The sequence below is a fragment of the Sceloporus undulatus genome, chromosome 3 (genome assembly GCF_019175285.1).
Source record: "Sceloporus undulatus isolate JIND9_A2432 ecotype Alabama chromosome 3, SceUnd_v1.1, whole genome shotgun sequence".
NCBI lineage: Eukaryota > Metazoa > Chordata > Lepidosauria > Squamata > Phrynosomatidae > Sceloporus > Sceloporus undulatus.
This window is the reverse complement of record NC_056524.1, coordinates 74,373,160-74,517,338: the sequence shown is the minus strand read 5'-3', so window position 1 is coordinate 74,517,338 and position 144,179 is coordinate 74,373,160. Positions and strand designations below refer to the sequence as shown.

At 40.6% G+C, this 144,179-nt stretch overlaps 3 protein-coding genes across 4 annotated transcripts in view; 2 read left to right on the top strand and 1 right to left on the bottom strand.

Annotated features, from left to right (window-relative positions):
- Positions 1–27,192, top strand: part of LOC121925515 (amine oxidase [flavin-containing] A-like) — a 56,141-nt gene extending 28,949 nt beyond the window's left edge. The window contains 12 exon segments of the mRNA XM_042457744.1: positions 139–230; positions 1,277–1,418; positions 12,312–12,431; positions 12,433–12,462; positions 13,177–13,336; positions 15,498–15,594; positions 16,640–16,693; positions 19,076–19,133; positions 21,811–21,908; positions 22,573–22,684; positions 24,713–24,775; positions 25,519–27,192. Coding sequence (XP_042313678.1) covers positions 139–230; positions 1,277–1,418; positions 12,312–12,431; positions 12,433–12,462; positions 13,177–13,336; positions 15,498–15,594; positions 16,640–16,693; positions 19,076–19,133; positions 21,811–21,908; positions 22,573–22,684; positions 24,713–24,775; positions 25,519–25,668 — 1,176 coding nt within the window. The 3' untranslated portion in view covers positions 25,669–27,192.
- Positions 27,193–29,762: 2,570 nt separating this feature from the next.
- Positions 29,763–59,148, top strand: LOC121925720 (amine oxidase [flavin-containing] B-like). Of its 2 annotated transcripts, XM_042458213.1 has the most exons (15): positions 29,765–29,936; positions 34,212–34,306; positions 34,576–34,713; positions 40,401–40,505; positions 41,738–41,829; positions 44,213–44,354; positions 45,645–45,794; positions 46,373–46,532; positions 47,356–47,452; positions 49,693–49,746; positions 51,628–51,685; positions 51,816–51,910; positions 53,760–53,871; positions 57,378–57,440; positions 58,365–59,148. In XM_042458213.1, the coding sequence occupies exons 1-15, from the start codon at positions 29,891–29,893 to the stop codon at positions 58,524–58,526; spliced, it is 1,569 nt and encodes a 522-aa protein (XP_042314147.1). In that variant the 5' UTR covers positions 29,765–29,890; the 3' UTR covers positions 58,527–59,148. The 2 variants fall into 2 exon arrangements, with proteins under 2 accessions (XP_042314148.1, XP_042314147.1); XM_042458214.1 differs by lacking the exon at positions 49,693–49,746 and having other exon boundaries at positions 29,763–29,936.
- A 13,955-nt stretch (positions 59,149–73,103) lies between these two features.
- On the bottom strand, positions 73,104–138,630 carry LOC121927300 (amine oxidase [flavin-containing] B-like). Its single transcript, XM_042461021.1, has 15 exons — positions 138,568–138,630; positions 115,956–116,050; positions 114,826–114,963; positions 102,684–102,788; positions 99,840–99,931; positions 94,268–94,409; positions 92,515–92,664; positions 91,647–91,806; positions 89,852–89,948; positions 89,083–89,136; positions 84,339–84,396; positions 82,957–83,054; positions 81,432–81,543; positions 76,745–76,807; positions 73,104–74,426 (listed from the first exon to the last, which is right to left on the bottom strand). The coding sequence occupies exons 1-15, from the start codon at positions 138,611–138,613 to the stop codon at positions 74,256–74,258; spliced, it is 1,581 nt and encodes a 526-aa protein (XP_042316955.1). The 5' UTR covers positions 138,614–138,630; the 3' UTR covers positions 73,104–74,255.
- Between the last annotated feature and the right edge of the window lie 5,549 nt (positions 138,631–144,179).

Here is a 144,179-nt window from a genome sequence, read left to right as displayed (position 1 = left end):
GTAACTGTGGAATACCAATGAAACTATTTTTACACCAATGACTTTCTTTTATGTTGATGAACCTTGAATTTGGTGTGTTGTCCCAGAAATCAATAGACAAAATATTAAAATGTAACACATTGTTAAATATGTCTATAGATACCTGCTGACGCACCCTGGGATGCACCACATGCTGGAGAACTGGACAAAATGACAATGGAAGAGTTCATTAACAAACATTGCTGGACAAAGTAGGTGATTCAATTAATTTCAGATTTAACTTGAAAATGTCATAGAAACTACATACATCCAAAGTTTATCTATGTTCTCTTTTTCGCAAATAGAAAACAACAGAACAACCAATTCACATATATAGTAACCCTTTCCAAGTTATAGAGTCAATGACTGTGGGGAACAAATTGGGAGCAGGACATAAATAAACCTCATTGCCACAATCTCTGTGTGTGCCAAGCCCACCTTTGGCCTTCAGCATGGAAAATATAATCTTGAGGCCTAAATCTAATTATAGATTTCTCAGAAGATGCCAGCCACAGATGATGGCGAAACGTCAGAAATGAACTCTTCTAGAACATGGTCACATAGCCCAAAAAACCTACAAAAACCTTAAATCTAATTGTTAGTCCATTTTAGATTAAACCCCTTGAATCAACTGCTGTATGAGAAATAAATTCTTATATAAATCCCAGTATGTCAATTGGATTTAAGCCTAAACGCAATGAACAGAACAGACTTATAGTCCCTCTTCAGACATTTGTAGTAACAGAATGAAGAATAATAATGGAAAAAAGGTGGTCCCATTCACTGGAATGCAGACATTGAGTTTGGGTTCCTAGATAAGCTCAGGTGAGAGCCTAAAAGCATTTGAAACTAGAAAGTACAACAGAAAACTAGATCTAATACTACACTTATAGTAATTCCTTACTTCTTGGCAGTCATCATAGGAAAATATAGTAAGGCCTAACAACATATTATGATGATATCTTTATTAGCCCAGTCAAAAGAGATGAAATATGTTATGCATCTTTCAGAGTTCAAAGGCATCTTCATCAAGCATGGAAGTTAAAGGTAATTTTAGCAGAAGAAATGTGACAGTGGCGGATCACAGAGCTACATCTTTCTTGACGGGGAGGTTTGATCCGAGTAAAGGCCATGCCCCTTTGTTGGCTATGGATGCTTTTAATATTTCTTTAGCAGCGAGTTAGTCGAATCCAGAAACCATAGCAAAATGAAGCAAATCTTTCCCATTCTGAGTCTTGTGCTTTTCTCTTGTACACAGAGCTGCCAAGGATTTTGCTACTCTCTTTGTGAATGTCAATATCACTTCTGAGACACACGAAGTCTCTGCTCTCTGGTTTCTGTGGTATGTGAAGCTATGTGGGGGAACTGTACGGATCTTTTCTGTCACAAATGGAGGGCAGGTATGTAAAACTGTACACATGACCTTCCTTTTGAGAGTTCTTAAAGAATGAATATAGTGTTATTTGTAATTCGGTAACAATATAAAGCCAATGAAGAACATTATGGAAGACATATCCAGGAATAGCTGTGTTTGCCATACAGCAAAATACAATATCCAAAATCCACAAAACAATGATATCTTTACTGGGCCAGCCAATAATACACAAAATACGTCATGCAAGCTTTTGAAGCTTCACTGGCTTCTTCATCAGGCAAAAGTGTTGTTAAAAGAAGGGGAGAAATCATCAGTTTTCCCTCTTCACCTTTATGATTTTTAAAACTTTTGCCTGATGAAGAAGGCAATGGAGCTTTACAATCTTGCATGATGTATTTTGTGTATTATTGGCTGGCCCAGTAAAGATATCACTGTTTTGGGGAACTGAGAAGACATCAGTCTGGTATGATAGTGCTGGATCAACTAACTAGAAATGTAATGCCTCATTTAAAATTTCCTTTTGAAATTAGATTATTATTACTTTCCCTCTATTCCATTTATCCCATATTGCATTTAGTAAACTTTTACTTTGCTGTTGTGATAATGATTCTGTTTAGTTTCCCTAGCCACTTAAACTATACTTTAACATTGTATATAACATGACCTATTTATGAATATGCATACAACTGAAGGTCTTTCAATTGCACCAGATTTGAAATGTTATTTCTGATAAAAGAAAAGTAATGCTCAGAGAATTTTCCAGGAAATAAGTTATGTAAAATACTAAGGCATTAATGTTTCCTATTTTGGAAGTGTTGTACTTTCTGTTTATTATTGGTTGTGAATTCTCATGTTGTCAGTAAGACAGGGCAAAAAAGAAAAAAAGAAAGAAAAAGATTGCCTTTGATCACATTTTTCCTATTCTGTCCCCTGTTAGAGAAAAGTCAACTGCTTCCAGACAGATTTAATTCTGTAATGACAGAGCAAAGTTACTGGCTGGGGGATTTGGGGAATTACCATTCAGAAAAGTATTTTTTCCCCATGTCCTGAAATTTACAAACTGCTCTTAAAAGGCCAAGCAGGATTTATTTTCCCAGTCAGAAATGAAAATAATGAAGATTGCCTACCTCTGCTTGCAGTGACCTAAGTCTCTCACACTAGTGCAGGCCATGGACATGAAACTCACTATGTTTTACTGTTGGAAATCATGACTGAGGAAATCATTAAGACATAGGGTGCATCTATACTGTAGAAATAATGCAGAAATAATGGAATCCTGGGGTTTCTAGTTTTATAAGGTATGGATAGATCATGAGAAGCTATGGAGTGCTCTTAAAGAAACGGGAGTTGATTATCCTGATGCGCAACCTATGTTCAAGTCAAGAGGCTGTCATAAGAACTGAGCCAATTGTCCTTTGGCCACATCATGAGAAGGCATGAATAATACACAGTAATGCTAAGAAAGGTAGAGGAGTGCAGAAAGAGAAGAAGAACACATGCCAAATGTATGGAGTTAATCAGAGAGGCCATGGCCCTGGGCCTGAAGGACCTAGAGACATAGAGGATAGATGGTCTTAGAGATGTCTCATCCACAAGGTTGCCATGAGTTGAGGTCAACCTCAGGGCAGTTAACAACAGGATCTTTAGCCTTCTCTGCCAAAGAGTAGCTAGTGCCTCACAAAACTACAAATCCTAGTATTCTTTAGGATGAAGCCACAGCAATTAAGGTGATGTCAAACTGCCTTATTTATACAGTATAGATGCATCCATAGTTAAGTTTGTAGAAGTTACTATGGTGAACTACAACTTCCAGAATCCTCCAGCTTGGAACATTTCAAAATCTGTGTGATTTCAAAAATGTGTCTGTCTGCAAACAGGTACTTAATAGAGCTTGGAGAAGTTTCATTTGGACTATGACTGCCGGAATCACTGAGGCAGTAAGGGCACTCCAAGCTCTGAGACTGAGCTCTTAAGTTGTGACTGAAGTTCAACCTGGGTCATTTTTCTGGGTAACCTTCTGTATCCCCTTTGTTCAAAGTATAGCCCATGGAATCTCTTGCTCACTAGCATTTCTATTTCTTTTTCTACATTGGGCTAAAACCTTATAGCTCTTTCTGTGTTCTACATCCTGTATGGAGTAGGTTTTTTAAAGGAAAAAGTTTCACATGTGCAGCTTACAAAACGCTGAACTGTTTCTCAGAATTCTGTGGTGGTCTCATCTTCTTCAGCACCAAGAATGTTCATGAACATTCCATAACATCAGAAGAATTCAGCTTTGGGATGGAAAACTGAGGAAAAAAAGTTAGCAAAGTCAGCTTCATATTTGTGAGGATCCTGTACATGGCCCTATATCATGTTGCCCGATTACTGGAGGTTACAGGTGATCCTGGTCCTTGTCCTAGTACTTCTTCATGTTAAAAAAATCCACTGTGGACGAATAAATAGGCATACACAACTCAGGAAGGCAACTATGAACGCATCTGGGGTATAGACAACAGAGTACTGGAGGGAATGGGAACATGACAAAGAAATACTATCATGCCAGTTGGTGCTGTTGGGCTTGTAGTTCACTCATTTTATAGTAATATTGTAAGCATTTAAATTGCCTTTTCAGCCTAACCACTTGAGTACTTTTAATGAAACCCTATGCTGTGCTGTCCTAATAACATTTATTCAGATATAAATCCCACTAAAATATTTCCTCCCTGGTAGGGATACTTACAGTTCTGTCTTCAAAGCACCTGCTCTGGGAAACTGATGGAATCAGTTAAATATCTAGAATTATATTGCTTCCTAGCACTCATCCTTAAAAATAACTAGGACACAAATCCTCTTTGCCTAAGCATCCAAGAAAGCAATCAGTTTCTACAATTCACCTTTATCTTGTTATCAATTTCAGGTACATCCATCCTCAACCCATTTTCTTCTTATATCATGTCTATTAGATTGTAAACCTGCAGGCAGTAACTGTTTTGTTCTTCAATCTCCATGTGGCACTTAGTATATTTTACATGCTTTTCATGCTACTGTATTGCTTTCCTCTACTGTTTGTCACTTCCTCTCAGGGTTATATTAAATTAAGCTTCTGTCTTGCTCTGCACTTTTTGATGATACAGAAAACAGCTGATGTTCTTTTTCTTTGTGAGAAATTTAGTAGCAGAATAACATTTCAAATAGTAAAAGGCTATTGTTGATTAAGTGAGGTTCTGCTGGGGACTTCTTGTTACTTGTTTTTGGCTTTTTCCAGTTGTCTTAACTTAAAGCCGGCAGTTTGTTTTAGACTTTACAAATAAATCTCATGCTTATGGAAGCAACAGTTCACCCAGAATAATTATGTAATGCTAAGCATAATTTTGTATGCCTTTAAATCCAGGCAGTTTTCATATTCCCTTTCTAAACAAATGGGTAAAGCTGAGTATGAGAACAATATTTATTTGTTACTGTTTAAGTCTCTAAAAAGCTGAAGAGGCTAGATAGGAGCCACAGGTTTTCCTTTTGGGTTGGAGAGAGACAATTTAACCCCTTTTGACCATGCCTGGATAGCTAATACTCCAGAGGACAGGATCAAAATTTAAAATGACCTGAATAGACTTGAAAGCTGGGCCACAGCTAACAAAATGAAAGTCAACATGGAGAAATGTAAGGTACTGCACTTAGGGCAGAAAAATTAAATGCACAGATATAGAATGGGGTACACCTGGCTGAATGAGACTACATGTGAAAGAGATCTTGGAGTTCAAGTAGACCACAAGTTGAACATGAGTGAACAGTGCGATGCGGCAGCTAAAAAGGCCAATACAATTTTAGGCTGCATCAATAAAAGTATAGTGTCTAAATCAAGGGAAGTAATAGTGCCACTCTATTCCGCTCTGGTCAGGCCCCACCTGGAACCACAATTTAAAAAGGATGTTGAGAAACTGGAGCATGTCCAAAGGAGGACGACTAAAATGGTGAAGGGTCTGGAAACCATGTCCTATGAGACGACTTAGGGAGCTGGGGATGGGTTAGGCAGCCTGGAGAAAAGAAGTTAAGAGTGTACATATAGCCCTGTTAACTATTTTTGAAGTGATGTAATTGAGGAGGGAGCAAGCTTGTTTTCTCTGCTGCCAGAGAACAGGACCCGGAACAATGGATGCAGCTAGCAGGAAAAAGAATTCCACCTGAACATTAGGAGGAACTTCTGACAGTAAGGCTGTTCGACAGTGGAACAAACTCCTCGGAGTGTGGTGGAGTCTCCTTCTTTGGAAGTCTTTAAGCAGAGGCTGGATAGCTCTGTCGGGGATGCTTTGATTGTGATTTCTGCATGCAGGGGGTTGGACTGAATGGCCCTTGTGGTCTCTTCCAACTCTATGATTTTATGTTTTCTCCATTATCCTGGCTTCCCCAGAATAACCTATTTGCACTAATTATGTACATACTGGGCTATGAATATGCTAAATTTTCCATTTTTCATCTTGCTGAATGAACAGATCTTAACAATAAGGTGAAATTTTTTTTTTGAATGCACAGCTGTGGGAGTTTAGGAACAGGCCAAAGCTTTTTGTGCAGCTGGGTTTTGCCTTGAGCTGGTTATCTCAGTTCTGCTGACAGAGGAATCTGCCACACAACAACTATGCTAACTGAAATCAGATGGCAGAAGGACAAAAAGGATCATGGAGGATGAGCAATGAATTCCAGATTCAAACTTCTTGGATCACAATGGATTGCACAAGGCTAGGGTAATACTGTACTGAAGTAATTCCTAACATATATGGGCTCAGAGGGCTTTTGAATCAACAAAATCATAGTGCATTTAGATTGGAAGGGACCAAGGACTATTTGAGTCAACCCCTTCCATGCAGGAATATTCAACTACAGCACTCTAAAAGATACGTCATCCAACCTCATAAAAGAAAAGATTAAAGCTCCCCCTCCACAAAACAGTCTATTCTACAGTTTATATATATTTTTACAGTGGAAGAAGTTATCCTTAATCTTAGGGGAACATTTTTCTTGTAATTTGAAAAAATTGTGTTCATGTTTCTAGCCCACTGGATCTCTCAAACTTTAGTCTTACATGTGGTTGCCATAGCAACACCCCCCCCCCCCGTGACAAGCACGTTTTGGGGGCCCCTCCCGGTCAGCGGTTGGTTTGGGCCCCCCCGTCCGTGGTCCCCTGTTTGGGGGCCTGCTCCGACCATTGCCGCTGCCGCTAATGCGGCTGCTGCGGCGCCAACCCACCCTCCTCCTGCTCGCTCTTCCTCGCCTCCAAGCGAGGGCTTGAACACTGCCCACCCAGGCCTCAGTATGGGGTTAGTGGCAGGCGCGCGCCCGCGCGCATGCGGAGGAAAGAGTGCGGGCAGGAAAGCGCAGGCCCCATTCCCTTCCCTGGCTTTCCTCGCCCTGGCGACGGAGAAAGCCAGGCAGGGGTGTGGGCTGTCGCTTCACGCGGCCCCACTCCCTTCCCTGGCTTCCTCCGATACGTCGAGAAGCCAGGCAGGGGGAAAGAGCCTTCTCTTTCTCCCTACCCTTCTGCCTCCTCTCCTCTCCTTTTTTTTTCTTCCTCCCATTCTTCCTCCTCTTCTTCCTCCTCCTCTTCTTCTTCTCATCTTTTTTCATCCTCTTCTCTTTCTTCTTCCTCCTCTCCTCCTCCTTTTTCTTCCCCTCTTCTCCTCGTCCTTCTTCCTCCCTCTCACTCGCTCTTTCTTCCCCTCTTCTCCTCTCTTCCTCTTCCTTCTTCTCCTTTTCCTCCTCTTCTTCTCTCTCTTCCTCCTCCTCTTCTCTCATCTCTTCCCGCCTCCTCCTCTTCCCCTCTTCCTTCCCTTCTTCTCCTCCTCCTATTCTGCTTTCTCCTCTTCCTCACCTTCTTCTTCATCTTTTTCCTCCTCTTCTTCCTCCTCTGCTCCTTCCTCCCCGTCTTCTTCCTTTTCCTCCCCTTCTTCTTTTCTTCCTCCTCTCCTCTTCTTCTCCTCCTACCTCTTCTTCCCCTCTTCCTCCCTCTTCTTCTTCCTCTCTACTCCTCCTCTTCTTCCCCTCCTTCTTCTCCTCTTCCTCCTCCTCTGCCTTTTCCACTCTTCTCCTCTTCAATGCCCAAATGTGGCTGTTTGGAATGGGGGAGGCAGGTTGGCCAAAAGGGAAGTCCATTTCTGCCATCTGTTAGGAACAATGTCAAAATGTCCTCCATTTTGATCATGCCTAAGAACATGCATTTCTATTAACACTTTTAAAAAAGCATCATTTTTTTTGCGTTGTCCTCCATTTTACAAAATATGTCCTACACTTGAAATTTTGTCCTACTTTTTGTCCTACATTTGTCCCAGTTTCGAGGTCCAGAATTATGGCAACCCTAGTCTTACAGATATTTTGGACTTAAGCTCCTAGAATTCCTGACTGTTGGCTTAGCTGATTGGGGCTTTTGGGACCAAAGTTTGGGAATGCAGGAACCAAGTTTAGGAATTAGTATTCTAGCTGTAATACCAGAGAAACACGCTCACTCCAAATATCTGAACTATCCCTCAGATAGTTAATATCACATCTCAATGTTCTTTCCCCACATATACTCAGCTCCCTAAGCCTTTCTTCATAAGGTTTGGTTTCCATATCTTTGACATCTTGGTTACTCTTTTCTGGATACTCCCAGTTTCTCAATATTCTTTGAACTCTGGTACCCAGAACTGGATAGAGTATTCTACATGAGATCTGACCCTTTGGGTCAGAATAGAATGGCACCACTACTCCCTTGATCTGGATACCATGATGCACCCAGGATTGCATGGCCTTTAGGCCACAATATCACACTGTTGACATTTAGTTTGTTTTTTGGTCTACTACGGCCTCATTCCCACTGGGTTATAAGCAGTTTATGGAATATCAAGAATCGGTTATAGGACATCGTTCGCATTTGAATGCACATTCGATCCTCATACAGGGACATCATTCCCATTAGAATTCAGATTTGATCCTCATTTGATCGATCTCTAGCGATCAGGGACCGTGTCCGATCCAGGTATTAATGGGAACATCAAGGGGGTCCAATTCAGGTATTTTGAGATGGGAGGGCCAATGTTAAAGGGGCTGGTCTGGGAGTGTCACCCGCTTTTCTCTTTCCTGGCATTCCCGCGCCATTTCCCATTCGTGAGCCTTTCCGGAGAGGGCGGGAGAGATGTGTAGCTGAATATTTTTTTAAAAAAAATTAAGCTTTTGATCACCTAGGCGCCTCTGTTGGGTTTCCGAACCTAGCTACTGCTACATTGAGCTCAAAACGCGCAAGCATATCCCCCCCCCCTCCCCCCTGGCATAAAGACATCACGTGTGAGAAGACCCATTGAAGATCATTTTTAAACTATTTTTTTCCTTTGGTGACTGAGTGCTAAGTGGCTTTGAATTCATCTGATTTGCTGTGGTTGGAGCCAGGCTTGTGGGTGTGAAATAATTTAGCCTAAGCGATTGACTGACTGACTGCTCAACCAAACAAAAACAAGAAAACAGGTTTTAAGATGCAATGGGAACAGGGAACAAAAATATCCGCGTCAAATGCACCTATGAAATAAGTGTCACAGTGACGTCTCATCACCTAAGCTCTTGAGTGACAGCTCAAAGTAAAAAAAACAAACAGAAAAACCAGTTCCACACACGCAATGGGAATGGGGAGCAAAATAAATCCGCGTCAAAATACACCAGAGAAATGTAAACATGAGCTAATAAAAACAGTCCGTATACTCCCATGGTAATGGGAACGATACAATGATTCGAATATGATTCGAATACTCAATCCGAAGCAGACTCGCAGCAAGATAAGTCAGTTCATATGGCCAGTGGGAATGAGGCCTAAGACTCCTAGATCCTTTTCACATGCACTGCTTTCAAGAAATGTGGCATCCGTATTTGTGCCTTTGTGTTTCCTACCTATATGTAGTACCTCACATTTACCCCTACTGAAATTAATTTTAGTTTCGACCTAGCTCATTCCTGTCCTTTGGGGTATTTGCTATCACCACCACCCATTTGGTGTCATGCAAATTGATAAACTGTCTTCTGTTCCATCATAAAGAGACACCCTATAGTCACTTCTGTCCAGGATGAAGAGCATTGATGAACATTTTCTGGAATTGGTGATGAATCCATATAACGATAGCACTATGTAGCCGCAGCTCACGATATGTATGAAAGAAAATGTGAGCGCCTTTTCAGAAGCCTTACTGAAATCAAACATACTACTCTCACGCACTCTCCTGATCTACCAAGCTTGTATCTAGAACAAAAGAGAGGAGGAGAAAGAGAGAGATAATATTAGGTTGGCATGACTTTTTTCTGAGAAACCCATGCTACTGTATGTAATAAGGGGGTGTTCCCACTTCGATTTACAATGCTTTAAATACACTGGTATCAGTTAAATCGATATCAAATAACCCTGGTCTTATCCCGGTTCCAAATCGCTTTTTTTTTCTTCGTTCTCATTTACCAACTGATTTGCTTTAAGTGATCCGCTTTCGTTCCTATTCAAATAACGGTGTATATATAAACCGGTTTTAGCCTTATTTCGTTCCCACTCACCATTTGGGGCTGTCAATCAAAGCGACGTCATCATAACATCACTTTTAAATTTTGCGGTTTTTATAAGAGCCAATGAGGAGGCGCTTAAAGTGCCTATGAGTCCGTAATTATTCATGGGGAAGGATGGTTGAGGGGAGAGAAAAAATTGCCTGCCCAAAGCACTTCTGCTAGGCAGCTGCCTGGAAGAAAGACCCTAGGAGGCTGGGGGAAGCTGCTGGCAAAGCGAATTTGGGGAAAGCTACTCTTCCAGAGGAACTATGGGATGGGTTTTGCAGGACATATCCCCACTTCATGGCTCCACAGACAGCCCGGGATCCCTCCAAGAGCCCAGAGATCAATGGGGGAGGCTGCTGGCAAGTGAATTTGGGGAAAGCTCCTTCCAGAGGAACTATGGGATGGGTTTTGCAGGACATATCCCCGCTTCATGGCTCCCAGACACCAGGGATCCCCCACAGGCCCAGAACAAGTGGGGAAGCTGCTGCAAAGTGAATTTGGGAAAGCTCCTTCCAGAGGAACTATGGGATGGGTTTTTCAGGACATATCCCCACTTCATGGCTCCACGACAGCCCGGGATCCTCAAGAGCCCAGAGATCAATGGGGGGTCTGCTGGCAAAGTGAATTTGGGGAAGCTCCTTCCAGAGGAAATGGGTGGTTTTGCAGACATATCCCCACTTCACTGGCTCTACAGACAGCCCAGGGAGGAGCACTCTTCCACAAAGATTCTCTTTCCAGGGTTGGAAAATGAGATCAAGAAGACAAGCAGAGTCCGTTGGGAAAAGAGAGATGGAACGGCTTTATTTCCCCGAGATTGCTGTGCATCCAGCCTCTCCTCCGTTACAAATGGTGTTCAATGGCTCTCCTCGGAGGAAGCCATTAGAGTCCTTTGACAGATGAATACACACACACACACACACAACATCCAGGGTTTCCTGTGTCTCCCCAGATTGGGAAAGAAGATGGAAAGGCTCTATTTCCCCCGAGATGCTGTGCTCCACCCTCTCCGTTACAAATGGTGTATGGCTCTCACCACACAGAGGGGAGTGCAATCCACCGGGGGAAGCCTCTAAGAGTCTTTGACAGATGCAGGTGCTTGAGCGGCTGGGACTTCAGGCGCTTAAAGTGCTGAAGAGATAAGCGCCTGTAAACCATTAAAAATAAAAATTAAAAATAATCCTTACTCTTATTGAAAGACCGCCATGGACAAAGGGGTGAGTAAGCAAAGATGGCGATGGCCATGACGGATGGGGACAAGAAAGGGCGACTCCCCCGAGCCAGCCCATCGCGCTCCGTTCCTCCCATCCAGCTAACCCGATTTCTGAGGCTGATCGTTCCTATTTAAATAACCCAATCCTATCATGAAAAATTGTAGGTTCAACCCTTCTATTTTTTAACATGGGTTATACGCCTTTAACATGGATTATAAATAATCCGATTGACGATTCAGTTTTAGTGTGGAACGATTGCGGGTTGCTCTAGAATGGTTCTAGAGTTAATTTCGGTTTCTAATAGGAAAACTGTACCTTGGATTCGATTTGTAAAACGGAGGATAAGCCAGTGGGAACACCCCATAGCATTCCTTTCTAGTGCATACAGACTATGTAATTATCTGTTCTAGAGCCTTGTTGTATTGACGTCAAGCTAACTGGTTTGTAGTTTCTCATGTCTTCTTTCTTTGACCCTGTTGAAGATGGAAACAACATTTCCTCTCTCCCTCCTCTAATCTGTTAAGAGCTCTCATGTCGTCCAGAATTCTCAAAAATGTAATGAGTAACTCTGAGGTTACATCTGCAATTTCCTTTAGTACTCTTGGATGCAGCTCATCCAGCCCCTGACACATGAATTGTTTTGAGAAGTTCACACATAATGCATCGATGTTGCTTTGATTCAAAGCTGCATGTCTAGATAAGCCTACTTTTAATTTGGAGCCAATTTCCTCAAAATATTTCTTCCTCTTCTAAAAAGTTGACATTTGGTGATTGTAGTTTCCTAAAAACCTATTTTATTGTGTCCTATTTGTAGGGACGTATGTGTTAAACAGAAACCCCTACCTAATTCAGAGCTCAGAAATTGGTCATTATGGTTGAAGATACTAGGAGTTATAGTTCAAAATAGTAACTTTTCATGCTCTGAATTGGCTAATGATTAATCAGCACTTGAACTATTGGAGGCAGTTTTGAGAGGAAAAACGGTTGAATGGCACAGATTTCAATTTCCTGCATTGGAGTTTGATTGTCCTGGTTTGGGTGTGGCACTGTTTGCAAATGAACTTAAACTGTGTGCTATATATTTACTATAGCACATTTTAAAACTCTGAATATAGGCTCCATTGCACAATCATTTGTTACTAATGCTACCGCTATTTCTAATTCTCCTGGTGTGTTTACAGGAGAGGAAGTTTGTTGGGGGTTCTGGCCAAATTACTGAAAAGATCATGGAACGGCTCAAAGACGATGTTAAACTGGAGAGACCAGTAATTCACATTGATCAGTCAGGTGACAGCGTCATGTGTGGAGACATTGAACCATGAGATATATAAGGTAATTTATTAAGAATGAATGTGATATGCATTTAGGTGGGTCAATGTTCAGTTAAATAAGCTTTTAAGTTACTGTAATCTGCTGCACCTTTTATGTTGCTCTGGGGGATGTCCTTAAAATCTGTGGGTTTATTTATTTATTTATTTATGAGAGCTTCATGTCAAAGTCAGCTGTAATAAGGCTCTGACACTTGGCAGTCTTCCCCATACATTGCTTCTTCTTTTTTAAATAGATTACTGGACTACCAGTGCATTGCTTATGGCTTTTATCTTGTACAAAATGTATATGTCAAATTGATTGAAATGATGAGTGCAAAGAGCTAGGAACTGTATAATATTCACGTACAAATTTGTAGGAAAAGCTCACTCTGCTCATACTCAGTAAGAATGTTAGTCATTACTTACTATGGTTACTCTTCTGAAATATGTATCCCAAAGGAGATGGGCTGTATGACCTTATCACTGCTGGGCTTTTTTTTTTTTAAATGATGACTCATTTATGCTAGTCTGCATCTGGCTGTTTTGTACTATAGTTGAAGGGGGAATGATCAGTTGCAGCAGTTTTATTTTAGTTTTTCATTGTACTTTTATTTTCATGTTTCATAGTCTTATAAGTTGCCTTGTAAAGGCAGTATGTGCTGAAAGATGGATTGAAAATATTTTAAATATGTAATAAAAATATGTGTCTGATGCTTCCCTATATTATGTTTTACAGGGCAAGTATGTGATCAGCGCTATCCCTCCAGTCTTAACCACAAAAATCCATTTCAATCCACCACTGCCTACAAAAAGAAACCAGTTAATCCAGCGTGTTCCCATGGGCTCTGTTATTAAATGCATGATGTACTACAAAGAAGCCTTCTGGAATAGGATGGGTATGTGTACATCAACAATGCAATTAAACATTTGGAACATGTTGTGGCTTAAATTTACAGTATGTTATGTAGAATTTAATGAGTAGCACAAGAAATGAAGTACCATGGATGCCATCCAGGGCCAGATGGATGGCATCCATGGGTACCAAAATGAATTGTAAATATAATATCAGAGCCTCTGTCTATATTCTCTTAGAATTCTTGGATAAAAGTTGAGAGCCTTACAGACTGGTGGTTAGCAAATATCCTCATCTCAAAAAAGGGGAGGAAAAAGAGGACCTGACATCTGTTGACCAGACAATGACGTCTTTGACCAGAAAAGTTCTTTAAAGATTTATAAAATAATTCTGTGCAAGAATCTGAAAGGGTTTCTCAAAAACAAGTCGTGCCAGACTAATCTTCTCTCTCTCAAACCAAGAGGGAAAACCAATCCCAACTGTAGGTTGTACTAGCATAGGCATAGTGTATAGATTGAGGAAAATTGCAGTACTATGATTCCACTTTAACTACCAATATTACATTCTACTGAATGTTGAGGCTTGTAGTTTGGTGAGGCACTAGAGCTCTTTGACTGAGAATTTTACATGCCCCTCCCTAAACACCAGATCCCAAGGTTCCATAGGACAGAACCATGTCTGTTAAAACATCATCATAATACTATAATTGTGTGGTGTGAATGGGCCCCTGGGTACCACAGTTTAAGAAGGATAAGCTGAAATAATGTGTAGAGGAGAGTGATCAAGATGGTCAAGACTCTAGAAACTGCTGTGTAGCTTTTACCATATATACAGTGGAGCCTCTCCTTATGCGGGGGATCCATTCCGGACCTCCCTCGCGTAAGGCAAATTCCACATAAGCACAAGCTCCATTCAATAGAATGGCGTGCACCCCATTCATTTGATTGCAGCATGGCTTCCACGTAAAGTATATTCATGTACAAGGCGACCTCATGTATAAGTCGAGGGAAGGTTTCAGTGTCAAAATCCTGGATTTTGATATGACCTGTGGATAAGTCGAGGGTAAAACCTAGGGGGCTATAAGGAAAGATGGAAAGGGGAAAAGACCACTTCTGTCTCTCCTTCTCCTTCTCTGGACCTATCCTAACCAATTCTCAGGTGCTGGAGGAGACGTTTTAACATTAGATTGAGAAAGGAAGCAAGGCCTTGCAAAACGGACCAGAGAGAGAAACAAGTGGTTTTAAATGGAGAGTTGTTTCCATAGGAAGCCAGTTCTTGTAAAACAGACTAGAGAGATGGTTTTAAATGGGGAGTTGTTTCCATAGGAAGCCAAGTCTTGCAAAACAGACTGGAGGAGGAAGGAATTGGTGTTAAATGGAGATTTGTGCATCAGGCTTGCTTGCTTTAGGACCTTTCTAAGCACTACTGGTGTACTTACACTTATACAGTGTATGCTCTTTACGCGGCTTTCGGCATACGCTGAAAACCATGTGGGGAGAAAGGGCAGTGTGTCCCATAGGGACGAATGGGGTGCGCGCGTGCCACTGTGGTGCCACATGCATGAGCCCCATTCATTTAAATGGAGCTCGAGCATAGGCGGTATTTACTTTATGCCGGGCAGTCCGGAACAGATCCCCTGCGTAAAGAAAGGGCAAACTGTATAAGTCTACCCAAGATTTTAATGGCGATTTTGGGACATAAATTTCTCGACTTTATAGTCGAGTATATACAGTATGCAAAAGTTATAATTATGATTTATTACTTCTAAGCTCTGCTCTGGCAGGCCATAATAGATGACTGGTGGGCTGAGTTTGATTAGCTTTCATGGGTCACAGCTATTGTAGACCTGGAATGTTCATATTAATGAGTATAGTTACCATGCTTAATGCTTTTTCTCTGTTCAGTTTGTTCAATTCATATTTAGTCACAACATAACTGGTTGCAACATTTCAGTGGTTTTAAATATTAGTCCTGTCATTGTATACTACAAAAGGCGATAGGATGCCTATGAATGCTGTTTTGATTTTGCTGCAGATAAAAATATCTGGAAGTTTAGAGAAACCAGAGGATTTATCTTGAATGACAGTTCTGGAGAACAGTGCATGTAAACAAAAGGTTGAAGGTGGTTATCTGAGACATGCCCGGATTTAATACTCCACAGTGAATGTTTATGATGACTATCCTGTCTTCCTTTGTCCTGTCAGGATTCTGTGGTGCAATGATAATTGTGGATGAGGAGGCTCCAATTTCAGTTACCTTAGATGACACTAAACCTGATGGGTCTGTGCCTGCCATTATGGGGTAATACATCCAATACTTTGTATGTTGAGTAATAACTGAGGCCCGGTATATACTGGCCCTTTAAGACGCCCTCGTCACGTGCTAGGGTTGCCTTGGGGCGGCGCTTCCACATGCCCCTCAAACCTAGCACGTGATGAGAGTGTCAAAAAGGTGGCGCCCTGTATACACAGGCGCCGCCATTGTGATGCAAGCGTTGCGTGGCATCCACACGGTGCCACACAGCATTTGCATAACAAGTGCGCCAGTGGCACACTGTGGTGCACTCATTATGCCACCAGTGCAGCGCAGAAAGAACCTGCTTTTTGTGGGTTCTTTTTCCACCAGCAGGAAGCCTCGTCATTTGGTGGCTGAGGCTTCCCTCTGGCAGAAAACCAGGTGCCGGCAGGCTGCACTTTTTGGGCAGTCTGTACCCCACCTGAGTTTCATAAAGATTTGGCAAAATTACTGGTTTGAAACTATGGAATTTGTCCTAGGCCAGTGGTTCCCCTTTAGCCTTCCACTGTCCAAAAGCTTGTTCTGAAGAGGTACTCAGCCTTCCAAATCTGGTTTTAGTACTGCATTGGGGTCTGCAATGGGGAGAAAGGAATTGCTCCCTACTTAGTTCTGCTGATCCTGTTGGTACATCAATAGAATGCTACTATGGAATACTGCTCAGAGTTCCCAGGTTTTTCCTTGTAGCCGTACTAGAGGGAAGGAGGGGAAGTTGCCCAACTTATTCTCATCATATTCATAGGTGCAACACCTTGTATCGAATCTTAAGTTCAAGCAAAAACCCAGAGCAGATTCTCTACCCAGTGAATAATCTGTATGATCTATTTATTTCAAATTTTCCCTAAGGACAAATGTTTTACATGTATATATTTTTCTCAAAAGGCAATAGGATGCCTATCAATGCAGTTTTGGTGTTGCTGCAGATAAAAATATAAAGTGTAGAGAAACCAGAGGATTTATTCTGAATGACAGTTCTGGAGAAGAGTGCATGTAAACAAAAGGCTGAGGGTGGTCATCTGAGATTTTAATTCATGCAATTTTTTTCCCGATGTAGTTTCATCCTTGCAAGAAAGGCATTTAGACTAGCAGAACTTAGCAAAGAAGAGAGGTGAGCGTAAACAACTTCTAAATGTAACTGTAAGTGAAAAATCTGTTTTTAATTTTCTGACAAAAATTATTTTTTTAAAAAAATGATAAGCAAAAATTAAGGGATTTCTTGGTAACACATATACTTAAATGACAAAGCATAATTGGGACTAAGTACTACTGCTAATCATCACCATCATATGTTTGTTTTTCCTCTTTACTAATTTATTTATTTATTTTTATCTTAGTCTCTTCCTTCCATTGAAATTTCAGCCAGGATTTATCCCTCAGTCTAACCTCAAGTTTGTTGGCTTGTTAAACTGATTAAAGGTCTTTGATATGTATTTTTAAATTCTGATCCACATGAGAACATTGCAGCCTTTAAAAGGGCTAAAAAATGAGAGAGAGAGAGAGAGAGAGAGAGAATGAGCTTTGTAACTTTGAAAGATCTGACCTCGGGTTTCCAACATCCACATTGAAAACCTTTAATCATTGCATTTTTACATTTACATGCTTTCCCAAAATAGATGTGAGTTTGCAGTTCATGAAACAAAAGCAATGCAATACAAAACACAGCATTTTAGTTCATTTTACAAAGTGTATCCAAAACTAAACGAGAGGCTAGAGAAAGTCTAGCAACTCTGTGTTTAAATCTCAATTTAAGTCATATGTACTGTTTCTAGGAATCGTAGCATCTTAGAATTCTAGAAGGGCCATCTAGTCTAACCCATTACCATGCAGGAATACACAACTAAACCTGTCCTGAAAGATGCCTGTTTAAAGACCTCCAAAGAAGAAAAGTCTACCACCCTCTCTGGCAATCTATTCTACCACCAATTTATTTATTTAATTTCATTTGTATGCTCCCTTTCTCCCACAGTGGGACCCAAGGTAGCTCCCAGAGTTAATTTTTTTTAAAAAAAAACCTTCACAATAAAATTTAAGAACTATTAAAATCACCACATAAAACAGTATAAAATCATTTTAAAAATGTAAAAAGTTTAAAAAGATAAAGAAAACATCCCTATAAGAAGCTACTTTGCTTACACATTACAAGCCAGCAAAAAGGTCTTTGCCTGCAGATGAAAAGAAAGCAGGGAGTTCCAGGGAGTGGGAGCAGCCACTAAGAAGACTCTTTCTATTGTGCCCTCGCCAAGCAAGCCTGTAATAATGGTGGGGCTGAGAGAAAGCCTTCCCCTCAAGATCTTCATGTTCTGGCAGGTTCATATGGGTAGATACAGTTCTTCAAATAATCTGGACCTAAGCCATATACGGCTTTATAGATCATATCCCACATTTCAAATTATGCCTGGAAATGAACTAGTAGCCAGTGAAGCAGTTTGAACAAAGGCGTTATATGCTTCCTATAAGTCAGCATTCTGAATCCAGTATTTTGGACCCGTTGAAATTTCCAAACAGTTTCCAAAGGCACCCTCACACAGAGTGCATTACAGTAGCATGCAATAAAGGCATGTGTCACTATAGCCTGATCTGATGTCTGTAAAAATGTCACTGTAAAGGGATGTGGTGGCTTAGTGATTAAGATGCTGACTCTGACAATCGCAAGATTGGCAGATCGGTGGCTCAAGACCCAAGTGCTGCATGATGGAGTGAGTGCCAGTCACTAGTCCCAGCTTCTGAAAACCTAGTAGTTCAAAAGCATGTAAAAGTGCAAGTAGATAAATAGGTACCACTTAGGTGGGAAGGTAACAGTGTTCTCTGCAGTCCTGCTGGCCACATGACCACAGAGTTGTCTTTGACAATGCTGGCTCCCTCGGCTTAATAACGGAGATGATCACCACTCCCTCAATCACACATGACAAGACAATCTAGTCAAAGGGGAAATCATTACCTTTTTTAAAAGATTTGAAAGACCTGTATCACCTTATGCAGCTCTTTGAAAATTTAGGGCAAGGGTCATTAGTTTCATCTTTCTTGATACTATTACATTCTTTCCCATTCCCACAACTGTATAAATATGCTTTATGCCTGAGGCCTTAATACCACCCAGTACTCTGCCCAAAGAAGTGGGTTTATATCTATGAAAGCTCATGGAAAAATAAAAACCAGTTAGTTTTAAAGTTGCTGTCACATTTCTTGCTTTTCCCCCTCTCCCTTCCTTTCTCCTATTGATAATCTTGGTCATTCTTCTCTGGATATGGTCCAGCTTGTTAGTATCCTTCTTGAATTGTGGTTCCCAGAACTGGACAATGTCTTCCAGTTGAAGTCTGGCCAAAGCAGAATAGACTGGCACTAATACTTTTCTCACTTGGGATGCTATACTCATGAAACAAACATACCAGTATTTCAAAATTGGTCTGCAGTGTATTTGACATCAATGATGCTACCCCATCCATTGAAAACTTAAAATTTCATATTTTTTACCTTTTCCATCTTCTTGTAGGAAGAAAAAAATATGTGAACTGTATGCAAAAGTGTTGGGATCTGAAGAAGCATTGCATGTAAGGAAGGAGAGCATCAAGTATTGGTGGAATATTAATAACTACATCATGGCTGAGTTACATTAGCTGCTTGTATAATTATTGGTTCTTATGCTAGAATATAATGGATGACAAGTATTTTACATTGCACTTTGAAATTTAAATGCAAAAAATGTGTTTCACCACCTCAGATTCCCAGATGGAAGTCAAGGTAGGTAGAGAAAAAGGAGAAAGGAAGCAATGAGAATGCTGAAAGGACAGGAAATTTAGTATTCTGGACCTTTGTTCTTCTGTGAATAACAATACCTTTTTCTCAGTGTTAAAAATACTGTTTGTGGATGTTAAAATCTTTAATTGCAATTTAGCATAATAGAAAATTGAATTTCTCACACTCTGAAATCAGAATATTATTATAACATTAACAATTTCTATTGATGGGCCTATATAGCAACCAATGCATCCTTTAAAAAAAGAAGCTGGTTCCTAGTTTCTTGTTTTTGGTAAATGGGTGAAACTGAGATGCTGTCTCAGAAGAAGGTTGTTGGGAATGTGATGTAAGATGAGTGGTTATGTAAGTGTCTTCCATATCTGTTGTGCTCTCTCTCTCTCTCTCTCTCTCTCTCTGTGTGTGTGTGTGTGTGTGTGTGTGTGTGTGTGTGTGTACACACACACATATTTTCAATGATTCTGCTAGTCTGAGATCAAAGTTATGGTTATCTCATGCTGGCTTAAGTTCCTTAAATCCAGGAAAGTGGAAGCTAAGGTGATGCCTCGGCAGGTCTGCTCAAATTCAGGAATGATATGCTGTCACAAATTGTGCTTGCTTACAACTTACCTTCTGTACACCAACACTTTTCCTAGGTCTTTCAGGCCCAAATCCTGATGGAGAGGATAGAGTGCCTGGGACCATCAAAGATTCCTCATATTATCCTGGTCCTGCATTGTCTTATGAAACATCTGAGCCTGTATTGCTAGAGGAACCCTCTCATGTGAGATGATCCACAGTTCCTGTAAGTTGTAAGCAAAGACAATTTGAGACACTGTGTAACTGTGTTAATGATCATAGGACATGCCTGCTAAAGCATTAGCTTTAACTTCTCATTTCTGTTTTGTTTGTTTTGTTTTGTGTTTTGGAGCTTGAGCGTACATGGGATAGCTTTTCCTCTGGTCTTAAATAGACAGGGCTGTGCAAATTAATATCTGTTATTCTAAGCTTATAAAAGTTTATTTGTCAGTAAGGCTGCACAGGATTCTCTCCTTATTTTTTATATGTGATCTGTCTGCCACATAGACTGACTTTCCTTAGCCTTAAACATTATCTGACTCTTGTATCTATTGAAAGTTTTTCCCCATGTCTTTTGCAATCAGAACATTAACAAGAAAACTGCACTGGGCATCCTTGGTCAGTGTGTTAAGAATTTCCCATTGAATGGATTGGGTCTCTTCAACTACTAATTAAAAACCAAATTAACAGAAGCTTCTGAGTTAATCTCAATGAAATTTAGTCACTGCTAATAACAAAACACAACATAGTCATCCATTTCCAGCTCTTCAGCACGGCTCCTTCATTCCTTAGACTGTTGTGCTAATGAATACTTAACTGTGTATTCCTTCCAAGAATACTAGTCTTTGATTGAAGTTTCTTGCCTATGGTAATATGTGAAAACATGGAAGTTTTGGAAGTTACAAGTTTTGCTCCATATTACTAGTCCTCCTTACCATTTCAAGAACATACAAGACAACAATATGTCTTTTCAGTTAAATCTTCAAAATGCTTTTATGAGAGTAATGAGGAAGACCTTGTGCTTGGGAAATGCCTAAATGACTGCAACCCCGTTTAGTAGCCAGAAGATGAAATCTGACTGATTCCAAATTCTTGGGTCAGAACCTAGTTACCCTAGTCAGAGGCCTCTGGGCCAAAACAGAGAGTTGGGACACTTGAATTAAAGGGAAAATATACTCTAGACCCTGAGATTTCACACCCAAAACCCTGAGTTATGATCCTTGGTGATGTCACGAGGGCAAGGCTGGATGATGTCATCTAAACATCAATCATAGTTGTTCAGATCACTTTATTAAAATAATAATAATAATAACAACAACAACCACCCACAAGCCTAACAAAGGTCACAAAGGAAGGAGGGAAACAGAGGTTTCTGGAAAATCTATAGCAACCAGCCCAAAACAACTTGCACCAACAGGAGCCAGCATCACACAAAAAAAAGCAACATTTCAGGGTATCCTCCTGCCCTAATATTTCTCCAGCTTGTCTTGAAGCATGGAGCAGGGGAACCAGGGCATGAAAATTAGAGCCAGACCTTGACACCTGGGAGGTCTAGTGAATGTAGTTATCAAATGAAATTTAGATGTGACTGAGAAAGTCTGAAGGAATTCCAGCACTGTGCTATTTGACTTCAGAAAAGGACAATTTTCTGAAACAAGGAAAGTGGGATAGAGGAAGATGAAAGGAAAAATCAAGAAGAAAAATCTTTCTGTGGTGTTTGGGACCTACTCAAACATCTTAATAAAGGCCCAGCCAGAATATGTCCCACAGTAAGAAAAAGTTCATGAGCATGGTGTGAAGAAAGTCTCAAATGAGGTGAACTTTAAAGAACACACATTGCACAAAACAAATGCAAGCAGAAAGTTATGGATGCAAGGAAGAAGTTTGTTTCTGTTGTTCATTTTACTGTTACAGCCAGTGCATTATGAAGAAAAAAACTGGAGTGAAGAACAATATTCTGGCGGTTGCTATACAGCCTATTTTCCACCAGGCATTATGTCCCAATATGGAAGGTAAAACTAGATATATTCTCTTTGATACTGTTATCTGAAACTGTTGAACTGTAAAGCACTCTAGGCATTCAACATGTTACTCTTAAAGTAATTTCTAGAGTGGTAGATGTATTCAGAGTGGTAGTTATGTTAGCAAAACCATAAGTCTTCTGCTTTCTTATAGATTTATATCATAAGCTTATATTGATCTGGTCTATTTCATCAGGTGCATGAAGCATATGGATGGCTTGATGTGCATCCAAATCTGTTATGTGCGATTGTAGACCATAGGTGTGATAGACCTGGACAAGGGTGAAAATCTTCCTATGCAGCCCTAATGGACATTGTTGCTTTGAACTCCAAATAGCAGCATAGTTTCTACTGACCCAGTTGGATAACATGGATGTATTGCCTTTTCCTTTCCCTTGAAGCTACTGCAGATGGGTCAGTGTATGGGGGAAAATACCCCAAAAGCATTTGGGGGGGATGATATTTCCTTATTTCCTGAAAAGATCTAGTTTTTTTACCAGGAAAATTCAATATAGCACTGTATTATACTATGCAGTAGCATACATCGCTTCACCCTTGATATATATTAAAATATCAAAAGAAGCTGTTACCTGCAAGGTGGATGATTATCTCTTTTAATGTGTGTTTAACATGTGTTGTAATGTTTGTTTTAAAGGATAATTCGTCAGCCAGCAGGTAGGATCTACTTTGCTGGCACTGAGACAGCTACACAGTGGAGTGGCTACATGGAAGGGGCAGTACAGGCTGGCGAGAGAGCGGCCAGAGAGGTAAAGAGAGCCCAGACTAAGGACTGGAGGACCAGCATGGTATAGTCGTATGAGTGTGAGACTAGAGTTCAGCCATTGAAACCCACTGGATTGGACAAGTAACACTCTCTGAGCCTTGGAGGAAGGGAATGGCAAACCTCTGAATAAATCTTTCTGAGAAAACTCTGTGATAGGGTTTCCAAAACGAGAAACAACTTGAAGACATGCAATGACAACACCAATACTAAGAACTATGCACAGACAACCAAGGGTTTGGGTGTTTGTATATGAATTGAGATCACTGTGCTAAAAAAGAATGCTCATCTGATTAGAAGAGCTGAAAAACAGTTACACAATTCTAAACCCTTGAAACAAAAGACTGCCATTGACATAATAGAGCAGGCTGCAGCTGAATTCTACTTTAGTGTCTTTGAAATCACTACGGTAAACTGTTTTTATGAATAGCTTACTCCTTCCCCTCGCCAAAAAATCTGTTGATTACTTAAACCAGAATAACTTGGCTGGAATATGTATTTTAGTTTACAATAAATATTTTAGTTTAATCTAAGATGCTTCAATCTTCTTCATAGCTTCAGTGGTCATTTACAAGGTCTAGTCCAAGAAATGGGTGCAAATCTTTAATGTATAAATTGCAGCCAATTTTGTACCGTATTCATTATGACTCAGCTAGTTGCTCTGAGTCATCTGGATATCTTTTGCAAACATAGTACTGTACTTTTGCACCCCATGGTTTGAATTGATTTGAAGCAAGGCTGGACAAAGTGCAACGTAAGGCTTCTGTGATGTGCCAAGTGCTAACTTTTTTGAGGGGGGGGATTATGGTTTTCCACCTCCTTTGCTCCCAGCCCAAGGTAAAAACGAGGAGTACTGACTATTCCCCCACCCTTCTCCTTATCATTGCTGGGCCTCAGGGCAAATATTTGATTCATAGACTGTTTGAAGTCTACCTTGATCTGGGGGGATTTGGTCTGTGGATGACCATAGCTCTCAGTGTGCATGCAGCAGGGTGGACTTCAGTAAACCTATTTTTTTTTTAATTTGGGCTCATTATGGGAAGTGACATCATGAGAATTTTTATCCCTGAAACTCTGTGTGTGTGCTTCGATCTGCAAGGCAAAATGGATAGTAACCAAAACCAGCTTAGTTATTATAGCACAGACACAAAATTCTACAATCTCCTCTTCCCCCTTCCTGCCACAAAGGGTTTGGTACCCTTTCATGATATCCCAAATCTGCTGTCTCAGATGGCTAACTCAGTCCATCTGATGGCAGGGCTATCTCTAACAATGAATTATCTTCATAATATAGGGTCTGTTCCATTTAGTCTAGTGTTGCACACAGCTCTGCTTTAATATTTGAAAAGGAACCATATGGGAGTGACAGTGTTGTACATCACTGTGATATCTTCTCAGAAGCCATTGTTGCTTGCAAAGGAGATCAATCTGTTGCCCACCTGTTCCTGATTCAGATTGTCACCAGTGCAGTTTGAAACCCATGTCAGGAGAAATACATCTGCAGTGTTTGCACTCTTCATGCACTGAATTTTCCCTCTTTGGTGTCTTTGTCTCTTATTGCTTTATTTGTTTGATATAAAAATTACTGTCAATCTCTAATAATAAAAAAGAATGTCTGAGAGGCAGCTATAACTCAGCTAGTCACTGTGCTAGATGCCTTAGAATTTGATAGAATAATTTTTGTTTTTGGTCCAAGTTGCAGTGCTGAGTTTCATGTAAAAAAATTAAACTGGAGACTAGCTAAGTGGGCCTTGACATAACTCATCAGGAGTTGTTGTTGTTTAACAAGGGCTGGATAGCATAAATAGGCTGTCAGATGCACTGCTGCTAAAAACCTAAGGTTTTAAAGGGGAGGGAAAATAGGAGAGAGCTCCCTGAGGTACTCCTGCATTCCTGAGTTAAATGTAGGAGGGGAGGGATATTAAAAAGCATGACCTACAAATTCCTTTTGGAACTAGATGTGGACCTCACACTTCAACAAGCTATTAGTTCTACATATTTTTCTGTCTTCCAGGTGCTGTGCAGTATGGGAAAGATATCAAAGAATGAAATTTGGGTGACAGAACCAGAATCAAAGGTAAGTGTTCTTTCAAGTGCCCTGCTAAGATTCCTGATACATTGCCTAGATTGCATGGCTTCATTTTCTTGGCATAATATAAGGAGGATGTCTAATGGAAAAATAGCCATGACCTTAACATTGGAACTGTTGGTCACACTTCTAGAGAGTTTATTCCTGACATATGCATTTCATAAACAGGGGCCCAGCAGCCTCCTATCTGAAAAATGGAAAATTGGGGGTATTTTATTGTTCACAGTATCTTGCACATGCATATGAACTAAAATGGACAGACATTTTCTACAAGAAGTGCCTAGGTTTTAAGCTCCTGTAAGTGTACAGTATATGATTTACATTAAGCAGACATACAAGGAGGGTGTTAGCCCTGTCCGCTCTATTGTAATTCTCCACATAGAGAGAATAATAATATGAAAAGAAAAGGCTTATCTCTATGTGAACGCTCTCCATGCAGTCTCAAACCCACATTGCTCTCCATGGGAGAAGAGCAAAATGTATGGGGGCAGGGCTAGCATGCTTCCGGCATCATAGGTTCACTTAATCCAAAACATATGGTACATGAATAAGACCTGTATCAGAATTTTAAATTGAGGCAATTTTGGTGAGATAATACCCATACAATCCTATACATATTTACTCAAAGTGCTACTGAATTCAGTAGGCCATACTTTCTTCAATTTGTGCAGGATTCTTGCCTTCATTGCTCCACCTTTGTACTCTAACAATAAATATATATTTTCATCTAGGATGTTCCAGCTCTCCCCATCACAACTACATTTTTGGAAAGGAATTTGCCATCTGTCCCAGGACTTCTGGTCTTTCTGGGATTTTCTTCTTTCTTCACCTCATTGGCTGTAGCTGGACTCTTTGCCTACAAGAAGGGACTTCTCTCCTGAGTGTGTATCCAATATAACAAATCCTATTTCCCCCATGCTGTGGATGTTATTTTTCAAGAGTCTTTCAGACCCTCTTTGGGACACCTGAATCAACACAACCAACCCAATTTAATCCATGTCCTGTAGAGTAAGTGAGGGTTCTATTTTCTTTCCTCATTGACTTTGCCTGATTGAAAGTCAGTGACCTTTCTTTTCACTGCACCCTATCCACCCCATTCACCCACCCCAATACTAATGAGAACAAACCAGAACGGATTTTGCACATGTTCCAAAGCCTTTGGAAAGCTTCCACATGTCTTATTAAAAAAAAAAAGATCTTTTGGTGAACAAATAAATATGCAAGGCTTATTCTAGTGGCTTATTAAACCAGATGCTTAGTCTGTCAAGTGCCTCTTGTATGTAGTACACTGCTTTTTAAAACTACGAAAACTGTAAATGTATTTCAGCTATTATGTACTGATATAGCATACTCATGATGGAGCTGAATGAAGTTAAATAAGTACAGTAATGTTAACTGGAGATGCAACAGAGTGAAAGGAGGAGACCCTTTCCCTGGGAGTTGCACTTTAAAAAAATGAAGTGCATTAGTTGTTTTACAAGCATTGCATTATAGGAAAAGATTTAGACTCCAGAGCTTTGAAATTTTACTTTTTTATTACTAAAACTGTCAGAATTCCACAGTCAGCCTGGCCATTGGCCCTAACTCCCACTCCAGTACTGTAGTCTTGAGGTAGCAGAGAACAAGTCCTGTACTGTAATATCCCTTTGAACACTGGAAAAAACCTAACATATCTCCCTGTGATCTTTTCTTATTTGCCTGCTTCTTAAAAGGCAACTCCCAGAACTGGGGACAGTACTTCAGATGTGGTGTGACCAAAGGAGGGAAATCCCTCGCTACTCTGCAAACTCATTTGATACTATTTTGCTATTATTTTTCCTCCCATTGACAAACTGAAGAACATTTAATTTATATCAGAGACAAAGTTGTGATTGTGATTTGCAAGAGAGAGAACATTTTCAATTCTTGCAACACCCGATGAAAATCAGTGATTTTTTTGTTTCTACCTTTTCTCTCCATTTTGTCCTTACAACAATCCTATGAGGTAGGTTAAGCTGAGAGACAGTGGATTTGGATCTGGGTCTAGTCCAAGCACAGAAAAACCTCCTGAAATTCTGCTCTAGTGTGGCTATGTATTCAGCCCAGCACCTCAGCCACAGTTACCTATTAAGCAGGTATTCTGAAACCATTTCTCTCCAGTCTCTGTTATACTACTAACCTAGTGTAGTAAATGTACCAAATTGTTCTTTAAAAATAATTTATTTCAGCTAACACTGTAAAGATTAATCACTGGACAAATGACAGCTTGGTTAGATGGGGATCTATATATGCTAATACAGTATTCTCATCAGTAACCATTTTGGTAAAATAGCAGAAATGATCTGTATCTCCCTGTTTTTGTAATTTTGTGAAATGTGCCTTTTGAACATGCCTTCAATTGCTATTAAAGTATCCATTTAAAACTCTCCAGTGCATTCATGCTGTGTTATTTTTATGACTTTTGCAAGGCAATTTGTTTGCTACAGATTACCCATTAGCTGCTAATGCACACAAAGACAGCTTTTAAGGAGACACTTCAAAGCTCTGCACAGGTACCAGGGACAGTTCAAAATGTTCTTTGGGGAGGAGCAGGAGGAGGGGAATGAGAATGCCTAATCAGAAGGAAGCTCAGTCCACAAATGCACTACAAGGCCTTCTGGATTTGAACAGCCGTTATACACAAAAGCCCTCTAAATTAGAACATGGATAATGCACACATGCATCCACCACAGAACGTCACTTTCAGGCACAAAGGGACTCTCTTGCACATGTTGCAGGGTTGCTTTTCTCGAGGTAAGGGCATAGCAACTGATCCATGATACCCCATAGCAGATGTATTAGACATGCAGAATCTTGCATTTGCAGGGAATGAACAAGCACATGGGAAAGTCCTTTCTTTCCTTAATTGGTTCAGCAGAACATGGCCCAGCCTCAGAGAGCTTCGTGCACAGCAGTGCCCCGAACTTAATATTAGGAGAAGGAATTCTACTTGAACATGGTACATCAGAGGTGAGAATTATGAAACTCTCCTGATATTGTTGAATTGCAACTACTAACATTCTTCACCACTGCTAAAAGTTTTATTTGTTTACTTTATTAAAATACTTATATCTAGCCCTGGGTAACTACTGACCAGTCCCCTTGACATCAACATCATGAAAGGTTCTAGGACAAATAATTAAACAGTCAGCTTGTAAATGCTTAGAAAGGAATATTGTAAGAATACAAAGAGCCAGCATGGCTTTATAAAAAAAAGGTCATGCCATACATATTCTACCTGTTTTTATATAGTGACACATTATGTTTGTTAGATCAGAGGGGCGCTGTGAATGTAGTGTATCTTGCTTTCAGTAAGACTTGACAAGGCCCCCCATTATATTCCTGTACACATGTTGGGAAAATGTTGATTACACAATGCTGGTATTAGATAAATTTCTAATTTTCTGATTGGCTTAAGAACATTCACAAATGGTTCATCTTCTTCCTGAAGAGAAGTGACTGGTTGGTTGCCATAAGGTTCATGTCCTGGGCCTAGTGTTGTTTGATATCTTAATGTCCTGGATGACATATATATTTTATATGTATTATCCTATTATTTCTTAGATTGTACGCCATAGGCAGGTTTACTCTTTTATATTTATTTTTTTTATGTACAGCACTCTGCAAATCTACAGTGCTATATAAATAATAATAATAATAATAATAATAACAACAGCATACTATTAGAATCATAGAATCGTAGAGTTGGAAGAGACCACTAGGGCCATCCAGTCCAACCCCCTGCCATGCAGGAAATCACAATCAAAGCATCCCCAACAGATGGCCATCCAGCCTCTGCTTAAACACCTCCATTGGGTGTGATAATCAAATTTGCAGATGACAATAAAGAGTGGTAAAGAATACAATGGACAGAATCAGAATTCTGGAGAACAGACTGGAGAACATACAAAATAAATTCCAACAGGGATAAATGTAAGAAATGAATTCCAAGGAAAAATGAAATGCACAAACAGAAGGTGGGAAATTGCTACCTTGACAGCGGTAGAGCTGAAAAGAATCTAGAGGCCATTGGCTAAACATAAGTCACCATGTGATAGATAACTGCAGCAAAAAAGCCCAATACAATTCTAGGCTGCCTCAATAGGAATAGAGCGTTCAGGCTGAGGGAAGTAACAGTACTAGACCATTCTACTCTGGCCAGCTCTCCTGGCCCACTTCTGGGCACCACAGTTCAAGAAGAACACTGACAAACTGGAGTGTGCCCAAAGGAAGGTAAAGTGATTGGAAACTAAGCCCTATCAAGAATGGCTAAGGAAAATGAGAATAGGTTTTTTGGGGGGGTTGGGGCTATAGGCCATGTTCTAGAAGAGTTTATTCCTGACGTTTCACCAGCAGCTATGGCTGGCATGGAAAAGAGTGGGGTATATATATCCTGTTTGTTGAGAGGAGGTGGTTTGCATGTTCATCTGTGTATTGTTTTGTTGTTGAATGGCAAGGCCTCAGAGTGTCCGTTTACCTCATGATCCTTTACCTGCTGGGAATCCCCCTCTCTCTGGGTGCTTTGCATTTGCATTTGCTGGGTCGTGATTTTGGCGTTTTTCAGGACTGGTGGCCACACTCTCTTTACTTTCAGGGTTTCTTCTTTCCTGTTGACAATGTCCAGGCCTGCTTCTTAGCCTTTGCCCCTCTTCTTCCTCCGCATGTCGGATATGACCAAATCAAAGCTAAAACACTCCTCTTTTTAGGAGGAGGTAGCAATGGAGGGCAGGTCCTGGAAAAGGAGGCTGCCTGGAGACCAGGCTTTGAACCCCCCCCCCCCAGCTCTAGCACCAACGCCTCCTGGGCGAAGTCACACTCTCTCAGCCTCAGAGCAGGGCCAGGCCCAAGCCCCCCAAGAAAGGTCAAGCCCTGGAAAACCCCTCCCCAAGAAGGAGGGCTGGTTAAGATTAAGGCCTGGGAGCCAGGGACCGCCTCCTTCCCTTCCTCCGCCCAGCTGGGAGCGAGGGAGCCCCGGCCTTCTAAGCCCCAGGGCGAGACCAGTGCTGCCGCTGGGAGGCTGCTGCTTCTTCCAGGAGGAGGAGAAAGCTGGAGGCGCCGGGGAGTGGGTCCAGCCCGGGCAGCAGCATGGGCTCCGAGTGGGACGTGGTGGTGGTCGGGGCCGGCCTCTCAGGTCAGGGAGCCTCCCTGGGTCTCCACTTCGGGGCAGCTGGGAGACCGAGGCCTCCTTCTTCTCTGCTCTTGCTGGGGGCCTCCCAGGGTCCCAAACACACGCTTTCCCTGCCCTGGCTGAGTGCCTGGGAGCACGTCCTTGATTGTGGCACCAGGGCTCTCTCTCTGACAGAGGCTGCATCCACACTGGAGAAACGACCCGGTTTGGCACCGTTTCAACTGCCTTGGCTCAAGGCTATGGAATTCTGGGAGTTCGAGTCCAGCTCCCAGAATTCCATAGCCTTGAGCCAAGGCAGTTGAAACGGTGCCAAACCGGGTCGTTTCTGCAGTGTGGATGTAGCCAGAGAAGGCTCCATGTTTCCCCAAACCCTACACTTCCCAGCCTTGCCTAGCTCTGAGCCCAGGGCAGTTAAAGCGGTCTCAAAGCGGATGGGTTTCTGCCTGGGAGCCGAGTCACTGTTGGCGAATGGCGACCCTCTCGCTGGCCCTTCTCTTCTCCAGAGGGAAGTGTGCCCTTGCAGTCCTCTGAGGCTGAGAGAGGGGGGCTTGGACCAAGGTGGGCTTTGGGGGCTCGAGGGGCGGGATTCGAACCCTGCTCTCCAGAGAGAGCAGCCGCCTTCGCCAGGGGGTCTCCAGGGGCTCTGGTCTTTGCTGAGAGAGTGTGACTTGACCCAAGGGGGGTTTCTGTGGCCCAAGGATTTGAACCCAGCTCTCTCCAGGAGGCGCAGGCCAGTGTCAGATCTCATTTTACTTTTTACTGTTTTAATGAGGCTATTTGAAGTGTTTTTTAAAATGTTGTTTTAATGTTTTTTTATGTTGTGAGCCGCCTTTTGGGGGGAAAGGCGGGATAAAAAGAAAGTAAAATAAATGCTCAAGCCAATGCTCAAGCCACTGGCTAGAGGGGAAGTCTCCAAAAAGAGCGTTAAAGGGGAATTAAACTAGGAAAGTACCATGCTCTCTCTCTCTCTCTCTCTCGAAATAACGGAGTTTGCCACCACTTTAAGTGTTGTAGCTCCATCCTATGGAGTCCTTGGATTTGTAGTTTTGCAAGGCTTTTAGCTTTCTCTGCTGGATGCATCCTCCTTTTCTAGGACAGGTCCTCCATGTCATCCTTCTGCCCCGGAGGAATGTCAAAATGTCCTCCATTTTGAGCATGGCAGAGAAACATCATTGACATTTATAGAAGCGGTTTTTTTTAGGGTTTTAGTGGTCATGTCCTCCATGTTTTCTGGAATGCCCTCCATTTTGCATCGCCTTGCCCTGTTCACCCTGTCTATGCCCAAGCATGCCAGTGCCTGCCCAAACTACAAATCTCAGGACTCTGTAGGATGGAGCCAGGACAGCATTTATAATGGTGTTGAACTGCATGATTTCTGCAGTGTAGATGCAGGCCCAGTTGCTCAAACCCATCTGGCTCTTGCGGTACAAAAGTGTGGGGGCATGGCCTTGACTGTGCTATGTGACTTTGTTGTTGGGGGGAAATGTTCTTCAAAAGAAAGGAGGAGGAGGACTTGGAAAAGTTATTTTTTGGACTCCTGGAATACCCCAGTTTGCAACCCCACTAGCCATGTTCTGGGGGTTGGAGTGGAGCCCAAAAGAATATGTTTTCCAACGTCAGAAAGAGATGAGGATTGCGGTGGTTGTTGTGTGCCTTCAAGTCATTTCTGACTTCTGGCAATCATAAGGCAAATCTATGGAGTTTATTGCGTGATTATTATGAGTTAGTTAGTTATTTACGGTATTTATACTCCTCCCTTCAGCCCCAAAGGCTTTCAGAGCGGCTTTCAATTATTATTATTTTAATTAGACAGTTCCTTGCCCTCAAGCTTACAATCTAAAAAGACATGCCACAAAAGGAGGAGGGAATGGTGGTGGGGAAAGGGATCAGGTCCAGCAGTTCTTCTCTCCTTCTGAGGCTTGGACCAAGGCAGATGGACTGCAGGGAGGGCTCTGCTTCTTACCTCAGGCCAGGCCCGATGCAGCTGTGCTTGCATCTCTCCCTCCATGGCCAGATGGCAACAGATGGAAGGAGGGATCTATTTCTTAGTTAATCACCATTTATACTTCCAATTGTCCCCCCATGTGATAAACGCCTATCACAGTAGTTTCTTGGCAAGATGTGTTCAAAGGGGGCTTGGTCTTGGCTGAGAAAGTGTGACTTACCCAAGGTCACCCAGTGGGTTTCCATGCCCTGGGTATGATCCAGCTCTCCGAAGTCATAGTCCAATGCTCAAACCACTACACCACAGTGGCCTATGGTTAAGTCTCCTAATAGAGCCTCTGCTGGTCAAATGTACATCACGGGGTGACTGTTACCACTAGGAATGGAACAGGAATTATATAATACCTACCAGCCGTTATTTCACAAATGGAAACTGGGATATGGGTGGGTAAGATGGCAAAAGTTACTAATAGAGAAGAAGATACAAGCTAGGAAAGGCTGCAGTGTTTGCTCTTGCTTGGGCCTACTGGGAAGGGCAGGATTCTTGAGTGCAAACTACTTTTTCACATTGAGCTCCATTTGTAGCAATTGACATAAAATAAGGACAAAGGGAGAAAGTGGGAGGAAAACGGATATTTTAAAAGCAGCAAGAAAAGTGGGAGGATCTATTAACCTGCTAAATACCCTGCTAAATCAGGACAATAGCATTGTATAGTAATGAAGAATTTTATTTAAACAAACTTGTAGTAATCTCCTAGCTCTTGTTGCTAAATTACATCTGTGTCTGTTCTCTTAGCAGCTTCTTTTTCTTTCCTTTTTCGGCTGAGTAGTGAGAGCCAGTGTGCCATAGTGATTTGAGTGTTGGACTACGACTTTGAAGACAAGGGTTTGATTTTCAGCTTAGTCATGAAACCCACTGGGTGACCTTGGGCAAGTCACACTCTCTCAGCCTCAGGGGAAGGCAATGGCAAATCTCCTCTGAACAAATCTTGCCAAGAAAACCCCATGATAAATTCTCCTTAGGATTGCCTGAAGTTGGAAATGACTTGAAGACACACAGCAACAACAAGGAGCATACTGCAGTTATAACAGGTTATCACAACTTTTGCTGCCATGACTTAGTCCTAAAGACTTAAGTTTGGTCAGGTTCTTAAAATTGTTTGCTAGAGCATTCATTTCCCACTGAATTACAACACTGGAGGTTTCTAGCAGAGAGTTTTCAGGACAATTCCACAGACTGAATCCCAAATCATGTGTAGGGTGGTGCCACTGCAATCCAAGTAGCAGCCACAGCTATAACCATACAATGCAGATATACTCTATTGCAGACAGAAGGCACAGACCAAGGGAACAGCTACAAGTGGCAGGGAATAGATTTGGGGGGGGGGGGGGCAATTGAAAGCAAGCATGTTGAAATTACTGCACTGGAACTCTGGCTTTCATAAAATTACAAATCCCAGTATTCTGTAGGATGAAGCCAAAAGTAGATTTAAAGTGGTCTCCCTAGTTCCATATATATTCATGTCTACTGCTGTCCAGCTTATGGGCTGTCCATAAGCACCTGGTTGACCCCAGTCTGCTCAACTACATGGGCTTTGGGTCTGATATATCCAGTACAATTTAATAGAGGAAGGAGAGGTACTCCACCATTTAATGATTTCAATCCACTATAACTAGAAAAGTAACTACAAATGTTACAGTCTTACTGCTAAAAGAATGGAGTTACTCCTAATGAAGTTGTTATAAGAAAAATAAATGGGAAATAACTGCAAGTGTCATGTTACATATAGTCAGTTATTTCCAAGCTATAATCTAAAAAAATGTGTTATTGGTGTGTGTTTTCAAGTCCAACCCTAAGGCACTATCAAAGGGATTTCTTGACAGGTTTCTTCAGAGGGGGTTTGCCATTGCCATCCTTCGAGGCTGAGAGAGCGTTACTTGCCCAAGATCACCCAGTGGTTTCCGTGGCTGAGCTGGGATTCGAACTCTGGTCTCCACAGCCATAGTCCAACACTCAGAACATTGTACCATGCTGGCTTCTAAAAATATCTAATAAATAAGAGTATAAATAAATAAAATGTTAAATAAAAGCATCTAAAAATACACTGTTACAAAAACATTGGCTTGTTCGCCAGTTCACACCAAGGTTGTCCATCTTCAGCAGAGCAAAGAAATAAAGTGGGGATTTTGAAGGCAAGATCTGGTGTCTGAACAGTACAGCAAACTATGGTGGTTCACATGACTTTTAGAGGGGTATATTTAAAGATATTACATTTTTTAGTATTAAAGCAAATGAATGTAATTTTAAAAAACCTTGTTCCATCATTCCTTTAGGTATGTCAGCAGCCAAGCTGTTGTCTGAATCCGGACTTAGGGTTGTGGTTTTAGAAGCACGGGATAGAGTCGGGGGACGGACTCACACAATTAGGGTAAGTACCATTCTTTTAAAACCATCCCCATATTTTGTATAAATACATGACATTTGGGAAGAGAATGCTACATTGTTGCAAAAGGTTCTTCATTGTATGGCTCAATTAAGAATATGGAAAACATACAGTGCTTCTCAGTTTAGGTATATAAATTAGGCCTATTTCTGAAATAGGTTTTTTTTTCATGAAACAGTAGTAGTTTCTGGATCTTCTGTTTCTGGACAGCAGTTGGCTTACATTATTTCTCCAATTTCTTCCTCTTTTGACAGAACAAGCAAGTGAAATATGTAGATCTTGGTGGATCCTACATAGGACCTACACAGAATCGAATTCTGCGACTAGCTAAAGAACTTGGCATAGAAACATACAAAGTGAATGTAGCTGAGCCTGGCATCCTGCACAGAAACGTAACGATTACATTTTATTTATCCAACTTTGGAAGCATGCATAGCACAGTGGGGAAAAATGCTAAAGGATCATAACATGAAAGACATAGATCTCCGGTTGGTTTTCATTTATTTGGTTCATTTATTTTGTTTTAAAAAATCAATTTTAAAAACATAATACAAACCCAAATAGACATCAAATTATAAAAATACAATATAATCATAACTCTATACTAGCTACCAGAATAACTTTAAAATAGAATAGAATAAAATAATACCCACCGACCCCCAATATCTCAAATTCCCTCCCTCCTTAAAACTATATATATTTTGAAGCTGATACTTTAAGAGGGTTAGTAAAGTGTGAGTAGATCACCTTCTGAGATTGGTATAGAAGTAAAAATGAACTGTAAGATAAGAGATATGACATGGTACAATTCGCTGATAAACAAGTATTATTAAGAGGAAGCTAATGATTGAATGATATTTAATATATGAAGATGTGATGAAAGGGTAAAGAATGTGTGGAAGGTACATGATTACTGTATGTTTGTGTTGTTAAAGATATTGTATATAGTATAAAACTTAATAAATTATTAATAAAAACCTATATCTATTAAAACAACATATAATCAACATAATTAAATTAGTACATTTAACACAATCTAAAATTGACTTCCCACTTGCCCAGCCTAGGAATATTAATGCTCAGTATCCGAAGTTTCATTATTCATAATTAACTCATTATTCATTTATTGACAACCTAGTGAAATTTACAAGATGGTAATCATGTTAATCTATTGCAACAACAAAACTAATGAAGAAGCTTGTGGCACCTTAAAATGTTTTATTTGGTATAAGCATTAATGCATCTGGCTTTAGTGCAAAAATCTGTATGTATCCTTACTGCATAGTTTTGGCCAACCTACTTCAGAATAAGTGTTTGTGGATTCAAACCCACTTTTTCAGGTGCATGAAGTATGATCTAGATAGACTGCAATAGTGTGGGGATAGAAAAGTGTGAAATGTAGTAAAAATGCAAAACATGCTGGCATGGTGATGAAGTGACAAGTGCTGTCTTAAGAGCTGGCCTTAAATAGAAATTAAAAGGGAAGATTGGTACAAGACTTTTTTGCTTTAACTGAGCAAAATGTTTCTTATTTTTTTATTCTTCAAGAACAATCATTTTGTTTATTGTTAATTGCTCTCAAGTTGATTTCAACTTATGTTGACCATATGAATGAGAGACCTGCAAGTCACCTTATCCTCAACATCCCTGCTCAGGTCTTGCAGACTCAGCATCTGGCTTCCTTGACTGAGTCTATCCCTCTAGAATGTGGTCATCCTCTTTTCCTAATGTCGTCTAACTTACTGAGTATTATTGTCTTTCTTTTCTAATGAGTCATGTCTTCTCATGGCATGCCCAAAGGCTGACAGCTTCAGTTTAGTCATCTTGGCTTCTAGGGAGAGTTCTGACGTGATTTGCTCTAGGAGACATATACAGTGCGTCCTCGCCTTACGTGGGGGATCCGTTCCGGATCCCGCCGCGTAAGGCGAATTCCGCCTATGCTCGAGCCCCATTGGAAACAATGGGGCTTGTGTGCGGCGGCGCAGGCGCGCGCAGGGCGCAACAGGTGCACACACCCATTCAATTGAATGGGACGCGCCGCCCCGTGCGCGCGCCGCAGCTTGAGCATGTACGCTCAAGTCCGTGTATGGCACGCCCGCGTATGGCGCGGGCGCACTGTATTTGTCTTTTTAGCAGTCCATGGTATCCATAGGACTGTTCCTCAGTACTATATTTCAAATGAGTTGATTTTCTTTCTACAAACTACCTTCACTGTCCAGCTTTCACAAACATACATAGAAATGGGAAATACAATGGCATAGACAATCCTAACTTTAGTATTCAATGGTGTATCTTTACACTTCAGGATCTTGTCTAGTTCCTTCACATCAGCCCTTCCAAATTCTAGTCTTCTTCTTATTTCTTGACAGCATTATCTATTCTGATTAAGAACTGATCCAAGGTATGGAAAATAATCATGCAGGTGAGCAAATATGTATTTCAGAAGTGGACTCAGGGCCTAGTTATCATAATCTGTAGGTTCAAAGAGCAACATTTTTTATTGGTCTTCCAAAGCAAAGTGCCTGCACCTTGCCCAGATACTGAATCTTTAATGCTCCATTGAACCTACAGTTACATTAATTTTTCATATCAAAAACTAAAGAGCAGAAACATTCTTTGGTGAATAGAAATTTAAGAGCAGTGGTCTGTGGCTGTCATTTTTATTCTAATAGTGGTTTATTCTTACATACACAAAGCCCCCCCACCCCACTCCCGCAACATTACAAAAATACCCCTGTCCAAACATAGAAGTGGATTCTGGTTTGATTTTTGACTGAAAATGTGTCAAGAGGTGAAAATTGACTCTCACATCCTCCAGTTACCTACACCTGATGTTTAGGATTGCATTATGAGTCTATTTGCAGAAAGTGATATTTTTTCCACACACAGTGCAAACAGAAAGTTTAAAAGTTAATAGTCATCATACTGTAATGGTTTGAGTGTGGGACTACAACTCTAGAGATCAGGGTTTGAATCCCCGCTTGGTCATGGAAATCCAGTGAGTGACCTTGGACAAGTCACACTCTCATCCTCAGAAGAAGTAAAAAGGCAAACTCCCTCTCAACAAAGTTTGCCGAGAAAACCCTGTGATATCTTCACCTTAGTGTGCTGTAAGTAGAAATAACTTGAAGACCCAAAACAACAGTAAACCACAAGTTTAAGCAAAAGTACTTATTTTTTACCCAGATGCTTATAAACATTTTGAATAGAAAGCACTCATCTGGTTGCATGATATCTGTCTAATTGTTGAAGAAAAATTGCTATCTTGAACACTAAAAGGTTCTGGCATTTATGTGGGAATGAATCTGTAACTTCTTTAGCAAAAGGTGTGCATCTGGTGATTATCATCTAAAAAAAAAGATGTGGATGCATCAGGCTGGGTATAGTCTTTCCATTTAAACACCTCCTAGTGCTACCAGCAGTGTGCACTTTTTCCTTCCTTAATGGATTTTTTGCATTAAGTAAAATGACTAAAAAAAAAAAAAAAAGAAGCAGGAAAACACAAAAGGGAGAAAACAATGTCTCACCCCCCCTGTAAAAGTCTGTGCTGGTAGAGCAATTATACAATAAAAGCTTTATCTGAAAGAATGTTTATCTTGTTATCTTTCTGTAAAGTTTGCTTCCTTATCCAGTTGGATTAATAGCTAAAACTGGTGGAAGTATTTTTGCTGAAAAAATGCTTCAAATTACTTGTGTTTTCCCTTACACCAGTGCAGCAGAAAAAGCTACATTAAGTAGGCAGTATCTGCTCAAAGTATACCTTTCTTCTTTCTTTTCCTAATACAATTATTTAGCTACAACATTGTCTCAGGTGCCTTTACTGACACTTTTAAGGTAGGAAACAATCCAAACTCTTTGTCCCATCCAGGGAAACACAGGGCATGATTTTAAATGGCAAATCCCTGCTCTCTCCCCGGTCTAGTTTGTGCAAGGCAGCTCATTTCTTTTAGGACATTGAACAAACAGATTAGCAGACTAGGTAGAGAAAGCCTCTCCTATGTTTCAACTATGTTTCTTTTGAAGAAGAAACGTCTTCTGCTTTGCCTTTCTGTGCCCAAGACCAAATTCATAATTTCAGATGTAACGCTGTGAAAACAGCTACATTGCAACAAAGAGAGTCCAAAGTGTGTATGCAGACCTCATGCCTCCCCCCAGCCTCTGAAGTGCTCCCACATCCTCACAAATTTGTGGTGTTTGTTTAATTTGTACCCAAAATTGCCAGTAGCTCTTCTACCTCTGAGCCTCTATATTTCTGGTGCCTTTCGTGGCTTTTCCCCCAAGACAGCAAGTGGCTGTTGAGCCATTTTTATTTAGAAGTGGGACTCATCTAGGCCTTGAACAGGTGAGGGTGAGTGCAAAGGACTTCTGAATGTAGCAATATGGTCATTCACATCCACCACCACCCCCTCACAGGCCATTTAGGGAGAAAACCAAGTGTTAAAAGAATGGAGATTCAGTCCTTTAAAGCCCCTAATAGTTGCTAACCTCACCACCAGTGTGGCAAAGTGGTTTGAATGTTGGACTACGAGTCTGGAGACCAGTTTGATTCCTCACTTGGCCATGGAAACCCAGTGGGAGACTTTCGCAAGTCTCGACTCAGGCTAAAATGAGTACCCAGACTGTTGGGGGCAAATTAGCTTACTTGCTAATTAGCTTACTTGCTGTTCACCACTATGATCTTTGGAATAGCAGTATATAAATAAAACAAATTATTATTATTATTATTATTATACACTCTCAGCCTCAGGGAAAGGCAGTGGCAAACCTCCTCTGAACAGATCTTGCCAAGAAAATCCCATGATAGATTTTCCTTTGGGTAACCATAAGTCAGAAGCAACTTGAAGACATAACAACAACAGTAGAATCACCAATAAAGCCCCCAACCTCCTGTCTTACAGGAAAATAATACAATTTTTATATATTTTTTCCTGCATTTACCCACCTCTGTGCTACAGGAACAAAATAAATATTGAAATATGCCCCCCTCAGTTATCCATCCCTTAGATGCTGGAACAGAATCAATAGAATGGTGGACACAAGACTGAGGGGGTACTTCTCATAATGATTAACTTTAATATTTTGGATAGGTGACTAGTGAACCTGAAACACTGTATTTCTTCATACATTCTTTGATTTAAATTTTTAGAAATAGATCACTCCATGTTTGGAGTGGCATGTGTTTGTGTGCGTGTTTCTGCATATCTGTTCATGTATTAATCCATAGATTTCTGCCCTGCTTTCCTCCACCCACAGAGGTGTTCTAAGAGGCCTGTAAAACTCAACATGCATTAGTGCTAAAAAAATAATCAATGAACAACACCTTCAGAATAATGAAATAAGTAACATAGTATTAAAATTAGCCCAAGTAACAAACAAACAGAAACCAAAATAGCAACAGAGTAAAATGGTTGTGGGAAGAGAAAAGTCAAGTGTTGTGAAGCTGTGCAAAAAATAATATGGCAAGCTGCCCTTAATATTTTGGCCTAGAGTGTTTCTGATTATGTAAGTTCATATGAGATTGCATACAAACCTGCAGAACAGAGGTCTGGAGAGACCGAGTCCTTTAACCCTTTGCATGACTGAGGGTGTACCCACATTGCAGAAATAAAACAATTTGACACCCCTTTAACTGCCATGACTCTGTCCTACAGAATCTTGAGATTTGCAGTTTAATGCAGAGAATACTAAAGACCTTGTAAAACTATAAATCCCAGGATTACATAGGATGCAGTTAGAGTACTTAAAGTGGTGTCAAAATGCATTATTTCTACAGTGCAGATGTACTCTGAGTCCACAGAATCCCCAGCACTCTTCTCCAGCAATACATCTCGAATGAATTGAAATACGATTTAGTTTTAATTAGAGTAGGCCCATTTAATCAAGTTTATTTACCTAGTTGACTAATTCTCAAAATAATACATTCAGTGGGGATGCACACTCAGTGAGAGTTAGGATTCTGTTAGGATTTAATCTACGTTTTGTTTATTGAATGTTGATGAGTTAATCAGTACAACTCCACACAAATTATGGAGACTTGACCTTAATGCTAAGAAACTCCTTATTTTCTTACTTTTTCCAGGGGAAGTCTTACCCACTCTATGGTGCCTTTCCTTCAATATGGAATCCGTTCGTGTATCTAGATATTAATAATTTTTGGAGAACAATGAATGAATTCGGTGAAAAGGTATGCTGGAAGTAATGAAGATGTAACATGCACATGGCTGACCCCCTGAATAACTATTTTCAATATTTATAAAATTCATACTTTATAATTGGATCTTATATTTTATAATTTTATTTTATGTTCATATTTTATAATTTAAAAATGGATGAAAAGCATGAAACACTTCTATGGAAAAGAATCAAATCTCTAGGTAGGTAGCACTCAGAATAAAAAATCCACTTTAAGAATTACATGAAGATTAAATTTTACTGTTGTAAAATGTATGGGGCAAAGAACACCATTTGCTAGGATTAATGAGCAAGTGTGACTGCACCACATAGTAGTGGTTATCAGCCTCCAGTCTTTCAGATGTCTTGAATTTCAGTTCCCACAATCCCTTACCATTGACTATGGTGGCTGAGTTTCTTGGGCAAAACATGTTGAGAAGCACAATTCAAGAACCATTGCTATATGTGCTTGAGGAAAAAAATTATACCCGAAACACTGCTTACTGCTTGTAGAGAATAGAACCAACCATCAATGAAACACAGATGGTAGAAATCTGTGTTTTGGTTACCTTGTTCAGATATAGTCCCAGTCTAGAATCATTCTACTTTTGATAAGCCATAAACAGATTTAGCTGTATATGTCTTGTATTATGCACAACCATCAAAGTGTATAGCACCTTCAGAACAGACTAGTTGGCATCTCAGGAAGCTGTGAGCAATAAATAGCAAGTACAGGGTAGGTTTTTATAAATGAAATCTATCATTCTCTTTCCTGTAAAAAACAGATTGCCCACTCCTCCTTTTTCTGATTAGAGCATTTCTCTATTTAAATATATTACACATCTGTCATCACAACTAGCAGTTTGGTCTAGGCAAGTACTCAGTTAAATGGCTGACCTTTTTTTTTTAAAGAAAGAGAAACAACTGCCTCATGGGATGTTTAGTATGAAAGAGAGAAGTACTGTGAGATATATTAAGCATAAAAATAAATCTAGATAATGTTTACAGTATTAGAAACAAAATCTGAAAATGCATTTCCTATTGTCAGTGGTTCTAGATCTGTTTACAAATCTAGTTATTTAATTTTTCCCCCACATAAAATATGAAACAAAACTATAATTGTGGGATTACATTAATGTCCTTTATTTCAAGATTAAATTGTGGGAGGAGTGGTACTGTGATATTTGAGTGTCACCTTGGTGAAAAGATTTTAAAGTTGCAGCAACTTTTATTCCTTCTCTTTAGATTCCTGCCGAAGCACCCTGGGATGCACCAAATGCTGAACAATTGGACAAAATGACAATGAAAGAATTTATTGACAAACATTGCTGGACAAAGTAAGTAATTTAACACATCTTGCAACTTTACCTTATGGTACTTGGTTCTTAGCTGTTTGCCTGAGCGTATGGACAGATTATTAGGAAAACTTGTTGTCAAAGGAAGAGTTTTCATTCCTTCAAATGATCCTTTTTTCATCAAGTTTTCATCAAATAGAGGAAATGTATTTATCATGCTTTATTCATTCATTCATTTATACCTTGCTCTTCAGCCTCAAAGGCTCTCCGAGTGTCTTACAGGTAGTTAATTAAACTGTTCTCTGCCCTCAGGCTGACAATCTAAAAAGACATGATGCAAAAGGAGAGAGGAATGGTGAGGGGGGAGGGGATCAAGTTTTCAAAAATCATAGAATTCAAAGACATGAATATCTAGGCATCATTCCCATTACCAAAAGCTTCGAATCCTGATTCAAGCTATATGCCCCTAGTTCCCATTGGAAATTGATTCTCATCTCATTGGATCGATTCCAGTGGAGATAATCCACAGCAAACGCAAAAAGCCTGGGTTAATTTGATAGCAGCTTTTTAGAGGTTCTTTTCCAAAAAATCAATTCTGATTCATGTCCCAACAGTGGAAATGCCAGATCAAAATCGATTCTTTTAGAGAGGAGGGACAAAGGGCAGAGGGTTGTGTGTTTCCCATTCCTCCTCAGGGATGCCTCTCTCTCTCTCTCTCACACACACACACATGCACAGTGGTGCCTTTTGGGTCTTTTTTAAAAATAAAAATTATCGAAAAATTGATAGATTGGCAAAACAGCTACTTGCAAAGGCAAGCAGTTGCTAAACCATTCTACCAATTTTGCAATTACTTCTATATTATTTTCTTTTTAAAACTGTGTTCCCTGGCTTCTCTTTGTCCTCTCCCCAGTTTGCCTGTGTCCTCCCTGGGATTTCCTTTGTCCTCCCCCCCTGGTTTACCTGTTGTTGTTGTTGTTGTTGTTGTTGTTGTTGTTTGTATTCTGCTTTTTCACAAAGGAATCAAAGTGGATTCCAACAGTATAATTAAAACATAAAACAATTAAAAATTACACTTTAAAAAAACCCAACCCTCCCCCAATCATAAAAACAGTGATCAACCCATAAAAAGAGATTAAATTTAAAACTGGCCAATAGGAATACACTAAAATTTTGGGCAGATTAGCACTATTAATGAGGAGGGAGGGACAGGGGTGATGGTATCAATCCATTTTGATATCAGTATCAATAGAGAGGGAGGCAAGTCTAATGGATCTAACCTAGTCTGGAAAGCCCTCCCGGAAGAGATCAATCTTAATAGCTTTTTTAAAGGCTTCCAGGGTGGTAATATGGCAGATCTCGTTCAGCAGGTCATTCCAGAGCGTGGAAACAGCTGATAAGAAGGCCCTCTGAGTCACTGTTGAAAGTCTTCTTAGGTTGTAGAAGATTCTTCCGAGGGGACCGACATGTGCAGGGAGGATTGTATGGAAGTAGGTGCTCCCGCAAGTAGTCAGGTCCCAGGTTCTAAAGGTTAGAACCAACCACCTTGTACCTTGCCCGGAAACTAATAGGCAGCCAGTGGAGAGATTTTAGGATGTGCTCGTGACCAACCTGGCCACCATATTTTGTACCAATTGAAGTTTCTGAACTTGGCATGAGGGTAGCCCCATGTAGAGCACGTTACAGAAGTCGAGTTGAGAGATTACCTCCCCGGCCTTGCTTCACACTCTCTCAGCCTCTACCCCCCCCCCCCCCCCCCCCCCAATTTCCAAGCTGGGCAGCCACTTACATCATGGATTCTGAAGCGTACTGCCAGTGGCAACTACAGTCGGGGCAAATTAAATCACTTGGACCTGGGTAAGGAAAAGATCCCCTTTCATAGTGGGAACTGGGGTCCTTTTAAAATCGTTTTCATAACAGGGGCACAAGCAAATCAGGAAGCGATTCATCCTGCCAGTGGGAATGACCCCCTAGATTAGTATGCAAAGGATTTTTGTAACACCTTTGAGATGACCCAAAAGAAAGGTAGAACATAAGCATGATAACATAAGCTTTTGTAGACTTCAGTCTGTTTCCTCAAATGCATCTGAGGAAGTGGACTGAAGTCTATCTACTTTATCACACTAGGGGGCAAACAGGATTTAAACAAGAGTTAAACGAGAGTTAAACAGGAAATGCCTGATGTTTATCACACGACATTTCCTATTGAACTCTCATTTAATTCTCGTTTAAATCCTGTTTGCCCCCTGGTGTGATAAAGCAGTATGAAAGCTTATGTTACTAACTTCTTTCTTTTTCTCAGTCCCAAAGGTGCTACAATTGCATTCTGAGAAGGTAGTTCATTTAATTTTAGTGGAGAAAAGTACTCTGAAATATAATGAAATTAAGCAAGTCTTTCTCTGTCTGTATTGTGTCTTCTACACAGAACTACCAAGGATTATGCTACACACTTTGTGAATGTCAACATCACTGCTGAGACCCATGAAGTCTCTGCTCTCTGGTTTTTGTGGTATGTGAAGCTGAGTGGGGGAACTACCAGGATGTCTTCTATAACAAATGGAGGGCTGGTATGTAAAAGTGTACTTTTTTTCAGAGTTTATAAAGAAAGAATATGGTGTGCCACTTTCTGTAATTTATAAAGAGTATAAACTACAATGAATAACATTGTGGAAAACATCAGTTTTATTACAGATCTGGAATAACAACAGAAATGTAGCATCATACTTCTCTTCCATTCAGCCATGTTGCTGTACTATTGTTTCCATGGTTACTAGCCAATTAACTGTGTACTTAAAACATAATATAAACCAGTATCTCTAGATGAATGAATATACAATTGAAGTACCACTTACTGGATGTCATAATCTGAAAGATATTTGGGGAGGTCTTTGAGTTGAACCAGAGTATTTGGAAAATAAAATACCATTTCTGTAAATAGAGAAGTCATCTTTGGACATATATGTGCTGACAGTGCTGTCAACTGCTTGATTTCTCATGATCTGACAGACAGAAATGGTAGCAAAAGATTTTAATGTCTGATCACGTGTTTCATAATTAGAATTAAATAGATATACTATACTATTGTATGTTAGAAAAAAACAATTTTCCTTGAAGCAGATACAGTTTGTTCACTGACCATACTAGGTGGAGGTTCTGGGACTTGTAGTTTTAAGAAGTAACTTCTCCAATTTCAAAATGCACAATCTAGTACTAAGAGACCATAGGAAATACATGCCTCTTGTCAAAACATTAAGAGAAGTAGGATTCTTGGTGTCATGTGTCTGTCACACAACAGGCAGGGACTTAACTGTCTAATTTTAGCCCTTAGCCTTTCTGTACATTACCTTTTTGCCCTTTTACTCAGCTTTTAGCCCTTGGCATCATTGCCTCCCCAGTATCCCTGTTTCTGTTTCTTGCCAACCATTTTAGGAGAACTCCTGTTTTTTCTATGAGCTTTATCACATGGCAAAAGAATGCTGAGAAGCAGCACGAGAGAAACACAAGACTTTCTACTTGCCTCTCTGCATGCTGTCAAAGCACTTCAGTTCTCTTTCCAGAAGAAAATGGTAATAAAAGCATGCTTTTTGCCAAATGGATTTTTCCAGCACAACAAAAGATACAAAAGATAATGGGCTAACTGGAGGAGGAAAAAATTATAACTGCCCTACTTTAGTGAAGTGGTTCTTATTCAGAAGTTTGGTTTTTTTGCTTTTTAAGCAAATGGTCCTAAACTGTTCGTAATGTATTTACCACAGCTTCTGTTCAGCCTACCACCTAAATAAATCTGTCCTCTAGCATACCAATTTCTGGCTACTAATTTCTTCTCTTTCTTCCAAATCTGCTTTGTTTTCTTCTAGGAGAGGAAGTTTGTTGGGGGTTCTGGACAAATTGCTGAAAAAATGATGGAACAACTCAAAGATAGTGTTAAACTGGGGAGACCAGTAATTAGCATTGATCAGTCAGGTGACAGTGTTATTGTGGAGACATTGAACCATGAGATATATAAGGTAATCGAATAAGAATGCATGCAGTATGCCTTTAAGAGGGTTCATATTCAGTTAATCAGCTTTTACTTCACTTTTATTAGCCCACCCTTGCAGATTATTCTGGGGGTGTCTTTAAAACTTATTTTATTGATTTAATTGTGAATGTTTCTCCTCAAAGCATCTGACACTATGTCTTGCATCCTTTTGTAAATATGTCACTTGACTACCATTACAATGCTCATAGATTTCATCTCATATACATCCCAGATTGATTGAAGTGATGAGTGTGCATAGCTAGAAACTGTATGAAAAACCTGTACACCAATTAATATTTGCTCGCCTTTTTACACTGATTTTTTGTCAGTGTTTACTTTTCCAATGTATTTATCCCAGGGCAAATATGTATGATTTCACCACTTTTTAAAAATGTTAAGACACATTTATTTATACTATTTTATATCTGGTTCATTTTCTCAATGATTTAGAGCCTTATCAATTGCTTTGTAACCACAGTGTGCCTGCAAAGTTAGATAAAAATATTTCAAATATATAATTTTAAAATACATAAGCTGGTTATTTTTCTATGTTGCGTTTTACAGGGCAGGTATGTGATCAGCGCCATTCCACCTCTTTTAACCACAAAGATCCATTTCAAGCCAGAATTGCCTACAAAAAGAAACCAGTTGATCCAACGTATTCCAAAGGGCTCTGTGATTAAAAACATGATGTTCTACAAAGAAGCTTTCTGGAGAAAACTGGGTATGTGTTTCATAATTAAGAATTTGTAGCATCTTCAGGTCAGACTTAACATCTTATAACTTTCCCTGAGATTGTATTTATTGAAATTTAACTGCTGGATGCTGACAACAGAAGTGGAAGCATGAAAGATTTTTAAATCATTCTCCTGCTGGCTAGGACTGCGGCCTGGGTATTGATGGAGCTGTCATGCTGAGCTTGGCTTGGTAAATCACAACTACAGAAATCTGATGATGGATGTCCTTATGCTTTCATGTGACTCTGGACATTTACTCATGTAGTTTCTCTCTCCGTCTTTTATGTAAACATAGCATAAATAGATCCATTATCTCAGTAGTTTTAAATATTAGCACTATCTTTCCTCATGACACTAGGCAATAGCGATGCATTTTAGCAACTTTTTAGTGATATTTGGGCCCAAAAAGACAGGCCAAAATAAAGCTGCTATTGGGTCACTTTGGTGATATGCTGTTTAAATGATACACGCATCTTACGAGGCCAGAAGCTGCACCAAAGCTGTGCTCCAGTACTTAGGACTGGAGTATGGCTTTGACATGGCTTCCATCCTCTTAGGACTCATGCAGCATTTAAACAGCATACCTCCAAAGTGACCTGAAGCAGCTTTATTTTGGCCTGTCTGTTTGGGCCCATTCCCTGGAAGTTTAGAAAACTGCATTATTTTTGGTGTATGACAGTTCCGAAGATCAATAAATGTAAAAAACAAACATTCAACAAACAAACCCCGGTTTGCATGTGTTTATGTTAAGATGTGTCCCTGGCAGTAGCACTGTGAATTTAGCTATTTAGTTTTCCTTTTTCCTGTCAGGATGCTGTGGTGCCATGATGATTTTGGATGAGGAAGCTCCAGTTTCAGCAGCCTTAGATGATACTAAACCAGATGAGTCTGAGCCTGCCATTATGGGGTAAGACATCCAATATTTTATATATTGCACTGTAGAAATATTTGTCGAAGTCTTAGAAAAATTGGCTGTTGTCAAACTTATAGACTGTAACCTGGGCGGGGTACAGACCGCCCAAAAAGGGCGGTTGACTGCCGCCTTGTTTTGCCACGCGAGGAAGCCACAACGGACAAACCACATGGCCTCCTCACGCGCCAAAAAGAACCCGCAGAAAGCGGGTTCTTTCTGCAGTGCCCTTGTGATGCAGCAGTGTGCACTCACAACATCACAAGGGGGCTAAGCATTGGTCATGTCAAAATGGCAGTGCCCATGTGTACAGGACACCGCCATTTTGACACCCTCGTCACGTGCTAGGAGTGAGGCACATATGCGCGGTGCACCCTTGAATAACCGCTAGCACATGACAAGGGCGCACTATAGGCCCGTTTGTCCAAGGCCCTAAATAATATAAGGCAATCTAATAGCAAGACTGGAGAATCTGTGGCCCTCCATATTTGTTAAACTCCAGTTCCTACCAACCTCAATCAGCCTGGTCAATACTGAGGGGTGATGAGACTTGTAATTCAACCTTATAGGTCACTGGCTCCCAATCCTCTACGCTTTAGAAAAATCATATTTATGGCATGCCATTAATTATGTCCTGAATATCCTCTGCTTTAGCACATGTGTAATCATCACCTTTTATCACTTGTTGCTGGCCTTAGGGAGCTCAGCATAACTAGGTACTACTTTGTTTCCTCTTAAGGAGCTGATTTCCTTCATTCTCACATTCCCAGTCCTAGCATTACTTGCCCACCCAATTGTCTGTAAAAGTCCATGTTGATCTTCCTCATATTTCAGACAATATAATGGAATAAACATTGAAATGTATCAGCACAAGTTGGTGTAGTATGCTTCTGGAATTTATTCCATAACAGTAGAAGCAGTAAGGATGGAAATAATAGCTGTGTTTTTATGTAAAACTAAGGTTGTGGGGTGCACAGGAGCAGAAAATCAGCTCCCTTATCTGTCCATCCTTGGTTTGGCTTTATAAGAATGATCCCAGCTTCTCTTCAGGGATTACTTGTTTCCTCCTTCTCCAGTGTGACTGCCAGGAGTGCCTCAAGGCTGTTGCCATTACATGTAACTAGTATACCCAATATGAACATTACAAAGAGAGATCCAGTAGTGGAGAAGTGATTATGATTAAATTAAACAAGCAAAATCAAGAGGAAAAACAACTATATCCTCATCTTCTGATAGTTATGGCAATCTGTGGTGTTCTGCTTTTTGAAAATAACAACATAAATGAAGCAGCATTTTGGACCACATGAAAAAACACAATCCGTTATTTGCTTGCTTACTGCAAATTGCAAGTTTCTCATAGCATTCATAAATAGCTGTTCTGAATCCTCAAAACAGATTAGAATCATAGAATCGTAGAATTGGAACAGACTGCAAGGTCCATCCAGTCTAACCCCCTGCCATGACATGCTATAAATCTGTAATACTAAGGAGAGGGATATGGTTGCCTCCTGTCACTGCCTTGTGATTTTTTAAAAATACCAGACTTACAGTCAGTTGGTGTAATTTTAAAAAATATAGAGAGCATTTAAGAAGGATTTTTAGGGGAAATGGCACTTCACTGATTTCAAAACCATGGATCTCATCTCATGTAAATTATACAAAATATTTATATCTTAAACTAAAGTCAGTGATGGTGGAAAGAGAGAACATGGACATTCCATTTTATTTATAGGTATATAGAGAGCAAGACCAACCATATATTCAAGACATTCACACTTATATCAAGAATTGGGAAGGCTGAACACCTGTTAGGAAAGACTGATGATAGGCTGGCTTTTCCTGCCATGTCATCTGTTCTACTGATCACCATTCCTAGGTCATTTGACAGCTTCTTTGCTAGATACAAACAGGTTGACTGGATACAAGATTGCACTGATATCCCCCACCACCACCACCACACACACACACTTTTCTTCCAGGTCATTAGTGTCATTATCAAGAGACCCACTTGTTCTTACACAGGGCAGTTTCTGCTGTGCTGCAGTTGAATAGGCACAGTTCTGTTCAAAAGTCTGTTTATTTATTGCACCTATATCCGGCCTTTCTCCCTAAATGAGATCTGACACAGCATCTCTGTCTGTCTCTGTGTTGTTGTTTTAAATGCCTCTAATAGAAAAGTTTTACATGTGTATTTCTCAAATCAGTGTATTAATTGGTGTAATTCCTTTTCAATTTAGCTTTATTGTTGCACGAAAAGCATTTAAACTAACAGAGCTTAGCAAAGAAGAGAGGTAAGAATACGCAACTTCTAAATCTGTGTATTGTCTATCATGAAAGCAGACTTGTTGCTCTTTTCTTTGTTATGAAGTTTCTAGACCATCTTTAGAGGAAGTGCCTCCTTAAAAGTGTTGCAATAATCGAGGAGAGATGTTACCACAGCATAGATAACTGCAACCAGGCTCTCTATGAAGGTAGAAGTGTAATTGGCATAGCAACTGAAGCTGATAAAAAGTATTCAGTGGTGCTTTGAGCTTTAGCTCAATAGCAGAGCATACGCTTTAGATGTAGAAGATCCCAGCTTCAGTCTCCAGTCTCTCTAGATAATACTGGATTCAATAGAGACAGGAGAGAAAACTTCTGCCTGAACGTTAATGTTGACAATACTGGGCTATATTGACAAAGGGTCTGACTCAGTATAAGGCAGATTCCTCTCTTCTTCTGAGGCCATTACGACATCAAGTGAGAAAAATTGGATCAATGAATACTCCTAAACAGTAAATCTGCTCTTTCAAGAGAAGGGCAACATGGTTTAGAGACGACAACATTTCTTAGGCAAATGAGCCTCATTCTCCTCCTATGGGCAATCTGCCCATTCGTTTATGTCAATGAGAGAGTGGAATCATGCGGCTGTCCAGATGTTTCTGAACTGCAAACCCTAGAATTCCTCTCCTTTTAGCAGTTCACAACATTTGAAAGGTCACATGTTTCCTCTCCTCCCCAATGTAGATACTGATGAGCATTGAGAATGGAGTGGAGCCTGAGGAACACCAAAACAAAATTTTTGCCCAGAATGGCAACCCTGTAATGCTACCTTCTGAAATTCGCTATCCAAGCAGGAGCAAAAGCACAAGACTTCCAGTTCAGGCAGCCCTTGCAGAAAGAAACTCTGCTCAATGCCTGAACCTGCCAACAACCATCAGTTTAGGCATCTTGCCCCAGAACAGGAAATTGACCCCTGATCTAAAATCACCGAGGTCCTTGGGATGGAGCCACAGATGCTTCAGGAGAAACAAAACCAGTCTCTTTTTTGAATATCTTTCAGGAAGGTATACTTTGTACACTATTCAGAGAGCTTCCGCCATGTTTAATCCTTCACCCTAAACTCTTGTTTTTTTGGCTTGTCTTAACTTACTCATCCTCAAATATGATTTTATGGACTTGTTATATTCATATGGAATTGGACATTTTATGTTGTAAATTGTCTTGGGAATAGTGCAGCTTCTAATAGTGACTAAGAGATGAATGCAAGAGAAGTGATGTTTACCTTTCCCTGTTATCTGTAACTGCTTGTTATAGTAGAACAACTATCTTGTTCAGTAATCATAGAACCAAAATTAGTGCAATGCAGTGAAATAAAAAAGAAAGCATTTTAGTTCACTGTGCAAAACTACATGCTTTTGTTAACTGTGCTGCCATCCATATCCACATTGGTTTGTAGCTACCTCCTGGTTAGAAAGCAAAACTCTGTGTGTGTGTGTGTGTGTGTGTGTGTGTGTGTGTGTGTAAGAGAAAGAGAGAGATTGTAAATGGGAGGGAATATTTTAGTGGAGAGAAGAGATAATGGCCTGAATAAACATTTCCTCCATTACCATCTAACCTAAGAGAGGGAAACAGTATAGAGTGTTCTGTGAGAAAAATGAATTCCTCTGAATGTACCCCACTTCCAAATAATGGCCAAGTCAAGAGCACACCATTGGAGCATGCAGACAGAGAGAAAAGTCTAGCAGCTTAGTGTATGAACATCAGTGTACTTGAAAAGATGGACCTATTAAAAATATACATAATTTGTAATTAGACCTGTACTATAGATTTGATAGTTTACTATCGATCATATTATCCTGAATCTGGATTCTTTCACATGTACCTTCTTCTTCTTTTTCTTCTTCATGTAGAAATAAAAAAATATGTGAACTGTATGCAAAAGTGTTGGGAACAAAAGAAGCATTACATGTAAGGAAGAAGAGCATCAAACATTAGTAGAATATTAATAATTACAACTTCCTGGCTAAACTGTATTAACTCTTTGGGTCCTAGACTTAAATTTATCTAATGCTTTGTTTTTCATGCTTTGTTCCTGCAGCCTGTGCATTATGAAGAAAAGAACTGGAGTGAAGAGCAATATTCTGGTGGCTGTATAGCCTATCTTCCACCTGGTGTAATGTCCCAATCTGGAAGGTAAAACAAGATATAATATATTTTTTGCTGATACTGATTATCATCAGTGGCTGGACTACAAAATATTCTATACATTTTCAAAGGGTAGTTTATGTTAGCAAAAACAAACACACAAACAGCAAAGTGCCTTGTGGCACATTATAGACTAACACATTTAATATAACATCAGCTTCCATGGACTCAGTGCAGTTCGTCAAATTCATGAAGTCTTATTCTCAGTTAGCAGAAATATATTTACATGCAATCAGGGAAAATTAAAACACAGAGAATGCAGACAGTGATAATTACCTCAGTGGTTTCCATTCACAAAACAACAGTTAGATAATAACACTGACATACTAGTATTGAGGAACTGGTAAATATCTTAAAGGCACCAGATCCCATCTGATCTTGGAAGCTAATCAGAGTCAGCCCTGATTACTACTTGGAAGGGAGACTGCTAACAAAATCAAGATTTTGCCATTTTATGTAAGGACACCATTTTATTACACCACTGGAACTTGAGCATCCATAGATTTTGTTATCCATGAGTGGTCCTGGAACCAAATCCCAGCAGATACTGAGAGCCTACTGTGCGTTTAAAAGCTTGTGTCTCTGTTTAAGCTACAGCAGAGAAGGTTGGACTGTTTTAACTGTTTCCTGTTGAAATCTGTTTTTGAAGTTCCTTTGTTCATGTCTTGAGATCAGAGACAGGCCATTCTGGAAGACTACAGTGTTCCCTCATTGATTTTTGCATATTGTCATTTGTATGTCAGATGTGTTTACCCTTTTGCTAATAGGCCTGTCTGTGCATCCTATATAAAATTCAATAGAGCATTGGAAAATGAGCATGTGTATGAACAACAGATACTGTAGATTAAATATTAGGTGATGTAATAGTATTGCCAAAGTGGAATTGACATCTGGTTCTGTCACATGGTCTGTTTCCTACCTCTGTATCTGTGTTACATGATAAGATATTAGTCTGTTTACAGCTAGATAGCTGCCTGCCTACTGTACAGTTCTCTGAGCTTGTTAGAGAGGAGTTTGTTAGAGGGCCTGGTAGAGAGGAGTACAGTATTTTTGCACAGAATAACCTGGACACTCCCTTGGGTATGTCCTGTAATAAGTTGTTCCGGGGTACAAAATTGATTGTTGATCTGTTTTGATTTGTTTTTATTTCCTTGGGTGGATATTATTGTCTAAGGAACATCAGAGTTTGACTTTTACAAGAAAATGTGTGTGTAACAAGTGTGAACAGAGCTGGTTATATTGTAGAATTTGGCTGCCAACCACAGATTTTCTGATTTGTTCTGGGTGTAAACCGATATCATTTAAGTATGTGTAGCAGTCAGTAGGTTTCCAGTATAACTGCATTGTAGTGTCTGGAAAGTGAAATTGTAACATTGACTAGGATAAGATTAATTCTCAATCAAAGTTATGTAGTTTATTGTGGAACTTTCCCAGGACATCCTGTCTATGAGTCCAGATAATATAGTTGTCATATAAATGTTTGCCAGATAGGGAAGACACTTTGGGAAAAGGAGCTGAGAATGCATTGTTCTAAGGCAGCCACAAAGATATTAACATATTTTGGAGACATTCTGTGCTGCCACCACAAGGGATGTCTTACCTTTGTGGGGACATTGCTATAAAAGACTTCAGCATTCATGATAGATAAGGTGGTGCTTTCTGAAAAGCTGTCAGTGAATTGTAATTCCTTCAGAAAAATATCAAAAGAAAATAACAGACAAGCAAAGCTAGTCACAGTACCTCTAGGTACATGTCAGCACCTTATAAAAAGCCATTATCTGCAAGGCGGATGATTATCTCTGTTCTTTTAATATCTGTTGTGATGTTTGTTTTAAAGGATAATTCGTCAACCAGCAGGTAGGATCTACTTTGCTGGCACTGAGACAGCTACACAGTGGACTGGTGCCATGGAAGGGGCAGTACAGGCTGGCGAGAGAGCTGCTAGAGAGGTAAAGAGAGCCCAGATGAAGGACTGTGCCAAGGAGGTTTGGGGTGCTGAACCACTGTCATTGTCCTAAAAAAAGAAGGCTAATGACATTTGAAGGGCTTAAAACAAATACATAAAACCAACTGTCATATAACAAAAGGCTGCCATTAAATCCCATGAATTATGGTTGAAAATTCTCAATTGGTTCTTCTCCAACTATTTGTGGGATTCAACTCTCATAAATCCCATGCAGTAGACAACAGTCAGAGGAATTCTGGAGCTTAAAGTCAAAAACATTGACAGCCACAGGTCAAAAACCATTTCAATGTATTCCTTATTTTTATTTTTTTACATTGAAGCACTGTGTGTATGTATAAACATAATTTAAAAAAAAAACCCTGATTTCATGAGCCAGAATAACCTGAATGCATACAATAACATTAAAGCATGAAGTGAAAATCAAAGCCTCTCCAGATTTCTAAACATCTTCAGTGATTATTCATATCAATGTATGATAGCTATTCTTCAGGAAAATGCTCCAAATGAGCATGATTCATTTATCAAGTACCTGTTTTCCTCTTCTCATCATATTCTTCTCTTCATGAATTATGCTACATTTTAGTAAACATCTGCAGAGACGCCAGACAAGTGAGCATACTGGGTGTGATGCAATTAATTTCCTTGCACCATATGATTTTCACTTGTAAATAGTATGTGTGCTTTGTACATACAGTCTGCCCTCTTTGCCCATGGACTTGGCCATCTGCGGATTCAAGCAGATGGCAAGCCTGTGTTGTCCCCAATGGCGAAGCATGCATGTGGCCACACCGCCATTAGGGACAGCCATTGTTGTCCCCAGTGGTGGCACATGCATGCAGCTGTCCTGCCATTAGGCAGGGCAGCCATGTGCATGCACCACCACTGGGTACAACAGAGGCTGTCCCTAATGGACCAGCCATGTGCATGTGCTGCTATTGAAGTTGCATTATCCCCAATGGTGCTGCAGCCATGTGGACATACTGGTGTTGGGGACAACATGGACGCAAGCATCAGCGGGTTTCAGTATGTGTGGGGGTGGGGTCCAGAATGGATCCCCTGTGGATATCGAGGACCAACTATGCTGTGGTTTTTAGAATTTTATTGTTAATATATTTTAATATATGTATACACGAATTAGTAAATAATTTTAAAAGCATAAAAATATTAAGTAAAGCATCACATAAGAACATTTTCCCAGAAATACACATGAGAATCAAAGAGGTGAGGATTAATAATATTACAATTGACTTACAAAATAAAAGAAAACCAGATATCAAATAATTTATTTTCCTAATTCTTGGTGCATCTTTATACTTGTGCTGGAAGTTTATCCATAATAATGAAGCACCAATTTCTTCATCTCAGTTCACTTAATGATAGCTTCTTTTTTTTCCTTTTTTTTTTTTTTACTTACTCTCTGGTTTTGCACAATAACTGATCTTGCTGCTGAACATAGGAAATTAAATCATTCCCTATGTAACATAGAGTATGACATTGAATTTCTATTCTGTTGCATAATCACTGAAGACTAAAGCTTAGAAATTAAGAGGTTGGGGTGCAGGACCTCAGAAGCTGTATGACCACTTCAGAAGGTTTTTTCCCTATAAAATGCCTGATGTGTACTAAGTGTTCGGGAGTGTAATACTGCTGATGTAAAAGTTTCAGACTATGTTTTCCAACTTTTGCAGAGATATCTGAAATAGCAATTTTGCTCCTTTATTTTTTCCAGGTTTTACCATCATTTCATATACCCAAATCTCTTTCTCAAGCCAATAGAGAGCCAGACAAATTAGGGGAAAGAGTTCAAACAAGTATGGCATAGATTCTTGAAGTTAAGCCCCATGATTTCTCTGTGACTTGGCTCAAAAGAGGGCAGAAAGCAAGAAACATGGTCTCTCACATCCCAATGTGATATAAAGTGTAGAACCTGAAATATTTGAAACCAAAAGTGTTTGGCATCATCCCATACATGCACTGTGATCTGAATCCCATCTTTGGAAAATGTTCCATGAAATAAGTCATAAAGGCTTTAAAAAAAACCACTGTGGTTTACGTTATCTGGAAGGAATTAATATGTGGTCCTAGTTTGCATCGTGCTTCTTGGAGTGGGAAGGGAAATCATAATTATATTGGTTCATTGTCCTATTGAGTTATGGGCCAGCCTGGCCTAAGATATTTTTCTGTGTGATGCAGAGCAGTGAATGGCAAGGCATGTCCCACTCCATCTTTGCCAGTTGCTGAAAACCAATAAAGTTATTTTGGCACATGAGACAAGTGCCTCTCACATGTGCCTTTCTCCAACCCTGGCAGTAAAAGCAGAATAACAAATTAAGCAACTAACAATTTGCTTTCATGAAAGGCAGGATTTGCTGATTGAGGTGCTATCTCACTCTGGCTAATGGTGAAGGCCATCTCCGATAACGATCTTTGTGAGCAGGTCCCTGTTCCATGTACTCTGGTGTTACAGCACAGTACTGCTGGAAGCCTTTGAAATTATACCAAATGAGGGGGATAATACTGTTCCTCATCATTACTATTCCTTTCTAGAAGGCATATGCTGGAGATCAATCTGTTATGCTGGAGATCAGTCTGTTGCCTGCCTATTCCTATTTCAGACATCACCATTGCAGTTGATGGCATAAAACATTTGCTTTGCGCACACACTAGTAGACATCCAGTTCATGAATTACAATAGCATAAATATGACTGACACCATTGCAATTCATGCACAGATCTTTTCCAACCCTGCAATGAACTAAACTCCCCCAAAGCCTACCTCCTAAACCATGCAAGACACTGCTCCCCATCACCATTTCTGTGTTGCCAGAGAGCAGGGTAATGAGCAGGGACTTAACTCTTTATTTTCCAGTAGCTGGATGTGCTGTGACAGTCCTCTGCTCTTTGGCAACACAGAAATGGCCATATAGAGATGAGGCCTGGACTGATAAAATGATAAGTTTTGGGCAGTACCATCACGAGGCTTAGCTACAGAGACATAGGACCGAAACACACGGCCCAAATTTTGGGGTTAGTGACTGTGTGGCAACTGCACGTTCCCTAACCTTAGCACAGAACGGCACCGCTATAATGGTGGTGTCCCATCCATACAGGCACCACCATTGTTACCTAAGCGATGCGTGGCATCCATGCGTTGCCGTGCATCGATTATGTAGCAAGTGTGCCAATGGTACACTTGTTACATCCTCCCTGTGGCACTAAAATAACCCATTTTCCCGGTTCTTTTTCCTCCTGAAGGAAGCCGCACGGTTTGGCGGCTGTGGCTTCCCTCCAGAGGGAATTAGGCTGCCGGCAGGCTGCCCTTTTGGGGAGGTCTGTCCCATGCCATAGTTCATCTCTGTAGCTACATCTCTTGATGCAGGATTTTGGCCAATGTGTGAATTGGCTCTCAGTAGTATTTCAGTCTCTTACTAAACAATTTTGTGATATAAAAATAATTATTTTTAATGAGAAATGATTTCCTTCTTCCAGATACTGTGCAGCATGGGAAAGATTTCAAAGAATGAAATTTGGGTCACGGAACCAGAATCAAAGGTAAGTGTTCCCTGAAGTGTCCTACATTTCTAGAGCGTGTAGTCATGATATGCACATTTAACCCCCAAGAGCAATGAAGCCTCCCCTCTGAGAAATGGAGAATCAAAATACTCGGTTCTCTTTACTTCCTTCAGCTTTTCCTATGTGGCATGTGAAGTGATATGGAGAGACTTTCTCTATAGAAATAACTAGGACTGAAGTGCCCTCAAGTGTTTATGTTATCTTTACAATAGAGGTTATGGTAATAAGACTGGGTGCAGCCAATATGGGAGATAAACGTTAATCTTTGTTCTGTCAGATTTATAGCTCCCATCACCCTTTACTGATTCCCCCACAATGGTATCTTAAGCTTTGGCACTTTCATGTCCGCTATTGATTCCAATTGCAACTGTAGGCATACTGAGGATTATATAATTGATATTACACAAACATTTGAGGGGAACATGCTAGCTCTATTCACATGTAGAGTTCATGCCTGGAGAGCAACAGCTTGAAGGGAAGAGACTCTCCTGTATGCAGAGACTGTCATGATTTTGATTTTTTTTTAAAGTTGTAGATTATGTTGAGTCTCCCTATATAGAGAAAGTGCTCCCCTTCAAACCTTTGTTCTTGCTGGGAGAAGAGTGGATAGTATGCTTCTGTCCTTGTCTCTTTACTTAATTTACTTAATTTTACTTAATTGAGAATATATGTTTCTGAAACTTCCAAACTAGAACTGATCCACCACTTCTTGGTGTCAGTTATTCCTGGGTTTCTACTTGAACACAATTTCTATGGATTAAAAATGCCTGAGTCAAATCCTCTATGCATGTTAAATCAAGGATAAATGGCACTGTATTCAGTAGCCTTTTATTCCTCAAAACTGTGCATAGTGTGCCTGTCTTCATTGCTCCAATTTCTAATGTTAAATATATTCTCATGTAGGATGTTCCAGCTCTCCCCATCACAACTACATTTTTGGAAAGGAACTTGCCATCAGTCCCAGGACTCCTAGTCTTTCTGGGGTTGTCTACTTTCTTCACCTCACTGGCCACAGCTGGACTTTTTGCCTATAAGAAGGGACTTATCTCTCGAGAATATATCTGAAATAACAGTTTGTATTCTCTTCCCATCTTCATGCCGTGGATGTTGTTTTTGGAGATGAGTCATTCAGACCCTCTTTGGGACACCTGAATCAACACAGCCAACCCAATTGAATCCATGCCCCATGGAGTAAGTGAGGGTTTTATTTTCTTTCCTCACTGACTTTGCTTGATTGAAAGTCAGTGACCTTTCTCCCCACTGCACCCTATCCATCCCCCTGATACGTAATGAGTACAAAGTAGAACAGATTTTGCAAATTTTTCAGTGCCTTTGGAAAGCTTCCATTTGTCATAATATTTTTTAAATTAAATTTTATTAGTTTAAAAAGAAAAATACAGTATAGTAATTGACATATATACAACTTTCTATATTATAGTTATATGTTAGTTTTGTATAAATCAACTATTCCAAATAAATATATTTAGCATTTCTGTTGACAATATTAACCTTCTAATAGGAAAAAAAAACCTATAAAGGGTGATCATCATTTTCTTTCTTCTCTTTCTATATTTTTCTACACAACTTCTTTTTAACTTAGTCATATTAATTATTTTGATTGGCTCAAAAAATACAAAGCTTGAACTCAATACAAACGCTCATGAAAATAAAACTGTGTGAATACAAATGTCTCTTAGCCCATCATTTCCCAGTAATTATTCTAATTCATGTAGTTCCACTTTTTATCACAGTAAGAGAGGAGGGTTATCCATAGTGTCTTCTTAAATGAATCAAGCACCCATTGTCCTCTGTACACTACATTTTAACATGGCTTAAAAGGTGGGGGTGTAAATGTATTTCAGATTTAATGTGGTGGGATATCAAACTCAGCATGCAGATGAATGAAGGAAAATAAGTAATGTTAATTGGAAAGCACCATAAGCAATGAAGAAAGGAATGAGCAAAAACTGGAACTTCAACTGGTGGGACATTCTGGATTTCCTATATCAAGCAAAGGAATGGACTAAATGGCCCATCAATTACATAAAAACAACCATAGAATGATTTAATGGCTGTATTGGTTGTTTTACAGTTTTATAGGCAGAGATTTATAGGAAGAGCCCAGAACTTTGGAAAGTTCTGGACTACAACTCCCAGAATCCTGCAAAGACAAGGAACATTTTCTTTTTTTTTCTTTTTCATTTGTTTGGATCGAAGGTTTTGCAGGGGGTGGGGGGGGGGGGGTCTTATATCCCATTGCGTCCAACCTCTTGCTTGCTGCAGGAAGTTTCCTGTCCAAAGAGGATGGCTGCCCAAGCCTTTACTCAAAAGTATTCATTCAGTGAAGGTTAGTCAAAGGTCAGCCACCACATGTATAAGTATTTGGCTCCTTTCTTGAATTTGTTGTTCATCAAAGCAGTTGTCCCAAATCTATATTTATGTAGCTGCAGCTACATAACCCCTTTGGAGTTGCCCTGTTCTGTGTGGCAGAAAGCTTTCCCAGGCAGTTCCAGAATGCTGTCACATCTTTTCCCAGCCCTCTCTTCGTGTCTGTGACGAAGTTCCTTCCTATTGTGGCAGGCGCCTGGGACTTTTATTTTCCCACCGCTGCCACCAAATTTATGTAACGAACAACACACTTCATCACCTTATGGCAGTTCTATGGGGTTTTCTTTTCTCACCCCGCTGCCACCCAATTTATGTAACGAACCCCCTTTCTTATGTGGCAGGTTCCCAGTATGATATAATATAGTAGCATGGATACAATATATATGGCAGACCAGCCTTTGGATAAAACAAAATATGAACTTTGTTTAGCAAGAGGTTTGAACAGATATTTCTTGAACTAAATGATATTAAACAACTGTTAGTTCAGGCACGTGTAACTTCTTACTGGTTACTATATGACCACAGTTCAACTTGCTACAGAGTATTTCTATTACCAGCTGTTAAGGACACTAACACTGTCCTTATTGCCTACTTTCCTAAGTTTAAACACTACAGTATTGCCTCGCAGGCTTACTATAATCCTTCCTTTAATTAGAGTCTCTAACTGGTTAAAAGTCCCTCTCTCTAGACTAAAACCCAGTTTCCCTTTGGAACCGACTCTTCCCCTAACTCTCTCCTCAACGCAACTCCCGCTTCAACCGTCAGGATTCGAAAAACCCTACTTCATCTCTCAACATTCTAACCCCAACTGTCAAACGGAATCCTAAGCCAGCACCTGATTGGTTTAGGGTCCCTGGCTTCTGATTGGCTGGTTTGTAGTCAGCTCGTTACAGTGTCCTCCTTAAAATGCAGCAAAATGGATTTACCTATGTGTTGATCTGCCTTTCTATCAACAATTGATTCAGTGCCCCAGATGGGACCGGAAATTCTGGCCCCCATGTTGACATGGTTGCTTTTCCCAGCTGATGTCTTCAAGGAATTGTATCCCATGAGTCTTTGATTGTTTGATGTCCTTCTTAAAATGCGATTCCATTTTCAAAGTCTTCACCCTGTTACCTCCAATTTTAAAAGTGTTTTTTGTATGCATGCCTTCAAGTCACCTGTCAATTCATGCCAACCCCATGAATTTCATAGGGTTCTCTTAGGCAAGAAATACTCAGAGGTGGTTTTGCCAGTTTCTTTCTCTGAAATTTAGCCTACGGCACCTGGTATTCATTAGTGGTCTCACATCCAAATAACGACCAGAGCTGACCTAGCATAGCTTCTAGGATCAGACAGAATCCGGTGCCTTTAAGATGTTAGTGGCTGATATCAGACTGGACAATTGCCCATGTTTTAGTGGCTGCATGCACTTTTTAGGGTCATCTCTTTCCCAAACTGGGTACTCTGAGGTTGTTGGGTTTTTTAAAGCATTTTTGAATCACAAGCACACTCCATGATCTCTATGGTGTGGGGAAGCTATTTTGCCAAGTTTTAAACCTTTCTGTTTAGGCCCAGGAAAGGCTCTTATTTTAACAAGGAAGTAAAGTGGCAGTTTACTTGTGTTTTAATTTCTTGTTTTAAAAAGGGCCCCTGCTAAGTCTAAAACTGCTTTGCAGGGAAAGTAAATTCACCTGGCAGGTTAAGGGTGGAAATGAACATATTTAAATGGAAATGGGGTCTGTATGTAAATCATAACCCACTTTTACCAGCTTTGAACCAGCCTAATTAGATAACCAGGGTTAGCCAGTGGTCAAATAATGGCTGGAATTTACTTAGGGACTTACGCACACAGAAGTCATACTATGCTTGTGGGACCAAAAAGTCACAGTTGCACAAAGAATATATACTGCTGATAGCAACAGAAGCAGAATTGTGCAGACAGCATTATTCCCTATGCCTTGCCTTTGCAAATTGTGCATCATGGTTGTGCATCCTATACTTTGCATTGTGATTGTACATTGCAGTTGAGCATCCTATACTTTGCACTGTGGTTGTGTATTCTATATTTTGATTGCAGTTGTGCATTGTTTAATGTGCATTGCACAATGGCTTCTAATAACTGACATGTGTTTCACAATGTTGCTATTCTACATATGGGTTTCGTAGTGTTGATGTGGAGTATGCCTACATGCAGATATTTCTACTACACTAAGTGGGTACTGGATCATGGCAGTAATCTGTTACAATATCACTGACCTTCAGAAAAGAACTAGAAAAATCAATAGAACACAACAGTGCACTCTTGTACATGTCTAGTAAAAAAAAGTCCTGTGTTATTGAATAAGATTTGCTCTCAAGGTGGTCCTATGAGGGAGTACATTCTATTTCTGGCATGGGAGGTATAGCAGCAAAGAGTTGGGTATGGTAAAGGTTGCATGCCACTGGCTGACCATGGGCAAGTCACATGCTGTCAGATTCAGGGGGAGGCTATGGCAAACCACCTCTGAATGGATCTTGCCAAGAAAACTATGATACGTTCGCTTTACGGTTGCCATAAGTCGAAAATGACTTGAAGGCACACCACACACAGACACACACATGTGAAGGGTTACTTCATTTTGCACGTCCACATGTGCCCCCCTTCCCATGGTCCTTCACCTTGTCCTTTGGTTTCATAGAGAATTAAGGTCAAAAGGCAGCAGTGCTGTGGCCTCCTGGTGTCTGTAATGAAAGAAGAAGAAAATCCTTCCATACACAGACTGATCACAAAGGGTCACCATGATACTAACTTGGAGAGAACACTGGAAAGTAGGCAAAACAGAAGGCCACAGATACAGATCTTGAAGACTAATTCCTAAACCACCTGCTGGAGCTTCCTTCTCATACAACAGAGAAAATCTATTTTCTCATCTCTATAACAGAGACAGTCCCAAATGACATGGTCTGCAGTATCTCGAACCCCACTCATTTCACAAAGGTCGGTTTCTGCCCATCTAATAAAAAAAAAAAAACACTACATGTGGCACAGTGTCCCGTGAGCATTGAAAAGAGGCCAACCTATCTCACTTGAGCAACCCTGTTGATTAAAAATCTAAAAGTTCCTTAAAGAAGAACAAAAAGAGAAAACTCTGTTGTGAGTTCCCCGTCTTAATCATTTTTTTAGTTTCTAACCTTCCTTTCCCCTTTGCTCCTTCCTTCTATCCTAATGTCTATCCCATGTATAAGATATGTCCTATGGTGACATTGGAAAGTTATTTTCTTCTGTGGGCACATTTATGGAATTTCATCTCATAAGATTGAATAACTAAGTTTCCCTTCTTTATTTCCAGTCTCTTACTGTTTTTACTTCATAAATAAGCATCTGGAATATGGGAATGGGGATTATGTTTCAGGGGAGGCGACATGTGGCAGCAAATAACCAGCTGGATGGGGAAAGCTTAAGTATTCTCATTCTCCACCCCCACATGTGCTTTATACTGAAAAAGCAAGGATTTCATTAAAAAAAATAATTTCAGGCTTTCAGAGAGGCCTATTTGTTTGGTAAGTTTACAAAGAGGTTGCTGGTATCTCCCCTTAGTTCATGTTCCTAGATTTAGATTCTTGACAGCCTTGGAGAGATTATGACGTTTACTTTGTAAATCAGAGTGAGTTAATCACTACGTACTACTCTGTCACTTTCAGATTGCTCATCTATAAATCTGTCCCATTCCTACATTAATCTGCATTTTTAAAAAACAGAAGTCCCATATTAACATGGAGGTGTATGTGTGTGTGTGTGTGTGTGCGCACACACACACACACTTTCTCTCAAAATATGAATTTCTAAGCAGAATCTGATACTTCAGTCAAGAACCAAACAATCTGGAAGTGAGGAAGCAGCTGGATAACTAATTCCAGATCAATACTGTAGGGCAGTGATGGTGAACCTTTTACAGACCAAGTGCCCAAACTGCAACCCCAGACCCCACTTATTTATTGCAAAGTGCCACATCCCTCTGGCTTTCTAATAAGAAACTCTGGCAAACTCTGTGCTGGGCGACAGCGTGTGTGCCCACAGAGAGGGCTCTGAGTGCCACCACTGGCACGCATACCATAGGTTCGCCATCACTGCTGTAGGCTATGAGGGGCAGATCAGGGTCAATCATATTGGATCAGAGTCAGTCATATTGGAATTTGTCAAAAGTGAATAGATCCAGCTTTAGTCCTTGTAGATATGAAAGGCAGTAGAACCCACTACCTTTTACTTCAGCCCAAGACAGTTCTGAATATTCTGTCACAGAGTTCTATTAGTGACGGCCAAAGCAAATGTTCTATAAATAGACACACTACAACAACACAAGAAGTTTTGCTTTGATTAATTACAGGAACACAGAGGAGAGATGGGTGATCCTTATCAGATATGTTGTGCATGACTAGAATGTAAAGGAAAGAAATGCTTCTTTGTATAAATCTGTTTTCCTTCACTCTGCATTCTAGACATATGGGGAAGAGGTGATTTAGGATTTTATCACACCAGCCACCATCACATTAGTTTAAGAATGGAAGCATACTGGTTTGGCATAATTTCTTATCACACTTTCCCTCACAATAACATTTTGGTGATCCATGGCCGTGTGATCCACGCTACTAAATGCCAGCTGTGTAAATGTGCTACTCTCTCTGCTCTCAAAGTGCAGGGGTGCTGCACGCACATCCAAATGGCAGCCCCACATTTTGAGAGGAAGTGGCGGTCAAGCCAACCTGGCTGCCAACCACCTTCTGAAGCTGGCTGCTATGTTAACACAGCATCCAGCTTCAGAAAGCTGTCGGTGGAGGAATCACCAAGAAGAGGAGGGGGAGAGGAGCAGAATCAATGGTGTCCCTATAGTTGCGGTAGAGAGAAGCGGGGAGGCAGCAGGGGGGCATATTGCCCTGCAACCCTCCCTTCCTTCCAGTGCCTTGCTTGCCTGCCTGCCTCCCTGACTGCAGTGGGGTATATTTAAATATTGCTACTTTTCAAAAAGAAAACAAAGAGAAACAAATTTAAACTATGCGAACTGCTCAGTTTTGGTAGTTAATCATGCTGATTTTGTGTGGACACTGTCACCTTTGTATTGGGAAACAATCATATCTGATCTTTAAACGTTAACAGATATAGCTGACTGATCCATGCCATCTAAACTCAATAAGTTACAATACTGATGCTGGGACTCTTTCTCTGTGTCTTTGTGCTTTGATGCCTCTGCAAAGCACTGTATCCCTGGACCCCACTACTTTTGCTCTTCTTCCGTGTTTTTTCAACTATAGAACTGAAATGCTTTTTCAACTATGCCATGCTTTTTTAAATATAGAGCCCGAGGAACCAACCCACTGTTGTCAAAATGTCTGCAGAGCCTTCCTCTAGGTGGTGATGGAAGGTTGCCTAAGAGGGACGCCACCGCGGACACAAAGAAACCACAGCATGTTGGAGGAAAGGCCACAACTTTATTAGCATAAACACATGTAGGGTTGGCTCCAATGCATGAGGTCTGGATCTGTCATCCATCAGCCCAGTACTGAGTGGATGAACCAAAGTGCTTGGTCACGGCCAAGCTTCGGGATGGCAAGAGATTATGGGTTACCGCTCATATCCCATCGATCGCTCAAGCGACTGATCGCATATCTGCAACTGCGCATCATCGCATAACTATCCCTTGCCAACAGGGACGTTGTGCTGGTGATGCCCCCGCAATGGCAACACCGCCTCGCTTGCAGCGCCCCCGTGTCCGGATGGACTCCCGATCCAGCGCTACGCAGCCCTGGAAACCACGCCCACCAGATCCAAGACCTATGCAACCGCCATACAAAGTTGTGACAACAACCCAAACCCACAGAGGGAGGGTGGGTGGGTGAGCCAAGCAAAAATGGCGCCGTCCATCGAGGCCTTGTGGCCTTTTACAGGCCTGTTGGCCAACGGGAGGCCGGCATAGGGAGGCAAGGCCCGCCTCACAGCCTCCCTCCAATCTCGGGCGGCGCCTGGATATGACGCCGCCCAATCAGTGGGCACTTCCGCCCGCAAAGGCCGCTGAGACCTGTAGTCCCCAGCGACACGGGCGGAAGTGCCGCCTCTTCTCCCCGTCCTGGCCAATCACGGCTCGAGCGGCCCCCGCCGAGGCTTCTGGGAGCCGCCTGAGCCGGAAGAGGCCTGCAGCCTCCGCGGGGCTTCCCCCAGCGGCAACCGGGCTGTCCCGCCAAGGCGGGCGGCCTCATTTTCCCAATACAAAGGTGACGTGTCCAGACAAAATCAGCATGACAAACTACCAAGACTGAGCAGTTCACATGGTTTAAAATTTGTTTCTCTTTGTTTTCTTTTTGAAAAACACCAATATTTGCATGTTTCTACCTCAAACCCTGCTAAATTGGGTCCAGGCCTGATTCAAATAGGCCTGTGAGCAACCCTAAAAATACTACAATTATCCTAGAGTAAAAGAAATGAAATAATCAATGGGGAATATGTAAGATGTCAGTAGTGCATTCTTATGCATGTCTACACTAAAATATACCCCACTGCATTTAGTGGGGCTTATTTCCAGGAATACAGTATAGGTATGATATATCTTATTCCAGAATCATGTTTATACAGTATGTATATGGACAGACTCTCTGCTCTTTTAACAAAACACATTTCCCATAAGTAACTACAAAATACTTTCAATGTCAGTATGCCTAAATATATGCAGAAACGGAAAGCAAATATTCCCAAAAGACAAAAAAAGAGACCACAAAATTTAGTGCAGCAATATTTATTATTCCTCTGAGTCGGATTTTTAAAGAGGCTCACAACTGCCAGGTAAAAATATCTAGTAGGCATATTAAACGGGGGAGGGGGGAGGATTGCGATAAGGGATTCACAGAGACAACCACCACAACAGAGGCACTTGAGAACTACACCACAATTCTATAAGGCACAAACAAACCATCGCTTACCAAATCCATAGCTCAATACTGTGTAATGTCACTTTTTGTTTTACAAGAGACAAACATGACCACTTATAGGTGATCAAAGGAGATAAATGCTCAGCTACAATTTAGATCAGTGTCTAGTTTATTTCATTAAAATATATATGTGTGGGTTTTTAAAAAAATCAGCCTGCTTTGAAGATTTTGCTTTTATTCCACGAGAATGGAAGCTGATCAGACAAGCAGGCTTCAGGGAAGGGATAGTGGAAGGAACATTCTGTTTAATCAATGGGTAAATTTGCTTAGAGAGGACTATAACCTATTTTAATTCCATTGTTCACACTCACATAGGCACCTGTCAGGTCTCTGGTGGTTTAGCACTACCATTTTTAAGCACACTTTTTCTAGTGTATACATTTCTTCCTTTCTATTTTGAATCAAATATTTTCTTTCATCGCACTGCAGAATGGAATTTTTAAGAGTCAGCGACTGGACATAATTCTCGCAATTAGAATGGTCTTCTGAACTAGAGCTTCTCTACTAATGCCACATATTATGATGGCTAGAGTTACCAAAATGGATACCTTCCTGAATTAAGAAGAGCCTCTCTGGGGGAAAAGGACATTCCAGAATAAAACCAGCTCTAGGGAGAGTGACCTTTCCTTTTAGCGATAACATACAATCTTTGGAAAATCTGTTAAGCTTATTGCTGAGTTTTGAGAGGGTTTGCTGAGATCACCATTTTTAAAAATCACACTCAAGCAGATCAACATTCAGTATTATGGGTCTCTCTCCCCAATTTTCAATTTTTATTGTCATGTGTTTTGTGGAAAGAGTGCACACAGGTAACATTTTTGGAGGATGACCTCCATGTCAGCAAAACTAATCATTACACTTGGAGGATGTTTACATGTGGAAAGTCTCCGACTGTCCCCAGGTTTGTACAAAATTGAAGTTGAACATACTTCAAATATCAAGAGATCAACATTTATTTTGTAATCCCCAGCATCTAGCTATTTGAGGGTGTGCTTAGCTCTTAGTAGACTTTCCTTCCTACAGCTACAGGATCATAGGAAAGAATGTTGGTAATGTCCCATCCACACAAAATCACACATTACCTGGGTATCTGTATATGCAAGTGCATGTAGAATTTTCTGGCTTCCATTTTAATTCAATTGTGAAAGGAAGTAAATCTTACATATATACAGCTGTACCATATGGTGTACTACTTACAATCTCTTTTGTGTATCCTGGCACCTGAAGAAAATTATTGAGCCCAATGATATCTGAAGCATATCTGGGATGCAAATCTTACTTAAGTAGGCTGAATGAGGTTTATTTGTGGGTTATTAGGCAGATACAGATGTTGGAATTTAGACTTGTATTTTATGTTGTTTGCTAAAAAATGATCACACATGGCTTTTAAACTTTTAAAGTTTGATAACAGTGCATTTGGTGATACCTATCTCACAACGTGGTCTACGTCTTGTCTCTGCCTTGTCCTTGAAGTGTGGCTAGCCTGCATCTGGTATAGCACTAGTCCTCAGGTTGGTATGGGTTGGGGTAAATATGAAAGCACTGTTATGGTTTATATTTTTCTTCTTTTCCATATTACAGCTTTACTACATATTTTAAAGCTACACTGGTTACTACCTGAATGGGAAATACAAGGAGGACTGGCGCAGGCCTGAAACAGATGGGTCAAATAGAGCAGCTTCTGACCACTTCGGGGACATGGCATTTAGACAACACCCATTTCCCTGAAGCAGCTGAAGCTGTACCGAGGCCGCCCAAAGATAGTTCAATACTGCTGGCAAAAGGAAAGGATTTAATCCATTCCTGCCACTGTGGCCTGCTTCAGGAGTGAGCCATCTAGCTGCTGCAGTTCCAGAGTGATGATGGCCAGAGATCGCTCCTTCTGCACTGTCTGCTGTGGCCCAAAATGGCACTGAACTTATTAAAGGAAAACATAGAGAAATAAATGAAATAAAGAGCCTCTATCATAAAATCAGTTATCGTTTGTGACAGGTAAACTCTGTAATAGGCCTGAATAACCTGAGAATAACCATTCAACCTTTATTTGTTTTGGTGTCCACCTAGCACTGCAAAAGCTGAGGTGGCAGCAAGGTGATAATATGTGACTACTAGGTAGTATTCACTTTAGTGCTCAAAAGCTTGCACGTCTGATCACAAAAGGCATGTCCACATGATAGCCTCTCCCACATACCAATGAATGCTTCTGAAATATTATAATGGGATGGGATGGGGGCCTACATTAACTTATTTCCCAGGCCTTTGGAGCCATTAGTAATTAGCATGGCTCTGGTATGGTCCTCTTTTGGCAAAGAGTGGTTAGTGGATGTTGCAGTCTCAGACCAGTTTGCCACTGTGGACTTGTGAGAATGAGATCCTTATGAACTTCAGAGGAAACCCAAGTAGACTTAACTTAAGACAGGGGCAGGCCAGAGACAATCTGTCTGGAGCTGAAACAAAGAGCCCCTATCATAAAATCCAAAGCAACAGAGGGCACTAGCTTGCCTACCCCTGCCCTGTGCTGACCACCTACATATATCTTAAACTCAGTGGTACATTTCATTGGTTTAAAGATGTTGGTATTGAAATTTCCATCAGTTCTTAAGAATATATTTGATTTCAATTAAGAATTCTAATACATATGCTATTTTGGATCAAGATATTTTATAGAAAAGATTAAAGCTTTTCAAAAACACATCAGTAATATGTTGACATAGAATATTCTTTTGACCCAAATCAGAAAGGTGATAATTAATGAACCATTATAAATTCTCTCAGTGTCATAGATTCTATAGCTGATTTTGCTAACTACACTGACATCAAAGATAGCATTAGCAGTACAATAGTTACAGCAACACAGTGTATGGACAGATTCAATGTATTTAAAATTGGATCAACACCAGGAGCAATTAACTTTACAGCCAGCTGCATTCTTTCTTATTTCTTCATTATCTTCTGTACTCTCTACCTTTTTTTTTTTTTTTTTTTTTTTGGTAAAATCTTCACCATAGTTTTAATAGGTAAGGTAACATCCAAAAATAATTTCCATATGTGGTACATTTAAATCTTCTTGTTTGACAATCTTCATCCAAGTACTTGGGAATTCAAATTCACTGTCATGTAAGTGTAATCACTCTCTCTACCATACTTTATCATTCTGAGTACAGTACCAACCCCATATCTATGAGGCTAGTTTCATTTATCTGCATTAAAAAAAATGTTCTCTCTAGGCATATTCTAGGTCTTCCCACATGATTCTATGGTCTATTTCTGCTGGATGTTGGGCTGGAAATCATTCATTTCCATAAGGTTCACTATTATCTGTGGCTTTGTATATCCACAGTAAGTCTGGGAACTTTTCCCCCTTGGATACAGGAGGCATACTGTACTGCAGTTGGTAACTAAACATGTCTCTCAGCAATATACAGAGTTGAATTCAATGCCTACAGTACTCTACACACATATTCTACAGTGCACAAAATGCCCAAGCAATGAACATATTGTCTGGCGCACACACACACACACACACACACACACACCAAAAGTATTGGCATCAGAAGATTATATGACAATGTACCCTGCTGCCCATTCCAGAATTGGCGAGAAAGCAACTGAACACATGTATGCACTTCACAGAAGGAGTCCAATAAGGCTTATATGTCAATGGGGTCAAATTGAGGTGAACACCCTAATCAAAGTTATATTTTCATATACAGACTCATTCATTCAAAATTATTACCTGAATAGAAACATAATACAGTATGTTGTGTTTATTGAATCAGTAATGTGCAGGGTTTGTTTTTTTTAAATGTAGCAGATTTCTAATCACATATGACAAAGGGCTAGAAGCATGAAACAGTCACTTGCTGAAAATGTCACTACAAATCTACACCACATATTAATTGTCTTTAACAGTCTTCTTTTCAAATAGTGTTGTTTGGAAGAAGGCTTCTGACTAGTTAAATCACACCCATAGGGTGTTGAATTGTAGTTACCTTTGGTTTCATGATTCAGTAAGCCAATCCATGTCCTTCTTACACATTTCCCCCCACAAACCAGATGGACACACTATTATGTTTCAAAACATGTTTTGGAGAAGATAATATATTATTATTTGTTGGCAGTAATTAAAACATGTCACAAAAGCTTGGGATTGTATGTGGAGTGAGTCTCCCATTTCGCAATTCTGGTTGATACTTGACATTGGGGTGGGCAAATTGTGACCCTCCAAATGTTGCTGAACTGCACCTTTTCCCCATCCTTTGCTAGTCTGGCTAAGACTAATGGGAACCATAGTTCAAAAACACAGAGAAGACTTCACTTTGCCCCTCACTGATGCCTTGCATCAGTTTAAAATGCCTTTGTTGGTTCAGAATTTGCATGGAATTTTTAGAAAAATCCCTACAGATGAAACACACTGTTTTTAAAGATATAGAGCCCAGCTTGGAAAACAATATATTATAAGACTTGAATCTCTACAATAAAGCCCATGAAAAACTGTTCTTTTCATCTGTTCCCCTGCCCAATTCACTATAAATGCTATCAACGCAGACAGACAGATCACTTGGCAGGTAGGATGGGGGGGAAAACAGTCTTGGAGTCCATCCAGCTGGTGTTTTCCTTTCTTCTTAACAGATGATTAGAAATGACAGCTACTTTAAGTTGTACACACTGTGCAGGAGCATAGAGCCTGCAGTAGAGATTATGACTTTGGTTTGTAGTGACCCTTTGGTTACGCAAGAGCAAGTAACATTGAATTAAGTAGGACTTCCTTCCAAGAAATGTTGTAAAAATAAAGAGCTAAAGTTCAGTTTATTCAGCCTCTTGCCTAATGGCAAGATCAACCATCTACCAGACCTCATAGATCAAGTTATACAACTCAGATCTCATGCCCAATGCAAGCTATTTCTGTTTCTGATTAGGCCATGAAAAATAGCTCCATTTCCTAGAAATATTGGCTTTCTTTCATCTGAGGAAGGGAGGAGATGAAAGAGTGTGAAGAATGAAACATTCTGGGAATAATAATGATTATTATTATTTATTTTAATACCAGACCACAAATATTAACTCTGGTTATTTGTCAAGAGCATCTGAGTACTCATTAAAAACCAATCCGAAGTAATTGCAATCCATTTTATCCTCCCTGCTTGATGAATTTCTGTGACTGAAATACCACAGTTTGGTGATAAGTAAAAACGGTAAATACAATCACCTATTAACTGTGTTTTGTACTTTGCTTCTGTTTTTCTGTTGTTCATGCCCTCCAAATATCCCTAGGGTTGTATCCATGTTCACAGGGATCATTCACTATAGGAAAACCTTTTTGACCTGTAGGCTTCATATCCCATCTTAAAATGGGATATGCTCTTAAAATGGAACAAATCACAGAAGGCCTACAGAAATGCTTACTTCCAAGTGGGTTTCTTTCCTCCCTCTGTAAAACTTTGAATCTCAGTAGCTACACAATCCTTTTATACCAGCCACTGACATTTAATAAACATAAACTGGAATCCTCTTAGTGGCTTATGTTGGTGCATCCCCCTCAGTCTTTTGTTAAGTTTTTGTTTTGTTTTCAGGTATTATGCAAGGAGGTATCTTGGTATATCCCTGTATAGCATCTTTTCCCTGTTTGTTCAATGGCAGCCAGATGGCACCAAAGGACACCCATGACCAATCACTGATGGGGGGGGGGGTATTCATTTCAACACCATCCAACTGCTGTTGCATAGCTGGGTAAAAGGGAACAGCCCTCAGTATAAGTACACTGGTAGAATTTTACGTTTTACTAGCACTAAAAAGGATTTTTATCGTAGTGTTTCTACGGCTGATTCTGAACAGTTTAAGAGCGAAAAAAGCCAAATGACAGGAATGACAGAGCTATTGTCCTATAGTCCTGCACTTTCCTAACCATGGCCATTGTGATCTCTTCCAACTCTATGATTCTGTGATTCTATGTGAGTCTTGAAGAATAGTACACTGGTAACTTATTGGATGGAAGCAGAAAAAGATACATTGGAATCCTATATGACCTGTTACAACAGCAGCCATCATATAATTTCTAAACCCATTATCTTGGATCCAGATTTAGATCAGACTCACCAAGACCAACAGGTCATGTTCTCACAAGTATCTCAAGCCTTGTTATTTCAGTGGGTCTGCCCTAAGCATGACTAAGGTCTAATCTGCACTGAAGAAGTAATGCAGTTTGACATCACTTTAACTGTCATGGATCAATGCTATGGAATTTTGTGATCTGTAGTCTGCTGTGGCACCAGAGCTCTCTGACAAAGAATAATATCTCACATAACTACAAGTCCCAGAACTCCATAACTTTGTCCCATGACAGTTAAAGTGATGTCAAACTGCATTCTTTCTACAGGTCAGATTAGACCTAAATCTGGATGTAATCCAGCATCTGTAGCTGGTAACCATCATTTCCTTTTTTTAAAAAAAGGGGGGGGTGATAAATCATGGGTTCTTGTGGTTATAGAGAGAAGTTTGGAACCAAACAGACTTCTAGAAACCAAAAAGTCAGGGAATCATAAGGATGATGTTTTCCTGTGCCATGGACAGTTTGTTATCCTCCTTCCATGGATATATGAATCCTTCATATCCTTTGTTCTGCTCCTAGCTACCATTATTGTTAATGATTCAAGAATATGGACCTGTATAAATAAAATATAAACTAACATAGGTTTCATGATTGCATTTGTTGTTGGGAGGCCACATCCAATTGAGAACAGGGATGAAAAAGAAAAAGAAATTTTAGCAAATGTAATGGATCATGCAAACTATGCCTTTTGAAATTCTGTCTTCTGTACAGCTGTTAAAGGTCCAAGAACCCCACCCTCTTTTGCATGTCACTAAGATCACCCTACTCATCTGTGGCCCTGCTCATGCTTTATACAACTTATACATAAATGACTATTTACTGAGCAAGTCTAAATGTTTTCAACATTGTACTGAAGTGAAAACATCACAAAAATAAAGCTCTCCCAATTTTTAAGCAATCCTTTTTGCAAAACACTTCAGGATTGGAAGGGAAGCCAAAATACAATGCCAAAGAATTTAGACTCCAAATCTAGATGGGATTTTGTAGCTGGGATTTATTAACTGACATCCCTGTGCCTATGTTATCTAATCTCCCAAACATCTGGAGACCAAAGATAGTGTCACACAATTACTTTTCTCTCATTGTGCTATGGGTTTTGCAGTGAGATCACTGTAGTTGTCCATTTTATAAAAACAAAAAAATATAAGTACACTAGGGCTCCTTCTACTGTGTATATTTTAATATAGGCACAGGGATGTCAGTTAATGAGCTCTCAAAAACATACCAAACTCCTTCACAAGACCATATTTCATAGAATAAAGACATGGGATAATTGAGAGTGACAGTAATCACTGTTCAGTGAGAGTAAAATGATTGTGTGAATACACACAAATTTGCAAATCAAGACATACAGGTTCACATTAGGACATCCACTTTCCATTTCGTGGCAACACACCCCTTTTACATGCACCAAGCCCAGCTGCAGCCACTGCTGTAAAGAGTACAGAGAATCCCATCAATTTCAGTAGTGCAGGTATAGAAGGTAAGTTCCTTTCCCAAAAGGTCGTTGTGATTGGCAGGGCGGGAACATCCTAGATGGAAGAACAGTTCATCAGTTAGTGTGGGGTCACCTTCTTCAAAAGCATTAGAAATGTCTTTTAACAGAAATCACTGGCTAGCATTCTGTTAGTGGCATACGTAGGCATTAAGTCCACCTTATATCTGCATACAGTTGGCCCTCCATATCCATGGAATTTTTTATCCATGGATTCAAGCATCCATGGCTTGAAAATATTTTTAAAATATATAAATTCCAAATAGCAAGCCTTGATTTTGCCATTTTATATACAGGACATGATTTTATTATGCCACTGTGTTTAATGGGACTTGAGCACCCATGGATTTTGGTATCCATACAGAGTACTGGAACCAAACCCCAGCAGATACCAAGGGCTCACTGTATGTCTTTTCTGTTGGTGGTGCAGAGGTTCATATTCTTTTCTGCTCTCTGCGAAATCCAAATACCACCCCCTGGACACCATTGTGCTGCAACAGCTTCCACATACCATAGCCATTCTGTTGCAAGGTGGAGAGTGAAGATGACTGGAGAAGCATCAGGCTATACAAACCCAGCCAGATGCAAACCAATGACATCATTTGCTGAGACCTTCAGAAGACCCCCCCAAAGTCTTGGTGGAAGATGTTCTCGGTCTGCATAGTGGCATCACTGCCCAGGGTGTTACCCTGTGTGGGGGGAGGTGGGGCTTTCAGGTGCTTGGCTTCCTTGGTGCCACCTCATGATACTGTTCGCATGAGGAGAACAAGGTGATGGCACTAAGGTAGGGGGTGGTGGACCAGGCGTCACCCCTCTTCTGGGATGTCATCAGGTGCAGCCTGCACCTTGTTTGCATGTTTTCAAATTTTCTTGACATTACTGCTTTCCTACAGTTCCACTGAGGTGATAGGAGTAGGGATTGATATAAATTTCATTCAGTATATCTTTTTAATTGAACCAAACAAAATCACATTTCCCAGACAAATATGTAGGTTAGAATATCATTATCCTTTCAACTGTGCACTCCTCCAAATTTTGCATGCAGTTTTCACCTTAAGTACTGTACATACAAATGCATACTTGGGAGATGGGAGTGAAAACCTAAGACAGCCAGTATGGTTGATTGGTGTAAGAGGTGGGATGACTCTAGGAGACCAGGGCTTGAACTCCTGCTCAACCATGGAAACCCACTGGGTGATCTTGAACAAGTCAGGTTCTCTCAGCTTCAAAATCAGACAAAGACAAATTCCATCTGAACAAATCTTGCCAAGAAACCCTGTGATAGGTTTGCCATAGGGTAACCATAAGCTGCAAATTACTTCAAGGTACACAACAGCAGAGTGGATATTTGCAGGAAAATGCAAAAAAAAAAAAAAAAATGCAGGTGAATGTTCAAATTTTATTTTATTTAAAAATCACATAGTGTGGAAGCAGGAACAATTCAGAGCTTGGAAATGTTAGTTTTTTGGGGGACTATAACTTTCAAAATCAGTCAACATGGTCAAGGGATTCTGGGAGTTGTAGAAAAATTGTAACTTTCCCAAGCTCTGAATAGAGTGGGTTTATAACTAACTACAAATGACCAGGGTCAGAAAGAGACCAGGTCATCTGTCCCTAGTTTGACCAAGGTGGAGAATCCAGTTAGTGCTATATTTATAGACCAGATAATTAAACTACCTTTTATGAACTCAGATGGAGAGGGAGCTCTAAACTACTACATTTCAAATTAAAAGAAAGTGTTATTTTGCCATTACTATGAGACCTCTTAAACTTCACATTGGTTGGAGCCACAGCATTTCTTAAATCTAGCTATGTGTTGAGGAAAGGAATCATAACAAATGGGAAGAGGCAAATTTCATGCTTGGGGTTAGGAAATAGAGTGAAAGCAAACAGCAAACATCTCTAATGTCACAATAGAAATACACACTGCAGCCATAACTAGAACACTGCACACCATTTTGAAACAACCATCTTGAAAAGATGTCACCCAGCTGGACAATGTACAACAGGAGTGGAAAAGTGAGGTTCCCATGCCTCCCTGGCTTTTGTGTCCCTTTGCCATTCCATTCTTTCCCCACCCCAACGAAAACATGAATCATTTCTCCACCAGTAGGAGCAATTCAGCTTTCAAAGAGGTTGCATAGTCCCTTAGTGTTTCCAGTTTTCAAGACATGGCCCTCAGTCTCACGGATTGGACCCTCTTCACCAAAGAATCTCAGGGTGAGAGCAGTGCCTTGAAAAGTGTGATTGACATTTATCTGTCAGTAAATGTCTTAAATAAAGTACCATTTCATCTCAATGATATTCTTTATCATCATCACCATCACCACCACCATCAGAAAATTGCAAACTTACAAGTGATTCAGGTTCTGGCTTCCAGATTTCTCCTGCTGAAATTTTTCCCATACAGCACAATATCTAAAAGAGTGAGAATGGTTATTTTTTAACTCTTCTACTGTGAATATGTGATTTCCAGTTTTTTGTTCTATTCAATAAAGGGAAAAATGACTTTCACATTCACTTAAAAATGGTTATTGCCTAATGTTAAGGAAGCAATTATTCACCAAGCAGATGTAAAGAGATAAAATTCTGCTGAAATGAGCAAGAGTTGCACAAAACCCACATAATATGAATTTATCATGAAGGCCAAAGCCTGCAGGGTAGGTAGGCCAGATCAAGTTACACAAAAGACGGTCTCTACATAAACAGGGAAAGAAACAGGCCCTTAATCTGCAAATAAAATCATGTCTGAGATGGTTTTTAAATGGACTATTTCCAGGAATAACTTAAAATACTAAAATTTTGTTGCAAAATAATGCAGCTTGGCCACCCCACCTTATTTTCAGTCAGGCTTTCCACTAGATGCTGCAGTCTTTTCCCCAGTGGTGGCTGATGTCAAGAGGGCAGGTAATTGCTCCAAGGTTTAGTGTGAACTTTAAAGAAAGTACCCAAGTGATGAAAGTATGAATCTGTCACTGCTTTTAACACACAATTGTTATCCCATTGTCACTAGAAATTCAGGTGGTGCAATAGGAGCTGTATGGGGACAGGTTTTCATTTGGGTGCTCACATTTAGCATTGTTGGTTATTGTTATTAACTGATTTTGCTGACAATATATCAAGGACGTAGCCAGAGGGGGTGTTGGGGGGGTCGGAACCCCACCATCAGGTCCTGGGGGCATTCAAGCTCCTTCCTCCCCCCTCCCCTCCATTAAAACCACGGCGAGGGAACAGAGGAAAGACAAAACAAAAGTTCCTCTTTTCCCTCTCCTCCGTGGCTTTAATGCACAATATTTTTAAAATAATGTTGTGCTTCTGTACACTGAGCTTCAGCAAAACCCTGAGACCACTATGCCTTGTATAATTCAATAATTCAGTCATTGATCTAAACCTTCAGGATTCCCAAGTTTCCTTGAGCTGGGATCAGACCAGATGCTCTCAGGGTCAGTTTGGGGTTTTGGAAGTCCAGAGAAAGGAGACTCAAGACTCTACTCTGGACATTTCTCCTGAGAATGGACTCATGTTTTCAAAAACAGTCATTTCTGGATTTTTGCAACAACCAAAAAGAGGAGGGTCCGTGATGGAAAAAGGCAAGAGGCTTCCTTCCAGCCTTGTTTTTACTCTTTTTAAAAGACAAATAGTATAAAATACAGTTAGCTGGCCCTTTTTCAGCATGTCAATGGGGATGCTTTGATGGAGAGTTCCTGCATGGCACAATGGGGTTAGACTGGATGGCCCTTTGTGGGGTCTCTTCTAACTCTATGTTTTTATGATTAATTAATTAATATATGGAATCAATCTAAGATGATGAATCGGGGCTGTGGAATCCTATGGCACTGCTCCAGGCAATGCTAGACTGCAGGCCCCATCATCCAGCAGCACCACAGACTGATGGGAACTGCAGTCTAATAAGGCTGCACACTGCAGAAATAATCCAGTTTGACACTGCTTTAATGCTATGGAAAATCCTGCGATTTCCTGACAAAGAAGGCTAAATGTCTCACAAAACTACAATATCCAGATATTGTTGTTGTTGTTATTTTCTTATATCCCGCCTTTCTCCCAATATACAGACTCAAGGTGGTGATTTTCCATAGCATTAATCTATAGTATATCTTTCTACAATGCAGATGGACACCTCCATTACATAATTTGTTGAGGATGCTTTGACTGGGAGATCCTGCATGGCAGAATGGGGTTGGACTGGATCAGGGCCATTCTTGGGGTCTCTTCCAACTCTATGATTCCATGATTCTGTAGCACTCTGAGCCTACTGTGATTTTAATTGTTTTTAAATGTATAAAGGTATAAAGTCTTATAATGTAAGCCATGCACTGATGGACTATTGCACTATAATTTTTTATTGATTGATTTTATACCCTGCCTTTCTCCCAAAATAGGATTCTCTTAAAGGGGTTTGTTTAATATAAAAAGAAAGGAACGTATAATGGCTTGGAATTAAAAATTATGGTAGATAGATAGATAGATACATAGGTAGGTCTTGGAATTAAAAGGTGTGTGTGTGTGTGTGTCTCAAAATTAAAAATCCCTCTTGGAAGTGGGAATGAAATGTGTGGATGCAGCCTGGGTTCGTAGCTCAGCTCAGATGTTGGAATACAGTGTCTCAAAGCATGAGCAGAGTGTCTCTGAGCATGAACAGAGTGGCTGCCGCTCATTGCTTGAGCAGCTGCACTTTGCTTTATCAAGCTGAATTTATCTGATGTAAACACCTTCAGAGGAAGGACTCAGTTTGCATCTGCACTGAAAAAATAATCCAGTTTGATGCCACTTTAATTGCCCTTGGCTCCATGTTGTGAAATGCTGGGATTTGTAGTTTGTTATGGCACCTGACAGATGACTCAACTACAGTTCCCAAGATTCCATTGCACAAAGCCATAACGGAAGTTAAAGTGGTGCCATCAAGGTGTCACGGGTAAACGCTCGACCCTCTTTTTGTGTCTTGGGGGGGGGCTCTTAGCCTCTCAAAATGGTGGCACTTAGTCTTGACCCCCCCCTTCCCAAAATCCTGGCTACGTCCTTGAATATATTTTTATGTATTATAATTTCCAGAGATTAGGAAATCTATTGCAGCAAAAACAGCAGCATCCCTGTGGCACCTTAAAGGAGGGCTGGGCAAAGTACTGCCCCAAAGGCACCATGTGACCCCTGAGCATTTGCTGCAAGTCTCACCCCAGACTCTCCCCAAATACTCTTTTCCTGTCCCCCCCCCCACTCCAGGATGAAATGCCTCTTAAGGTGTAGAAATAGGTTACAGCAGTGGTTCTCAAATTGTGGGGTAAGACCCCAAGTGGGGTGTGAGTGTTGCTCAAGGGGGGCACAAGATGTGGAGCCCCTGATCCCTCCTCTTCCACTTCTCAAACATTTTCTCTGCTAGAGGGGAAGGGAAAGACAAAGAGGGCACAGCTGCCTCTGCCTGAAGAAGATGGAGAAGGAGGAGGAAGAGGCGAGTGAAGAAGATGGGTGGATCGTGGCTTCTGGCGGGGCCCAACCTGAGCTGCCACTTCTCCTCCCACCACCAGTACCATCACTGCCCAGTTCTCAGGACAAGATGCTACTGCATTAACACTGCATATTCCTGTATATTCATGAATATACGTAAATATGCCAACAAAAATTCACATAGTTTTTTGTGGGGTTTTGGGGCTATGTGGCCATGTTCTCGAAGAGTTTATTCCTGACGTTTCACCAGCATCTGTGGCTGGCATCTTCAAAGAATGCCAACATGACAATGCTGGCATCACTCTCATGCCAGCATTCTCTGAATATGCCAGCTACAGATGTTGGCAAAACGTCAGGAATAAACTCTTCCAGAACACAGCCACATAGCCCTAAAACCCCACAAAAAAAGTATGGATTCCAGCCATGAAAGCCTTTGACTTCACATTAAACAAAATACAGTTGGCCCTCCATATCTGTGGCTTTGAATGTTGCAGATTTGATTATTTGCATTTTTGATCAATACGTTCTCTCTAGGAATCTCCAGGTGCTCCAGCACAACTCTGCCAGAAGTTGACCACAGAGTTGTGCTAAAGAACCTAGACGTTCTTAGAGAAAATACTTCTCTAGGTATTTGTATATTCTCCAGCATGATTCTATGATTGCCTTTTGGCAGATGTTGATCATAGAGTTGTACTGGAGGACCTGGAGATTCCTAGAGAGTTGTTCTCTCAGGTAAAAAATATAGTGTTTATATTTTTGTAGTTTTTCCATATTCACAGGGGTCTTTACCCCTAGCTCCAGCAAATGTGGAGGGACCACTATATTTTTACTCATTTACTAGGTCAAATTGGGTGTGTGCAATATTTGCATGTAAATGTAAAGGCCACTAGGGCAAAAAGTTTGAGAACCACTGGATGGACACACACACACACACACCTGCAACTGCACCTATATAAAAAAAAAATCTCAATTTTAAAAAGCCCAGAAGTGAACTCTGGCACTTTTGTTTCTTTCAATTTTTGGCAAAGGGGGGGGGGGGGCAGTCTATATATCTCCCAGAAGATCCCATGGGCAGAAAATTGGTCCTCGGACTCTAAACATTTACTTGCTCCACCTTAAAGACTGACAAATTATATAGCATGAAGTGGGCTCTAGTAGTCCACAAAAGCTCATCAAGGTATATAACAAGTGCCACAGGATTCTTTGTTGTTTATACCTTTAATTGTCATCTCATAAACTATCCCAGAGTTCCCTTAGGACCAGCAATGGGCTATGAATTTAAATGAAACTTACAAAGCCAACTGGCTATTGTTAAAATAGATTTTAGATGTCTGTTTTGCAGCACAATGTGGATTCTGGAACAGTACATGACTCATGCTATAGCTGCACTTTAACTGCCATAGCAACTTCCTACAGCATGTAGGATTTGCAGTTTAGAGAAGGTTATTTAGAATTCTCAGCCAGAGAGCTCAAGTGTCTCACTAAACTACAAATCCCAGCATGCTATGGGATGTTGCCATGGCAGTTAAAGTGGAATCATGGCGCTGTAATTGCGTAGTGTGAAAGGTCCTTCTGCATGTACCTCTCTGGCAGCTCTTTCTCCAGCCTGCACTGCTCCTTCCATGTAGCCGCTCCACTCAGTAGCAGTTTCAGTGCCAGCAAAGAATATCCTCCCAGCTGGCTCACGAAGGACCCTTTAAAGCAGCCAAAAGACAAGAAGCTTGAAAACTATGCAAATTATGATTAAAGATGGAGGATTTGGCCTTCCAGGTCTTCTCATTTACATTGGGCATACTCATCTTGCATTTATTTTTGGTCGTCATTACACGTGAGTAACCCACCATAGTCGCTCTTGGAATCTTGATTATTGACATCTTTATTTAAATTGATAGTACTTGGCTCTTGTTATTGTTGTTTAAAAAGACAATACATTGCCACAATTTTAGATGTTAGAACTGTGTGGCAAATATTGCCTCATCAACCATTAGTTTGACCCATATGCTCATTCCAAATTGACCTTATAGGAGCTCCAAATTTGAAGATCAGTAAGAAAATATTTTTATGGAAGGTATGGAGAGATAATGGTATAATTATCTTAAATTAAATACTTGGTGGTGGTGGTGAGTTTCTGCCAGTCTCAACTCTGCAAAATCAGTTTAATTTACCTCTATGAGCTAAAGGACAATATTTACAACTGCTACAATCCAGATTTGGCCCTGCAGCCCTAAGTGTTTCCAAAGTTCCCTTAATATTAAAAAAATTACTGTTATTAGAAGCTGAATCAATGTAGTTAAATCAATGGTTTATATATGTAAATGTCTGTTATTAATAAACATGACATGGGACTTTACAACAGGAATGAAACTGGGAACTAGAATGTCTAGTCTTGGCTAACCAATGGACAATTGTTTTATAGGCATGCTGTTTCGGGTACATTGGTCACCATAGTGTCTTTTGAAGAAAGGATTATCTAAATAAACAAAGTGCTGAAGATTAAATATTACCAATGCTTCTTTAACATATATGTTTTGGAGCAATCCTGCAGTTTGCCCCATTTTCGGTGGAAATACCGTAATTAGGTGGATAAACATGGTTTTTGAAAGCTTCTCAATATTTAGAGACACCCAGGTTCTTTTGAATTACTTGCCTGTATCTTAGAAATTAACAAAGGGCCACTGGATGTGGATTTTTTGCATCCTCTAGACTGCTAAATGATTGATACTTCGACACTGGAAAGATAACTTTACCTGTGATCCTATGGACAGAAGACCTAACAACACTTGCAGTATTTGAAAGAATGGTGTACAAATGAAGCCAACAAATGGATTTATATTTTGATATTCGATCAGCCTTTATAGAAACCTCTTACTAACATGATTCTCTTTTCTCTTTTTATGTTACTATTTTCCTGCTTTTATCATAGTGTATAACTTAGACCTTTTTTGTATACTTCTATTATGCTTCTAAAATTAACTTTTAAAATCTGGGGAACCAAGGGAAGAAAAACATAACTTAGACACTGGGCTTTTCCTTAATATCACCCCATGATAACTAGATCTTTTTCTTCCTGCGCTTCTTGAAGAGACACTTGTTTCTTGTTATCATACCTTCCAAACTGAGTCATTATTCCTGGTGGGAAATAGGCTGTATAGCATCCTCCAGAATATTGCTCTTCACACCAGTCCTTCTCTTCATAATGCACTGGCTACAAAGGAATCATTAACAGAAATGTGAGGAGGAAAGGAGACATCAAACATCTGGAAGTAAAAGTAATACTGAGGAGACAGCTGTGAAGAATATTAGTAGCCTTCCATGAGACACTTTTGCTTATTTGTTTATCCAAATAAACAAATCTGGAGGAACAGTTACTTTAAAAGAGAGAGGCAAATGAAAATATCATCTAAATCCTATGCTCTCTCTTGTCCAGCACGTTGTTAAAGATTGTTAGATACGTACAAAATAAAAGGCACAGTTTAGGAAAGTTATTTTTTGTACAACTCCCAGTCTACTGCCTGTGGTGGCTAGGGGATTCTGGGAATTATAGTACAAAAAAGGAACTTTTCCATAGTCTAACCAAATAAATTGCACCTTTGCTTTTCCAAAGTACACCCTTGGAATATTTCACTGATAAGAATGATTCTGAAATGTTAACATGTAGTGATGAAGAAACATAAACAGAATCCTTTTAAAAAGGCATAAACAGAATCCTCAACTGTCCAAAGCAAGCCATAGAAGACACTTTTATGAAACATCCAACAGATGCCGAGACTTCTCTGGGAACCACAAAAAGACTTTTGTTTTTTATGCTAAAACTCAGCCATGAAGCATTTGAAGAGAGATGCTAAATGTATTTGAATTTGTCCTTATCTGCTGTGAGAGAACAATTCACAAGCCCTACTACTCAGCATACCAGAGCCAAGCTAATATTACACAGGAAATCCATTACTGCAGTGGGTCTCATTCCTTCATATCTTCTACTCATCTTTGATAACCTTTGATAAAGGTTCTCTGAGAAAGAAGGCTAAATATCTCACAAAACTACAAATCCCAAAATTCCATAGCACTGAGCAATGGCAGTTAAAGTGGTGTCAACCGGCATTATTTCTGCAGGGGAAAAAAACCTTAATCATTTTTGTACATTTTTGTACATTTGCAAAGGCTTTAGGAATAAGACATCACTTACTAGTTTCATTATTAGATCTAGTTGAAAAGAAAGAACATTTATGTGTAACAATAATCAAATGAAGAAATGGCACATACTGCCAGTGGAACAAAAAATCCTGTACAAATGAATCAATTTAGACTTTTCCTTGCCTTTTTTCATCTTCTGTAACTGTCTTTCCTAAGTTTTCCTTGGCAGTTATGAAAATGTGGATGCAATTAACAGTTTGCAACAACTATTGGAAATGTTAAATCTGTATAAATCCACAAAAACAATCCTTTATGACATTCGCTATGGTGTAGATTGTAATGGAAATTAAATTCTTACATGTAAGGCTTCCTGTGATCCCAATACCTTTGCATAGAGTTCACAGATCTGTGTTTTCCTATGGGACAAATATTAAAGAGTCATATATAGCTCCTCTGAACTTCATTTACAAAAGAAAAAAATGGTTTGTTCTCAATAGTTTGTTCTGTATTTTAATACACCAGTGTTTTTCAGATTTGCAAATGCTCTGTGTTGATAGGGATCTTAGCAAGGGTAAAAACACAGGAAAATGGGCTTCTGTGATCTCCACATACATTGCTAGCTGGAAGAGGAACCACAAGTATAAACAGCTGGATGATGAAGTATGACATGGCCCTTCAGTACTTTTCAAGATTTTTGCTCCTAGTGATTAGTACAGTGGAACCTCACCATACGCGGGGGATCCATTCCGGATCCCGCTGTGTATGGCGATTTCCGCCTATGCTCGAGCCCCATTGTAAACAATGGGGCTCAGTGCGGCAGCGCGCGAGGCACAACGGGTGCGCGCGCCCATTCAATTGAATGGGACGCGCCGCCCCTTCCGCCCCGCGTGCGCCGGCGGCTTTGAGCACCTATGCTCAAAGCCGCCGATAAAAAGACCGCATATGCAGAGGATCCACTGTATAATCGCATGACACTTTATTCTATAGACAAGCAATGTTTCTCAAAACCTTAAAAAGTGGTTCTTAACCTTTGGTCCTCTACATGTTTTGGAAATCAGATGGCACTTTTTGTTGCCCCAGGCCTCCAGACTCACCAGAAGGCCTACTCTGCCTCTCCTAGTAGCTACCAGTAGTGGTCATTTAACTTTTCAGTACATTACAGATGTCTGCACTGTTTAAATAAAAGATTATCTATTCTTCAAATCCACAAGCAAACTTCCAGCCACGTCCTATTTTCTTTGGCATTTTTGGCTGTGTGTTCAGTCCTTGTGCAGTCCTAGGGGCAGAAAATTGTCTACAGAACTTGACAATATTGCCTGTCCTTGATCTTCATCATGTCAGTATAGAAGAAATCTTTGTAATTATTATTGTTATTGTTATTTATAACCCGCCTCTCCCTGTGTTGGATCAAGGCGGGTAATAGCATATAAAAAAGAGAAAACAATGAAATCAAAAGCACAGAAATGGTAGATAAAAGTACACTAGACTCCAGATTCCACTCCCTCTCCCTCCTAAAATTAACGTTAAAAGCAATTCCCAAACAATGGGCAATAAGATCAGTCAAGAACGAATCAGTCTGAAGATAACAATTTAAGGAAGTGAAGAGTGAGATTAGGGGATCAGTTTGGGAAGGCCCACCAGAAAAGATACATTTTTATTGCCTTCTTAAAGGCCTCCAAAGATGTTACTTGGCGGATCTCGTCCAGATTTTTGGAGTGGCAGCAGAAAACGTCCTCTGGGAAGTAGTTACCAGTCTAGTTCTCTCTGACTGTAGTAGATTCTTCCCTGAGAATCTGGGAGTGCGGGAAGGATTATATGGGAGGAGGCATTCCCTCAGGTAAGCTGGACCCAGGCAATGTAGGGCTATATAGGTAATAACCAACACCTTATACTGTGCCCGGAAGCTAATAGGTAGCCAGTGAAGGGATTTTAAAATGGGTGTGATAGAATCAAACTTGGAATTCCCAGTCACCAATCTGGCTGCTATGTTTTGGACCAGCTGCAGCTTCCAAATGTGGCATAAGGGTTGCCCCATGTAGAGCGCATTGCAGAAATCAAGATAAGAGGTTACCAGGGAGTGTACAACCATTTCAAGGTTTTCCCGTTCCAGGAAGGGTTGTAGCTGGAGAATCAGGCGGAGCTGTTAGTGCACACTCCTAGCTGTCACATCCACTTGGGACAACAGGTGAATGACGAGTCCAGGAGCACCCCCAAGCTGCAAACGTAGTCCTTTAGGGGAAGTGTGACCCTGACCAGAACTGGGGAGCTTATCACCAGCCTGAGATGCTGAAGGAAGAAGAGTTCAAAAGGCACCTTTCTCTTGTTCTCTCCAGCCTACAACACCTGGCAGCTGCAGCCTGAGACACTGAAAGAACCAGATAGAATGTCAGCTGACAGCCCCCTAATTCCATCTGGGCTGGGAAGAGTGGAGGCAGTGAGGAAGGTGAGTTTTGATTAAGCCGAGTGGTGTTTGGAAAGACTGTAGACCAGAGGCTGTCTTCTCCTGCCCAATTCTCCTGCCCCGGACCACCTTAAGCCCAGCAGACCTGAGGCAGCTATTGGTAGATGCTCTCGGAGAGCAGCACTTTCAAAATGCTGGCTCTTGGCCTTTTTTTCTTCTTCCCAGACCACCTGGTTGCACCAGCCCAGAAAAGGACATGAAGGAGAGAGGCAGAGTATTTCATGCTCTGCCGCTCTCCAATGCCCCCGGAACCCCTTGCTGCATCAGCCCAGAATTTAACTATTTTAGATATGTAATTGATAATTGATTGTTGTTTTGCTGCCAGGGGAGAGTTGGGGATTGTCATTTAGATTATCTGCTACGTTATTATTATGCTATGTCATGTATCCTGTATTATTATGTTATGCCATGTATATTGGATTTCTGTATTTTGTATTCTTTATCATGTATTTTTGACTTTTTTGCATAATTAATTTATTATTATGTTTGCTGTTATTTAACTGACAGGGGGGTTATTTTGTACTTTGTATCTGTAATTTTTTGTTACCTTTGCTTGTAATCCGCCTTGATTCTGCAAGGAAAAGGCAGAATATAAATTATTATTATTGTTGTTGTTGTTGTTGTTGTTTTTGCCTATGATGAGTACCTCCATTTTATTTGGATTCAATTTAAGTCTATTTTCCCTCATCCAATCCATTACTGACTTCAGTCATTCAGAGGAGAGATGTCATCCTTGGTCACTGAAGCAGTCCGAGACATGGAGAAGCAAATTTGGGTGTCATCAGCATACTGGATGATGTCTCTGGATGATCTCACCCAGCGGCTTCATGTAAATATTGAAGAGCATTGGCGACAATATCGCACCTTGAGGGACACCCAATTTGAGCTCCCTCTTGGCTGAACAGTTGTCGCCAAGTGACACCAACTAGAATCTGCCAGAGAGATAGGACCAGAACCACTGCAGAGCAGTGCCCCCGATTCCCAATTCCCTCAGGCATTCCAGAAGGATACCATGGCCGGTGTTATCGAAGGCCGCTGAGAGGTCTAAGAGCACCAACAGGGCCATACTTCCCCTGTCAACGCACAGATGGAAATCATCAACCAAGGCGACCATGGCGGTCTCCACTCCGTATCCTGACCTGAAGCCAGTCTGAAATGGATCAAGATAATCAGTGTCATCCAAGACTGCTTGGAATTGGTTGGCAATGGCCCTCTTGATCACCTTACCCAAAAACGGTAGAAGCGATACCGGCCAATAATTGGATCTCTCTAGGGGATTGAGGGAAGGCTTTTTAAGAATTGGTTTAACCACAGCCAGTGGTATGTCTGGAAACACTCTAAATATTCCTTCTGGTTTGATGAAGGGGGGGGAGGGAATTGTATCCAAAGTAATAAGTAACCTTCATGTGTTGGCTGTCATAAATAGCTAGTGTGAGATCTCCTGATTATACCATCTCAATTAAAAAATCATGCAGAGCAAAGCTTTTTATTCCATTTTTGTTTGCCAAGGCATTTTAATTTACTAAATCATTCTGTTTTTATATTTTTGTTCTTTTGCAGTTTTCTTTGCTTTGATTCTTTGTTCTGTAGTTTTTGATTTATTTTTATTGTTTTATAATATTTGTAAGCAATGTGGTATCTGCAAAGATGAAGTGAGGTTTTGAAAAGTTTCAATTACAAATTAATAGAACTAAGCTGACCAGTCTCCTTTCTGGGCTGTATAACATGGCAAATGTCTTGGTTTAAATTTAAAAAAAAAACCCAACAAAACATACAGTTAAGTAACTGTTGTGGCAATCAAGCATTCTGTGTTGATGTGTTACTGTAATTCAGTTTTTAAACACTTTGTAGTTCATTTTTGAATCATGGCTGGGGGATTCTTTTGGTAATGTCATCAAAAAAAAAAAAAGAGTAACCTTTCCTAGATCTTTTCATCTGTGAGTTGGACAAAACTGCTACTAGGATTTTGTACAAGCAGAAAATACCTTCTACTACTACACAGGAGCATCACTATGAGGTGTGGGCTGCATCAGGTGACACTCGGGGGGGGGGTGATACCATTGCTCACCAAACATTTGCCTTTGGACAGAAATGGGCTGTAGTGTTTACTTGCATCCCTTTAAAACACTAAAGTGTCAGTGAGGCAGGGCTCAGTGGGAGGAGAAGAGAGAAGCCCCCACTTAAAAAATAAATTTTAAATTTTAAATTAAAATAAATAAATTAACATTTTAAATGTTTCATTCTTTTTAAATTCTTTTTTAAAACATCACATCTTACCAAATTTTCACTTTAACCACATGAAGCTATATGCATGTAAATACATTTAGGCTGTGCACATGATATTGTAATTTAAAGGTATAATTTTAATTTTGTTAGTTGTTTTTGTCATAACTATTACTATTACGGTCAGTATTAGACAGCAATTATGATTTATGACTAACATTAGTACAAAAAACATTACTAAGGATTCTGAGTTGTGTGGTATGGGAGGAGCTCAATGTGGGGGTGACACCATGCATTACCACACTGGATAATGCCAACCCTAGTGACACCATTGCTACCACATAGTTATAGAAAGAAAGAAGCATCACATTTGGCTTTTGGGGGGGGGGGGGGAACACAGTGATTTTATTGTTCATACCTTTCTTCCTTAGTGAGGTGACATAATCTTCTACACTTCCGAGCAAGGATGAAACTAAAATTTTTAAAAACACAGAATACATAGAATAGATTAAGAAGCACAGAAGAGAATCTTATTCTGATTATCAAATAACATTTTTAATGGTTAGATCTGATGTCTTGAAATGTTTTTTCTTTCCTCAAAAATGTCAGACACTGTCCAATGGCACTTTTTGATACTGTATAACAACATAATGAAATACAAAGGATGGAACCGCCATGTATTTTCCTTTACCTTTCAATAGGATGCTATAGAAAAGGGAAAATGTGCATTTTCTCAGTGAAAAATACAAGTCACCTGAATATAGTGTACTAAGGAATAAGAGTGGGGACAGGCCACTGCATTCATGTGGGAACAGAATTCTAAATTAGACTGCCATACTTTACACATTTCACACAAAGGTAATATGAACTTTCCCTTTTTATATCATACCTACATGTTTCAGTACATCTGCATAGTAAATGAAAAGGTATACCTGTTAAATGAAATAGACAGAAAAACATATAAGACTGGAACAAAATAAATTCCATTCTGAATGTACCAGGATTCTTCTCCAGGGGCTATTTTTATACTGCTGTAAATACTGCCATGAAATGTGGTACCTTTTCCATAAAGAACTATTTTTCTACCATATGATGCACACTTCAGTCAAGATACAAGTAAGATACTTTTCACATTTCGATCCTCCTTCTTACTGTTGTTCACTCACAAAATTTGGGGTATAACTTACCCAATTATGGCTGGAAAGCTTCCATCAGGTTTGGTGTCATCTAATGTCAATCCAATAGCTGCATCTTCATCTTCAATAATCATGGTACCACAGTAATCTGAGATCATGGAAAAAGAGATCTAGATGTGAGTAATCAGTGTACTTAAATAACATCTAAGGTGTTATATTTATCACAGCAAAGTTTATTACATGGAATGTATGCAGCTGTTTCAGTGCTGCAAGAAAACCCAGCTACAGGTAGTGGTACTAACGAAGCCCATAGAGCAGCTTGGCAGGCATGGGAAGAGCTACTTAAGAAAACATCTCAGAGTAGTTAACCAGAAAGAGATATTTCACATATTTTCACCTGAAATACAGTATCTGTGGAAATGCCAAGAGGAGAAGTCCAGAACTACAGAATCGTATACAGGCAAAACAAATGCCTGGGGCTGAGAGTTGTGCAGGACAGAGGACGACACAGACAGATTACACAGTCACCCAAGGGCAAGTGCATCAATGTATTTGTTTTTCAAAAGGACATTTTATAAAAACTGCAAATCCTGTTCTTGGATTTTTCCTACATGGTATTATCTGTTGAGGATGGCAAATTCTGTTGGTTTTCATTTCTCTCATATTCAGAACTTTTTAAAAAACTACAAACACAGCCTTAAGTTTTTTCCATTATCAACAATGTGCGAATATCCAGGTTCCTTAAAAACAATTTAAAAAATTATCCTCTATTTCTCTTTGATAAATTCAATAGTACGCTATTTCTCACCATGGGGAGGACTATATTACGTCTACCATGTACCTGATAAGTGTTAGGAAAAGAGGTGGCAATCCTAAATTCCGAACTAATATGGGTGATATACACAGAGATTCACACCTGGGCATTTAAGAATTATGCCCTTAAAGACCTAGACCTGAGGCCCATTCACATTATGCTTTTATAGTTCTATTATTCTACTTTAACTGTCAAGGTTCCATCCTTTGGTATCCTGGAATTTGCAGTTTAGGTAGAGGCATTTCAAATTCTCAGTCACCAAACCACAAATCCCAAGATTCTACAGGATGAAACCGTAGAACTCAGTGGAATAATGACACTCTAACTGTCTGGTATGAACAGGCTCTCCTGGACAGATGAAATTGTCAGAATGACTTCTCCAATATTTAATTTTTTTCATATTTGGGATAAAAAGAAATGGAAAAATTGAAAATTAAATTCAATAATCAAGATGTCGTTCCGACAAATTCACCTGCCCAGGAGCATAACTGCAAATTATAGTAAATTTGTATCAAAAACATCCTTACCACATATAACAGAGAAATAACCATGATAAGACTCAATTTCTTTGTTTCATTATCTATTATTCTTTTTAATCCTACCTTTCCACTAAAAAGGACACAAGAAACTAAGATATCATCATCATCATCATCATCATCATCATCATCATCATCATCATCATCATCATACCATCATCATCATCTTTTCACAGTCTGTTAGGTATTATTGACTGGAGTTTTTGCCTATCAAAGGATTCAGAGTCTATCCAAGTATCTAAGAATAAGTGAGGCAATATCCAATAGTGTGGAATGTTCTCTTATCATCTCCTTCTCCATCTCCTTCTCCTTATTATTACTCCTGAATATAATTCCAGCAGAAAATAGCAATCCATCTTTCACACCCTTAGTATTTGAAGGCAAATAGGGACTGATGGACCATTGTACATGTATAATATGCAAAGGGATCTTGTAGCACTTTTGAGACTAACCGAGATAAATGACTACTTTCTACTTTTCAGTGAAAATGAAATACCTTTTTTCCTCCAGAATGCTTCCTTGTAGTATACTATACATTTGATGACTGATCCCATAGGAACCCGATTGATCAACTGATTTCTCATAGAAGGCATAGATGGGTTAAAATGAATCTTCAAAGTAAGTGCTGGTGGTATGGCACAAATCACATACTGAGCCTTGAAAAGAAATGTAAACAAAATGATCTTAATGGGATCTATTTCTTTATTTCTTTAGTTACATCCTGCCTTTCTCTGAACATTGGGATCCAAGGTGCCTCACAACATAAAAGAACATATGACTAAAGAGATAAAAACATTGTTATACCCCAAAGACAACCAAACATTTTTTTAAAATACAGGTATATGGAAAAATAAAGTACAGCCCTCACCATGCTTAAAAGACATAAAGAAACATGCTCACATTTATAATACCTTATAATTCTAAATCAGAACCCAGCTGGGGTAGCCCAAAAGGTAACTTTTCAAGCTAAATTATTTATTTTAATTCAAAACATTACTATACCAATTTTTGAGGGTTGATGTGGTATAGTGCTACCCTATTTGACTACAGAAACCCACTGTGTGACCTTGGGAAAGTCACACAGTCTCAACCTCAGAGTAAGAGAATAGAAAATCCCCTCTGAACAAATCTTGTTGAGAAAGCCCAGTTACAGGTTTACCTTAAAGTTGTCATAAGTCAGAAATAACTTGAAGATAAAAAAACAACTATACCAAACCATTTTTGGAGGCAAAGCAGTCATGGTTTTTATATTTATTTATTTATTAAAACAATGAAACATATAAATATGTCATCAATGCATTGATTCTCTTTTACATGACCACAGATAACCTATTTAGATGTCAGAATTCCATTATTTAAATCACCTCAAATGTTTCATGGTCCAGAGTCTCCACTTTTACATTTTCACCAGTCTGATCAATATGGTTTACAGGCTTCTCTAGTTTAACCTGTTCTCCCAAGTATTCCATAATCCTCTCACTAATTTGACCAGAACCACCTATAAACTTCCTCTCCTGAAAGACAGAGAGAAAACAGTACAACAGGCAAAATGGTAGTTTCAAATAATATCCATATGTAATAAATGCTTACTCACAGGATCCATTTTGTTTTTGTCTTCTAGCTCTAGCTAAATTACTCATTGGTATTACATTGAATGAAGCGACTTCCTAATACCCCATTAATTTTATTTTACATATCTCTCAAAGATTTAGTGGCAGTTTAAAGACCACAGCTTAATGATTAGCATTTTACTGTGATTTATGCTGTGAATTATATGCCTGAAACCATAACTACTGCATTAATTTTCATTTCTCACAGGAAAGGTTAAGGCAGAATAATAAAGTACATCTTCCCCAATTTTGAGGGTGCTTTTCAGGGAACAGTCTCGGGATAGTGTTCTGATTTGTTACAAGGTTCCTCCCATTCCTATTGCCATTTTCATTAGAATTATCACTCTGTGGTAAGTAGGGGTTATGATGGCAAGCAGTGAGTTCAAAAACCAGCAAAGAATAGGAGGGAGGGAGGATGACAAGAGGAGGTCTACAGGATGCTACCTTGTGGTTTAAAGCTGAATGCTGGGGGGGGGGGGCTGCTTATGGAGAACATTAGGAGTGGGGAAGTGTAGACACACTACAGACAGGATGAAATAAGAGAATGGAGAAATAGAGACACACCAAGAGGAAGTAGACTGGAGAGGTTAAAGGCATGAGGAGAAATGGAGAAGGCACACCAAGGAGGGAGAAGAAAAAATAGTGTGGTTGCACAGAAAGAATGAAGGTGGAAAAATGGAAAGATGAAAAGAAGTTCAGAGAAAGAAGGTACAGGACACTGGAGATGGACACCAACAAGAAGGAACATGGATAGAAGAAGAAAACATGTTGATGAAGAAAATTTGAAAGAAATAAGAAGGCAGGAAAAAAAAGAAAGAAAGGAATCAGGGAGAAAGGGGAGGATGAAATGGGGGAAGGGGATTTCTTGTATGGCCTAACTGAAAAGTAATAGAATTCATGAAATCATTTTGAAATGTAAACCACACTGGTACTGACAAAAGAACTGTTAAACTTGTGGTAATACATACACTGTTTCTCCAGCAAATGAGAAAAGATATTTTAATGAAACTGTTTGAGATCTTCCTTCAAGAAGCATATCTCTCACATGTTTCAAAACTTGTAGACGTAAACCGAGTTGACTTAAGAAAGCATGAACAAAAAAACCACCCTCAACTAATAGAGTAGATTGGTGCTATGTCATATGTAGCAACCACTCCATATGACATTGCACATTGCCAGCCCAATGATGGACACCAGTTCATTGAATCAACTCAACTACTGATGATGTCCGATGAAGTAGACCAAAGTAAGTAAGTCTGACTTAAGTCTATGAAAGCTTATATTACCAACTTTTTTCTCTTTATTAATTTCAGAGGTGCTACATGTTCCCTTTGCATACTGATCCAGACTAACATTGCTATGTATCTGAATTCCAACTGCTTATAGTGTGTGGTGTAGGATTACAAGCATTTTAAGGCCTGGCCACATATATAACATCCTGGCAAATGCACTGAATGTAGTGTATGCCCAGTGTATGAGGTTGAAAACAAATTAAGGTTTACCGTACCTGTCCTCCATTTGTTGTTGAAAATATCCTAGTTGTCCCGCCACACTGTTTCACGTACCAAAGGAACCAGAGAGCAGAGACCTCATGAGGCTCAGAGGTAACATCCACATTTACAAACAACTTGGCAAACCGCTTGGCAGCACTGTATACAAAGCAATAACAAAGAAATAATAGATAATCTTATTATCCCAGTTGTGCTCTTTACAGGACAAAAAAGTGATCCAGTACTGCAACTTTCATTTCAGTTGAAGTGAACAGGTGCCATTTGCCTTTCAGCTGATCAAATGACTTGTTCCCATACCTTCCAGCAAGAAAAAATATCAAAACATCTGGGGCATTTAAATTTGATATCAAGATCAATTTTATTCCTTTGAATTCTTAATGTACACAAATATCTCGTTTCCTTTTAAAACTGAAGCTGTCTCAGTTCATGCTATGTTTACCCCTATTAGGTAAAGGTATTCTCTGTTGACAAGGTTGTCAAGTCGTGTCTGACCATTGGGGCGGTGCTCATCTCCATTACTAAGCCGAAGACCCAGCGTTGTCAGAGACTACTCTGTGATCATGTGGCCAGCATGATTGCACAGACCGCTGTTTGTATTCCCACCGGAGTGGTACCTATTTATCTACTTGCATTTGCATGCTTTCGAACTGCTAGGTTGATAGAAGCTGGGACTAGTGATGGAAGCTCACCCCATCATGCAACACCCAGGCCTTGAACTGCCAACCTGCCAATCTTGCAGTCAACAGAATCAGTGTCTTAACCACTTGAACCACCACATCCCATTACTATTACTTATCTCTATTACTTTTATTTTAAGGACTTGAGAGCTAGTGTGGGATAATGTAGTGATTACAATGCCCTTCTACACACATTCCACACAAAATTTTCCACCTTTGGTAGAGGGGGAAAGATCCTTGTGGGGGAATCCTTGATTAGCTGTTGTTGGATGGAGAGAGGGTAATGTCAGTAACAAGAAGGTGCTAGTGCTGCATTTTGATCTATCTCTGCCTCTTAATTCTAGAAACTGTTGACATGGTTGAAATGCCCAGTATGAATAAATTAGGTGAATAACAATTAAAGATTTATACTTAAACCATCCAACCCCTGTGGTGGGGACTGCAAGTCCCAGCAGCCCTAGCTACCAAAAGCACTGGGAAAGAATGCTGGGAGTTGTAGTCCAGTAACATCTGGAGCACCAGACAGTTTCCATCTCTGTCCAACGGGATATTTCTTCAAATATTTCCCTGCACATTCCAATTTTTAGCAAGCAAATAATCCCTTCACTGAAGATTTTTAAAAATCCTTTAAATTATTTTGTAAACATAAGCAGTCAATAAGTCATTAAATACTTAAAAGCAAAAGGCAAAAAATTAGATGTAGACAATTTTATTCTGTATTTAATTCTTCCCAGAAATCAACTTCTCTCATTTGTTCATGATCATACTGAAAGACCATACTGCACATAAAGACGGAATTGGCCTCTGGGGTGACCTGACATTTGGATCTCTCCCCAGCTCATGAATGCTTATGACAGCTGAGTAATATTTCGAAGTGGGCATGGACTGAAAAAGCAACACTGTACTTTTATGTAGTACTGATTAGATGTTTTGACAACCAGATAACTCAGTTGCTGTTTATTATGTTCTGGAGGTGCCTTGATCAGGCCAAGCAATAAGTGACAAAAGTCTCCCAGAAAAGCAAATACTTTGCTCCCTGGTATCTGATAACTTAAGGAAACAATTAGGCGTTTATTCTAGTATAGAGAACCATGTTTTGCTAAAAGATAAGCAAAACTGGTGGCAATGCACTGGAGTCAAAAGAGTTCCCTTGTCTGTGTTTCTAATGGTGGCCATGATTCTGTGTCACCTACTTAGCAACATAGGTACCTTCATTACATAGCTAAGTGTCTCGCAGCCCAATCCTCCTTCATTTACCAGGCAGCAGTCACAACAGTACTAACAACAGAGGTTTGTTCTCGATCAAGAACAAACAGCTGACATTCCACCCCCTCCTGTGAGTGATCTCCATTGTGACAGTTAGAAGCAGGGTTTCAATTCCCTCTCACACCTGAGACTTCTTGTACAAAGGGGGATGCAGTGGGGAGGTGGAGACATCAGCTGCTTCCTGTTCAGCAGGGGAACAGATCTCTGTCACTTGAAATTAATGCTGTCCAGTATGTGGGAACTGGGAGGCTTTCACCATCCCAATATGTATTCCCTGAAGTAGAGAATATGTAGAGACCGTGCATATAGAACAATCATGAATGTGTAGGTTACATATTCATAACTGCCTCAGTGAATTCAAGCCAATATATATATTAGCTCCATTATTTAAGAAATTAAAAGACTAGGAACACTTTTTTTTGTCAAATGTAATTTTTTAGGACAAAATCCAAACTCTAAATTCCACTGATGCAGCTAAATTTGGTATCTTATTAACATGCAACATTCTAAACAAGAGGGAAACAAAGGATTGGGACTTAACTCTTTGAGGTTTTTTACCTCCAACCAAATCTTCACATGGCCAATGGGAGTGGCCTCCATCTGGATTGAAATCCCCCAATATAATCTTAACTGACAACATCTCAGATAGATTGTAACTCTAACTTTGGCCCAGTACACACCGCCAGAATGTGACATCCTGGCGGTGATAGTAGGGCTCGGGACCATGCACCAACCACATGGTCCCAAGCCCTACTACATGCGGCCAGTGCCATTACAGCACCACCTTGCCCACACGGGAAGCATGTGCATGTGCATGACGTGTGGGCATCACAGTGCCCACACCTCATGCAAAAGAAGAAATGTTGTAAGGGTTGCTACGGCAATGCTGCAGACCAAAAACGGGCACTTACAGACAGCCCTGAAAGGGGTGGTCTCTACTGCCTCTTCATTATCATTTTTCTTCTGTATGATTTTTAACATCTTTGCCTGATGAAGGCACCAGTGAAGCTTCAAAAGCTTTCATCATGCATTTTATGCTTTAGAGTTAGCCCCCGAAAGGTATCACTGCTTTTGTTATATAGATTTTGTTATATTTTGGATGGCCAATACGGCTCCCCTGGATTTTTTTCTCCCATGTAATTATCTGTTAACATTTATATCCAGCACTTCCTTTAAGAAGTTCAATGCCCTGACAACAAGCCTGTAAGTAAGTTGCATGGCCGAGTAGAGATATGAAACCAGTGCCCAAACTGGTGTAGACTTATGAGAAGCAATTGTTTCAGATTCATATTTCAACACTCTGTCCACTTCATCATGCTGGCTTTCAACATTTTAATATAGAATAAAGATTCAAAAAGCCCCTTAATGCAATGTGCAGATTGTTTTGCATATCTGTTGGTACTGCTCCATTTCTGACATATCAACGCTTCTTACATTGTAGTGAATGAATTTCCTAAATCTCTCCCAAGATTTCAAAGTGGCTTGTTGAATATTTCAGGAATGGTTTCTCAGAAGTACCTCTGAGCACACTGCACATGCATGCAGCTCTGTGAATTGCATTCTATATGATCAGTTCTCTTCATCCAGATCACCAGTGCATACATGCCATGCTAGAAACTACATGCACTCTGAGCCCTTGGGATGTCTTCCTTTTAGAGATAACCATACATAGAGATAAATCTCTCTCCCTCTGTCTCCCTTTCTCTTTACTGGGACCCTTGAATGATCCATTGTTTGAATTATGTACAGTTTACAGCAAATCATCTAATCTATACAGTTTTCTGCCATAATTCTTCTGCTACATTTCAGCTTGCCAGATCTGACTAGCTATCTAATCTGTCATGCACTTTCAACCACATAAGATGGCCATTCCAGCATGCTATATAAAACAAAGGCAAATGTGTTCCATTTGTCAGCCAAACAGAAGAAAATTTTTTGAGATTACTCTTCTGGTCCATTGCCTCCTAGTGAAGAGAAGCCATTTTAAAAACAACAACATAGATCTTGATCACAATGGGACATCAAAAGTACAGGAATATATAAAATATACACAAAGGCTCATTTATGAAAAAATAGAGAGATGGGTTTTTAGGCACCTGGAGCCCATTGCAAATGCTACGGATTAGTTCTAGCAATAGGCAGAGAGAGGCAACTGTCTCAGATGGCAGACATTAGAGGGGCTGCAGTGGCAGACTCCTCACTGTTCATCCCAAACTCCTCACATATTCTCTTCCCATAAAACCAGCCTGATGACCTTAGATATTTACCAGGCAGCAGTCACTACTAACCTGCCTCCTTGCCAGCATTGAACTAAGGTTCATTGAACTAAGATGCTAATCCAAATCAATTTGTCTGCATGAAATTGTGGGTGTGATATCTTGCAGACCCAGGGGTGAGTGTGGGGCTTTGCATTAAGCATTTCAGCTTGCCACTGCAGCCCCTCCAACATTTTGTTGGAATGGAAAAGGCCACAACTTTATTGTGTACAGATGAATAGGCTTGGACCACAGCATAAGCATGGATCCAGGCATCAATCAATGATGCACCATTTTACAGAAACCCAGTCATTTAGCTCCTCTCCTGGGCAGCACTGGGATTACAGGTATGGGAATCCACAGGTATAGGCCACTGTATGGTTCCCCTGCCACCTAAGAGATGAGACTGTTGGCATGTTCAAGGAACAAGCTCATATGAGCCAGGAGAGAACCTGAATGAAGCTAAATGGGCTGCCTCTGATTTGCTAGCCTTCTTCTTTCTCTTCTCCATTAGACCATGCATTTCATTACACACAAGTAGTTTTTAAGTTTGTATATGTTTTACAAAGATTACAAAAGTTGGTTCTTCTTCTAATAGACCCTGTGTTTGGCTGGGTGAGCACAGGACTGACAGTTCAGTTTCTGCTTTGCCAGCTTGATTACTCTGTACAATCACTCACATTTCCCAGTTTCACTACTATGGCTCTGTTTGCATGGGTCTAATAAACTGGCCTTCCCTGTCCTCTTGGTGGAGAGTCTGCAGGGCCCAATACCCAAGTCTGGTGTGAATGGTCTGGGAAAAGTCCAGCATGTTCAGCCCCAAAGCTCCCTGTTAAAATGGAGTAAAGAAATTCCTGATTGCTCTGACTCTTCCCAGAAGATCTTTGTTCTGATCTCATCAGCAAATGACTTGGTGGTGCTGCAGCTGTGCTAGGCAGCAGAGCAGGATATGCATGTGAACAGCCACCAGGCATCACAACAGAGGGCCCAGGTAATGGGAGTGCTTGGGAGAGCTTCAGGGGCAGGACGTGCAGACACCACCTATATCTCACTTTTCCCAACACTTCTACAGAAGTTTTTCCTCATGTTTTTCTGGGCCTGATTCAAAACATTTGTTGTTATTTTTAAAACAGAAGTGGGTAAACTTTTTTCTGTGAAAAATCATATTCACTTAGGGGTAATCTGGTAGGGCCACATGGATGTTGCTGTTTGTGGGTCAAGAGCCAAAAGGGGACAGAGCCACTCTCACTCTTTTTATTTCTCCTCTCCCTGTATGCCCAGCACATTGCCATAAGATGAGGGTGTTTGCCATAGATAGATACTATGGATAACTATCTTATAAACGTAGTATGTATAAAAACACTTCTCACTTTGTCCAGCAGATTTTGTCTATTAATTCTTGCATCGTCATTTTGTCCCATTCATCTGCATGTGGTGCCTCCCAGGGGGCTTCATTGGGGATCTAAAAGAGAATAGGAGTTACATATTGAGTGCAAAAAAATCACAGAATGTACTATTTAAGTATTTAGAATTCAACACTTCTTTTTATTCAGGGCCAGTACTTCTTTCAAATGAGCAACGTATTTTGTTCCATTTCAAGGCAAATCTAGCAAGGATTTTACAGTCAAAATACTAATTATATTTTTATATATCCTTCAGGGTGCAGGGCCAAAAGGACTTGGGCTCACCTCCCTGCCCAGTGTGGTTTTACACCTGTGTAAAGCTGCACTGAGAAAGGAGGGAAGGAGAGGCCCAGGGCACCCCTTCTTCCCTATCCAGTGCAGCTTTACACACATGTAAAGCGGCACTGAGCAGGGAGGAAGGGGTGCCCTGAGCCTCTCGCTCCCTGCCACATGCTGTGGCAAACAGCAGCGGGTGGGGGGGGGGGGGGGGGACAGAGCCAGGTGTCACCTGGTGCAGTCCACACACCCCGTGACACTGAACACCCCCCGTGACACTGCTGCCTCATGTCTCTCAAATGCCCTTGTTTTGAAGGAGCCCAGTTGGCACAGTGATTAAATGCTGGTACTACAGCCACAACACTGTGAGTTCAATCCCAGGACTCCAAGGTTGACTCAACCTTCCATAGAGTCCTTTGGTAAGTTGGTAAAATGAATACCTAGCTTGTTGGGGGCAACTGACTTACAGATTGTAAATCGCCTAGAGAATGCTGAGTTCACTATTAAGTAGTATAGAAATGTAGATGCTAAATGCCATTGCTTGTTTTGCCCTCCCAGGCCATTTTAGGCTTGGGAAAGGACCTTTTTAAAAACAAAAGTAAACCAGAATTTGGTAGGGAAGCCCTCTCCTGGGCCTAAAATGGTGCAAGGAGCCTAAAAACATGGCAAAATTGTCTCCACAGCCCCTTAAGGGTATTTGGAGAAATCTGGGCTTCTAAGTTCTCCAAGGAGAGCAGTGCAGTACCCTAGCCTCCTAACACTGCCCACTAGGCTGGGAAATATTTAATTCCAAGCATATGTCCTCTGCATACCAGGCTCATTTATTAAAAATAAATGAGATCCCAGAAGCTTGAAATGTTCAACTACTGTGCCTCCATTTTATAAATGAAAAATTGTGACTGAAAATATGTGCTGTAGTCACAGGCCAACTAATGGTACAATTCATGCATCAGAGTAAACTGTGGTTTGTGAAAATTAGTGTGAAATGACTAAGCATATTTTGAGTTGGCCAGGAAAACAGATTCAAGAAACAGTTCTGGAATGGGCTTGCAAACCATGGTTTGTACTACTTCTGTTTCAATGGCCCGGTACAAGCGGACCCGAAAAGGTGGGCTGGGGCCACCTTTTGTTGCTGCACAGCAGCGCCACCGCAAGCAGCCTGCGATGACGCGAACACCTTGCTGCTTCATTGCTCCATTTGGATGCAGCGCAGCAGCAATACCATCGCTGCGTGCGCCATCTATACAGCGCTGCACAGTGATGATGCCCTAGTCACATACTAGGGGTGTGGGGTGTGATGAAGGCATTGTTTAGGGCCTGTTTATACCAGGCCATAGTTTCAGCTCTTGTTATAGCCACTTTTCTATCTTCACTTCTTGTTGCTGAGTGTCTTCAAGTCATTTCTGACTTGACCTAAAGTTAATCAAAGATGGGGTTTTCTTGGCAAGATTTGTTCAGAGGGGCTTTGGAATTTACTGAGAGAGTCTGACTTCCCCAAGGCCACCGAGTGGATTTATATGGCTAGTGAGGATTTAAACTCTGGTCTCTCAGAGTCATAATGTCAGAGCCAACACTCAAACCACTATCCTGAACTGGCTCTCTCACACCTCCAGACACACCTGCAGTTCCATAAAAATGAGAACCATGAGCAAACAGAAAATGACAATAAACAATCTGCTCAAAACTGTCCTTTACATTTGCCAGTCCAAACCATGCATTGCATTCTGTACCACGCTCAGTGTAAAACAATGGTTTTGTTAGATTTCTGAAATGAGCCAATGGATATACTGTAGATGGACCCCTCAAAAGGGCTCATGGTTTGGATTTTCTTGGGACAAACAAAAATATTAGCCTCACTATGTCACTCCAGATAAGATATGAAGTTGGGATAAGCCCTGAATCTGGTTAGTAAGGAATAAATACACACACACACACACACACACACACACACACACACACAGATATTGAGAGAGCGAGAGAGAGAGAGAGAGAGAGAGCGCATTGGCCAAGATGTTCCATTCCCACCCACTAAGTCTCTCAGTCCAACCAAGAGCTCAGAGTGGTTAAGATGGACAACTTTATTATGAAAACACTGAGCATAAACACTGAGCATAACCAATACTTCGGTTAACAATTTTAGTCCTACATATTCAGGAGGAGTGCGTGATTCATAGGAAGCAAATAAGTTCTCTGAAATTCAGTGGGATTCACCCACCAATTTGTATGCACAAGGTTAAAACCTCAAAATTATATCACATTTTTTTTTCTCTATTAGATGTTAGGCTACTTTCCTTCTTGCTTTTGAGGGCCACAGAAAATCAGCCCAACAATCCAGAAAAATATTATTGGGCAGCTGGGGGGGGGAGTGGGAACCTGGAGTACGATGTGGTGAAAAGAGAAAGACCTGCATCCTTGAGCATGATGGAGGAGCCACACTTTGCCAAAGGACACTGAAGCCTGGATCCCGAGGCTGCTGTTTGAAACACATCAGCTGTCTCAACAGTTGTGTTCCTTAACTGATCAAGAGCTTAATACCTCCTTCCCCATTTCGTCCATTGTCCGCCACAGGTTGTTGTAATCCAAATAGGCAATGGGATTCCACATCGGAGGAAAGGGGCCTTTGAAAGGATAAGATTTGCCCTACAAAGCAGAAACAAAAAGATAAGCAGCATTCAAGTCCAGTTTTAACTCTAAATTGGCCAACTTTATGTCAATCAAACAACATAAACAATGAGGCTGTGAAAAACTAGGTTTTTAATGAGTGTGTGTGTGTGTGTGTGTGTTTCAAAAAAACTATATTATTGAGGCTCACATCAAAATTGTACAGTACATCCTTCATGAGAGGCACCATATCAAACTCAGAAATGAGTCATTTTTCAAAATCTTAGAAAACTGGACCAGCTTATTGGTGAGACAGCCCATGCCTACATCTCCTCTAAGCACCTTTCTCCTTTATACCCATCCTTATTACATCCCTTCCACCAGTCCAGACTCCCAATACTCCAGACTTACCACTTACATGACGCTTATCAGCAGTTCATACTACTGCCAAAGTGTGAGTGGAAGAGAGAGGTCTGTATGCGTCATTTCTAGTTTGTCTTTCCTGCATCTCTAGCTACCACTTGGTGCTACTGTGCTGTCTAGGTCCTGGTGGCACTCGGGAAATGTAGACTGACATCCTGTTGGTTAGTCCCAACTACAGTAGACTTATTCAATCAGTTGCTGAATGGGTGAATCAACAAATAGGCAAATCCCATTGATTGAATGGATCTTTTCTAAACCAGATGAACAACAGGATTTAGGCTGTAGTTTCCCAAGTACTATTGGTTGTAATTGATAACAGTGTTCCTGGTAAATTCAGACCAACAGAGTCAAAAGCAAGGATTCCTGGGTGAATAAACCAGCAATCTTCCCATTTGAAGAATTCAGGCTGTCATCGTGCCAGTTCCTTCTCTGAGACATTGCAAACAGTTCTTACAGCTCTCTCACAGTTCCTAGTAAGTTTTGCTGGCATCTCCATATATTAATGTTGATACCTGGGAAATGCGTATTACCAGCATGCCTCTTAAAGACACAGCACTAGAAATGGACACAGCAAATACAATCCATATTACAAACTAATGGAAAAGCATTTAGGCCAGGTTAGCCTCCCTGTTTCAATCAAAAGAACTAAACTGGTTTCTATTTTTAGCTTAATTGAATTGTGGATTAGGCTGCTTGTGTATAATATTTAACTGTAATAGGGATTTGATAATGTGTCTGGTTAAACTGGCAAATTAATTCAAATGAACTGCAACACAAGCATTATAATCTGATTTACAATGTCAACAAATTGTTCTCAGTATGAATCACTTGACAGGAGAGATTTTATGGACCAGATTTTCTGTCTGATTTTACTTACGGTAGTATATTTAACTAGTATACTATATCTATGATAAAACCAAAGTAACAAATTCATGTAAAGTGTGCAGCTGCTTTAAAAGTGAAATATAAACAAAAGGCACTCTGAGGATAAAAATATTAGCTGCATATAGGATATGTCAAGGTGATTTTAAAATTACAACCTAAGGAAATCTGAAGCAAATCCATTCAAAGAAAAAGTCATATTTAGGCCACAAGGAAAAATCTTGGTATTGAACAGTAAGAAACTGCTTATCATGTATTATACTATTAGTAAATAAATAATCAAGCATGCTGAAATAATCTTCTCTGTTCTGGTGAAAAAGAAAATGACTGAAGCAGTTACCAAAAAAAACCAAACCCTATAAGTCTGACGTAGGAGTGCATTTACACTGTAGAAATTAAGCAGATGACACTACTTTAACTGCCATGGATCCATCCTATTTAATCCTGGGGTTTGGAGTTTTGTGTGGTACCAGCACCCTGGCAGAAAAAGCTAAAGGCCCTGTAAAACTACAGATTCCAGGATTCTATAGGATGGAGCCATGACAGTTAAACTCATGTCAAACTGCATTATTTATATAGTGTAGATGTACCCATAGTTGGTGGAGTGGAAACTATCTTGGTTACCCTAGTCATAGATGAAGTATGCTAACAGATAGAGAAGGATAGGGTGATTTTGTTGACTTAGACTTTCTATAGCTTACCATGCTATCTAATACCATGACAGCCTCCCCCCCTCCCCCCATCCAACTTGGTTATGCTGGCTGGGCATGATAGGAGTCAATCCAAAACATCTGCAAGGTATCGGGTTGGTTAATAAAATCTTACTTAGTTCAAAACAGCATGAAATCCCCTTTGCATTTGAGTGGACATGCAGCTACCCCAGACATTGCTTTAAACACCTGGATTTCCCAAGTGGTTTCTGTAGAGAGATTTTACTTCTGCCCCAGGAAGGGGGCAGAAGTAAAATCTAAAGGAAAGGGGAAATATTCCAGGTTATTAGACTCTGGCTAAAATCTTTTCACATATCTGTTGTCTACAGCTATAGGAAAGTTGGAAGAATGATCCCACCCTTATTTTCAGATTTGGAGGTGGAGAAGGGAGCATGGCAGTGTCCCTAACTTGATATGGAAGCACAGCATGAGGTCAAGGGCAGGGTCCTGGCAAGCAGAAATTTTCAGATGGCAACTAAGGCCAGCTAAAATGTATTGACTCGCACTGAGAGAAACCAAAATAGATGATGTTATCTTCATAGCCACCAGTATTTCACAGAAGAAAACTGGGACATGTATGACCAAGCTGCAGAATACAGTCATTTTAGTCATTGGTAGTAGTTTTGTAGTTTGTTCTATTAATTGTATTTTAGATAATACTGTATCTTGTATTTTATTGTTGATTTTATTCTCTGTTGTAATCCTGCCTCGATCTGCAGGGAGAGGCGGGAAATACAAATAAAATTTATTATTATTATTATTATTATTATTATTATTATTATGGCAAACATCCTTAATGAGGAAGAATGTCCGCTCATCTGAAGGGAAGATATAAAGGGATCCCTTATACACAATTATTATGTATTTGTGGTTCTGGGAAGTTGGGAGACTTAGTTTACTCTTTATTACAATGCCCTTTATATAGTGACCCCAGGACATATTTTCTGGGAAATCCCTTGAGAATGAGGGTGGGTTGGCCATTGTCTGATATTATTTGTGGCTTGTTGACCGATCATTCTAAATCCATCACATTTGATTGCCACCTTTGCAGTAGCAGCACAAAAGATCTGCTGCAACTTCTTGAAGACAGTAGCAATGGATTGTAATGGATTGTAAAAGAGATCAGTTGTTGTAGTTATCATTATTATTGTTGGCTCAATGTTTTATCCAGTAGCCTTTTGTTTGTTTGTTTTTTATTTTAACTTTTTTTCATTCTGTGTCTAATACAATTGTAATTTTGTCACCAGTCTGAATGTTTTGTAATGGATATTTTGCCACAGACAAATAATAATAATAATCTATCTATCTATCTATTGTGAGTAAGAGCACACAGGCTAAGACAGTTTGTTTTTGCTTGAAGCACACCAGGCTCATAAAATGACCAAATAACATTTGTATAGAAAACATAAACATACTGGGTTGGGGACACTCATTATTACACAGCACTTCAAAAACGTGATGGTACTGCTTCTGTCCTAGTCTCTGCTTTCTGTATGCTGGCCTCCACAGCTCTGCCTCCCTGCCCTAACTCCTTCCCAACATGTCTTTTAGTCTGTATTTACTTTTACTTTTATTTATTTTAGCACAATTATGTGATCATGGCAATCCATTAAATAAAAAGGAAACAAAAGCCTGCTTGGGGATGGTGCAGGGAAAAGGTGAAAGGAGGAGAAGAGCATAATCATGTCCACTCACACCATGTGACTGCATATTGGAACTGCAGCAGGAGGAATTTATCACATGTGAATCAAAGTGGAAAAGTAGTTTGATTGGGAGACACTGGTGGGTTTTTGCCCATCAATAACAAGCAATAGCAAGTACATTTCTATACCACTTATCAGTGCACTTTAGCACTCCCTAAGCGGTTTACAATGTGTAAACTCATTGCCCCCAAGAAGCAGGGTACTCATTTTAGCAGCTTTGGAAGAGTGCCAGGCTGAGACAACCCTAGATCCCCTGGCTGGTATCAAACTCACTACCTTGAGACTGTGACCGAGTGGCTGCAGTACCAGCATTTAACCACTGTGCCATCAGGGCTCCCTGGTGAAAAAGAGCACTCCAGAAATAGCCTGGCCCAGTGGTGCCACCCAAGAAAGGGTTCATCCTCTACCCTTTCCTCCTCCTTCTTTTCCTGCTGAGAGGGCTCCAAAGGTGGCAGCAATTTGCCCTAGGTAGGGTTGCCATAATTCTGGACCTCGAAACTGGGACAAATGTAGGACAAAAGTAGGACAAAATTTTCAAATGTAGGACATATTTTGTAAAAATGGAGGACACGCAAAAAAGGATGCTTTTTTAAAAAATTATATTTTTTATATAAATTATATAAATCTATATAAAATAAATATAAAAATAAATTATATTTATATTAAAAGTGTTAATATAAATGCATGTTTCTTAGGCATGATCAAAATGGAGGACATTTTGACATTGTTCCTAGACAGATGGCAGAAATGGACTTCCCTTTCTGGCCAACCTGCCTCCCCCATTCCAAACAGTACATTTGGGCATTGAAGAGGAGGAAGAGTGGAAAAGGCAGAGGAGAAGGAGGAGGAGGAAGAAGAGGAGGAAGTAGAGAGGAAGAAGAAGGGGAGGAAGAGGGGAAGAAGAGGAGGAGGAGGAAGATGAAGAAGAAGGGGAAGAAAAGGAGGAAGAAGGGGAGGAAGGAGCAGAGGAGGAAGAAGAAGAGGAGGAAAAAGATGAAGAAGAAGGGGAGGAAGAGGAGGAGGAAGAGGAGAAGAAGAACAGGAGGAGGAAGAAGAAGAGGAAGTAGAGAGGAAGAAGAAGGGAAGGAAGAGGGGAAGGGGAGGAGGAGGAGGAGAAGAGATGGAGAAGAAGAGGAGGAGGAAGAAGAAGAGGAAGAAGGGGAGGAAAAGGAGGAAGAAGGAAGAGGAAGAAGGGGAGGAAGAAAAGGAGGAGGAGAGGAGGAAGAAGAAGAGGAGGAAAAAGATGAAGAAGAAAGGAAGAGGAGGAGGAAGAAGAAGAGGAAGAAGGGGAGGAAGAAAAGGAGGAGGAGAGGAGGCAGAAGGAGTAGGAGAAAGAGGAAAGGCTCTTTCCCCTGCCTGGCTTTCTCCGCCGGCGACGGAAGAAGCCAGGGAAGGGAGTGGGGCCTTGCTGAATCAAAGCCCCAAACCTCTGCCTGGCTTTCTCCGCCGGCTGGCGACGGAGGAAGCCAGGGAAGGGAATGGGGCCTCGCTTTCCCTGCCCCACTTCCCTCCGCGTCCGCGCGCCTGCCACTGGCCCCTACTGAGGCCTGGGCTGGGCAGTGTTCAAGCCCTCGCCTTGGAGGCGAGGAAGGCGAGCTGGAGGAGGAGGTGGGTTGGCGCCGCAGCAGCCGCATTAGCGGCAGCGGCAATGGCCGGAGCGGGCCCCCAAACAGGGGACCAGGCACGGGTGGGGGCCCAAACCAGACCGTGACCGGGAGGGGCCCCCCAAAACCGTGCTGGTCACGGGGGGGGCCGTGCTATGGCAACCCTAGCCCCAGGGAGTTCTGGCGCCATGGTGTCTGCCTCCTTTTCTGTGGGTCAGGGCATGCAGCTAGAGTTGAGCATGGGTGCTGGGCTGACAGCCTTGCCTCTCTTCCACCCTTTCACTTCTATGGAGGGGGCAGCCAGAGGCTGAAAGGGATACAAAAGCATAAGGGGGCATTGGGAGGTTTTGGGTTTGTTCGTTTTTTTGTCCATTTATATTTGTAAATTATGTGAATCTATATTTATAGTAGTGTCTTAAGCTTTTGTTTTGTAACACCCAACATTTTTCTTGAATACCCTACATTTTGCAGTGCCTTGTCCTCTTTTGCAGTTATGACATCTGGCCACCCTGTGTGGAAGATGAGGTTTCCATTGATTCAGTGGGTGGTTCTATCCAATCAAGACTAACAACTGGATATAAGCCAGTAGCATTTCCAAGGTCTGCTTAAGTCAAAGAACCACTATTTCATATTTTGGCCTTGATTAGAATGGGTTTTAAAGGAAAGTTTGGAAAAGAAAAATGGAAGCAATTTAATCTAGTCATTTAAAATCCACTTAAACTGTTATACTCCAAGTTATGCCAGTAGCAACTGCCATTTATTTTTGTAGACCAGGTCAGGAGCATTAATAAATCACAATGATTTAACTTGCATGTATCACTGCATTAGTACTATAAAAGAACCACCACAAAGCTGCATGCATTCCAATACAGTAATCACTTATTTCTCTGCTAATTAAATCTGAATCTAGAAGAGCCTCTTATATTTTATTCATGACCAGAAGCTAGCAAATAACATTTTCACACTGAGTCAGTTTCAGAAATAAAATGAACAAGGTCTATGAGAGCCTTGAAACATGGTGATTCACAGGTTTCACTTAGGTAAGAATGTTGTTAATGCATTTTATACAAATTTGTAATGCCATTTAAATATTTTATAGTTGCAAAACAAGAGGAAGAAAAATGAAATACTAATCCTCCATTAATACATACATTTTTCCTATATACAATCTGTCAAATGTAGTCAAGTATATTTTAGACTGTTCAGATGTTACTTTTTCCATAATAAAAAAATGGATCAATACATGGAGCAAAATACATTCAGCTTTTGAAAATCTGCAACCTACCATGTATCTTAGAATAACACAATGCAGGCACGTTGTTCTATTTGTTCCATTCCTCTGTACTAGAAGTTCCATGGGCATGTCTACATGGACCAAATAAACCAGTTTTTCCCCATCTTTGTTTTGCTTTGTCTTTATGATGCTGGGCCAAAGGCCCAATTCAACTGCAGACTGTCTTCAAATGGGAACAGCTGTTCCACAGTGAATCCAGGCCTTCCCTGCATTCAATCATTTTTTTAAAAAAAACCTTCACCATTTGCTCCAGGTCTTCCAAGAAAAAATGAAGCACTCTGTTGCAATACCGGGAGATATCTTACACACTGTCCAGCTGTGCCAGCTGTGCCACCAGTGGTGTTGGTTGGAGGGTGCGATGGTGCAGCCTGCACCAGGTGAAATTCCAGAAGGGGGGGTGACACCTGGTCAGGCCTCTCCCTGCCCTCCCCCCTGCGTTGTCCCCACATGCGCTCCCACCTCCCATGCCATCCCATGTTGTCCCACGTGTTCTCCTTCCTGGTCATCCCACACTCCCCCAGGAATGCTCCCAAACATGCACCATCCTGCACTCCCCCAAGCATGTTCCGACCCACCCCCTGATCTATCCCCCACTCCCCTACACATGCTCCCACCCCTGTGCTATTCTGCTCTTTTCCTCATCAGGAAAAAGATGGGGTGACACAGGGAGAGGGCCCCCACAAGCCCTGCCCCCCACAATCCCCACGCTCCAAACCAGGTAACACTCAGTGCAAGGATGCCAGTGCCCACTGCTGTCATCCCTGGTGCAGGGCATTTGCACTGAAGTCACAACAAGGCACCCAGCCATGTGATCAGCATTGGACACCTTGTTTCTGGCCTCAGAGGGAGTGACCTGTGCCAGCAGAAATGGCAATGGAAGCTTTGTAAATAGCTGGCCAGTATTGCTCTGGAATGCACAGGTAATGGGGGAACTCAGGGCAGCTTCAGAACCAAAATACTCTGAGAGCAGCCAGGAGTATTCTTGTCAGTGTAGACCTGCTTTATGTGTGGAGTGTTTACCCAGAACTGTGCTTCTTTGGAGAGACATCTTTGAAGGCTTGTTGATATTGGTAGTATTTGAACATATTTATAACTATACAGGTTGAGCATAGATGAAGACAGGGATATATGCTGCTATTTCCCATGAAGAGCAAAAAGATTGCTCTGTCCTAAGCCTCCATGGATTTTAAATGATCCCATAATAAAAAGAATGAAGGTGATGGTCTGTAAGGTTGATTCACATAATACCTAATCACTTGGGTTGAATGAAGAAGCAACTGCCTTGATTGAAAAGGCTTGCAAAGGAATTCTGACAATTATTATGCAACTCCCCCTTTTTTTCTAAGGTTAGTGTAATGCAATATGGAATTTCTGGAATATTGTTTGATAAGACATGAATGTTTTCAAATAACAACCATGCATTATGGCATTCATGTGCCATGAAAAGTAGCATCTCAGTGTCATGCTTGCCTTCCTCATAACATGCCATTTAATTACCATGTTACCATGGCATATGTTTTCTCCCACTGTTCTTGGCAGAGGGGTAACAATGCATAAGGTGGCTTGACATCACACCACAAAATGCCTACATATCATGAGAAAAAAACACAGGAAGCTGCTTTCTACTATTGTCAGACATTTGACCTGTCTAATTCAGTATGTTTACACTCTGAGGTTGTGAGTCTTTGAGGTTTCAAATAGAAGTCTTTCCCAAACTTCCGCTGAATCTTAAAACTTCTGAATGTACTCAGCTACAACCCTGCTCCATATCTGCCACAACAGGCATATTGAACCACACATATCATTCCTTGACTTTGTTCATCATTGTCCAATAACATGTACATGTGGATCATCTCTAAGAAAACTGCATCTCAGTGGAGAGTCTTATCCTATTCTGTAACCTGTTCCTATGTTCAATCCATATATTCTAATACATACATCTTTTGTGTCAAAACTATTTTGACAAATTAGCATTAGATGAAAAGCTGCATATTACTCAAACAGCAGAAGCTCTTCAATTAGTGAATTTAATTTACTTTGAAGCACTCATCATCAGCAAAGCAGCAGGAGTTCTTACATGACCCACAGTAAAGCTTCCAAAGAGACTTGAAGATAAGCTTTTAAAATGTCTTGTAAAGGCATCAGCTAGCGTCAGCAAATGTAAGAACAATCCAGTATTGGTTCATCAGAAATGTATCCCAATTCCTGCATAACTATTAAGTTATAACAAACAAAATAATCTGATCTTTATTTCAGTTATACAGATGGGTGTGTGTGTGTGCTCTAACACAGTGACATGCACCCTCATGTCTGAACTGGGATTTAACTCCCTAAATCTTAGCAAGCAAATCCTCTGGATTACTTTGACTCAGTGTCAATCAGCAAATATGATTTTGTCTAAGACCTCCATAATATTATAACTTTTAAAAACCTAATGCATGAGCATCAATAAAAATCATTTAAAGGCCAAAGTCAGAGAGCTGCCATGAGGAAAGTGGGCAAACATTTCATACATGCTTCACCATGTTTAAATTTGCTGACTAAAGGCTGGCCCAATCCCAGGTAATATCGCCATGCCTAGGAGGAACAACCCTCATTGATATAGTAACACCACCTCTCATGTGATAAATATAATTAGATGTGAGTTGGCCTGTATTTTTAATTTTACTTTTAAATAGAGAAATATTTTACCTATTTTTGTTATCATGTATATTTAGACTGTTAGTGTGTAGAACTCTTCAAGCTAGGGTACTCTACATACATTCAAAAGTTGTTTGCTTCTTTGTTGAACTTTGGTGGTCATCTGTTTTGTATGTTACCCACCACGAAGAACAGATGACTCCTACTGTTTCATCTAAGGTAAAAATTATCATAACCTAGTCCATATTGGATTATATTTGTAGCAAAGAAAGCTATAACTATTATTAACTGGCTGGATATTCCTGTTCATGCCACGTGCTGAGAGCTGTCAGAATAAAAAAAAAAAAACCTGCAATTAAAACCTCTCCTGCTGATCCTCAGGAGATAAACAACTTTTGGGTTTGAGTCATAGTTCTCAAGTTAACTGATGTGGTGGACCAGCATCCCACTCACCCCCCCCCCCCCCCGCAATGTTCCAGAACCAGTACCATACTTGTACTATATTGTTATAACATTTACATAGTTTCTTGCCAGATTGGCAGCTGATGGTCCATGGTTTGTGAACTAACACTGGTACACAGACCACCATTTTGGGTTAGACTAAGGAGTGGGGAAAATAGGTCCTGAGACAATGAATCATCTACTGAATTAAGACTAAGGGGGATTTTTCGAAAGGACATTTGCTGGGCAGGCAATTGACTAAGTTACAAGAGCCTCCCAGAAAGTGGGATGAAGTAGGGGAAGTCACCCTGCAGAGAGCAGGACAGAAAGGGCAGGAAAATCAAGTAATAAGGGATAACTGAGAGAGGAAGTTTAATGATATCTTACAGTGTGGAAGATCCACAGCTGACCCAAGACATGCTGTCTGAGGCAAAGGACAAGATAAAAATCCCCCTACACCATTCTATATACAGGGGCCCTTGGTATTCATTGGAGTTTGGTTCCAGAACCCCCCATAGTTACCAAAATCCATGAATGCTCAAGTCCCATTAAATACAATGGCATAATAAAATGGTGTCTCTTATATAAATGGCAAAATCAAGGTTTGCTTTTTGGAATTTATATTTTTTTGAATATTTTCAAGCCATAAGTGGTTGAATCCTTGGATAAAGAATCCGTGAAATTGGAGGGCCAACTGTACAGAAGAAGCTGATTAGATTGATATTTAACACTTATTTTGTAGTTGTACAGTGTCCTTCTGAAGGAGGAAAGTTAGTACACAGGCAGGCCATTAGATACAGCCCTACCAACAACATTTTGTTGTCATTCCCCATCCCTGGCATCTGCTGCCCAAGATGGCTGTCTCAAGTTGCCTATTGGTAGGGCCAGTCCTGTTAAAAATCAGGAAGAGCATATGCTATTAGGAGAAAATAAAGGGGAAAGCTGCATGCTAGCTGACATGGTAGCTTAATTAAATGGGACAATATAAAATGTGAGGTTAAAAACACAAGGAAATAGACGCATGGTGGGGAAGAAAGGCCAAGAAGAGGAGGAGCAAGAATGAAGTGGGCATGCAAGGGAGATTTGGAGAGAAGGAAACTGAACAATGCATAGATGTGGATGCTGGCTGCACAGAAAGTGAATGCTGCCAATTATTGTTTCTGTAGTTAAGGAACACTAACTTTTTGAGGAAAACAAGGTCTAGACAGCAGGTAGGACAGGAAGGAAAATTGATGGATAAGGTTGAATTTTTAAGCGAAGTTATCCACCACTGGAGGGGGTGGTGGCTTCTGGTTCTTTTAGAGACAAGATCTAGGTTTAATAGCCCTTTGATATAGTTGGTGTTCACCCACAAGCCTGCACACACAATGCAAAAATAAGTGACTGACTGATTCAAATGTGAGTCCATCTATTCTACTTTGGGGCGCATTAGCAATATCCGGAAAGCCAGAGGGGTTGCAAACCATTTGCACTCAGTGATGATCACTATCTGCCATTACAGCTACAGTAAAAAAAATTAGTGAGATGCTGCCAAATAGAATGTAATATAATAACATAATGATTAACATTACTACTGTTGTCTGACATACAGGTAAAATGGCCCAGGCAGTCATCATTAATCTTTCGCCATTCAAGAAAAACAAACTGGGTTTATGTAATCTGACAATCAATCTCTGGCCCATATTGAATAATTTAGTACTATATCCTGGGACTGCTTTGGAAATATAATTAGGGAAGCTCATAGTCATTAAGACTTCCCAGTGCAACAAGGTTAGTTGTTTTTTTTTAAAAGTTTCTGTCCAAGATTTATTCAAATACAAAAGAGTGCCTAATAGGAAACTACACTTTTAAGTATGAATGCAAAAGTTACTCATAAAGTGAGAGAAGGGGTGGGTGGGTGTAAAAAAATAATAATGTAAAAATAATGTTTAAACTTTAGTAAAAAATATCCCATCTAAAAGAAGGAGCCCTGGTGGTGCAGTGGTTAAATGCCTGTACTGCAGCCATTCACTCAAAACCAGAAGGCTTGCATCCTTCCGAGGTCGCTAAAATGAGTACCCAGACTGTTGGGGGCAAATTAGCTTACTTACTAATTAGCTTACTTGCTGTTCACCGCTATGATCTTTGGAATAGCGGTATATAAATAAAACAAAAACAAAAAAAATAGCAAGACAGACAAACACAATATATCTTTATCTCTTTGAACCTGGCCCAGGAAGTGCCGCAAAGCTGCGCCACCGCTAGAAAAGCCGGCTTTCTGTCAGATCAAAAAGGAATGGCAATTTTTTTCATGGCTAATTAGCAAATGCGAGAACTTAATGAAAACATTTCAAGAAAAAATATTAAATGATTATAACAGTTTTAAAAAATTGATCTTACTTTGACATGATGAATGAGATGCTCAACTTCATTCACTTTGTATGTCTCAAGTCCCAGTTCCTTAGATAGTCTCAATATACGATTCTGTGTTGGTCCCACATACGCTCCTCCCAGATCTACGTACTTGACATGCTTATTCTGACAGAGAAACAGGAGTGAAATATTTGGAAGATCAAATGAATCCTGAGATGCTTCATTAAAAACAAGAGTTTCTGCAGCAACTACCAAAGTTTGTTCTATGGGGTGTATGTTTCAAATACTCCTTGCCCTAAAACACAAAATGTCATTCAGATTAGTTTCTCTGGGGCTAAGACCAAAAATGTAATAAGGCTACCCTTGTACCAAATTCGGAAGCTTCAATTGGTTCAAAATGCAGCAGCCAGATTGGTCGCTGGAACATCTAGGTTTGACCATATAACACCAATACTGAAATCTCTTCACTGGCTGCCAATTAGCTTTCGGGTGCAATACAAGGTGTTGGTTATTACCTTTAAAGCCCTACATGGCTCGGGTCCAAGTTACTTGCGGGAGTGCTTCTCCCTACATAATCCACCCCGCACTCTCAGAAAATCTGGGAAGTTCTTACTAGAATATTATAATACCAGGTTAATGACAACTTCACATAAGGCATTCACTGCCGCGGCCCCAAGATTATGGAATGACCTACCGGAAGAGATCCATCTCATTACTACCTTAGAGGCCTTTAAGAAGGCACTCAAAACAGATCTCTTCCGGTGGGCTTATCCACTGAATTCCATATAAAAAGGTTATGACAACTGCTCTTCTTTGACTCTGATTGTTGGCTAATGGACGAGTTGTAGTTCTTAGAGAACTAATAGGAATTCTTGGTAAATTCAGTGTTAGTATTTTATTGTTGTATTGATTATAAATTGTACTAAGTGTCTTTTAAGGTTGTAATCCCGCCTCAATCTGTGGGAGAGGTGGAAGGTATAAATAAACTATATCATCATCATCATCATCATCATCATCATCATCATCATCATCATCATCATCATCATCATGGCTGAGGTGGTGGTATCTGTCCTACACTGGAAACAAGTGTTTGAAATACAGCTGTAACTGTTAACATAAAGCATCAATATATAGTGATATAAAACAGGGCTACTTACTCTCACAGTGAATGTTCTTCCTCCAACCCTGTCACAGGCTTCCAGAACCACAACACTCAATCCTGAGTCAAAAAGCAATTTGGCTGCTGATAGACCTAAAAAATAAGCAAAGGCTGAGTAATGCTGTCTCCTCAACTCAAGGCATTTTACACCTTCTTGAAATAAATTCTTAACTTTAAAAACAATAATTCAATTAAAAACTGTAACACAAATAATAAACACAAGTAATTTTACTGTGAGACAAGTTTCAGAAATTTAAACCACCCAATACTAACATTGCAAAGGCTGAATTGACCCAACTGTGACGTGCCAATTAGCCAGCATTAAAATGGCATTATGAAATTTAGAAAGAGTGGATATAACAAACTGCTTATCATATGTTGTCCATGTGAGAATAGAGTCATAGAATCATAGAATCATAGAATCATAGAGTTGGAAGAGACCACTAGGGCCATCCAGTCCAACCCCCTGCCATGCAGGAAATCCAAATCAAAGCATCCCTGACAGATGGCCATCCAGCCTCTGTTTAAAGACCTCCAAGGAAGGAGACTCTATCACCCTCCGAGGGAGTGCATTCCATTGTCGAACAGCCCTAACTGTCAGGAAGTTCCTCCTAATGTTGAGGTGGAATCTCTTTTCCTGTAGCTTGCATCCATTGTTCCGGGTCCTGTTCTCTGGAGCAGCAGAAAACAAGCTTGCTCCCTCTTCAATATGACATCCCTTCAAATATTTAAACAGGGCGATCATATCACCTCTTAACCTTCTTTTCTCCAGGCTAAACATCCCCAGCTCCCTAAGTCGTTCCTCATAGGGCATGGTTTCCAGACCTTTCACCATTTTTGTCGCCCTCCTTTGGACACGCTCCAGTTTCTCAATGTCCTTTCTGAATTGTGGCGCCCAGAACTGGACACAATATTCTAAGTGGGGCCTGACCAGAGCAGAATACAGTGGCACTATTACTTCTCTTGATCTAGACACTATACTTCTATTGATGCAGCCTAAAATAGCATTGGCCTTTTTAGCTGCCGCATCACACTGTTCACTCATGTTCAACTTGTGGTCTACTTGGACTCCTAGATCCCTTTCACACGTAGTTTCATTCAGCCAGGTGTCACCCATCCTATATCTGTGCATTTTATTTTTCCGCCCTAAGTGCAATACCTTACATTTCTCCGTGTTGAATTTCATTTTGTTAGCTTTGGCCCAGCTTTCTAGTCTATTCAGGTCATTTTGAATCTTGATCCTGTCCTCTGGGGTATTAGCTATTCCCCCTAATTTGGTATCATCTGCAAATTTGATAAGTATGCTTCCAATTCTGTCATCCAGGTCATTGATGAAGATGTTGAATAGCACTGGGCCCAGGACAGAGCCCTGTGGGACCCCACTGGTCACTTTTCTCCAGGATGAAAAGGAGCCATTGTTGAGCACCCTTTGGGTTCGGCCGGTCAACCAATTACAGATCCATTTAACAGTTCCTTTGTCTAGCCCACATTTTACAAGCTTGTTTGCAAGAATGTCATGGGGAACTTTGTCAAAGGCCTTACTGAAATCAAGATATACTATATCCACAGCATTCCCTTCATCTACCAAGCTGGTAATTTTATCAAAGAAAGAGATCAGGTTTGTCTGGCATGACTTGTTTCTCTGAAACCCATGTTGACTTTTTGTGATTATGGCATTGCCTTCTAGATGTTCACAGACTCTCTGTTTAATGATCTGCTCCAGAATCTTTCCTAGTACTGATGTCAGACTAACTGGATGATAATTGTTGGGATCCTCTTTTTTCCCCTTTTTGAAGATGGGGACAACGTTTGCCCTCCGCCAGTCTGCTGGGATCTCTCCTGTTTTCCAGGAGTTTTCAAAGATTATTGCCAATGGCTCCGATATTACATTTGCCAGTTCTTTTAATACCCTTGGATGGAGTTCATCTGGTCCCGGAGACTTAAATTCATTTAGATTAATAAGGTGTTCCTCTACTATCTCTTTACTTATTCTGTACTGAAATGCCCCTATCTTGTCCTCTGCTCCATTATCCTCAGGTTGAGCACCCTTTGCCTTTTCTGAGAAGACTGAGGCAAAGAAGGTGTTGAGTAATTCTGCCTTTTCTCTGTCTTCTGTTAGCATTTTGCCATCTTCTCCACGCAGTGGCCCTACCGTTTCCTTCTTCTTCCTTTTGCTGCGGACATATCCAAAAAAGCCCTTTTTATTGTTCTTAACCTCTCTAGCAAGCCTGAGTTCATTCTGTGCTTTAGCTTTTCTGACTTTACCCCTACACATGCCTGCTATTTCTTTGAATTCCTTTTTTGTGATTTCCCCCTTTTCCCATTTCTTATACATGTTCCGTTTCAAACTCAGCTCCATTGAAAGTTCCTTAGTCATCCATCCTGGTTTCTTGAGACACCTCCCGTTTTTCTTTCTCACTGGAACTGTTTGAAATTGTGCCTTCATTATCTCCCTTTTGAGAAAGTCCCATCCGTCCTGAACTCCTTTATCTTTTAGTATTGTTGACCATGGAATTGCCCTCAATACTTCTCTAAGTTTACTGAAATCCGCTCTCCTAAAGTCTAGGATGCGTGTCTGACTATGCCTGGCTTCTCCTTTCCACTGTATTACAAACTCCAGGAGAACATGGTCACTTCCACCTAAGGATCCCACCACTTGCACCCCATTAATCAAGTCATCCTTGTTGGTTAGGATCAGATCTAAAATAGCTGACCCCCTTGTTGCCTCTCCCACCTTTTGGACCATGAAATTGTCTTCCAGGCAAGTGAGGAATTTGCTAGGCCTTGAGGATTTTGCTGAGTTTGACTTCCAACAAATATCAGGATAGTTGAAGTCGCCCATCACTACTACATCTCTCTTTTCTGACTGTGTGGTCATCTGTTCTAGAAAGATATCATCCAATTCCTCAGTTTGACTTGGGATTCTGTAGTAGACTCCCACCGTAACATCCTTGTTGTTTCTTTCCGCTTTAATTTTTACCCAGATGCTCTCCACCTGGCTTCCATGATTGATGTCCTGGATCTCTTCACTGGTGTAAATATCTCTGACATATAGTGCTATTCCTCCTCCTTTCTTGTTTGGCCTATTTCTCTTTAAAAGGTTATACCCCTCTATTTCCACATTCCAATCATGAGACTCATCCCACCAGGTTTCAGTGATGCCTATTATATCATATTTGCTTTGTTGTACTAGGAGTTCGAGTTCATCTTGCTTATTTCCCATGCTCTGTGCATTAGTGTAGAGACATCGCAGACCATAGTTCCCTTTTACTTGCTGCCTGTGCAAGTTTTTTTGCCTCCCACTGTTGGGTCCTTGCACTTTTTCAAAGACAGTTTTGACAGTGCTCCTGTTGTCTTACAGTTCTCTTCCAACTGAGAATAGAAACCTTTTTGAAAACGTTCAAGAAAACATGTAGAATTGTGGAAAATCTACTTTGTATAAAGCCAAGCGTTAATATTTCAATAGCTATAAAACAAAGTAAATCTAAATGTCAGGGCCTGGGGGATAAAGTTCAAGGAAAACACCTACTACTCAGTACAAATACTTCTTTGTCTCTGAGAAATTACTATGGCATTGGGCTGGAATGTCACCTGCTACTTTGAATGCATGCAGGAGCAATCTGCCAGAACAGTAACATGGGAAACTACCTTACAGTCATTGCTGACCAGCTAACCCAGTGTTCAGATTGGCTCTGCAGCTCAAGTCAAGGGCTCTTCCAGCTCCTGCCACCAAAAGCTACCAAGTCTTTCCTGACTCCTTTTTAAATTGTAAATGCCAGGATTGTGTCAAACCATGAACAAAATGCCACCACAAAGCCACAATTAAGGACTTCTATGTTTCATAAATTAAATGGGGAGAAAAATATTTGTATACTTACTTCTCTTTCTCTCTGTGAAACCAGAGGGACTTAGAGGGACCTAGCACTGGTTAGACAATACTTCATGAGTATTTGTGCTAAGCATAATATCTCTTAAATTCAGATTTATTCTATAGAACAAAAATCACAAAATTGGGATTTACTGTCTAGACAGATTGCTGCATACTCACTTTTCGGGGGAAATACTGCAATCAAAAAAGAAAAAAAAGGGGGGGGGGGACGGTTTAGGCTTTATTTATAGAAAGAGAAAAAAAATAATTACATCATTAGCTGTGAAACAACCATTCAATACTCTGTTATAAGCTTTACTTGTTTCAGAGTCAAAGGGTGCTGAACCTAATCCCAGAAACAGAATCATGATTTGAATCATGGTTTGAAATGTGTTTGAAAAGTATTGTCTCAGAGTGGTGTGGTGTATAATGACTGAACTGACAAGTGATAATTCCAGTTATCACTATAATATCAGAGGCTGGGAATGGTGAGCAGATGAAAAACAGAAGGAGGTAAATAGTTCCAAATAACCATTTGCTTGATCATTTGAAATTCTGATATTGGACTAATGGCTAATACATAGGCTGGCATAGGTTGTCTGAATTGAGTCATTCAGAATATTAGCAATGCAGAACCTGGGATTGTCCTGGATGAGCAGCTTGCTGGTTTATGCTTTTCAAGAAGTTTTGCTGGTTGATCACTACAAAAACAAAACAAACAACCCTCCCCACAAAAAACACAGCCTACATTTTGCCTGCTTACCACATGATTCCCACCCTTGGTTTCACTGCTCCCACTGGAAGCAGGAGCAACCAAGCAGCATGCACCAGTGTTCCTGGCTTACCATGTTGTGCAAATTCACCCACTGTGGAGAATCAATAGCTTTGTCCAGGAGATTCAACAGTAGCAAAATTAATACAGACAACAAAGAATCAAGAAGGATAGATCTTATTTGTACAAAGGGCACTGTGGTGCTTAGACGGAGGTTAAGCAAGGCAAATGCAGCAAGCCTTCATCAGTAACTATGGCAACCTACTATCAAATAGCATCCCCTTGAAGATACTGTGACCAAGGAGATTGGCTTCCAGGGGCTTTTAGAATTCATGTTTAATCTGCAGAAATTGCTTTCCTATCAAAAAGTAATCTGCAGTGAAATTACTATGTGACTGAAATGTCAGCCATCATAACAATTATTCTCTAATTTTGGCCTTTTGTATTCCTGTCAGTTTGTCTTTTCTACAATCATGGATCCATGCTTGAGCTACAATCCCTAACACACACACCCCAATAAAAAAGGTCAGGTCAGTAAAATAAGACAAATATTGAACAGGTTCTGTCATCACTCAAGTTTAAAGATATGACCAAAGATATGACCAACAATATCTTGATAAGAGAAAATAGTGCATGCAGAACATTTCTATGATTATTACAGTGGGCACTTTGTATACACAAAGGATCTGTTCCAGACCACCACCACCACCACCCCGCTTATGGCCAAAATACAGGACCTCAGGTTCCATTCGTTTCAATGGCTGTGCATGTCCTATTGTAACATCCAGGACTTGCCATCCACATAAGGCCATATCATGGGTTTTTCTTGGCAAGATTTGTTCAGAGGAGGTTTGCCATTCCCTTCCCCTGAGGCTAGAGCATGTGACTTGCCCAAATGAGTTTCATGGCTGACCTGGGAATAGAACTCTGGTCTCCAGAGTCATAGTCCAACACTCAAACCCACTGTCTCACGTAGCTGAAAATCTGTACTTTTTTTTTTAAATAAGAGCAATGATGCAACAGCATTCACCAGTATATGACAACCTGACACTTATATTACTTTTACATTACTTTTAAAATATTATATGTACTCATGTATAAGTTTATAATTTTTAGGTAAAAATAAAAATAGATCCCCAAAAGTTGGTTGAATTAGCCATGGGTCAATGGAAGTACCATACCTTAACTCTAATCAAAAAAGGAACCATCCTTTTCTCTGAGAAAAATGGCAAAGGACAAGAGATTAGTCCATCCCAGGAGAACCTGAAAGAAACACCGAACCCTCCTCTATTTTCTCCATCACTGTGTCATTTCTGGCATTTTTGAATATCTGGGTGGAAAAATGGTGGCAGCAGCTCTTTGGTGCTTCCTGTCAAAAGAGCACCAAGAGAGTAGAGGGGGCTGGTGGTTCTTTTAGATTCTCCTGGGATGAACTATATTCTTAGCTTTCCCCAGTCTATTCAGAGAAGAGAATTCTAGTGATGTTATTCTAGTGATGGGACATCGAGTTGTGAAGGATCTGAGTGAGACATTTGTGTATGTTTTCCAGCTTTTCTGGGTTAAAATCAGGCAAAGTTATACATTAAAGTTAAAGGGTGCTATTGTAGTCATCTTTTTCTTCTTTTTTATTTTTTTTCTTTGCTTTTTTATCCTTTTTGACATGTAGCAATTTTCTTAGCCCTACTTATGTCTGGTCACCTTCCCCACATACCACACAGCCAGGATTTACTGTAGTTCCTCTTCATCCATCCAATCTTTAGGGTGAGTGCAAAGTTATGCCTAATGGAATTTTGTAAGTCCTTTGGCATCATTTTCATGGCTTTATCCATTACATTCTTTGTTACATACCTCTACATTTTAACCTCAACCTGTTCATGGGTCATATCAAAATCCATGACTTATACATGAGGTTGACTTATATAGTAGAACCAAAATATAATTTTTCATTCTCCAGTTTAGACTGGAGTTTAGTCTGGAAGTTAGAGAATCAAATTCATTACAATCCCTGTTCATTAAATCAAGAAATCAATGAAGTAGACATTACACTTTCAAATTAAAAACTTCAGCAGGGTATCCAATTTTACCTCACAATAAATAAAGCATTACTGTATAGCATCTAGCAATGTACATTTTCATAGCCAGGATCATCTGCTGCTTATGTAGACATAATTCCCATTCAGGTGACACTCCCCACAGAGCTGTCCTTTTAATTAGAAAATTCATGCTTATGGCTTTTGCTCTCCCTACAGGATGTTCATTACTAGTTTTTTCTCATTTTCCTTCTTTTAAACCAGGGGTAGGCAACCCTTTTGAGCCGGGGGCCAGGTTGCTGTCCCTCAGACAACTGGGGGGCCGAAGTAAAAAAATAAATAATTAAATAATTTTTAAAATAAATAAATAAATAAATAAACCAGGACAAATGTAGGACAAAATTTTCAAATGGAGGGCACTTTTAAAATAAAAAATGGAGGATATGCGAAAAAATTTGCTGATTTTTTAGAAAATGTTAAGATAAATGCATGTTTCTGAGGCTTCTAGAGACAATTGCCCTACCATGTCCCTTGTGTGAGACGCCAAAGGCCCTGGTGGCAATTGGCGGCAGGACCAGGCTGAGGCCGGTCCCAAGGCCTTGCCAGGCCGCATTCGGCCCGCGGGCCGCAGGTTGCCTACCCCTGTTTTAAACAATGAAACAGTATCATTTCACAATTCAAATAAAACAAGAAAAACAGAAAATAAATAATTAAGAGCTGTTCAGCAATACCTTGTGCTGGTTAGATTTCAAAGGTCTAAGAGCCTTATCGCCTTATTGAACAAAGTCGGGAGACAAATGAAAAGAAGCATTTTTTCTCCCTCTGCATAACGCCGTTCTCTTTCATTCTCTTCCAGTTGTAAAACCTGTGGGAGGGGGTTGTAAAAGTGTCATAAAATCATCCCATTTGCCAAATTGAAATAATTCATTTGGCAATGCTCTCCCATGCTTTTACAATTTGAAGAGAATGAGAGTCATGCAGAGGGTGAAAAAAATGGGGTCTTTTCATTTGCCTCCTGAGTTTATTCAATAATGTGATAAGGCTCTAAAACCACCAGATAGTGTTCTTGAAAAACAACAGCCCTATGTGGCTCAGGGTCTATATGACAGAGTGTACAGTATTTATCTATTTGTTTATTCATTCATGTATTTATCTATTCATCACAAATTCCTATTTCATACAACAGGAGAGGAGATTGTACACATGGACATCACTGAATGGTCAACACAAATAACAAATTGATTACATAATAGGGAACAGAAGATGGAGAAGCTCTATTCTTGCAGCCAAAACAAGGTCAGGCACAGAATGCAGCACAGATCATGAACTACTAATATCCCAAACAACAAAACTATATAAGAATATCAAATCAATGGCCATGCCAAAATATGATCTGGAAAATATTCATCGGCATTTAAAGAAAGTGTGAAAAACAGATTTTCACTATAGTGCACTCACCCCATATACAGGTTTGCCATCTGTGGACTCAAGCTCACATGGAAGGCAAGCCCCAGGCATTAAAATAGCATGCACACCTGCAAAGTATGCAGAGCACTGCACACAGGAGCACATGGCCATAGCAAACAATGGGACTTGAAATCCCATGTTTTTCCCATATGCAGGTGAGTCCAGAACAGATTGCTACATATACAAAGGGCCCACTGTTTTAGGACTAGTGGACTGGGATCCAAAACAACTATGGACAGAAGTCAGGGACACAGACAAATAGGAATGCAGAAAAACAATATCTGTAGCAAAAAAAAAAAAGAGAGAAGAAACAATGGATGAAAGATGAAACACTTCAAGCAATTAAAGAAAGATAAAAAGCAAAGGGAGACAGGAACAAAATCAGAACCAGGAATGCTATTGTTCAATGATTAGTGCACAAGGACACAAAGAATTTCTACAGCAATCAATGCAGAGAAATAGAAGCCTACAATAAAAAAAAAAAAGGAAGAGGAAGAGATCTATTCCACAGTATTCAGGAATTCAAAGAGATATTTAAACCAAAGGTATGGATGCTCTACAATCAGAAAGGGAAGATAATACACAATCAAAATGTGATTTGAAAAGATGGAAAAAACACAGAAGAGCTATATAAAAATGTGAAAGGATAAATAACATTTAGGAAAAAGAAACATATGAAGATGAACCCCAAATTTTGGAAAGCAAAGTGAAAACCACACTCACAGCAATTGGGAATAACAAATTACCAGATACAGATGACACACAAATAAAACTGGTACGAAGCACAGAGGAAGAATTAAGTTCAATACTAAAATCTGCCAACAAATACAGAAAACAAAGCAGTGGCCCACAGAATGAAAATGATCAGTGTACATTCTTGTACACAAAAAAGAGGCACAAAAGACTGAAGTAACTACAGGACCATCACACTAATCTCCCATTCAAGCAAAGTCATGCTCAAATTCTGCAGAAAAGACTCCTACCATATATGGAATGAGAAATCCCAGAGGAACAAGTTGGATTCAGAAAAAGAAGGGGCACTAGAGATCACATTGCAAATACAGAATGGATAATGGAGCACACCAGGAAATTCCAGAAGAAAATCTGCAGGTGCTTTATGACTATCAGCCAGCCTTTGATTGCATAGATCAGGGGTCGGCAACCTCCGGCCCCGCGGGCGGATGCAGCCCACGGGCGCCTTTCTGCCGGCCCCCAGTCCCTCCTGCCGCCGAAATCGCCGCCGATTTCGGCTGCTCCAGCCGCCATTTTGCCCTTCACAAATGGCGGTGAAGTCTCACGCGACCATAAAGGTCACGTGAGACTTCACCGCCATTAAGAAGGGCAAATGGCGGCGCCCATTAGGAGGCCCTGATGCGGCCTCTGGAGCCCTGAATCGGGGCTCCAGGAGCCGCACCGGGGCCTCTGGGAGGCCCGATGTGGCAGCCGGGAACCCTGAAACGGGGGGCCCAGGAGCCGCACCGGGCCTTCAAATGGGCGCGCCGCCCACCTCCCTCCTGTGCTACGCCCTCCCTCCTCCCTCCTATAAATGGAGGGGCGGGGGGGAAGGGCAAGGAGGGAGCGAGAGAGAGGCGAGTGGGGAGGAGGGAGGGGGGGAGGAGAGAGAGAGACGAGAGGGGGGAGGGTGGGGAGAGAGAGAGGGAAGGAGGGAGGGGAGGGGAGCGAGAGGGTGGAGGGAAGGAGAGAGAGAGAGAGAGAGAGAAGAAAGAAAGGGGGGGAGGGGGTGGGAGGGTGGGAGGGGGGAGTGAGCGGAGGGGGGAGTGGCCTACATTTTGCTGTTTTGTGGCCTTGCTAGTCGTTCCATTCTTGCAAATATTGCTATTATATTGTTGTGTTATCCTTTGGTTATTCTCTTTGCAAAATCCCCCTACATGGACTTGCTTGCTCTTTCTGGGTTGAGACAGTGGCATGCGTTTTTTGCTATTTTGTGGCCTTGCCTAGTCGCTTCCATTCTTGCAAATATGCTATTATTATTATTGTTGTTATCCTTTGGTATTCTCTTTGCCAAAATCCCCCCACTGGACTTGCTTGCTTTTCTGGGTTGAGACGATGTGCATTAACTTTTTCCTGTGTTTGGCCTTGCCGGCCCTAGTAGCTTCTTGCAAATATTATATTTTATGCGGCTCCGCCCCCGGAGGTGGAAACCCACCCCTGACATGTGGCTCCGCCCCCGGATAGTGGAAGGCTCCGCCCTGGCATGCGGCTCCGCCCCGAGGGTGGAAGCTCCACCCCCATGTGCGGCTCCGCTCCCGGACGGCTGGAAGCTCCACCCCCGCTTCGGCCCCCCAGTTGTCTGAAGGACAGCAACCCGGCCCCCGGACTCAAAAAGGTTGCCTACCCCTGGCATAGATCATGAAAAGCTATGGAATACTCTTTTTAAAAAATGGGAATGCCACTTACAGTTTATTGTCCTGGTGCATAACCTATACTCAAGTCAACGAGACTGCCATCAGAACTGAGTACAGTGGTGCCTCGGGATACGAAATGATCGGGTTTACGAAATTTCCGGGATACGAAAACAGTTGGATTGGCAAAAACTGTTTCGGGTACGAAATATTTTTCGGGTTACGAAATTCATTTCGGCGCGAATTCAAATGCTGCAAAGTGCAGCTATAGGCTTTCCAGTGCTAACGGGAAAAGTGTTTCGGGTTACGAAATTTTCGGGTTACGAAAGGACATGGACGGCGGAACGATTATTAATTTCGTAACCCGAACTGTATGGAGAAACAGAATGGTTCCCAACTGGCAAAGGGATCAGGCAAGACTATATACTATCACCGTATTTATTTAACCGTTATGCAGAAAATATAATATGCAGAGCAAGCTTAGACTCAGAGGCAGGGGGAGTGAAGATCGGAGGAACGAACATTAACAACCAAAGATGTGCAGATGACACAATACTACAGCAGAAACCAACAAAGATCTGGAGCAATTACTAAAGAGGGTCAAGGAGGAAAGTATCAAGGTAGGCTTGATGTTTAACATTAAGGAAAAAAACAATAACTATGGAAGATCTACAAAAATTCATTCTAGATAATGAGAAAATTGAAATAGTCAAAGGGTTCCCACACCTTGGATCAAACATTTCTTGACTGCAGTCAAAAAATTAGAAGAAGGCTGGGATTGGGAAAGCCAGCTATGACAGAACTGGGCAAGATCCTAAAATGCAAAGACAGAAATCTGAATACTAAAGTGAAAATTGTTCAAGCCATTGTATTCCCCATTACCCGGTAAAGATGTGAGAGCTGGACAGTCAAGACAGCTAACAAGAAGACAAACAAAAGCTAACAAGAAGACCAAGTCCAAAATTCCCCTGAAGCCAAGATGACCAAATTGAGGTTGTTGTACTTTGTCAACATCATGAGAAGGCATAAATCATTAGAAAAGACAATAATGCTAAGAAAGGTAGAAGGTAGTAGAAAGAGAGAGAGACCACATGCCAAATGGCTTGACTCAATCAGAGATGCTATGGTCCTGACCCTGTAGGACTGCGCAGAGCAGTGAAGGACAGAGGGTAATGTAGAAGTCTCATCCAAGGAGTCACCATGATTAACATGAAGGCAGTTAACAACACAAAATTTACCCATATGAGCCTGTCCAGGCCCTATGATCTTTGGTCTTTGGAGAAGGCCCTTTTCTCCCACCACCTTCACAGACACATTTGGTGGGAACTCAGAAGACAGCCTTCTCAATGGGCTTCTGCCAGACTTAGGAACTCCCTACCTAGGAGGCAAGGATAGCTCCCACTTTGTTTTCCTTCCATCAGCTAATGAGAATTCTTTTCTGTACCAAGAGACTCAAGAGCTGTCTGCAATAGTTTTTAAAATAGTGTCCTGATTTTTATATTTTGCTTTTGCAATAGCTGCGTTTTAAATAATATTAATTCTCTAGCTAGAGAAATTCTGTTTCAGCATTTCATCTTTTGTGTGTGTTTATCTATGTGCTTCATATAATTTATGGTCCAGATATAGGGAAAAGGTAGAGTACAGTGAACAATAACAGTCCCAGTAGCAATTTTCCAGTTCACAATTTTCCACTCCAGGCTAGTGCCACATATTTTAAAACTCTAGAATGCAGTGGGCTGGCAGCACTGACCTACCTACCATGAACAACTGGTAAAAGAAGGTCAAGGTAAGGCATTAAAGGATATCCTGATTGGTAACTTCACCATTTTTTTTTCACTTTTACATTATTTCCAGTAGTAGGGGTGTTTACAAAATGAGAGCATCTCCCTAAGAAATGTTTATTCAATCTCCAAATTTCTAGCATTGCAGTAACTTAAATCCTGAGCGAAGCATTTAGAAATTCAGTTTAGGCATCCAAAGAAAAGGGACAGTCAAAGTTACCAAAGTAATGTGAACACAGGAAATAGAAGAGTTTAAGTGTGAATGATTTTCAGTGTCTCAAGTCTCCAGAAAGCTAGACATTTGGGGACTGAAAAAAGAAAATTTTGTGGGTGTTAGCAGAAATTTGATTTGGAGGGGAAATGGCCTCATTTTACCCTTCCTTTAGATACACGCCTTTCTTTGTGTTTTTCTGCTGTGGCTGCAGCTATCATTGGGTGTGACCCCGGATTGACTTTTATGTGGGCTAACAGCCCTTCTTAAGAAAAACATTCCCCATCCTGACAGAGTTATGAATACTCTAAACATGCGTGGGAACAGAAAGCACATTTTATCCGTGCTTTCTGTTTCTCAGCGCTTTCCAAAAAAGCACTTTTAAAATCCACAAATAAAAACAAAGTTTAAAGTAAGATCAGAGAAACACAATACTCAACATGCAGCTGTAGACTGTTTCACACACACAGCTCTTCCTGAAGATGGTTTTCTTTCATCAATGCTATTGGTGATCACTAATTGAGGCCAAACTTTGATGACTTGGGTAGTTTTACAATTGAATGTGATGCAGATGTGCATAGCAGAATATATGCTGTTCAGTTTAAACATTTTAAAAAATAACTCATTAAAAAAGAGGCAGGAGGAAACTGCAGTCTGCACTCTCATGAACATTATACCTATGAAAAGGCTTAGCAAACCTTTCCTAATCAAACCACACAACCAAAAGTAATTGGGTTCACCAGTTACTTGCTTCAGTTCAGGTCCATTTATACAACAAACTTCCTCTAGATATACTGTGAGGAACCAGATTGCTTTGTGCTAAGATTATTACCCACAATGAGACTGCTAAATGACACTTTAATTTCTTCTGACATGAAGGCAAACATATATTTTGTTGACACAGTGATGGGACAGGGAATGTGTGCTCCCAGAGGCCCTTACATCCTTGACCACTCACCATGCTAGCTGCAACTGATGGGAGACAGAGTCCAACAATGGCCTCAATCCAACATATGCTCAGTGTAGTGTAGATATCGGCATGTGGACCTATGCTGTGCTGAGCCATATATCACCACCCCAACCTCTTCTAAAGCCGCAAGGACACCTTGTATAGTTGTTCCATACTTCACAGTAGCAGACAGGCTCAGAGAAGGCCTGTCAACCCCCACCCACCCAAACCTGCATCTGCACTGAGGTGTGTAGGGGTCCTCTGCAGGTCCCAGCACTTCTATAACCATTGCAACTGCATCCACACTGCAGAATTAATGCAGTCTGACACCACTTTGACTGAAATGGCTCAATGCTATAGAATTCTGGGATTTGTAGCTTGTGAGATATTTAGCCTTCTCTGTCAGAGAGCTCTGGTGCCACAATGAATTACAAATCCTAGAATTCCACAGGATGGAGCCATGGCAATTAAAGCAGTGTCAAACTGCATTAATTTGGGCATGTAGCGGCAGCCTGTGTAAAGACAGTGAGCAGGTAGGATCAGAGAAGCGCCTGGATGGGGTGGTTTCCAGATGCTTCTCTGATCCTACCAGCTAACTGTAAAGCACAGAATGGCCATGTGAGGTGGCTTTGAGGCTTTATAGTAAGGCTGAGGGGTGGAGGGCACTGGACACTGCACAGAGAGGAAGGCAATACCAACCCCTTCAGCTCCCCCCCAAAAAGCATACACATGCACAAGAGACACTTGCATAAGTGAATGTCCCTAACTGAATTCCAGCCATTATCTGGAAGGATACACATTCCTGGCATAGAGGTGCCCTGAAAGATTAGCATCCTTTTAAAAGGCTCTAACAAATGGGTAGGTCGGCCCTAGTCAATATTGTTTTCTTTTTCTTTTTTTTTACTTCAAGTCTGGTTACCTTTATGGTCAAAATCAGGTCAGATTTGTTACATTTAGCTTAACTCAGAAGTTTATGGCTTCTTTGAAAGCATCAACAATAGCTTTGTAGCTCACTACAATATAGACATACACACACATTGGGATGTACAGTTAGGGAATCAGAGAGGACAACACCCTTTTGTTCACAGCATAGAAAGCAATTTCCCTACCCTTAGAATTTCTCTTGAAGCCTCAGTGTTCACTTTATTAGATTACCTGGCCTGAAGCTTGAATGTAATAGAATTGGGATCATTAGAGCAGTCCACACAATATAAACAATCAGATTACTGTACAGCTGTGGAGATATTGAAGTTGGCATTAGGTACCTTTACTTCTGTTCTCATTCACCATCAATCAGTCAGCTAAAATTGTGTTAATACGGCTGTGCTGAAATTGCTCAACTTTGCTTATTTTATGATTTTTGCAAATCATCACACTCTATTTCTGCATGGGTTTTTTTCTGTTTTAAATTATTATTATTTTTACATTAATTAAAACCTATGGGTGAAACCTCATAAGAAAGGGATGGGAATTAAGATGCCTGTAGCTTTGAGATGGGATATACTAAAAGCCAATATTCCCCTTAATTATTAGACTTCCCAGTAATTAAAGTTCTTGAACTATGCAATCTATTAAAATAATAAAAATTATAAAATAATACTAGAGATAGAATGTAATAAATTGGCAACAAAACATAAAAACACTACAGCGTATAAAATGAGAGTAAAACCAGCAGAAAAATAAAAGAACACTAAATCTATAAAAACACTAGTAGAAACCAACAAGGACCTGGAGAAATTACTGAAGAATGTTAAGAAAGAAAGCACCAAGGTAGGCTGAATGCTGAACATCAAGAAGACCAAAATAAGGACCATGGAAGAGCTACAAGAATTCAGCCTAATGTGAAAATTAAAATAGTCAAAGAGTTCCCATACCTTGGATGAAACACTGAGCAGAACAGAGACTGCAGTCAAAAAATCAGAAGAAAATTAGGACTGGGAAGGTTGGCAATGACAAAACTAGATAAGATCCAAAACAGTAAACATATAACTTCTAATGCTAAAGTAAGGTTAGTCCAAGCCATACTTCATTCCAAACATTATGGAATTAGTCTCAGATCTATTCATCCTGAAAATGGTAAACTTATGCAGATGTCACTAATGTAGACAGTGAACACAGCCAAAGGACAGAGGGATAGGACTGCAGCAGGAGGTCACATCTTGAAATGTTATTTTTGTTGTTGCATTGTACCTTGAGTTCAACTCCAATTTATGACAGGCATATCATAGGGTTTTCTTGGCATGATTTAGCCAGAGGTTTGTCACTGCCTTCCTCTTTGGTTCAGAGAATGCGACTTGTTGAGTGGGGATTCGAACTATGGTCTCCCAGCATCCTAGTCCAACACTTAAAGCATTACACACCACCAGATTATCTATACAAACAAAAATACAAGATCTTTCTAGCTTCCTCTCTCCCTGCCCCCCAACCCACACATGTACACATGTAGTCACTGGATGCACTATAAAAGTCTGCGTCGGTCAGGTCAGGAAACAATGCATGCAATGGTGAATGAAGGCTCAAGTCAGTCTGGGAAAGCCATGGGATGGAGGAAATCAGCCAATTTCCAGCTTCATTTCCCATTATTACAATACTGGTATTCAATAAGCTCTATTATTAATAACCTCTAAAGATATTGGAAGCAGAGATGTCCAGCATCAGTACTACATTCTGAGAACATCACTGCCTCTTCCACAACAGTTTAAAAAAACAAGGTTTGATTTCATTCGATTTGGTCTTATTCTGTGATTTCCAATAATTTGGTCTCATGCCTCATTATGTTGCTATTTGAAAAGAGATTGTGTAACTTGCTTCAGTACTAGGTATTTCCTTGGCAGGCTCCCAACATTTAAAATCAAATAGATCTTGTAGTGTATGAGCTAGACAGAGAATTGCAATGTGAAGCATGAACTGTTTGATCAGCTGTTTCAGAGTGCTGAAAACCCAGCAGACTAGATTCAATGCTTTATCTGGACTATCCAAATCAGATCTAAAGAGCAGGTGGAAGTGATAGACAAGAATATGTACAATGCCATGAGTCAAATAGATATATGAGGTTAAAATCCAAAAGAACATGTTGCACAAAACCACTAGGCAAACTATGTGGCCTTCCGATATAATAAACTCTATGTACCTTCATTTTCATAGGCAAAACTAAAGATGGTTTTTATGTTCAGTCAATAAATGTCATATAAACTATGAGGAAGCAATTTTTAATTCTACTGTGAGCTTGGATGACAGGTGGAAAGACATGTGCTCTCCATTCTCAATGTGTGGTTTCTTTTCTTCAACACAGGACACTTTCTTCAGGAAGCAAGGACAGGAGACCTGTTTTAAAGTGGGGGGGGGAGTATCATTATCAGGTAGGTTTTTATTAAATGGAGGGGACAAATTACTTCTTCCATCCTTTACCATTCAAATATCATTAAATATGAAGACTCTAACAAGCACAAAGTCTAGTTAAATACATGTTCAGTGTAGCTTACTCCAAGTACATAGGATATATTGCAAGCAGGATTCATTGGCCTGTCTGTAACAGGCCATAATTCCTAAGAAGGCTCAGCAACAGTAGCTGTCTTAATAGTGCTTGATCATTTAGTACACTTTTGATGGGTAATTCCTGTGGAGTCTCAGCTAAACAGCCGTTTTGGTGGTACACTTCTGCCATATGATTTTGGGGTAGCTCAGCTAGCTTAGTCTCAGGATGTTCCAGGGAGCATTACTGAAAATGAAAATTAAACTTCTGAGCTTGACTTCTCTTGTAACTACTAGATTTTTTAAAAAAGAATCAGCTGTTGCATACACATGTATACACACACACACCATATAGATATAGATATGGTGTGTGCAGAATCCTAGATTTTTTAAAAAAAAATTGGAGTGCTAGATTTTTAAAATAAAATCTAATACAGTATAGAAGAATTAGAATTAAGAAAATGGGAAGCTTAAATCCCATCTGGAGTACCACCTAAAGTAGACCCATTGTATGGTAAATTCAGGACTGGGTTTTCTCCACCTTTTTCTGCTGTAATATTTACAACTTCCCCTCCTCCATAGCAATATTGCTAAGGAAAGACTAAGCAAACATTGATCAGTGGAAGGAAAATGGTCCATAGTAATTACCTACAGCTCTGAAATAATATGAGCCTTGATATTTTAAGTGGCTATTATAAAAGATTTGTCAAATAATTAATAAACTAAATGTTTTAAAATGTGGCCAGGGTGTCTTATAATCACACAAGTCTACCAGCTGATTAATTTATATTATAATTGGAAGTGTTTGTCTGTTAGTTGTGCTATAGAAAGCCATATGTTTGATACCTGAGTAACCAGACTTGGTTTGTTACCTAACAGAACAAAAACAAAGACACACGGTAAGATTTGGATCCAATCTGTCAACTGCTTTGGGTACTGTCCCCCCAAAATGTCAGATTTCTGCATATGTATATTGCTCTAGAATGTATATTTATTAACTCCCCCTTACTATTTACTTTATTTAAATATAGCCTGAATATTTTCATGCAAGTTTGTGCTTGACTGGCAAAGTTCAGCTCCCCTCCCCACAGAAAATTGCTGGTTTGGGTCCATTTTACATGGAACTTGATGCAAATTTAATTTGATTGTATGTGGTGCCACTCAAACATTTGTTTCATTGAAATCTTAACCAAAATAATGAACCCAGTCAACATTAGGTACATTTCCTAGTACAGTGGGCCCTTAGTATCTACTGGGCAGGGACGTAGCTAGGATTTTAGGAAGGGGGGAAGTCCAGACTAGGTGCCACCATTATAATGGGGCTTGGGTGTGGCGGCGGAGCAGCACATACCATTCATTTTTCTAATGGAAGGGGGGGCCGGACCCCAAGAACCCCCCTCCTTGGCTATGTCCCTGTACTGGGGTTTGGTTCCAGGACATCCCACCCTATTCTCCGCAGATATCAAAGTCCATGGATCCTCAAGTCCCATTAAATACAGTGACATAGTAAAATGGTACCACTTATATAAAATGCCAAAATATCAAGGTTTGCTATTTGGAATATATATATATATATATATATATATATATATATATAATTTTTAAATATTTCCAAACCATGGATGCTTAAATCCATGAATAAAAAATCTGTGGCTATGGAGGGCTGACTGTAGTATTGTTATATTACTGTATGCTTGAGAGTACTGTAGTCAAGGCAATTTTGAATACTGTTGCAAGGTTTTGTTTGCTGTACTGAGTAAGTGAAAAGCTAGAAAAGTTGGCACATTACATGATACTTTGTATTTCAGACTAAGTAATCTTTAAGCAGATAGGAATGCAACATTGTTCACGTTATCTTTAAAGACTCAGCAGAATTTCAACTGCCATCTTTACTATTACACAGTGGAAGGAATCCTAACCAGTAATTTCCAGTTTCCTTATTCTACCTTCTTCCTCTTAAAAGAACAGAAGAGAGAAAAGGGCTGTGATCTCAAAATACACTGGTGTGTTAATAAATCAGAGAAGTGAAAGCTCTTTGTTTCTAATGTGTACATTTCACATGAAGCAAAGATGGCTGTTGCTAAAGACACAGACTCCAGAGTTTGCTACACAACTCTGTAACTTGCAGAACAAATGGCAGGGGATCTAGTTAGTGCCACAAATCCAACATTCCCCTATCCCATTCTTTAAAAAAATAACTTTAAATTTGTTTCGTTTAAAAAAAAGAAAACTCTCCCTTATACTCTCTTAATTGAAATATTGGGGTACCTAGTACAAGAAGCTACTGTCAGGACAGACTAAGGAGAAACAGAAAGGTTTCCAAGTGGCAAGGGAGTCAGGCAAGGCTGTATTTTATCACCCTGTCTGTTTAACTTGTATGCTGAACACACAGCAATAGCACTTTACATTTCTATATCACTTCATAGTGAACTAAACACTCTCTAAGTGGTTTACAATGTGTTAGCCAATTGCCCCCAACAAGCTGGGTACCCATTTTATCAGCCTACGAAAGGCTGGAGGGCTGAGTCAACCTGGAGTCCTGCGGGTTCAAACTCACAACATTGTGGCTGCAGTACTGGCATTTAAGCACTGCGCCACCAGGGCTCCCTTTACACATACAGTAACATGTGTAAAGCAGGATTAGACTTGGAGAAAGGAGGCATGGAAACTGGAAGAAGGAGCATCAACAATTTAAGATATGTGGATGATACCATACCACTAATAGCAAAGACTTGAAATGATTACTGAATAAAATAAAGGAAGAAAATGCAAAGGCAGATTTACAATTGAACATTAAGAAAACAAAAATAATGACAACAGAAGATTTACATCACTTTAAAGCAGATGATGAAGACATTGAAACAGTTTGAGGTTTTCCATACCTTGGCTCAGTCATTAATCAGAATGGAGACTGGAGTCAAGAAATCAGAATAAGACTAGAACTTGGAAGCTATGAAGAAACTAAACATTCAGTCTGATCATAAAGGTCCTTCCTGGATACCAGTTCACTTCATGCATCTCAGGATATTACAATTTCTTTTACTCAGTTAAAAAAGTGAGTCTCAAAAGTGCTTCAAGGTCCATTTGTACACTGATATTTTCAGACCAACACAGCTATGTCTCTGAACTGGGAGCTGTGTAAAATGTGTGCATGGTATGATAAAATGGATAGGCAGAGTTTCTTCTCACTCGCTTATAACAGCAAAGCCTGGGATCATCTGAAAGGTGCAATATTGGGAACAGATACAAGGACATACTTGAGCACACAGTACACAGCTAAACTACAAGTTTTTGCTAAATGTAGTGGTTTCAACAGCTTTAAAAATGAGATTAGAGACATAAATGATAAAACTACCAGGGCTCCTAGACATGATGAAAGCTAGACATTTCCTGCAGCATGAGAGGCAATGTACCTCTGTGTATCTGTTGCTAGGGACAGGAGGAGGAATGCTGTGAGGATCCTATCTTGTTTGAGGGCTTCTTCCCATAGAGCTCCACTTGACCACTGCTGGAAAAAAATGCTGGCTGAGACAGGCCTTTGGTCTGATTCAGACCGGCTCTTCTTATATAGTTATGACTCAAAGATAAAAGTTCCGCCAAGCAGACTTCATTTTTGCTTCAGGTTGCAGAATCAACCATGCCTACATACAGTTTTGAGGAAGGAACTCATCTGTTGGAAAATTCTTCTGCAAACAGAAGCAGCACCACAATTCAATCCATTTTTTTTTGCTGGGAGAGGTTTTGTGGACGTCATTTCACCCTTATGTTCCCTCTCTCTTTGGCCAGTTATCCACCCTAGCTTCTCTTTCGTAAGATTATCTTAAAAAACACACACACTTCTCTTCAGAAGGAAAAGAAAGAATTAGGGAAGTAACATACATGGCATTTCCCACTGCTCTCTCTTGTTTTGTGCCTCCAGTTCTTATGATGACCCTAAGATGAACCTATCGTAGGATTTTCTTGGCAAGTTTCTTCTGAGGGGATTTGCCACTGCCATCCTCTGAGGCTGAGAGAGTATGGCTTGCCTAAGGTCACCCAGTGGGTTTTTATGCTTGAACCCTGATCTCCAGAGTTATAGTCCATTGTTCCAACCACTACACCATGCTGTCTCTCTGCTCTACTTCCTCTTTCACCCCCTCTCCATCAATGGATATTTGATGATGTTATTATAGCCACTCCTGGTTGCGAAAAAAATGATGACAATTTAAGTAGTATCATAAACCAGACAGAGTCCACTGTGGCAGATCCATTGACTCTTCTGGAGAAAGTGACCAGATAGCATAACCTCAAGGAGGAAAAGGACATTCAAGAATAATGGACCTTCCAAAATCTTGACATCCCAAAAGCTAAAAGCTACTAACACTAATATAAGTTCATGCTTCTTAGGCATGCTCAAAATGGAGGACCTTTTCTAATTCCTCCTGGACGGAAGGCTGAAATGTAGGACATGTCTAGGATGTCTGGTCACCCTGCCTCTGGAGCATATACATTAATGGACATGAAGGGCCTGCAATAATTTTTTTAAAAAACTTCTCATCTATCATAATTTCAGGCCAAAATATAGCATTCCCAGCTCCTGCTTTGTGTATTCAGGATGCAGATCCAGGGTCAAAATGGACAGCAGTCTAGCTCACAGCAAGTGCCACTTTCAGGATATATAATACACACATCACAAAGGATATACACATGATTCAAACAGACCTGGGTTGGCAATTGGGTTGGCAGGAGTAAGGGAGAGCCCGCATGCTGTAGTGGTTTGAGTGCTGGGCTATGAGAGACCAGGGTTCGAATCCCAGCTCAGCCATGGAAATCCACTGGGTGACTTTAGCCATGCCACACTCTCTCAGCCTCGGAGGAAGGCAATGGCAAAGCCCCTTCTGAATGCGTCTTGCCAAGAAAACCCCATGAGAGGTTCAGAAACGGCTTGAACCTAAAAGTCAGGGGGCTGGTCATTCTAAGGTTATAGCTGCATCTCTTATAAACCAGTAGGGAAAGGGATCTTGCAGCACCTTTGAGATGGGCTGAAAGAGAAAGGTTGGGAGCTGAGCTTTCCTAGACTTGCTTTGCATGCATCTGAGGAAGTAGGCTCAAGTCTACGAAAGCTCAGGCTCCCAACTGTTCTCTTTCAGTTGGTCTCAAAGATGCTGCAAAATCCCTTGGCATATTGATTTTCCAGACTAACACAGCTAGGTCACTGAATTCTATCAAGTTACTTGTTAGGGGGTATAATAATGATTGATCATTAGTTATTATTAGTTAGTGATGAAGGTAGTATTATAATTATTGATTATTAGTTGTTATTAGTTATTGGTGAGGGGATGTAATAATTATTGATAATTAGTTATTATTAGTTATTGATAAGGGGGTATAATAGTTATTGATTATTAGTGATTGGTGAGGGGTAGAATAATTATTGATTACTAGTTATAAGGGGGTATCATAATTACCCAGCAGCTGGGCCAGAGCATTTCCAGCTTCCTAAGGTGCTTCTGGGGGCTCCCTGGAGGCCAAGGCACCTGCCTCCCCCAGGCAGCAGGGATCGAGGGGCGGCCTCAGGGAGCCAAGCAGTCTCCCCCTGCGCTCTCTGGATACGAATTTCCCACCAGCCAAGATGAAAAGCGGGGGAGGCCTCCCCCTCGCCTTGGACCTGCCTGGAAGGAAGAAGCCCAGAGGAGGAGGAGGGGGCAGCAGCCCTTACCCGAGATGCCTCCCCCGACCACCACCACGTCGCACCGGCTGCTCATGGCTGCTGCTGCTGCTGCCTGGCTCCTCTCTCCTGCTGCTGCGATCGGCTCCGCCTGTTGCTGCTGCTGGGGATGCTGCTCCTTCGGATGCTGCTGCTGCTGCTGCTGCTGCTTCTGGCCGAGAGGAGGCTGGGGCCAGGCAGCAGGAGGCGCCCTAGTCCTCTCCCTCCCCGCCTCTCTCAGGTCGGGAGGGGCAGGGGCTGGCTCTCCAAGCTGCAGCCACGCTGGAGCAAGGACCCCACCAGCATGCAGCCCCAGTCTCTGGCCAGAGAGGCCTGGCGTCCTCCTTTTCCCGGACCTGCCCCTCATGCCAACCTCCTGTCCAGGAGGAAGCCCCAAGTGCCCCCTCCTCCATCCGGAGCACCCCTAAGCAGCAGCCTGCATTTCTAGTATTTCTCTTGGGAGCCCTTCCTTTGCAGCTGCCCTGCATCTTCCAGGAATGTCCTCCCTTTGGCGGGGCCTGGTCCCCCTTTGCTCCCCCTGGCATGAACCTCTCCTGAGGGGCTCCCACTGCAAGCTCCATCCGCCCCAATGACTGTCCCAGATCCAAAGCTTCCCCTCTTTCCTTCGTGTCTTGGCCTCTCCTGGTGAACTCAGACTACAAGCCCCATCAGCCCCAATGACTGGCCCATATCCAATGCTTCCCCTTCTTCCTTTGTGTCTTGGCTCCTCTGGACAGATTTGGACTACAAGCCCCATCAGTTCCAATAACTCTCGCCTATCCAAAGCTTTCCCTTCTTCCTTTATGTGTTGTCCCTCTCCAGATATACTCGGACTACATGCCCCATCAGCCCCAAGGACTGTCCTCTATCTAAAGCCTTCCCTCCCTCCTTCAGTGTAGTGTAGGGACTGGAGCGTTGGGCTGCAACTGTGGAGAGCAGGGTGCCAATCTCAGTCATGGAAACCCACATGATCTTGAGCAAGTCATACTCTCTCAGCCTCAGAGGGAGGCACTGGCAGAACCCCTCCAAATAAATCTTGCCAAGAAAACCCTATAATAGGCTTGCCTTAGAGTCACTGTAAATCAAAGCACACAACAATAAGAAGAATATGGGTGCATGTGCTGAACTAGAAGAGCCAGAGTGCTTTAGTGGTTTGAACATTGGACTCCAGTGCTGGAGATCAGGGTTCAAATCCCTGCTTGGCTATTGAAAAGGCAAAGCCCTTCTGAACCAATCTTGTCAAGAAACCCCTGAAAGGTTCCCCCTTAGAATCACCATAAGTTAGAAACAGCTTGAAGGTGTACAGCAGCAGTAACATTTGAACTTCTAAGAGGTTCTTTCATCCATATTTAGGAGCAACTGCGATTTTTAATATGACAGTACCATAAGGCACATGTGCTTGACTACTAGCATACCTTGACTGTTCATGCTCCAACATTAGGTGATGAGAGAAAATGCTCAGAAAAAAGAGGAGCCTTTTACCAATGCTTGCCATGAAAACTTGCAAGTATTGAATTCAAACCAAATCAAGCTGAAGAGCTCACATCTCTAAGTAAAAACCCTGCTTTCCACTTTTCCAATGTAAGGCTCTCTTGAGAAGAAGAGAATAAGGAACGTAGCTTATTTCACTACAAGGGTAGACAATTAGACAATACGTCTGCTCCTGAAGAAATTTATTGCTCAAAAGCTAGGGATGTATGAGAATACTCCACTTTTGAGGATTTTAAAATGCATTTGCTCAAACTACACCTTCCAGACTAAACTATACCAAAAATGGAAATGGCTGCGTGCCTGATCTTAAAATTCATGACCAGCAACCCTTTTTACTACCTGAAATCTTTAAAGGAACTTCCACATACAAAGCCTTAAAGAATCAAACCTAGAAGTCCATGGCCCCATTCATACTGGGGTAAAAGACATGGAGGGAACTGGGATGATCCGGATGCCCCTCCCCCGAATCGCTCCGTTAGCAAGTGCCCACTACAAATTGAAATCGAATGCATTTTGACAGAAATCGAATGCATTCTGTAGATTGGCCGCTGCCAATCAAGCTATCATCATGGTGACATTTGCAGGGCATCGGGGGAAGTGTCCTCCCTTTTTAAAGAGCCAGGCACAGGGGTTTCAGCGGCTGAAGCAGGGAGAGAGATGCCTCTCTCTCTCTCTCTCTTTTTTAATAAACCTGTGGGCTTTTGGGTCAGATCTGCCCCTGTCCCAGGCAGAGGATGGGATTGGCATGCTTTTTTTTTAATGCTTTTAAAAGCAACATTAGCTTTCCCTTTGCTTCCCTTGCTGTATCTGCTCAAGAAGACAAATCATTCACATATTTGCTCAAAAAAAATTGGTAAAAATGTAACATTGATTGTTTGCAACATTTGTAGCTTCTCCCTCTGCAGAAAGCAAGTGCAAGCCTGGCTCCATCTGCCTCTGGAATATAAACCATGCGCATGTGCGCTAAAAAAATGGTTAAAAATGAAACATACATTCTGGAATATAAACCATGCGCCATGTGCCTCAAAAAAAAATTGTTTGAATTTGAAAAGGGGGGGGGGGGTTGCCTGACATGAGCTCCATTCATGACCTGATTTTTTCCTCCTGCAAGGGAAAGAATGCCCAGCGACAGAGGGCTTTGGGCAGGGGATGCAGGGAAAAGAGGCTCCTAAAGAATGCCTTCCCTTGCTCCCTTCTGCCCAGGGCTCTTTCCTCCTCCCCCTCCCCTCCAATGAGGGGAGGAAATGCCTTGCCCTTTGCCCACCCTCTGGCCTAAATCCCTCCCTCAATTTGCCTCGATCGTGATCGAGGCCAAAGTTCTCATTCCCAGGACCCGGGGTTTTTAAAAAGAAACGGTATTTGCGCCGATTTCAAAAGACCCGCGCTAGGGGCCATTTAACACGGAACGGGTGTGCAAGCCCCGGATTCGCTTGTGTGAGATTCGGGGTGAGTAGGAACTTCACGTGATTGAATCGGTTTCAAAACCGATTTTTTTTGTAATGTGAATGGGCCCCATGTGATGAGTTCTTTATGATGAGTAAGAAGGTGAATGCAATCTATATCTGGAGGATACAATAGACATAACTGATAAAAGGTACTCCTACCCACAGTGTCAACATGTTTCTCAGTACATGATCTGATAAAGGCACCACTTATTCACCTTCCATAAGTCCATGAATCCCGCAGGATCTGTGAAATCACCTCCATATTATCTGGACTCAATTTAGGCCTCATCCACTTGATTACAGCCTCTAGAAACCTGGTTTAAGGACTTTCTAATGTTAACCAAACAAACTGCTGTTTGTTTAGTAGGGTTTTCCCCTCTTCTTCTCCAACCTACTCCCCCCCCCCCAATACATGCTCTGGAAAGTCCTCCAATACTTCAGAACAGATTTGGAGGGCTGGAGGGGAAAGGAAAACTTCAACCATTCAGTGCTATTCATTCCATTTGCAGAAGGGTGCAGTTGGATATAACCCCAGGACAGATGCTGCAGCCCCTCTGAATGCTTATATAATGGCATATAGAGTTAATAAATAGCATATTAGATGAAATGCAGTCTTGAAGATCCAGGTAATCTTTCCCGTTGCTTTATTAGGGGTTAAATCAATGGCAACACCAAAACCTTCTTGTGGATCCTAGTTGGCATTTCCCATCATCTTCTTTAGCATGTGTCTTTCAGGGGAATAAGTGGGGGAACATCTGGATGACCAAAGTAATTTAGGAGTTTATCACACGGATGAATCCTGTGCAGAAACTAAATTTAAACTGAAAACAACCCACATTTACAGGTTGTTTTTCAGACAACTTTTGGAGTTAACCTGAACAGAAAGTTGAAAAAACCCACATTTGCAGGATGTTTTTTAGATGACATTCGCATGAAAGAGAAACAATGCAAAAATAACCTGAACACAAAGTCATTAAAATAACTCCTTTTTACTTTCTCTAAATTCCAAAAGTACAAAGGAGTTTTCACTTAGGATTATGTGCATGTAACTTCTCTTTCACGCCAACGCATCTGACAAACAACACCTGGATTTTAAAATCCTGTTTCTGCATGGGATTCTACCAATGTGTAATAAACTCCATAGAGATTTTAAGACAAACAGGGTTATACTGTTTCAATTTATCTCAAAGCAGAGATCCTTCCTCAAGCCTATTTAAATAGTCTCACTATTTCAAAATAATAATAATAATAATAATAATTCATCCAATAAATACCACAAGCTCAACCCTCATACTTTTGATGTATAGCTGTTGTAATATAATAAGTGCAACAAGATTTGGTTTTGTTCTGACACCCTTAATGTAGGCATTACTCAAACAGTAGAATGATTGTATGTGATTGGCTTTATTAACTACTAGCCATGGGTGTGGTAGAGGACCTTGCTCCATAAAAATGGACTTTCAGACCAATTTACTTCTGTATGTGGAATGGAGGGGAGGGGACAGAATTTTGTGCTTTGCCTTAGGCAGCAAAGTGTCTTGGGTTGGCCCTGGAGCTAGCAAATTTATGTGAGCCTTGGCCAGGTATTGAGTTGGTTACAACCATGGACATACAGTGAATCCTTGGTATCTGCTGGGGCTTGTTCCAGGACATAACCACCTCCATGGATACCAAAATCTGTAGATGTTCAAGTCCCACTAAATACAATGGTAATGTAAAATGCTGCTCCTTATATAAGATGGTAAAATCAAGGTTTACTTTTTGGAATATGTGTATTTTAAAAAATATTTTCAAGCCATGGATGGTTGAATCTGTGGATACAGAGGGCCAACTGTACAACAGTGCCACCAATAAATGCACCAACCATATCATGCATCAGTGATTTGAAGGGATAATGCATTTCTTTTCATTTAGCAAACACCACCACACCTTCGACCTGCACCAAATAAAAATGCTGAAACGTGTGTTTTTTGTTGCCCAAGTCTTTCTAGATCTGCTTTAATGTAGGGTATTAACAAGCCATGGACTTCACCCTATTATCAGGCTGGCTTTGGTGCTTAGCAACTATCTAATCCACAGCATCCATTCAGAGAATTGCTTTTCACATTACATTTCAAAGATGCATTTGCTCTTTTCTCAGGCCCACCCATGTCTGCAGTCTGGCATAAAGGGGAGTTACTACTCCTATTAAGATGAATAGGATTGTGCTTAGCAAGATTGTTGTGGTGTATATAGTATTCCAGAAGCTGGCTAGCCAGGCTAGACACCCATGATTATGAGGAGAAAATAAAACTGTATTTCATGCAAACCTATGCCCCTATATCTTTACAAAGTGTCAAAATTGCTGTACAGACAATCTTAACAACTTTATGAGACTGCTTCGATGACAGTTTGGGTAAATAGGTCCAGAAACCTGGCTTACCAAATAAAATGTTAACTCAGAGTTAGAGACAAAAAATCTGATTTTTTTTAATTTTGTTTTTGAGGAAGGCAGCAAAACATGCCCAGTTGCTGCAGCACTTGACATTATTGCACTAGGGCTCATAACATATGTGGATTTAACTACCACACATGTGATATATGGGAAGTTTTCCAGGCCCAACGCTGCTGTTGAGGAGGATTCCCCACCCCGCTCTGTGTCACTTCTGCCAGGGCATGTGCAGTAAGAGGTTTGTGAGTTGTGAAACT

Excerpts from the sequence above, each read along its gene's own strand:
- LOC121927300 (XM_042461021.1), bottom strand. The coding sequence starts at position 138,613 with ATGAGCAGCCGGTGCGACGTGGTGGTGGTCGGGGGAGGCATCTCGG. Across the intron at positions 116,051-138,567 it reads GGTCGGGGGAGGCATCTCGG|GTCTATCAGCAGCCAAATTG; the intron begins GTAAGGGCTGCT and ends CTTATTTTTTAG. Across the intron at positions 94,410-99,839 it reads GACAAAATCTGCTGGACAAA|TGCTGCCAAGCGGTTTGCCA; the intron begins GTGAGAAGTGTT and ends CTTTGTATACAG.
- LOC121925720 (XM_042458213.1), top strand. The coding sequence starts at position 29,891 with ATGGGCTCCGAGTGGGACGTGGTGGTGGTCGGGGCCGGCCTCTCAG. Across the intron at positions 44,355-45,644 it reads CTATAACAAATGGAGGGCTG|GAGAGGAAGTTTGTTGGGGG; the intron begins GTATGTAAAAGT and ends GTTTTCTTCTAG. Across the intron at positions 45,795-46,372 it reads TGAACCATGAGATATATAAG|GGCAGGTATGTGATCAGCGC; the intron begins GTAATCGAATAA and ends TGCGTTTTACAG.